Here is a 144,179-nt window from a genome sequence, read left to right on the forward strand (position 1 = left end):
TGGTGTTGGGGAAGACTCTTGAGAGTCCCTTGGACAGCAAGGAGATCAAACCAGTCAATCCTAAAGGAAATCAGTCCTGAATATTCATTGGAAGGACAGATGATGAAATTGAAGCTCCAATCCTTTGGCCACCTGATGCATAGAGCTGACTCATTAGAAAAGACCCTGATGCTGGGAAAGATTGAAGGCAAGAAGAGAAGGGAAAAACAGAGGATGAGATGGTTGGATAGCATTACCGACTGGATGGACATGAGTTTGAGTAAGCTCTGGGTTGGTGATGGACAGGGAAGCCTGACATGCTGCAGTTCATGGGGTCGCAAAGAGTCAGACACAACTGAGTGACTGAACAACAAGAGATCTTATTAAAGGCATTGCTATTACTGCTAAAAAATATGAGTTTGTGGGAGAGTGTGCAGCTAGCTTGGGAGTGGCTATAAATGACATTCTGGCCTTTAGACTATTCAGGCCAAAATAGAGCCATAGAATAGAATGTTATCATTCACAAAACAACAAAATTATGTAAAGCATTTATCCTTCAATTAAAAAATAAATAAGTTAAAAAAATAGTTTTGCTTTGTAGGCATCTATTTGCAAAAGCTGTTTTTCATCGATGAATGAAAGCTTTTTTCCTGGTTAATTTCTTTACATAATGAAAATGACCTTGCCTTCTGAGATCGAAGTATATGATGGCATTCATGCATTTTTTAAGCTTCCTTCTCCACAATTGTGCCTCAGTCAGAATACCTCATTTATGAGCTTAGTGACCCTGTGGCCACTCTGGTGGAAACATTGCCCCCGCTCCCGCAGCTGCTTAATTAGAGAATTAAATTTTTCTAAAGACTTTATTTCACGGAATTTAATTGACTGAGATTTTTTTTCTAATTTTTGCTATATCAGTATTAAGTTCTTTGGTGTGATTCAGTATTTGGAATTATTTAAAACGAGTGCTTATACTAAATGGAGTGAACTTATCATTTTTAATGCTAATGTTTTCAGTCTTAAAATGATTAAAACGACAGGAAGGTTTTGCAGAGGTCAAGTGTGAATATCATTTTTGCTTTCATTTTGAAAGATTTTAGCACAATTTCCTATCATCTGTTGACATATACATTAGGCCCAGTGAGTAGGCACCATATATAATTCTTCCATGACCCATTTAAATTGTGTTCAGTTTAGGGGGTACCTCTGGGAATATGTTATGAGGATCTTCCCTGGTGGCTCAGATGGTAAAACGTCTGCCTACAATGCCTACCATGTGGGAGACCTGGGTTCAATACCTGGGTTGGGAAGATCTCCTGGAGAAAGAAATGGCAACCCTCTCCAGTATTCTTGCCTGGAAAATCCCATGGATGGTGGAACTTGGTAGACTACAGTTCATGGGGTCACAGAGAGTCGGACATGACTGAGTGACTTCACTTTCACTTTCTTTCACTGGGAATATGTTATGATTGTGTACTTTCTGTCTTCCTTTTTCTCCAGCCGGTACCCTTGAGACAGTCAGACAGACAAACAGACACACACACACACAGTCTTTGTTTTGTTGCTTGGACCAACACAACCCTGGTACAAGGAATGTACTCTATTGAGTTTTGAGGGGCTGAGACAGTGGGGTCCACTATTTTATACACCCAAGAAGAAAAACCACGATCAAATTTTAGAATATTACTACTGCATAAACTATTCATTTTCTCAAGGGCAAATAGTTGGATGGTCTGAATACAGGGGATTGAAAGTTATATTGTAGGTGAGTAGCACCAATGAAGTGACCTGTTATTTAATTCCTGGATCACTTGGGGTTTCTCATGGAGACACTGTGTGATATGCAAGACCTATTTCATCCCGCGTGGCCCATGAGGATGTCTCCAGGTACGCTCGTGACCATGGGCTGATCATGTAGTATTCACAAATCCTCCTAACTTCTGGCCCCTGACAGACATTACCCCGACACCAGTGAATCTAGGCATGTTATCATATTTTGACACTCAAGCACACACATTTCCGACTGGGCTAGCTCCTAACCCCAGGTCAGAGTCTGCTTTCTCCCACTGCCCCCAGCACTTGTGTGTCAGGTTGTACCTGTAAGTAGACTCTGAGATGGAGGTTAGAATACTCGCAGGGTGATGGGGTATGACAGGTGTCCTGTTACAACAGCCATGTGGAAATTGTGAGTAAAAAATGTTTCCCCTGCCACATTGCTAAACAAAGGAGGCTGCCGTCATCAGCTTCTACAGCCATGCCATTGGTGAGCCTTGAGGGGACTCAGGATGAAGATGAATAGACTGCCCCTGGCAGTCACCCGGACTGTGCACCCTGAGGGGATTCAAGATGGAGAAAAGCAAGATGCTGGCTCTAGATATTTAAAGTGAAAAGTGAAAGTGTTAGTCGTGTCTGACTCTGTGACTCTGTGGACTGTAGCCTGCCAGGCTCCTCTGTCCATGGACTTCTCCCGGCAAGAATACTGGAGTGGGTTGCCATTCCTTTCTCCAGGGGATCTTCCCAACCCAGGGATCGAACCCGTGTCAACACCGGACACGTGGGCTGGCTCTGCAGAACCACTGATTTGAAATTTTGAGGACAGTGTCTGGAGAGTGAATTGGGGGAGCTCACCTGTGGAGGAAGGAAAGACAGGGTAACTAATTAAGGGCTGAACAAAGCACAATTCCGAATGTTGTCACTGTCGGTCTTAGAGAAAGGGCTCTTTGAACATAAATCCCTACTGACCTTTCCAACAAAGAGTGAGCTGTGGGGGGTGGCACACCGGCTCTGGGAGCCTTCCAGGAGGCTTCACCCTGGGGGCTGACTTGCACATTTAATTGGGTGAAAAGGGACTGCAGGTTGTAAGATGACCTTTTTATCTGTAAACAGGGAGTGACTTAGACTTTGAGAATACTGGTGGCTGCAGATGAGATTGCGGCAATTGAAACTGAAAGATGAAATGAAAGAAGTCCATGGAACCATGGCGGATGGACTCAATGCGTAAACCTGTCTCATTCCTCTGCTGCTGCTGCTAAGTCGCTTCAGTTGTGTCCGACTCTGGTGACCCCAGAGATGGCAGCCCACCAGGCTTCCTGTCCCTGGGATTCTCCAGGCAAGAACACTGGAGTGGGTTGCCATTTCCTTCTCCAATGCATGAAAGTGAAAAGTGAAAGTGAAGTCGCTCAGTTGTGTCCGACTCTTAGCGACCCCGTGGACTGCAGCCTACCAGGCTCCTCCGTCCATGGGATTTTCCAGGCAAGAGTACTAGAATCCCCCTTTTCTCCTTCTCAGGAAGCCTTTGTAAGGAAAGAGTGACCTCACTGAGGGTCAGGCAAGGTGGAAGTTTGGATAAGTAAACTCACATTATTTTAAGTGAGACAGAGAGACAAAGGGTGGGTGGGAGAGAAGAGAAAGCACAGAGACAGCAAACCTGCAATGCCAGGATGGCAGCCGTGCGACATTTGCTAAAACGCTGGAAGACCACCACCGAATATTTCCATTCATCTATTTTTTCTTTAAAAAGGCAATAAAACACAGGTCATGGAGGTTTACAACAGATTAGTCATGCCAGTAATTTATTTATTTATAGTAAGTCTTTGTTGGTTATCTATTTTATTTTTTTAAATCAACTTTTTATTTATATTGGAGCAGAACCAATTATGGGCTTCCCTGATGGTTCAGACAGTATCTGCCTGCAATGTGGGAGTCCCAGCTTTGATCCCTGGATTGGAAAGACGCCCTGGAGAAGGAAATGGAAACCCACTCCAGTATTCTTGCCTGGGAAATCTCATGTACAGAGGAGCCTGGTGGGCTATGGTCCGTGGGGCTGCAAAAGAACTGGACATGACTTAGGGACTAAATAACAACCACAAAAACTCAAGGAGAGACTAAATTTTTGCAAACAACACACACATGCATGAAGCATTATGATAAAGAAATGCTTCCAGGAGAGGTTTGTTGAATAAGGTTGCATTTCCACACTTGTAAATACAACCAGATTGAAGGCAGGAGGAGAAGGGGATGACAGAGGATGACACGGTTGGATAGCATCACCGACTCAATGGATATGAGTGAACAAGCTCTGGGAGTTGGTGATGGACAGGGAAGGCTGGCGTGCTACAGCCCATGGGGTCACAAAGAGTTGGACACGATTGAGTGACTGAAGTGATTGAGGTACAACCAGGGTAACCTCCTGGCTCTGGACCATGTGATGTCCAGAGGCTGGAGACAGGTGGACTCTGCAGGAGGGACTGTTAATAAAATTGAAGGCAGCAGGAAACAAGGTGGGGGATCAAAGACTGCAGCCCACTGGGGCCTCCCATGAAGGTGGAGATGCTCAGACTCTGGGTTGGGGACCTATAGTCACCAAGGGACCATAGTTGGCTTCTGGTTGGGGAGCAGTAAAGGCAGAAGGAAGGGGGCAAACCAGTCACTGTTGCTGGGCTGGTGAATCGCTCCATCAGAGTGACACATTTTCTGTCTGTCCTGAAACCTTCCATGGTTAGGGATTAGGACAGAGCTGTGACTGCACATGGTAGCCACCAAAAGACACGAAGGATGAAGAGGCAGAGAAGTGAAGGAGGAGAAATGAAAGAGGAGATGGATTTTCTTAAAGCCCCCATACCTCCTGCCATTGTATGCCAATGATGCATTGGGTATGAAAGTCTGATGAAAAGCCTTAGGTCATTAATATATAGTCTCCCAATAAATAAGCCCAAAGGAAGATTTGAAAGACTGCCTGGCCCAACTCTGCACCTTCAGGCAGGCCTCTGCTTCCAAGAAAATGAAAATAATCTGTCCATATTATATATTTTTTCATAAATTGAAGAACCACATGTCTGTATTTTAATTCAGCAAGGCTGGAGAATTCCCCCAGATCTAATATATGATGCTGTAGATCTAATTCTCCTGAAGTTCTTTCGAAATTTATTTCCCAGCTCAATATATTTAGTGTATATATTTTTGCTTAGGTTGGCAGATGTGAGGTTTTAATATTTCTATATTACTAGCGCAGGAAATGAGATGCTGAGGAATGCGGAGTCTTGGCCAAGGTCATAAGGCAAGTGATTGCTCACGTCAAGGATTAAAGTTCTAAGCTTCTGGTTCCTGGCTCCATCTACCATGTGAGATGGTGTTTGGTTGACCTAAGGATTTAGGTTTGATCTCCTTGCAGTCCGAGGGGCTCTCAAGAGTCTTCTCTAGCATCACAATTTGAAAGCATCAGTTCTTTTGTATTTAGTCTTTTTTATGGTTCAAGACCATCCATTTGTTATCTATTATCCTTGTCGTTGGGGAGTCCAAAACAAGGGTCATGGAGCCTTTGCTATCCTTGGTCTTATGGCCGGTTGTATTGGGGAGCCACTGCCCCAAGAGCATAGAGGTGGCTGGCTGGGGGTTGTGGTCCAAGAGCCCATATAGGGATGTGATGGAGGAGCATTCGGTGCCAGGGTTTGGAGCTGGCCAGTAAGCATGATGGAGATATGTGGGGCGCACCCTCAGATGTGTCCTGGGTCACTCATGGGCACTGACTTCTCACGGATGGCTTAATTTTCCCTCTGTGGCCACATTCAGTATCTGCCTTGTGTCTTCTAAAACAGATACAACCTCACAACTCATTAACAAGAGATAGCTGTTTTACTAAAGATGCTCTGGGGAAATGGTGCTGGTGGTAGTGGTTTAGTTGCCAAGTGGTGTCCAACTCTTGCCACCCCATGGACTGTAGCCTACCAGGCTCCTTTGTCCACTGGATTCTCCAGGCAAGAGTGCTGGAGTGGGTTGCCATTTCCTTCTCCAGCCTTGGGGAAATGAAGAGTGTTAAGCTGTGTGCCATGTCCACACAATGACATTCCCCTTAAGGTTCTTCTAGCCATTCCTGGAAGGTCTTCCCTAAATGCTTGTTAGGTCATCCATGTACTTGCTGAGTAACCATAACAACGGACAGCAGGGTGGGAGGCTTAACCAATAGAAAGTTGTTTCCTCTCAGTTATGGAGCCTGGCAGTCTGAGATCAAGGTGTGAGCGTGGCTTGTGTCTCCTGAGGCCTCTCTTCTTAGTTTGTAGATGGCTATCTTCTCCCTGTGTTCTCATGAAATGAGGACATCTTCTCCCTGTTTCCTCCTCTCTGAAATGGGGCTGGGTCCAAATTTCCTCTTCTTATAAGACACCAGTCCTGTTGGACTTGAGCCCACTCATATGATCTCAATTTGCCTTAGTTACCTCTTTCAAGATCCTATCTCCAAGTATAGTCACATTGAGAAGTCCAAGGGGTTAGGACCTTAATATATGAATTTTGTGTCTGTGCTCAGTCACTGAATCGTGTCCAACTCTTTGTGACCCCATGGACTGTAACCTGCCAGGCTCCTCTGTCCATGGGATTCTCCAGGCAAGAGTATTGGAGTGGGTTGCCATTTCTTCTGCCAGGGGATCTTCCTGACCCAGGGATCAAAACCACATTTCTTACATCTCCGGCATTGACAGGTGGATTCTTTACCACTGCACCACCTGGGGAGCCATGAATTTTTGGGGGATACAATTCAGCCCATAACATCATTCATTGTCTCTTTCATAACCTTCATAATTCCCTGGTTTGTCCCAAACAGTTATAGGCTTTACTCAGTAAAGCCACAGCCCACAGTCTGGGCGCCCCTCTTCTTGGAAGCTCCAGCAACAACGTACTCACTGCTTCTCCAACCCCAAGCTCTTGTGGTTCTGTATGTGTGTCTGCACTAGAGCCAGGGCAGCAGAACACAGGCTAGTGCTCCGTGTCCCTTCTCTTGTCCCCTCTGCCTGAGCACAGCCTGCAAACCACAGGACCTGCCAAGACTACCATGGGGAGTGCTCCCCCTCCCCGTCCAGGCATAGGGTGCTCAGAATTCCCACCTACTGAGGCGTCCCTGCAGAGGGTGTGGTTCTCTGCTCCTCCTCAAGGGGAGGACGGAGCCCTGCCTTCCCTCCTCCGTTCTGCAGTACATCAGTGGACGGCACTGCGGACCTGGTTCTTGGCCTTGACCTTCCTCTTCCCAACTCCCCTTCCTAAACCCCTGGGGAGTCCTAAAGGCAACCTGCCTGGGTTATCCTGTGTGTGAAACTGGGGACAGAGTTTTGAGGAACATGCTGTCAGGATGGGCTGGCAGGCAGATGCTTTGAGAACTTGCAAATGCTTCATGTGGTTAGGACATGTATGTATATGCTTCATTTATATATTAAAGCCATTTCTCTTGCTCTGTGAAATAGGAATTATTATAATGATTGTACCAATTTTCCCCCTGAAAGGGGACTTTCTATAGATACAGTTCCCAAGTAAAGTGGTTATAAATGAAGAAGGTGGGTTCACAAGCCATGGGAGACTCCTGATTCTTTCTTTTCATGGTCCTGCTCACTGGTGTTCACAAGGCTCAGACGAGGGCTCATTGGGCAGCCTGTGCTCGATGGTTCTGAAGTTTCCATCCAGTGCTCACACTGCTCATTGTATTTATCTGTTCTATTTTCATCTTGAAATGTGCATTCTGGCTCCATCAGTCAGTTCAGTCTCTTAGTCGTGTCCAACTCTTTGCGACCCCATGAACCGAAGCACTCTAGGCCTCCCTGTCCATCACCAACTCCAGGAGTCCACCCAAACCCATGTCCCTTGAGTTGGTGATGCCATCCAACCATCTCATCCTCTGTCATCCCCTTCTCCTCCTGCCCTCAATCTTTCCAAGCATCAGGGTCCTTTCCAATGAGTCAGCTCTTCTCATCAGGTGGCCAAAGTATTGGAGTTTCAGCTTCAACATCAGTCCTTCCAATGAACACCCAAGACTGATCTCCTTTAGGATGGACTGGTTGGATCTCCTTGCAGTACAAGGGACTCTCAAGAGTCTTCTCCAACATCACAGTTCAAAAGCATCAATTCTTCTGTGCTCACCTTTCTTTATAGTCCAACTCTCACATCCATACATGATCACTGGAAAAACCATAGCCTTGACTAGATGGACCTTTGTTGGCAAAGTAATGTCTCTGCTTTTTAATATGCTGTCTAGGATGGTCATAACTTTCCTTCCAAGGAGTAAGTGTCTTTTAATTTCATGGCTGCAATCACCATCTTCAGTGATTTGGGAGCCAAGAAAAATAAAGTCAGCCACTGTTTCCACTGTTTCTCCATCTATTTGCCATGAAGTGATGGGGCCGGATGCCATGATCTTAGTTTGCTGAATGTTGAGCTTTAAGCCAACTTTTTCAGTCTCCTCTTTCACTTTCATCAAGAGGCTCTTTAGTTCTTCTTTACTTTCTGCCATAAGGGTGGTGTCATCTGCATATCTGAGGTTATTGATATTTCTCCCGGCAATCTTGAGTCCAACTTGTGCTCCATCCAGCCCAGCATTTCTCATGATTTACTCTGCATACAAGTTAAATAAACACGGTGACAATATACAGCCTTGTCATACTCCTTTTCCTATTTGGAACTAGTCTATTGTTCCATGTCCAGTTCTAACTGCTGCTTCCTGACCTGCATACAGGTTTCTCAAGAGGCAGGTCAGGTGGTCTGGTATTTCCATCTCTTTCAGAATTTTCTACAGTTTATTGTGATCCACACAGTCAAAGGCTTTGGCATAGTCAATGAAGCAGAAATAGATGTTTTTCTGGAACTCTCTTGCTTTTTCAACGATCCAGCGGATGTTGGCAATTTGATCTCTGGCTCCAACACTCTGCAGAAACCATGTACAAGGCTCTTCTTAGATGGTGTCCAGAGGGGTTCTGTTCTCTCCTTTTACCTCACTTTTATTCTTTGATATGAAGCTCATCAACCCTCCCCTTGGGAACTGGGGAGCTTTCAGCAGGGCCAGGACCAAAGTGAGCAAAAAATTTAAGGAGGTACCAGCCTTCGTGTTTGAGCAAGTGCAGCTCTGGCATTTGCAGGAACCTGAGAGTGAGTGCCTCCTTAAATCTTGCACCTGCCCTGCAGCCAACACTTCTTACTTCCTTCTCCAAACTCAAAGTAGCTTCTGTGGATCCAGCTGGTGAGGATTCTAACAGTAGGTCACCCAACTATTTCCAGGTCCCCCTAGGGTATCTGCATTTCAGGGTGGCTGTGGGGCAGAGTTGGTGGGACCTCACCCCCAAGCAGTCACTGGGTCATCCCCAGGCAGTGAGTAAGGATGATCGGGAAAGAACTTGGAGAGGATTAGGGTTTACATGATTGTTGGGGTGGAGAGGAGGGGGTGCCTGCTGGGAACAGAGAGCCTGGAGAAGGAGGGCATAGAGGTGGCATGAAAGCCCTCTGGGGTGTCAAGTGAGAGAGGGAGGACCTGTGGAGGAGGATGTTGGAGGGAGAGGCTGCTGGATGGAAATGGAGGAGAGTCAGAGACTCTCTGATTAACATCAGTTCCACGAGTGACTGTGGTAGAGTGTCTGTGCTCCAGGTGACAGGTGAAGCCCATGGAGCATCTGAGGATCATACTGTGGTACCCAGGTCCTCATACTTTTGTCCACACCAGCTGTTTGGTAGCCGTCACTTGGACGTACTTGCATCTCTGGTGGGTCCTTTGCATGTGAGGTGTTACTCTTACTCTTTGAAGTATTTGCCATGAGAAGGCATTCTTGTTAGCATGCTAAGGCTCCTACTTGAATCTGGAATCAATTGAAGCCAGCAAGTTGCAGGCAGGTATCTTGACTAGTGCTGGACCAAGGAGACAGGCAGCCACATGTATCTCAGGTCTGAGGACTGGCTGCATTCCCTTCTGTAACATCTGCCTTGTCAAAGTCAAGGACCCACGCAGACGCTGCTCAGGGTCTTAGCAGTCCAGTTCAGTTCAGTGGCTCAGCTGTGTCTGATTCTTTGCGACCCCATGGCCTGCAGCACACCAGGCTTTCCTGTCCATCACCAACTCCCGGAGTTTCCTCAAACTCATGTCCATTGAGTCGGTGATGCCACCCAACCATCTCATCCTCTATCATCCCCTTCTCCTCCTGCCTTCAATCTTTCCCAGCATCAGTGTCTTTTCCAAGGAGCCAGTTCTTCGCATCAGTTGGCCAAAGTATTGGTGTTTCTGGTTAGCAGTCCAGACCTGAGCAAAAGGATCTTCGCTGCCAGGCTGAATGGGCAGATTCCAGGGTCAAAGCCAAGTCTTCTCCAGCACTGGTGAGGCTCTCACACCCACAGGAATAGCTGTGTAGAGGGGGGATGCCCTCCTCTGAGGAGTCACAGTGTGACTCTCCAAGTCCATGACCCCAACTGCTCACTTCTTCCCGCCGGAGATAAGTACCTGGGGCGCAGGCAGGCTGGCAGATTTGGGGTTGGAGAAGGAGAAGCAGAAAATGTTCAACTCTGAAAGCTGCGATTGTGCTACGAAGGGCAGGTGCCTCCTGAGTAAACCAGGGGGGTGCTGGGTGGCTAGCATCAGGATTTTCAGAACTGCTCTTCCTTCCAAAAACAAACCTTCTGCTTGCTCACATTGAAAGTGCACTTTCCACGTATCTAAACCCCGTACCCCTTGGAATTATGAAGAGTGACAAATCTGTGATGATCTCTGTGCTTCCTACTTAGACTATCTTGTCATCTGTCGTTTCTTTCCCTCCCTGGCGGGGCTTGGAGCCCTGACCCAGCCTGCCTTTCCCCTTTGCTCCACTAGGTGGCCCTGGGAGCTCTCAGATATCTGCCAGGCGTTCAGACAGGTGAATGAATCTCATTGGCTCAGAGGAAGCATGATGCCACCGGGCAGCCCTTTTTAAGAGAAAAGCCAGAACGGGGAGCAGCGACCCCTGAGCAGTGCTCTCCGTGTGGCCGGTGGGGATACGGAGCTGCCCGTTGTTACAGCATCATGAGTGAGGTGAGTGGGGCTTCCACTTTGGGAGGGAAACCTGGGGGTGAGACGGACGGGGCAAAGTCACACTCAGAAAATGTGAAGGGCTTCCGAGTTGTGAGAGCATGTCGACCCTGGAGCTATTTACCTGGAAGACTGACTCTGTTCCTATCTGGGTTTGCATGGCAAGTGCAAAAATTGGTTAAGTTGCAACTTTTACAAATTCAAAAGGAAAGGGATTCATTGTTTGCTCCTGATTGAACTGTGAGTTGGACAGTGCTTTGGGATTGAGACCTCAGGAGAGAAGGCTGGGTGAGTGTTTTTAGTCTCTTGCAAAGATTTGTCCTCTTGCGGTGTGTGGGTCTTCATGTGTCTTCCTTGGTGGGTACCTTTCAGAATGTGAGCAGGCTGGCCATCTGGTGAAAGTCAGCCTCGGAAGAGAAGCAAGGGAAGGATTGCATTGCATGGTCCTGTGGAAACCTTGCCTGTGCAAACTACATCTGCAGTTAATCAGAGTAAAAACCAGGAGAGAAATGCAAGCCCAATGAACCACGAAAAATCTGTGTGTTTGGGTGTGGGTCTAAGATGGGAGAGATCTGGGAGAAGAGGGGCTACAGTGTTCAGCTGAAAGTCACTCTGCTGCATCTGTTTACGGAGGAGAGAGTTTGTTGGGGGGCAAACAGAATGCTCACTGTATTTTTATAAAGATTGTATTCTCTGTCTTTACAAAAAGGCAGATTTGGGGTTGTGTAGCATCACCCTCTAATTTGCACTTGGTAACCAAGACAAATCCACTTTCATTTCTTTTTCGTTGGCACTTAAATCGTTGCTTTTTAGATCTTTTATTTTGTCTGTCTTCTTTTTTTTAACAGACGGGTGAACCTTTTTTTGGAAATCTACAGTAAAATTAACAACTTCAAAAATAAAATGCCTCTTTCCTGCTTTCATATGTCTAATGGGTGACTTTTGATATAAAGGATTGCCTGCAATGCAGGAGACCTGGGTTTGATCCCCGGGTTGGGAAGATCCCCCGGAGAAGGGAATGGCAACCCACTCCAGTATTTCTTGCCTGGAAAATTCCATGGACAGAGGAGTCTGGTGGGCTACAATCTATGGGGTCACAAAGAGTCGGACATGACTGAATGGCTTACATATATATGTATATATATATATACAGTAAAATTAACAACTTCAGCAATAAAATGCCTCTTTCCTGATTTCGTTTCTCTGATGGGTGACTTTTGATACAAGCATGACAGGAAGACAGAGTAGGCAAAGCGTTACGAGATTTAGGAACTGGGTTTGGGATGGAGCCAAGGGCAAGGAGGAGGGCAAGTATGGATGGCGGGGGAAGGCAGGGGAAGGCAGGGTTATTCCAGCAGCAACAAGGGTGACTGCCATGGCAGCTCCTGTTTGCCCAGCATCCTTAGAACCAAGCGGGGTATCGAGTGTCTTATATGAACTTCCTTACAACCCCGTGAATTAGAATAGGATTACCATGTGCGTGCTAAGTTGCTTCAGTCGTGTCTGACTCTGTGTGACACTATGGACTTCAGCCTTCCAGGCTCCTCTGTCCATGAGATTCTCCAGGCAAGAATATTGGAGTGGGTTGCCGTGCTCTCTTCCAGGGGATCTTCCCAACCGAAGGTCTTATGTCTCCCGCGTTGGCAGGGGAATCCTTCACCACTAGCACCATCTGGGAATAAGTGGGTGCTGTTATGATTCCCAACTGACGGATGAGGAAACTGAGGCACGGATCAAGGTCATTTGGCTCAAAGCCACCAGCTCCTGAAGGGTAGAGTCAGGACTCGGGTGGGTCTTGATGTCCAAACGGCACGTGGAATTTCCTGGTCCATGTGAATGATGGGTGCCAGAGAAGGAGAAAGAGGTGGAGGGTGGCGGTGAGGGTGGGGGGCGAGGCCAGGAAACTGGGCCTCCTGTTCCTGAATGCTCACTTGAGGGGCTTTCTGCAGACTCAACGGAGATTCCAGAAGCTTCTCTGTTTGCACCAGCTCACCTTGCTTGTGAGTAGCAGGAACAACTGTGTGGAGTGGGATTTTTATATACAACTTAATAGGTTCATGTAGAAGGGCTTGGAAATCTGTGCAGCCCAGGGGCCTCCCTGTGTTCGATCAGGTTGGCTAAAGGGGACTCTTCAGGAGTGGGGAACTTCCTGCTTATTCTCCCTCTCTGGCTGTCACCCCATCTTCAGCAGAGTCTCCTTGCCCAGCATCTGGAGCTTTCTAGAATGCCTCAGCTTGGCAGTGTTCACTTAACTGTGGGTCCTCGGGGAGACAGCAAGTATCCCAGAGCTCACCCATCATTAGGATCACAACCTCATTTCTGCTGAACCTGTAATTAGGGCAGTTCTGCAACCACGGCCCTGCCCCCCAGCATCCATCAGATGCTTTGCCGGGCTCTTCCAAGAACTCTGCCTCTTTCCTTTAATGTTGGTAAACTCCCGCAGTGGCTCACACCTTGAACTCCCTTTGCTGCCACCCGCCTCAAATCCAGCTTCACCCACCTTCCTCCTTCCCACACGGGTTCCCTGCTCAGGTCACGTGCAGCCTGGTCCTCTGGTGGCCAGCTCCCTGGCTCATCTCCCAGTTTCTTGGGAGTGTTCTCCTTGGAGAGTGGGAATTGGTCCTTTGACTCAAACTTAAATCTACTTAAAATGTTTAATAAAGTTGAACAGAAGCTCCTTTCTGGGTAGAGGACTGGATCTCCCCTCCCTTCTCCTGACGCTTTTCTTTAGTTAGATGAATCCCATGTGGCTTCCGGTTTTAATAACTCTCAGGCGGGTGTGGATTTCAGATGATCATTTACTTACCCATGTAACTAATTACCCCAGAGAGCCAAAGCAGTGGATTTTCTCCGACTTTCTTATGACTTTGGGTTTTATTTGAGTCTGATGGGCACCTCATTCCTGCTCCAGATGTTCGGGTTTATCTCCTGCTCTAGAAATTCTGAGGTTCACAGCTGGGCTGGGAGGAGAGGCTCCCCAATGGCTAAATGCTCCCCGGAGTGGGCTGTCTGAGTTCTTGCAGCCTTTCGTGAGGGGATTGAGCCTGCAGCTTGCTTCAAATTGAGTGACTTTAGGACAACACAACATCTTCTTTTTCCCTTTTGACAACGTTTTATGGGGGAAATGGCATGTGATTGAAAAGAGCAGCTCATGTGTAGCAAGGCAAATAAAGTCCAAATTTAGGGCAACGTGACAGAGTGGAGGTGGCTGGTGGGGGTGTCTAATTTGCATTTCGGTATTAAAGTGTGTCAGAGGTGCCTGGAGCAATTTACGAGATGAGCTGCAAGATCACTTAGCAGGGATCAAGATGCAGGCTTAGGTACATTTGCTGTATCAGAAATCCTAACCACCATGGCTCAAGTTTACAAAATGCATTCTCATCTTTTCTCACCAGATTTCCCACACAGGGAGAAGAAAAAAGCTCCCTTTGTTTAGTGACCTAATAATACCATTTGAAATAAGTTCCGCCAATAATGACAGTCAGTCCCATTTTCTCATTCAGGTGTCTTTTTAAGTTGCTTTTTCAAAAGAAGTGATTTAGTAGAGTTGGGAGCAAGAATATAACACATAACGGCACGTGTTTGGAGAGTGGCTTTGCAAAATGACACGTACTTTTTGTGAGTCGGTGGGGTGTTCCCCATTGCATAATCCTTGACAGCTGTGAATTAGACTTGAAACCCTTTTGGGAAAGTGTTCTCCTGACCCTTCCCTGTTGCTGTTCATGGTCTCTTTTCTAGCATCGGCTTCGATGGGATGTTGCAATTTGGTGCCAGGTTTCTGGGCCTTTCTCCCATCCAGACACTGGCGATGACAAAAGGACTGCACCTGTCCAGGGCAGGTTTGACACAATGAGGAATTAAAGGGCAAATCTTTAGGCCCTCATGTGTATCCCAGGTGGCACTGGTGGTAAAGAACCTTCGTGTCAATGCAGGAGACGTAAAAGAAGCAGGTTCGAGCCCTGAGTTGGGAAGATCCCCTGGAGAAGGAAATGGTAAACCGCTCCAGTATTCTTGCCTGGAAAATCCCATGGACAGAGGAGCCTGGAAGGCTACAGTCCTTGGGGTCACAAAGAGTTGGACATGACAGTACAGACACACACAGTGTATCCTTAGCGCTGAATCAGAAGCTCCTTGCTGATAACACTAAATCTCTGAAGCAAGAAGCAAGCAATGAACTGCATTGTTTTGGAAAGATACTGCAAGGGGGAAGCTATGCCACTTATATCGGAGGTAGAGAGGATGGACAATACATGACTTTGTTTTTCAAAGGTAGCCACTGGTTTAAAATTTGCATATGACACTGGTTTAGGGTTTACCTAACCAGCATTCAGGGTAATCCTTTGGAGAGAGAAATAGTAAGATGAAACAGGTTTAAAGTGAAAATTAGCGTAGTTGTGTGTTTCCTGTGATGTCATAGTAAGCTGAAACAGTTGCCAATGCATAATAGGTTTGCAAGGAACTATATAGTTTAGACCAGTTAGGCGCAGATACTGAGGATACCCGCATAAAATGTGGATTTTGCAACTGGCCTCAAAGGCTTAGCAAGAAAAGGTCAAATGAAAATTCAACTTCTTAGGCAATCTTAACCTCATTTGGGGATGGCCCTGCAGCTGAGATACAGGAAGACCCAGCAAGATGCATCTGGTTTTGCTGGATCATAGAATGATAGATGTTCTAACTGAGGACATTAGGTCTAGAAAGCCTCCAGTTACAACTTGGGTCTGAGGTTCAACATTTCCTAAGTAGGAAGAGGCCAGTGAAGCAAGAAAGTGTGTTTGTTCGGCTGATGATGGTAATGGATTGCTCTAAGATTGATTTTCCCAATCCTGCATTTCATTAACGGACGCTGTGGGATTAAGAAGTCTCATTGTTTCTCTCTCTTGAATTCTAAGAATGACAGGATGCAAGATGTATGATATTTTTTAGAAAGAAAAATTGAATAAATGACTCACAATTAGAGGTTTAGTGGAATAATGTGATCAAGATGAAGAGGAAACATGGGCTTTTGTAATGGAAAGTGCCTTGAATTTATGATGAACACGTTCTCTGCGTTATTTTTAAAAATTCTAGTTTCTGCTCTCAGAGCTCTGTGAGAAGTGTTTTCAGAGGTGGAAGGCATTCACAGTTTGTTTGGGGTCTTTCTGTTCTTGGTTCACTGGGCACACTGGACTATTTGAACATCTGAATAACATCATGAACCCAAGCTTGGGGCTTTCCATTAATTTAGAATGACTTTCTAGAAAAGGCTTCAGAGTGGGGAGTAGAAAGATTTTAGGGGATGCATATGCACAGGTTTGTATTGTATTTGATTGATATTTTATAAAACAGTGCATTAAAGATCATGCTGTTAAAGTGTTATCTTAATCTGTCTGGGCTGCTGCAATAAAATACCACAGACTGAGTGGTTTCTAAAAAGTAGAAACTTATTGCTCACAGTGCTGGAGGCTGGTAGTCTGAGATCAGGGTGTCGGCATCCTCAGGTGATGGGTCTCTGCTGGATTGCAGATTTCCCACTGTATCCTCACCTGTTGGAAGGGGCAAGGGAGTCCTCTGGGGTCTTTTTGATAAAGGCACTAATTCCATTTATGGGCTTCCCAGGTGGCTCAGCAGGAAAAGAATCCACTTGCAATGCAGGCAAGAATACTGGGGTGGGTTGCCATGGTCCTTAGAGCATCCCTATTATACTGGGCTGTTTAAATATGGCTGTTAAATCCTTGGGCTTCCCACGTGGCATGAGAGATAAAGAATCTGCCTGTCAATGCAGGAGACACAGGAGATGTGCGTTGGGATGATCCTCTGGAGAAGGAAATGGCAACGCATTCCAGTATTCCTGTCTGGAAAATCCCGTGGACAGAGGAACTTGGCAGGCTATAGTCCATGGGGTTGCAAAGAATCAGACACGGCTTAGCAACTAAACAACAAACAATGACAAAATCTCAAAATCTCATTCATGAGGGCTCCAACCTCACAATCTAATCACCTCCTAATGCCATCACCTTTGGGTGTTATGATTTCAACATTAGAATTTTGACGGAACACAAACATCCAGACCATAGCTAGTATGGGCTGCATTTTATGTATTGGGATTATCCTACCTGGACTGTGAACTTTCTGATGTCATCCACAGACCCAGCTCCTGGTTTGGCACTTGGGGCTGTTTAGTTACTGGATGAATCAGATCAAATGGCTTTTGGGGGTGTGGATTTGTCAGTTATTGTAACCAACAGACCAGCACCCTCTTTTCTAACTGTTGAGATTTGTGGTCTGGGTAGATTTGGAGAGAAAAATTTCTATCTTTTGTTCTTTACCCTCAGGTTTGAAACCTGTGTTTGCCATTTAAATCCTTTTAAATTGGAAATGGGTGCATTGTTACACATGTCAAATAAACACTTTCATGGCTGGCAAAGAAAATGAGAAAAAATCAGAAGAATCTCAATGGAAAGAACTCTTGACATTTGGGAAAATGTCAAAGAAAATAGGGAGCTGAGGGAAGAATGGAGAATTCTAATATCCTTCAGTTTGGGGCTTTTCTCCATTGAGACTATTTTGCTTCAGATAAGTTCTGTGAAATTCAGACAAAAGCGATGATAGTCCAAGGTGGCAGAGCTCACTTCTTGAAAAAGGCCCATTGTATTGAAATAGAAAATCAATTTGACAGTTGGGGGTTAAGGGTGAATAAGAAATAATCCAAAATGATCTTTAGTAAGTTAGCTCCATACGCCCAATCATAGTCAAACCGTAAATTCTGGAATATTATTGAAGGCACAATATAGAATACAGAAAGCAAGCTGTCTATTTAAATACTATGATTAACACTTAAAATGAAGCCCCAGTGTTAATACTAAATAAACAAATAGTTCAATTATAGTTGCATATTCATGCCATAATAGTTAACAGAGTGCCAATGTTAATATACATTAAAACAAATATTTTAATTATAATTGTGTATTTAAATTTTTCAGATTACATTGTATTTGAAATAGGAATATAGGACAATTCATATGCAAAAGACATCAATTCAGATTTGTTCTCTTGGAAGCTGAACATTGAATTGTGAATCCGGGACACTGTGCAGTCTATGGGGTCTGCATCCATTTTGGTATATTCCCTACTCATAAACTGCTTACCATTCTTCCAGTCTTTGGAATGAAGTGAGGTATAAATAATGAATGGCAAAATGCTGTTCATTTGATTTAATATAGGTGCCTTTTGTGTATGGATACATGAATGTATCAGGTGGCACTGTGGTAAAGAGTCCACCTGCCAGTGCAGGAGACGCAAAGGACATGGGTTCAGTCCTGGGTTGGGAAGATCCCCTGGAATGGGAAATGGCACTCCACTCCAGTACTCTAGTCTGGAAAATCCCATGGACAGAGAAGCCTTGCAGGCTACAGCCCATGGGGTCACAAGGAGTCGGACACGAATGAACACACACATGAGACTGTTGTATAGCTCATGGTTCTATGTCATAAGCCAAACAAGCTTGCCACACCCATCAAAGGTCCAGACCTATAAACCAGCATCTCTTTCAGGGCTCTTTTACATGAACAATGAGTTCCCCATTACAGGCATCAATCTGCTTGAATGTCATTTGTGCCCTGCAAATAGCCCTAAATCTATGCTTCAGAATCTCACTGAAATACTTCTCATTCATTTCTGAAAGGGAAATGCATGGCCATATTTATAACACTGTCCATGGAAAAATCAATCACCCACTAAATGCCATTATTTTATATTTTACTCTCAAGCTGCCGCTTTATAAATAAAAGGAAGACAAGTTAGAATCATAAAACAGGAAGGTAATCATCCACAGATTGAAAATGGCCTTGTAAGACATCTAAGGGGAAGAAGCCAAGAAGTATGAAATTTTCAAATGGGGCCATTTTCATACCATAATGGAACTATAACAGAGAACAGGGGGTCCTTTGCTTTGAGTGGTTTTCCCTCTCCAGTTTGAGGACAATGGTGGGTTTTCCAAGACTTAAATATGTCAAGTCATCCATACTGCAATCTTTCATCCAATGGCCTGGAATGTCTTCTGCATGTTAGCTTTTTTTTAATACTTGTTTATGATGATTTGACAGGTGAGTTTGTATCTGGGTTGACCAGAGACTATGCTTTTCCAGCTATTACAATCCAAAGCTGCTGTGGAATGACTCAGCAAAAGAAATGGTCATCTGCTCCCGTAATACTACACCTGTGCCATGGCCAAAGTTCTAATGAAGTGACTAGCTACTTTGTTGTTGTTTTTGGTTATCTATTTTAAATATAGAAGTATGTACATGTCAATCCAAAACTCCCAATTTATTCTTCCTCCAACCCTATCCTTTTGGTAACCATTCAGTTCAATTCAGTTGCTCAGTCGTGTCTGACTCTATGTGACCCCTGGAGCTTGCTCAAATTCATGTCCGTCGAGTCAGTGATGCCATCCAACCATCTCATCTTCTGTCATCCCCTTCTCCTGACTTCAATCTTTCTTAGCATCAGAGTCTTTTCCAATTATTCAGTTCTTTGCATCAGGTGGTCAAAGTATTGGAGCTTCAGCTTCAACATCAGTCCTTCCAATGAATATTCAGGACTGATTTCCTTTAGGATTGACTGGTTTGATCTCCTTGCAGTCCAAGAGACTCTCAAGAGTCTTTTCAGTAACCATAAGTTCATATTATATTTTAATTTTATGCAATGCTTGAGAAGAGGACACCAGAGATCGACAATAGACTACCCATTAACATTGATCTTAACCAAACAGGGAGTAAAGATAAAGAAATAATTTATTTCTTATTCTCAAGATCTTTTTTGAAAAATTTTTTAGCCAATCACTTTTCTGTACACCATGTGGCTAAGTTACAATGTTTAAAAACTACTTTATAAATAACACTTATTTTAAGATTCTTAGGTATCAGTTCATTTCAGTTGTTCATTCGTGTCCGACTCTTTGTGACCCCGTGAACCGCAGCACTCCAGGCCTCCCTGTCCATCATCAACTCCTGGAGTTGACTCAAACTCATATCCATTGAGTCAGTGATGCCACCCAACCATTTCATCCTCTTTTTCCCCTTCTCCTCCTGCTTTCAATCTTTCCCAGCATCAGGGTCTTTTCAAATGAGTCAGCTCTTTGCATCAGGTGGCCAAAGTATTGGAGTTTCAGCTTCAACGTCAGTCCCTCCAATGAACACCCAGGACTGATCTCTTTTAGGATGGACTGGTTGGATCTCCTTGTAGTACAAGGGACTCTCAAGCATCTTCTCCAACACCACAGTTCAAAAGCATCAATTCTTCTGTGCTCAGCTTTCTTTAAAGTCCAACTCTCACATCCATACATAACTACTGGAAAAACCATAGCTTTAACTAGACAAACCTTTTCTTCCAAGGAGCAAGTGTCTTTTAATTTCATGGCTGCAGTCACCATCTGCAGTGATTTGGGAGCCCCCAAAATTAAAGTCAGCCACTGTTTCCAACGTTTCTCTGTCTATTTGCCATGAAGTGATGGGACCGGATGCCATGATCTTAGTTTTCTGAGTGTTGAGCTTTAAGCCAACTTTTTCACTCTCCTCTTTCACTTTCATCAAAAGGCTCTTTAGTTCTTCTTCACTTTCTGCCATAAGGATGGTGTCATCTGCATATCTGAGGTTATTCATATTTCTCCCGGCAATCTTGATTCCAGTTTGTGCTTCCTTCAGCCCAGCATTCCTCATGATGTACTCTGCATATAAGTTAAATAAGCAGGGTCACAATATACAGCCTTGATGTACTCCTTTCCTGATTTGGAACCAGTCTGTTGTTCCGTGTCCAGTTCTAACTGTTGCTTCCTGACCCATCATTTCCTTATTAAGTAGTATTCACTGTTTCCTTGATGCTCCCTCATGGTCTAGTGGTCAGGATTTGGCTCTCCCACTGCTGCTGCCAGGGTTTGATTCCTGGTCAAGGAAAACTTTCTTCCTGGGCTTCCCAGGTGGCACTAGTGATAAAGAACCCACTGCCAGTGCAGGAGACATAAGAGACATGGGTTCAGTCCCTGGGTTGGGAAGATCCTCTGGAGAAGGAAGTGGGCACCCGACTTCAGTATTCTTGCCTGGAGAATCCCATGGACAGAGGAGCCTGGAGGGCTACAGGCGATAGGATTGCAAAGAGTTGGATATGACTGAAGAGACTTAGCAGGCACTGTTTAATTATGAGTTGTTAGGAAATTATCACTTTATTTTCTTGAGCATGGCAAGATGGCTAATTGTACATAGGCTTTTCTTTTTCACATTTCCCCACACATGTTTGAGGAGCAAAAGAATCCCTGAGGCCATAAATTGGTCAAATTGTGAGCCCGAGAACATCCAAAATGGTGGTCTCCTCATGGCTCAGAGGTTAACGCGTCTGCCTCCAATGCGGGAGACCCGGGTTTGATCCCTGGGTCGGGAAGATCCCCTGGAGAAGGAAATGGTAACCCACTCCAGTATTCTTGCCTGGAGAATTCCATGGATGGAGAAGCCTGGTAGGCTACAGTCCACGGGGTCGCAAAGAGTCAGACACGACTGAGCGACTGAACAGAACAGAACAGACTGCAAGTACACAGGTGTTGATACAAGCCTTCCTACATCCAAGATGGAGGAGCATGTTGAGCCCTCTTTGAGAATCTCTTATTTCATGTGTTTCAAAGAGCTGTAGATGGAAATGCCACAAGCAAAACTTCAAACCATTATGCTATAGGAACCCCTTCCTGAAACAATTCAGGGTGGTTTTGAAATGACTCTGTTCTCTCCCTAGTGAAACTATTGCTATCCTGCCCTTTCTTTTCTTTGACTTTTCCACCATTAGCTGTTGGTCTTCTAATAATAACCATCCAAAAGTGTTTAAAGTAACATTCAAAGCTTATCAACTTCTGGGAAACCATCTCTGCAGTCCTCCTGTGGATCCATGACAGACCAATGGAATGGTGTCCATGGCGACCGTGGGTATCCATCCTCAAGGAGAGTAGTCGTCAAAGATTTTGACAGTGTATCCTCTTAGGAAAAAAGTTGGAGCAGGAATTCGCAATAATTTTTTATTTACTTATTTTATAATAATTTTTCCAGTATTCTTGCCTGAGAAATTCCATGGACAGAGGAGCCTGGTGGGCTAAGGTCCTTGGGGTCGCAAGAGTCAGACATGACTGAGTGAATTTCACTTCACTTAACGCATGCTTATGTGCTCATATAGTATGTGTAGCTATAAAACATACAAAAATAAACCTTAAAATGAACAAGAATATGATGAGATAAACTAGATATTTTGTTAATTGTAATGGATGGCTTTATTAACCCTAATCAAGATTTCCAAGCACCATATATACTTGTGAGAGGTAATTGCTGGTGGAAAGTATAAAAATCTTTAACTCAAATAGTGTTGTTAACTGTACTTCTTTTGAGCTGAATTTGTTGATTGTGTTTTTAAGCTCGTGTTGGTGCTTGTGAAGATATTATGATAGAAGAATGGTTAGGTAGCAATTTCACTGTTGCCTTTTGCTGGCAGTATCAATATTATCTTCAATCTGTGAAGATTTTATGTGGGAACTTTTTTATTCCTGTAGAGAATACATATCATAAAATTTACCATCTTACTCATTTTCAAGTGTATAATTCAGCATTGTTGTCTATATACATTGTTGTGAAGCAGTTCTCCGACTTTCTCATCTTATAAAATTGAAATTCTATCCTTTAAACATCTCCCCCGTCCCCTCCCTCTCTCCCCTGTTAACCAGCTTTCTGCTTTCTGTCTCAATGAATTTGACTACTTTAAGCACCACACAGAAGTGTAATTATACAATGTTTGTCTTTTTGTGACAGGCTTGTTTTACTTATCATCATGTCCTCAAGTTCCGCTATGTTGTATCGTGACTATGCAGGAATTTTTAAAGACACTTACCCACTATGGGGAAATTCAGTTCAGTTCAGTTCAGTTCAGTCGCTCAGTCGTGTCCGACTCTTTACGACCCCATGAATTGTAGCACGCCAGGCCTCCCTGTCCATCACCAACTCCCAGAGTTTACTCAAACTCATGTCCATTGAGTCGGTGATGCCATCCAGCCACCTCATTCTCTGTTGTCCCCTTCTCCTCCTGCCCCGAATCCCTCCCAACATTGGGTCTTTTCCAGTGAGTCAACTCTTCGCATGAGGTGGCCAAAGTATTGGAGTTTCAGCTTTAGCATCAGTCCTTCCAATGAACACCCAGGACTGATCTCCTTTAGAATGGACTGGTTGGATCTCCTTGCAGTCCAAGGGACTCTCAAGAGTCTTCTCCAGCACCACAGTTCAAAAGCATCAATTCTTTGGCGCTCAGTTTTTTTCACAGTCCAACTCTCATATCCATACATGACCACTGGAAAAACCATAGCCTTGACTAGACGGACCTTTGTTGGCAAAGTAATGTCTCTGCTTTTTTTGGTTAAAGGTAAACTGCATAAACATAAATCCTCTTACCAGAGCACAAGGAACTGCAATGCAGCACATAGTGCTATTCAGAGAGCAATTCAAGAGTAAGGATGTTGTAGAAAGCGAACTCATGGTTACCAAAGGGCAAAGTGGGGTAAGAGTGATAAATTAGGAGGTTAAGATTAACAGATACACACTACTATATATAAAAGAGATAAACCAACAAGGTCCTATTGTATAGCACAGGGAACTACATTCAATATCTCATAATAATGGAAAGATTCTGAAACAATATAATACACACACACCACCCAACCCCCACCCCCCCATATATATAATTTATATAGTAGTGGTAAAGAACCTGCTCCACTCCAGTACTTTTGCCACTCCAGTACTCTTGCTCGGAGGATCCTATGAACAGAGGAGCCTGGCAGGCTACTGTCCATAGAGTTACAAAGAGTCAAACATGAGTGAAGCAACTTATGTCTGAATCACTTGCTCTACACATAAAACTAACATAATATTGTAAATCAACTATGCTTCAATTTGGGCTTCCCTGGTGGCTCAGCTGGTAAAGAATATACCTGCAATGAGGGAGACCTGGGTTTGATCCCTGGGTTGGGAAGATCCCCTGGAGAAGGGAAAGGCTACTCACTTCAGTATTCTGGCCTGGAGAATTCCATGGACTGTATAGTCCATGGAGTCGCAAAGAGTCCGACACAACTGAGCAACTTTCACTTTCACACTTCAGTTTAGGTACCCCGATGTTCATTGCAACACAATTTACAATATCCAGGATATAGAAGCAACCTAGATGTCCATGACAGATGAATGGATAAAGAATATTTGGTGTATATATACATATATGTATATATATATATATATATGTATGTATGTATATATAATGAAATATCACTCAGCCAATAAAAGGAACAAATTTGAGTCAGTTGAAGTGAGATGGTTGAATGCGTAAAACCAATGCAACATTGTAAAGCAATTATCCTCCAACTAAAATTAAAAAAAAACAACTACACTTCAATTAAAAAAATAGGGTGGGGGAGAGTGAGGTAGTTCTGAACAATTCTCAGTTGTGGGATTCCCACTCTTTCCCACACACAAATGATGATGTCGGTATCAATCCAGATATTAGTTATTGATAAAATCTGATTTCCTTCTTACTGATCTTGGATCCTAAAGTGATATAAACAGACATTCTAGAATTCTCTTCACCATGCATGGTTGTAAGGGCTGAGCACCTTACAACCCCAGAGCAGCATCCACACCACAGTTCACGTCAATGGCATCCCCTGGATTTGCACAGGACACAACCTGTGCTGCTGAACATAGTGTCTCTGCCCTTCCTGGGGTGCGACCAGCTTGCTTAAAGGCTCTTGACCTAGAGAAAGACGATCATTTCTATGGCTTGTTTAGAATTCAGAGAATTAAAGGAGGCCCTGTATTCATTTCATTCCAAGTGGTCATTTAAAATAGGGAACTGAGTGCCCCCAGGCTGATTTTATTCAAAATCACAGAGCTTCTTAAGGAAAAGTCAGGCTAGGTTTCACTTACACTTTTCCTATCCCATTAAATCACTCATTTTCTGACACATCCTAGAAACAGCCCAATTTCTTTTATACCTGTCCCAGTTCCACTTAGGACTTGGGCATGAAATACATTAAAAATAATATTGTCCTTTTTTTTCTTTTCCAGTTTGAATTAAAAAAGGACAACCACAGAAATCTTGAGAAAGTCATTCTTTCCTTCACTGGGGCTTCTACTTTGCTTGTAGAGATTCAACTTTCCACTCCACCCCCCTCAATCCTCCCACTGCAGTCACACATGAAGTTGGCAAATGCCAGTATCGCTACTCTTGAGCAATATCATGGAGGTCTCTGCCCACAAAGTTTTCTTCTGCATCACCTGGCAGAGTTTCCTTGACTTTGAGTTTACACCAGTGGCCTTCATTCCTTGCCTTACCTCCCTGGCTCTGTTTGAATGTGTAAGACCGTTCTGAACTCTCAACAAAAACTCTTAGAAAATGTTTGCTCAGGGAAGAGAGTCCCTTTCTATGGTCAAACTACTGCACATACAGGCAATCCTTGGAGGTATTTTGGGTTCAGTTCCAGACCATCATGATAAAGCAAAAATCTCAATAAAGCAACTCACAGAAACATTTTTGTTTGCCAGTGCACACAGAAGTGATGTTTACACTGTACTGTGGTCTGTTAAGTGTGCAATAGCATTATGACTAGGAAAAATTGCATACCTTAATTAAAAAGGTATTGGTAAAAAGGTGGTAACCATCAGCTGAGCCTTCTGAGAGTTGTAATCATTTGCCATACTCACATCAAAGATGACTGATCACAGATCACCATGACAATATAATAACAATGATAAAAAAATTTGAAACATTGTAAGAATTACCAAAATGTGACACAGAGACACAGAGTGAGCAAATGCTGTTGGGAAAAATGCCAGTAGATTTGCTTTATGCAAGATTGCCACCAACATTCCATTTGTGAAAAGTACGATATTAGCAAAGCATAATAAAACGAGGTGTGCTTGTAATCAGTAATCACTATCTTGTCAAATTTCTGTCTGCCTTCTAGATTATAAACCTTTAAAAGACAGATATCGTGTCTTCTACACTCTTTCATCTTCCCAGCACATAACACCATTCAACCACATTGATGAAGAATCCCTTATATGCTGGCCATTATGCTGGGTGAACGGACCCCACCCCTCAAAGAGTTTATAGGCCAGAGGGGGAGATAAGATCACATAAAGTTAACTGGATGAGAGGGGCCATACAGAGTAGAGGTCTGCTCACTGTATAAACCAAGTGCCAGGGAAGCATTGGTTAAGGTCATTGTACTGGCTTGGGAAAGGGAAGAAGGACGTGATCAGGAAAAATTCCCCAAAGAGTCGCTGCTGACAAAAGCAGGGGCTCAATACATATTGGTTGAATAACTACCTAACTAGTGGTTCATCTTAAAAGTCATATGTGTTAGAACCACATGTTTAGCAGTCATGAAGTTCCAAAGAATAGATACCCTTCTATTAGGATATTGTTCAGTTATCCCTAGGTATCCAAGGAGGATTATTTCCAGGACCACCCTGTCCACAGTTGGTTACCAATCCAAAGATGCTCCTTATATAAAGTTCCTTATATAAAATTGCATAATATTTGTATATAAGCTACACATATCCCTCCATGTACTTTAAATCATCTCTAGATTACTTATGACACCTAATACAATGTAAATGCCATGTCAATAGTTATAAATAAAATATAAATGCTAAGTAAATAGTTGCTGGCATATGGCAAATTCACGTTTTGCTTTTGGGAACTTTCTGGAATTTAAAAAAAATATTTAAAACCTGTGGTTGGATGAATCCCAGATTTGGAACTGTTGGATATGGAGGGCTGTTAGTAGTTGATTTCTAACTCCTGCTTAGTGATATAAATTGCTTTAAACATGTTGGAATTTTCCCCATCCTTATCAATAACGAGTTAGGTTCTATTGACTTGTCATATCTTCCTTTAAAAGTGTGAAGTGAAAATAAATCTGTTCAGTAGTTTAGAAGCAGATTACATGAGGACAGTCAGTAAGATTTTTGCAATTGTGCCTATTATTTTGTTTTTTTTTTTAAAGTTCTGTGTTCTAATTGTTAGAAATGCCCACATGAATTTAGATATTCCTGTAATCTACCTTCTGTGAGGGTATTAGAGTTTGTGCATGGCAGAATATCATACACACTTTGTATCTGAGCTCCTGGTGACCTTTTTTTTTGGCCATGTGATGTGGCTTGTGGGATCTTAGTTCCCTGACCAGGGATAGAACATGTGCCCACTGTGGAGGAAGCATGGAGTTTTAACCACTGGACCGCCAGGGAAGTCCCCCCTAGTAACTTTAACCATTATTATTTTCTTATCTTTGGACTTTGTTCAGGGCATGGCTCATGCCTGTATTTATAGCTCAGTTCTCACATATGCACAAATCTTGTCAAATATCGAGATAATACAGTGGCACATCACAAATATTATTTCTGGCAATGTTCTATATTTCAGAAAGCTATTTTACTTCTTCTTTGTAGATATCCTCTTAAAATAGATAGAGCAATTTGTCAATTTGTATTTCCACCAAATCCTTCCTGCAAGTTCACTGTTATTTTTTCCATCTAGATTTAATCTTTCCCAGCTTCAAAGCAGATCTGGTTCATTTTGGGGGCACTATTTTGTGAATTTCCATGTCATCCTTTTTCTGCTGTGTTCTTGCTGAGAACTAGATTTGGCTGATCTACATTTGAGAGCTCCCTCACAGTTGAATTTTGGATGAAGATTTGGGATTCTCACCTGAAAAAAAAAATTAATGCAGTGTAAAGTAGCTGTAGGATTGTGAGCAGCCCCCTGAGGGGACCCCACTCTGCTCCTGTATCCCTTCAGTGTTATGACAAGGAGACAGGACGAGAGCAGAGGGGTGGAAATGAAATGAAAAATTTTAATGGCAACCCACTCCAGTACTCTTGCCTGGAAAATCCCATGGATGGAGGACCTGGTGGGCTGCAGTCCATGGGGTCGCTAAGAGTCGGACATGACTGAGCAACTTCACTTTCACTTTTTACTTTCATGCATTGGAGAAGGAAATGGCAACCCATTCCAGTGTTCTTGCCTGGAGAATCCCAGGGATGGGGGAGCCTGGTGGGCTGCCGTCTATGGGGTCACACAGAGTCGGACACGACTGAAGCAACTTAGCAGCAGCAGCAGCACTCCAGCATTCTTGCCTGGAGAATTCCATGGACAGAAGAGCCTGGCCTGTGATAGTCCATGGGGTCGCAGAGAGCGGGACATGACTGAGTGACTAACACTTTCACTTTTAAAAACAAGCCACAGCCCTGTCATCGTTTGCTCCTGCCCACCTTTTCTATGAACCTCTTTCAACATGACCGAAACTCAGAGCTGGGAGGTCCAGGTGAGCCTGAAATGGCGCGGTGGGGACAGGATCATTGACACAATTTGGGGGACAGTGAAAAGTAGAAATGTGGTATTCCATGTTGAACGTGGTGAAGAATTTTGAGAGCATGACACCAAGTGTGGGCCCTGCTAAGGGAGGGACCCTGGGTGGGTTGTTTGACCACAAGGCTAGCCCCGTAATGTGGGGGCAGGGAGGTACAGACATAGGGGCCGCCTGATTGCTTTTTGGCAAAAAAAATCAGACCAAACCAAACTGAGAGAGTGATGAAACATAATTTCATTAGTCCATTGTCATGCCTGGAGCCTTTTACATATAATTTCTCTCCATCCAAGCAGAGCTTTAGGAATGGCTCATGCCTGGCCGTGGAAGCAGGTGGCTTGAGGGTCTTAGCCAGGAATCAGATGGAGTTTTCAGGTCAGCTCAGAAGAAGCCCACTCAAGGACACGCTTGAATAAGAAATCAATGATGCTGGCTGACCCCACAGGACCGTTCTGAGGATGGAGTCATAAAACTGGTTCAAAACACTTGGAAAACATACATTTTAAAAAGACCATGTACATGCTAAGCTATAACCTCAATGTGGAAAATTCCCCGAATTAGGATTCCAAATATCTTTACTAAGTGTGGTTGTTGACTCTGATCAATACTCTGAGCTGCCTGTTTTGTCCAGAGACTTCTCCTACACTTAAGCCCTCTGTCCTCACCCTTCTCTCCTTGCCTGTGTGATGTCAGGGGATACAGAGGGCAGATGTGTCAAGGGCCAATTAAAGGATGATGTTTGCACTTGGGAAGTAAAAGTTCTCACCATAGTAGGATCCAGGGCTGGTATGAGCAGGCATGAAACAGTTTGGAGGCATCAGTTCAGTTCAGTTGCTCAGTTGTGTCTGACTCTTCTTGGCCCCGTGAACCACAGCACGCCAGGCCTCCCTGTCCATCACCAACTCCCAGAGTCCACCCAAACCATGTCCATCAAGTCAGTGATACCATCCAACCATCTCGTCCTCTGTTGTCCCCTTCTCCTCCTGCCCTCAATCTTTCCCAGCATTAGGGTCTTTTGAAATGAGTCAGCTCTTCATATCAGGTGGCCAAAGTATTAGAGTTTCAGCTTCAACATCAGTCCTGCCAATGAACATCCAACACTGATCTCTTTTAGGATGGGCTGGTTGGATTTCCTTGCAGTCCAAGGGACTCTCAAGAGTCTTCTCCAGCACCACAGTTCAAAAGTGTCAATTGGCAGCATCAGTCTCCTTCATTTGTAACAGCCCCCTCCCTGGAAGGCAACCTTCAACTCAGTTACACCTGGGCTGGTTTTCCAGCAAATTAAGTTGTTCTGGATTTCTGAGGGATTTGAAAATAAAATTTGCAACAATATCAGATGTGAAGGAAGTGGAGGCGTTAGACTGAGTTGGTTGGTGCTGCTGGATGGTGGGGGCGGTGTTTTGTTTTAAGTGGAGAGTGAGCTAGAATTTTCAGCTTTCCAAAGGGCAGTTGATCCAATGGTTTATATTGCTTTTTTTCTTTTAGTCATTTTATGTATTTGTTTTGTATTGAAGCATAATTGATTTACAATGTTATATTAGTTTCAGGTATACAACAAAGTAATTCAGTTCTATATGTCTTTTTCAGATTCTTTTCCCTTATAGGTTATTACAAAATATAGAGTTCGTTGTACTATACAGTCAGTTCTTACTGGTTATCTCTTTTATATATAGTATAGCTTTTCTACCATTTTCTGATCTCTCTCGATTCACTTTTCTTGGTTCACTCTCTATCTGTATTTTATATCTATGTATATATACTCACCGGAGAAGGCAATGGCAAGCCACTCCAGTACTCTTGCCTAGAAAATCCCATGGATGGAGGAGCCTGGTAGGCTGCAGTCCCTGGGGTCGCTAAGGGTCGGACTCGACTGAGCGACTTCACTTTCACTTTTCACTTTCACACATTGGAGAAGGAAATGGCAACCCACTCCAGTGTTCTTGCCTGGAGAATCCCAGGGATGGGGGAGCCTGGTGGGCTTCCGTTTATGGGGTCACACAGAGTCGGACACGACTGAAGTGACTTAGCAGCAGCATATATACTCACAGAATTCCCTGGTGACTTAGTGGTAAAGAATTTGCCTGCTATTGCAAGCGAAGAAGGGTCAGAAAGATCCCCTGGAGGAGGAAATGGCAACCCACTCCAGTGTTCTTGCCCAGAGAATCCCATGGGCAGAGGAGCCTGGTGGGTTATAGTCCAGGGGGTCACAGAGAGTCAGACATGACTGAAGCTACTGAACAGTACCAGCAGTATATACTCACATACACATATGTAAAAAGTTTATTATTTGTAATTACATTGTATACTCTAGTTTTGCCTGCTTCATAGATTTTCTTACTGTCCTGTGCTAAGTCTCTTCACTCGTGTCTGACTGTTTGAGACCCTGTGGACTGTAGTCTGCCAGGCTCCTCTGTCCATGGGATTCTCCGGGCAAGAGTACTGGAGTGGGTTGCCATGCCCTCCTCCAGGGAATCTTCCTGAACCAGGGATCAAACCTTCATCTCTAGCATCTCTTGCATTGGCAGGCAGGTTCTTTACCACAAGCACCACCTAAGAAGGCCCAGATTTCCTTACTATAGGTTTACAAATATTCATCCAAACTCACTGAAGTGGGCTAGGATTCAGTTCACTTCTTGAGCCATGACAGCTGATTTAGGACAGAGCCTTGCCGTCTTCCCACAGTACACAACCTCAGACTTGTACCATGTTCTGAAGCTATTTTTGTTTTAGTTGAGTTGGGGGAAAAAAAACAACCTGGCTGCTTCTTTATTACCAGAAAAGAAAGACTCTGGCTCTTAAAGCCTGGAACAGCCCCTCCTGGAGAGGCACGCTGAGTAGCGGATAGGGCTGAGTCAGCCTCTGTGCTTCCTCCCAAGAAGTCAATGCGTGGAGACTAGGCTTTCCCTTTCTTACCGAGTGTCCAGGCAAGAGTCTGTGAAGTTAGTTAAACACATAAAATAAGTCAGGCCGCCCGGACAGATTGAATTATGGAGAGAGAGCTGTCTGAAGGGTCCCGGAGCCCCGTTCTAGCATCCTACACATCTGTGGGGTTTCCAAAGGTGGGTTGAGTCAACCCAGATGTCCTTTTATTCAACTTCAGGCTCAGGGAGAGTCTGCTGATCAGGTAAGAGGCACACACGTAAAGGGGTCACTAGGTCCTTCCAGCTTCCGTCCACCTTCCTTCTTTGATCTTATCTACTCTCTTCTTGCATTTTCTCTTTCTTCTAGAAAATAAAAGCAAAATAAAAAAAAATAATAAAAGCAGTGATTTATACCAAACATACAAACACATGAGCAGTGGAAGCAGAAGAAAATTCAGCTGAAATTCACAGCCTAACGACTAGCAGATGAAGGCTGCATACTTTTTGAAAAAAGCAAAAAAGATCACAAATACCAATATTCTGTCTTTGTATTCTCACATAGACATGTGAAATACATGTTTAATTTAATCTAATTCATTTGAATTCTGCACGAAGAAGAAACTGAGCAGGTGCAGAAGAAGCCGAGGGAATCCCTTTTTCAGGGTTCATCTGGCTGCACACGAGGGCTGGGCTTCCTCCTTCCTCAAGTTTTGCTGAGCTCTTTGGGCCACTGTTAACGTACTGCAAGAAAAATACAATGGGGACAAAGAGTCAGTTGTCTTTCCAAGCCTCTCTTGTGTTACTTTGCAGGCTGACTTTTTTAGGGATCTCCTCCAGGCAGTGTGAATGTTTTAATCTCATTGAATTCTCACAACTTGATGATGTGGGTGTATTGTTATCTTTGGTTTATAGAAGCAGAAACCGGGGCTCAGAGATGTCATGTGTCATGCACAGGGTCACACAGCAGCTAAGCGAAAGAGCTGGAGAGCCTGGCCAGCCTGATAACAGGACACTCTTTTCTTTCTTTTTTAAAAATCAATTTTATTAAGGTATATTTTATATACAGTAAAAATTATCCTTTTCAGTTGTATAGTTGATGAGCCTTGACATGTTTATAATTTTATAATTGAGGTTTAGACTATTCTAAAAAAGAACTTCTGAGGGCGATAGGATAGTTAACATAGATTAACTCTGAACGGTTGGGTTATAAGTGTTTTGCTTTCCTCCTCCTGTATTTATTTTCTAAAATTTTCATTTTGGTCCTATCTCACTTTTATAAATAGAAAATAGTATTACTGAAAAAGAAAATGGGCATGGAGAAAGTTTTTAAGGGTAGAAAATACTCATTTAAAATATATAATTATAGGATAAAGTATAAAGTGATTTTCAATAAGACAAACCGCCAATCCAGAAAAATGAGGGATAAATGGCCTGCCTCACCACAGCCATGCTAATTGCTTCTATTAACATAAAGGTCAGAATAAAAATGCTCTGAGCGGAATGTAGTATCAGAAGGCAGACGAATTAGGAAGAATTATAAAGGTTAATGCCTTTGTCATGAAGATCCCATCATTTTCTTTTTAACCAACTTTTTGACTTTCTTTGAAATCTTTCCAGCTGAAGTTCTCTTCTGACCTTTAGGGATTAAATTGGTGGCTTTTTAAAATGTTCAGTGTTTGGAGTATTACCAGGAGAATCACAGATGATTTTAAAATGATCAGTGGTAAGAAATTATATCAATTCTGTTCTGATCACACAATGTTTGCCGAAAAGTCTCTTCTGCTCTTCAGACAAATTCGAGGCCTTTGCTTTAGAAGGGGCCTTTCATGGTGTGCCTTTCATGTCACTGAGAAATCACTGATTTCATGATGGTGGTGGCACCCAGCACACATCAGCTACCTGTGCTGGCCAACCCAGCTGTTAATCTTACTTCACTAAGTGATCGCCATGGTTCCCCATCACTGTCCATTTAAAATCTGATATTTCATCTAAAAGACTCACAATCTTTCATCAATAAAAATTAAACATAACACCATAGAAAAACGCCTTAATATAATACCATAGAAACACTTCTGTTTCATTCTTTATAAACTGGTCATCAAAAGACAGCTTTGAAGGATGGGTTGAGAACCCTGGGGCCCTTTCTCCCTTTTGCCCTCTCTCCTGTGTGCAGGATATTGATTCTGCAAAGAATATTGCAATTATCTGAGCCTTCATGTTCCCTGAGAGTCTTCTAGCCCCAAAACACATATAAGTATTTTCCCCTTTAGTTATGACCCATTTGAGGATCTGCTTGTCATGATGCTAGCATTTAAGGGGCGCCAGAATCCCTGGGCCATCAGCAATCTGAATATCAGGATGCAGCCACACAAAAGGAAGACAGAGTCATGGAGAAAAAACAACTTCAGAGCAAAGTCATCACCGGGGATAGACTGTGGAGGAGCACTTGCTGACAAGAGCTTCTAAGCAGCTCTGGGGGTGGGGGGATGTTTCTTTCGTTTTTTTTTGTTCTTTTGCCAAATTTCTGTAACTTCTTGGTTGTTGTTCTTGTTCAGCCACTCAGTCGTGTCCAGCTCTTCGTGACCCCATGGACTGCAGTACATCAGATTTCCCTGTCCTTCACCATCTCCCAGAGTTTGCTCAAACTCATGTCCATTGAGTCGGTGATGCCATCCAACCATCTCATTCTCTGTTGCTCGCTTCTGCTACTACCGCCAATCTTTCCCAGCATCAGGGTCTTATCCAATGAGTCGCCTCTCTTCATCAGATGGTCAAATACTGGAGCTTCAGACAAAATCCAACAGAGCTCAGACATTGGGGACAGAGGGGAAAATGTTAAAAAGTGCCTTGAAACACATACTTTCCTTTCCCTTGAGACAGCAATGCCATCCACTTGATAATGCCAAGTAGTGTCTCCTTTGGAAAACGCTGTCACTGATGGGTGGATGGGAGAGTGGACTTGCTGCTTGGCAGGTCTGTACATGTGACAGCAGGAGCCAGATGTCACTGTCTTTCCTTCTCAGGAGGGAACTTGGAAAGGAGTTTCCCCAGCTCTGCCCAGCTTGTGGGGTCCCTGTGACTCCTTCCCCTCGCTCAAAATGTGGAACTATCCTTGACCCCCTACTCATGCCAGTGTGAGCTGGGGAACCCGGACCCATGGCCCTGGACTTGATCATCTTGGGTCTTATCTTACTCACCATCTGAGACGATTGGTTTAGTCTCTCTCCCTCCAGGCTGTGATCAACCAAAGTCAGAGCATATCCCCTTTCTCCTGGGGACCCTCAGGGCCTGGCCCAGTGCCTGGCCCATGGAAAGAGGAGTAAATTGTGAGTCCTGGAGCCAGTCACCCCCTGGGTTGCTCGCAGCCTCTGTCTGACACTGAATCCATGACTTCACTACTAATGGTTTTGCGCAGTGGTGAATATACCTTTTTTTTTTTTTTTAATAAATAGTGTTTTATTGGAACACAGCTTGTGTTTGCGTATTGTCTATGGCTCCTTCCACATTACAACTGCAGACTTGAGTAGTTGCAACAGAGACCACTTGTCCTGTGACCCTAAAATATTTACTATCCAGCCCTTTAACAAAATTTCGGCTGGCTCTTTCTTTAGGAAGTGATTTTCAGAGCAATTCAGTTCAGTTCAGTTCAGTCACTCAGTCGTGTCCGATTCTTTGCGACCCCATGAATCACAGCACGCCAGGCCTCCCTGTCCATCACCAACTCTCGGAGTTCACTCAAACTCATGTCTATCGAGTCGGTGATGCCATCCAGCCATCTCATTCTTTGTCGTCCCCTTCTCCTCCTGCCCCCAATCCCTCCCAGCATCAGAGTCTTTTCCAGTGAGTCAACTCTTCGCATGAGGTGGTCAAAGTACTGGAGCTTCAGCTTCGCATCAGTCCTTCCAGTGAACACCCAGGACTGATCTCCTTTAGAATGGACTGGTTGGATCTCCTTGCAGTCCAAGGGACTCTCAAGAGTCTTCTCCAACACCACACTTCAAAAGCATCAGTTCTTCGGAGATCAGCTTTCTTCACAGTCCAACTCTCACATCCATACATGACCACTGGAAAAACCATAGCCTTGACTAGATGGACCTTTGTTGGCAAAGTAATGTCTCTGCTTTTTAATATGCTATCTAGGTTGGTCATAACTTTCCTTCCAAGGAGTAAGCAATTAGGAAGTGTTAATTTAGCTTCCTTTGGAACCTGTCTGGAGCTTCTTATTTTCTTATTGTGGATCTGAGTTTCTGTGTGGTACCATCTTCCTTCTGCATGAAATCTTTTATTTCTTAACTTGGGTGAGACCAAAGTCCTCTAATGGGAATTTTCCTAATGCAGCAGCACTGACAGGCTGACCCCAGGGCTGTGAGCAGCTCATTCACATCCTCTCCTACCCTGATGACTTGATAAAGAGGATGAGAAGAAATGCCTTCGGGAGCCAAAGACTTCTATGGGCCCTTCTGTCCTTTTCCTCCCGGTGGATCTGGTGCTATGTGGGTGGTCTTTTCTCCAGTGTTGCCAAAGCAAATTCATGCATGGAGCTCTTTCCAGAATTTTGTGGCACAATGGGTGAGTTGTTTGGGGAGATGGAAGAAGAAGGGATGGGGAGTTGGGGGACTCTGGGAACCCTGGGGACTAGGGATGCCCTGGGAACCTTCCTGCTGCAGAAGGCAATTTGTTCCCCAATCCTAAGGGGCCTTTGAAATTAGTCACCCTCTAGTTGAGTCTTTTGTTGTTGTTCAGTCACTCAGTCGTGTCCGACTCTGTGACCCCATGGACTGCAGCACGCCAGGCTTCCCTGTCCTTCACCATCTCCCAGAGCTTGCTCCAACTCAAGTCTATTGAGTGGGTGATGCCATCCAACCATCTCATTCTCTGTCATCCCCTTCTCCTCCTGCCTTCAATCTTTACCATCATCAGGGTCTTTTCTAGTGAGTTGGCTCTTCACATCAGGTGGCCAAAAGATTTGCAGTCTTAACTCATCAAATTAAGGAACAAGCCAAGTTCTTGAAGACAGGTTTATCCACTTAGTGGGTGCAGACTCAGAAAATATTCTTGAACTGTCATTTGTGCCCCTCTGGAATCCATTTCACATTTCATTCTCTCCAACCTTCTGAAATGAAAAGCAAATGTCTTTTCACGGGAACTGGTGTTTTATCCTAAAGATGAAAACAATACAGACTGGCTGAATGGATTTTCCAAGCAGACATAATCTGTCCAGGGTTCTGCTTTAATGAGGAAGAAGGTTTTAGTGATTCTGTGTCCTATATGGCATATGATTGGCACGACCGATTTTGTGGGTATCAACAACAAAATATGAAAGGTGAGACCCTCCACTGCAGTATTCTAGAAATCATAGAGTAAAAACTTGAAAAATGACAGCATGAATCATAACAGTATTGTCCCTTGAGAGAGCTGCAAAAGAAAAGTTTCAAAGACCGTATTAGAATAATTGTATAAATCCATGAAATTATTCAACTTCCTGAGTCTTTTATTTGCTTTAGGGAAACATGGCCAGCACCTGGGAGAGCCACACAAGAGTGTGGCAAAAGGAAATGTCAGTGCTTCCCATCTGTCTGGTCTTTGTGCAAAACGTGGGTATTTTGTTTATCATGACTTTTTGCAGTAGTTGTGATTTTCTAAAATATTGCATTAATATTTGCCTTTTTTCCAGTTTTGTTGAAGTATGTCGTTTAGTCGCTAAGTCTTGTCCGACCTTTTGTGACCCCATGGACTATAGCCTGCCAGGCTTCTCTGTCTACAGGATTCTCCAGGCAAGGCTACTGGAGTGAGTTGCCATTTCCTTCTCTAGGTGATCTTCCAGACCCAGCAATCAAACCCATGTCTCCTGCACCGGCAGGCAGATTCTTTACCACTGAGTACCTGGGAAGCTCTTTTTGATGTATACTTGACAAATAAAATTGTGACATGATTAAAGTGTAAAACTGGAAAATTTGACATATCTGTACACTGTGAAAGGAGTCCCATTATTGGTTTAATATCAACATCCATCACCTAAAATTTTACCTTTTCTTTTTTTTGGTGAGAACTCTTAAGTTTCATTCTCTCAGCAAATTTCAGTTTTACAGCAGAGTGTTATTAACCATAGTCACCATGTTATGATCCTCTGCTAAGTCACTTCAGTCGTGTCCGACTCTGTGCGACCCAATAGACGGCAGCCCACAAGGTTCCCCTGTCCCTGGGATTCTCCAGGCAAGAACATTGGAGTGGGTTGCCATTTCCTTCTCCAATGCATGAAAGTGAAAAGTGAAAGTGAAGTCGCTCAGTCATGTCTGACTCTTAGCGACCCCATGGGCTGCAGCCTACCAGGCTCCTCTGTCCATGGGATTTTCCAGGCAAGAGTACTGGAGTGGGGTGCCATTGCCTATGATCCTCTAAACTTGCTGATAACTAAGTTTGTATCCTTTTACCAGCTTCTCCCCTTTCCCCACCCCAGCTCCTGGCAACCACGGTTTCACTCTCTGCTCCTAAGACCTTGACTTTTTTTCTCCTTCAGTTCAGTTCAGTCGCTCAGTCGTGTCCAACTCTCCGTGACCCCATGAATCACAGCACACCAGGCCTCCCTGTCCATCACCAACACCCGGAGTTCACTCAAACTCATGTCCACAGAGTAGGTGATGCCATCCAGCCATCTCATTCTCTTTCGGCCCCTTCTCTTCCCGCCCCCAACCTTTCCCAGCATCAGAGTCTTTTCCAGTGAATCAACTCATCGCATGAGGTGGCCAAAGTATTGGAGTTTCAGCTTTAGCATCAGTCCTTCCAATGAACACCCAAGATTAATCTCCTTTAGAATGGACTGGTTGGATCTCCTTGCAGTATAAGGGACTCTCAAGAGTCTTCTCCAACACCACAGTTCAAAAGCATCAATTCTTTGGCGATCAGCTTTCTTCACAGTCCAAGTCTCACATCCATACATGCAAACATGATCCCAGGCAGCATTTGTTCTGATTAACAAGTTTCTTGATGCCGTCTTAAATTCTGTGCCCAAGGCAGGTGAACACTTCACTCTCTTTGCCAGTGACTTGCTAATTACTCCAAGAGCACAAAAGGTTTTGTGATAGATCTCACAAGGAAGAACAGAGGACGTGGTGGCTTATGATGGTCACGCAGTAGGACTGGGCTTCAGTCTGTTGGTGATGGGTAGCATGACAGCATGCTTTCTCTTCCAACCAACACTGTTGAGACGGGTCTTACTGATGTGTGCATGGCTCCTGTTGTTTAGTCACTAAATCGTGTCTGACTCTTTGCCACCCCATGGGCTGCAGCACGCCAGGCTTCCCTGTCCTTCACTATCTCCCAGAGCTTGCCCAGATTCATGTCCATTGAATTCGTGATGCTTTCTAACCATTTCATCCTCAGCTGCCCCCCGTTTCCCCCTGCCCTCAATTTTTCCCAGCATCAGAGTCTTTTCCAATGAGTCCTGGCCCCTAGATGTAGCAAAAAGTGACTGCACACACTCTGAGCTCAAAATATAGGAAGAAGTGGCTCCAAAGCTGATTATTTACCAGAAAATTGGTGTGGCTTGTTCCACTAGTGAGGTTTCTAATATGAAAGGACTGTCCGTGAGCTTGCAACTTGGTTGAAAAGACCCACCAGCCAAATTGATGTGCTGAGTCAGACACCTCTCCTGTGTCACTTCAGGTCCCATCAGGTGGGCAGCCAGCGTGGGCTCTGCAGGCTTCAGGCAGGTTTAAGTGACTATATGTCACCTCCTGTCCATGCCGTGTGTCTCCATCTCGTTCCCAGGGATATCCTCCTTGTCCTTGGGCAGACACCATGTTGGAGTCATGGCCCAGACTAGAAGCACTGGGAATTAAGCTCCATGGTGCATGTCTTGGGCCAGTGAGAGATGGGAGCTGATGCATCTTGGGAGTCTGTCCTCAAACACAGTTCGAGCATCGCTGGAGGGCACAGTCTTGGGGTCTGGGTGCCCCTGGCAGTGTCTACCAGATGCCGTTTCCTTGCATGGCTGTCTGGGCCCCACTGCCTGTCCTCCCCACTCATTCCTGGAACCTCCCTCCCCAGTTAAATTGTAGCACAAACAGCTCTTGCCTTGCACTTTGCTTTCTGGGAAGCCAAGCTAAGACATGTTCCTTGTCATTTCCCCATAGCCCTTGGTGTCAAGGGACTGACAGGGAAAATCACTTTAAGAATCATACTTTTGAAAACCAGTCCTGCCTTTTTATGAATACTTAGTATTACGTTGGATTATAAGAAGGAACTATATACACTTATTCTTCATTTAGGCTCCTTTTAAAAAATTCATTTATTTTTAATTGGAGGATAATTGCACTATAATGTTGTGTTGGCTTCTGCCGTACATCAACATGAATCAGCCAGAGGCATGCATATGTCCCCTCCTCTTGAACCTCCCACCCCATCCCACCCCTCGATGTTGTCAAAGAGCATGGTGTTGAGCTCCCTGTGTCACATAGCAAATTCCCACTGGCTGTCTATTTTGCATATGGCGATGTGTATGTTTCAATGCTACTCTCTCAATTCGGCACACCCTCTCCTTCCCCCACTGTGTCCACAAGTCTGTTCTCTACTTAATTGGGGTTTATCAAACTCTGAAATGCTATCCTTGTATTAGTTAACATCACTGAGGAAGGAAACCTCCCTCCTAAGACTTGTGGGAGCTGCTGGGTGATTGTTTAAGGACTGAGGACCCAGAGAACACCTCTCCTGGCCATGGTTCTGCCTTGTTGGCTTGCATCCCCTTTCCTCATGGTTGCTCCACAGACTCCCCAGCATCCTCAAGCCTCCAGCTTGTGCTGCAGAAGAAGGAGGCTCCAATGCTGTCATATTAACATGTTGGGCTGCGTCCTTAGACAGGGCTCTTATACTTCCTGAGAAATTCTGCAGAGGCCATCGGTCTGTGTGTGTGCTCAGTTGTGTCTGACTCTCTGCGACCCCTGGACTGTAGCCCAGTAGACTCCTCTGTCAATGGGATTTTCCAGGTGAGAATCCTGGAGTGGGTTGCCATGCCCTCCTCCAGGCGATCTTCCCAATCCAGGAATCGAACCTGGGTCTCTTGCGTATCCCACATTGGCAGGAGAATTCTTTTCTACTAGGGCCATCAGGGAAGCCCACACTTCCTATTGGTGATAGAAGCAGGGTGTTGGATGGTGATGCATTTTCTCTTAAGCAATTTTTCTCTGTGGTGCTGTCTGCCCTCCGCATAGCAATCTCCCCACCTGCTGGTGTGTTGGGTGGAAGTGGGGTGGGCTCAGAAGAGTACTAGGGGATATGCAGGCTCAATGGTTCAAAGGTCAACTAAGGAGCCAGAGCCTCTGGGTTGGAGCTCAGGCTCTGCCACTTCCCAGCTGTGTGACCTTGAGCAAGTCCTCTGTGCCTGGGGATACAGTGTGTAGAGGGATGCTGATGAGGACCATGGTGCTATCTACCTGGTTAAGGATGTTGTCGTAATTCACTGAGCCCGTAATGCCCAGGACCACTTGGAGCTTGTCTGGCCTCGGCACCCCGAGCCCCAGCTTGACTCAGGCCCCCTCCAGAAACTTGGTTCAGGGGAATTTCAGCTCCTCCTCTAGTGATAAAACAATCACAAGTGATGACCCTGGAGACCCCGGAATAGGAACGAGAGTCCTCTTGCCTGCTCCCCTCACTGTTCTCAGCCTTGCCTTAAAAATGTTGCCAGGTCTGAAAGGATTCTGAAACAAGATGTTTTGGATGACTAGTTATTTTTTGTAGGGATCATTTTCTGATGCGAGGCACAAGCTCCTTATGACATCTATCAGCTTCATTTTGCCTCCATCAAATAAGACCTGACACAAAGCTCCCATCTTAGAAATTCTTAGAAAATGAATCCCGTTTCTTCCCCAGTGCACGTTTCCTTTTGGTTTTCTTCAGGTTTCTTAGACGTGATCTTTTGTGGAATGAAGTATTCAGGACATTTGAAACGTGTCAGTGTTTAAGGTATTTAAAGATAGTGGAACTGGATGTGCACCTATTTTGCACTTGTATGCCATTGAATTTGCTTTATTCAGCTAAGATAGTGGAACTGGATGTGCACCTATTTTGCACTTATATGCCATTGAATTTGCTTTATTCAGCTCTAAAACCCTGTCCTTTTATTCTGGAATTTGCCATGTCTTCTGAGTCTCCTATGAACTATGTGGGGAAGGATGGAGAGTTTAAACCTTGGAGCGGTTCAACCCTTAACTTGCTGCTGTGTCACTTTTGATCCTTCACAATGGTGATCAGATTTCCATCCTGTGCAGCAAATTTACCAGCTTTCTGTTTAAAAAAAAAAAAAAAGAAACTGAGTAAACACAGGCAGGAATAAAGTGGCCTTTTCACTTACAAATCGACTGTAGTTAAGAAATGTGTAATTTGGTTTAAATCAAGATGATGATGTGTTACAAGTTGGGTGCTTTAGGTAAAGATGCTATGATACAGGGAACCAAATGGAAGACATTTATTGAAGATCAATGGATGTTTGGCCAGTACTGCAACCTTCTTCTTCCATGGGAACACGGGCAGGTCTGAATTCTGAGAAAAGGTTTAAAATTAAATAAGAAGAAGGAACCCACATTTATTTAGGCTTTCCTTCCACTTCCTGCCAGAGAGAGGTGGTTTTTCTTTTTGGAATGAAGCAGAGGACTCTCCTGAGAAGGGCATTTGCACTTCTCATTGACTGAGATGGAGTCTGTGTGTACATGGGGTGTGTGTATGTGTGTGTGTGTGTGTATGTTTGTGTGTGGCCTGTGTGTGTGTGATTTGTAATAAATGGAAGGCTTGACTTTTCCTCTCTCTTGAGTTATCATCTACACCAGGTAGTATGTGTACACAGGATGGTTAAATTTGTTCACATAAGTCTCTATCTTTTATTCGCCATATTTATTTACACTAATCAGAACATGCAAGCATGATTTTCCCAGATGATCCAGCTTCTATTAATCAAGGGTTGGCCAAGGAGCTGGGAATTTCTCGTGACAACTTTGGACAATAATAGGAACTAATAATTTTTTTTTTTATATTGCTTTAGGCTGAAGTCTTGGACTCAAATATAAATTTTAAGTTCATTCTGATCCTTGATGGGAGTCACCTATATTGATTTTCTCCTTGGTCAGTGCCTTGCTTCTCTTTCCAGGATCCCATCAGAGAGTTACACAATGATGACAATTCCTGCAAGGTATTAACCTTGGCAGAAGTCCAGTCTCCAGCCTTGACTGCACCACCAATTAGCTTCGTGAACTTGGACAAATCAGCTCCCTACCTGGCCTCTTTTTCTGCACCTGAAAGCTAGAGACTTTACAATCATTTTATTTTTCTCTGCTTGAAGCATGTTTTCCGATGATGACCAGAAAACTGGACTGACAAAATACTTTTCTCCATGGACTAGAACAATTCTGAACAGCATGTTATTTAAAGGTAGTTGCTGGATAAGCTTTGAGGAAACATGCTTATATGCCTGCATATGCAATACATTGCACGTAGCTCCCCAGGCCACATGTCCAGAGAATCTTGCCCAAAGATTCAAGACTAACCATAAAACATTCCTTTTGGTCAACCTGGTAAATTGAAAACACACAAGATAGGCATAAACATGGACAGAAAAGTAACCTAACGATAGAAGAGATTCTGGTCATTGACATGAGACTTTTTAAAACTGATTACCATATATTTGAAGATGAGACATTGAACATAGCGATTGGAATAAAAATGTGGCAGTGTAATCATTGGTGAAAGTGATAGCTCTGATCTTGTCGCAGTTGGCACAAACTCTTTGCTGCTTCCCTCGTGTTTCTGTTGATGCTATGTTCCATCAACAGTCTCCTGTCTGCAACCCCTAGTGAACTGAATTCATAGAGCAGTGGATCTGGTCCAGGGAGGCAGTCTGTGACATTTCAAAACATCCTGTCTGGGACTGATCTTTTCTTGGTCTCACACACATCATGCCTTAACCATCTTGAGCTAAAGTGACATAGAACTTGATATCATGCAAGAAGTATTGGAAACAATGAAAGAGACAAAAATAATCCTGAAAGTGACTGATAACAATTTCTTTCTTTTTTAATGCCTTTAGCGACAAGGAGCTGGGACAACCAATGGAAAAGACAAGCCATCTGGTGAAAATGGTAAGACCCCATGAATAGTCTAACTACTTACTTATTTCCTGTCTGTAGCTTTGGGCACATGGCAGGTGTGGATCATAACTTTCAGCCAAATTGGCCATTATCTATGCCTGCACTTTGGTGTAGAGTGGATTTTAGCAATTCAAAGTGGGCACCATGGTCTGGTTTAAAAAAAAACAAAACTGAGCTAAATGCAGTGGATAAGATCAGTTTCTTTCCCAAAGAAGGACGCCCATTCTGGGCAACATAATTACGATGCAAATATAGTTCTCTGCTTTCTTCATTAGGGGTGGTGAGAATCACCCGAGTTGTTGTGAGGATAAAATGAGATCAAATGAGAGAAGTGCTTTGAAAACTGTGAAGTGCTCAACTTCACAGGAAAGGAGGTTTAAAACTCTCTTCGCTTTCCTTCGTACATAGAGCAGGGTGCTGGTTTGGGGAGGTCCTGGATCAGTGTCACTGCACTGATTCACAGAAGATAAAAGTAATAGCAGAGACCAGCGCATTTACCTTCTCCAGTCCAGTCTCCACCTCAGCCTTAAATTGTAGGAAGGATCATTAAATTTTATTGTTGAAACAGACTGGCAGTGGAGGAGCTGGGATGTGACTGGGAAACGGAAGAGCATGGGCTCTGAAGGCGACAGAGCTGGGAAGAAGCCCAGCTCCCCACCTTTAGTGGTTGTAATGGAGGATGACTGGTCACCAGAATAAGAACCCAGAAAGCGCCCAGGGGTTGGGGTTGTGGTCCTGGTGAGGCTGAGTTCTGGATGTTCCTGTATGTGTGCTCAGACACTCAGTTGTGCCTGACTCTTTGTGACCCCATGGACTATATAGCCCACCAGGCTCCTCTGTCCATGGGATTCTCCAGGTAAGAATACTGGAGTGAGTTGCCATTCCCTTCTCCAGGGGATCTTCTCCGACTCTAGATGTTCCAACTTCTTGTTTATTACAAAATGAACTCACCTTTCATGGAAAACTACTCCTTGCTTCCTGCTGGATGGAATTTAAGCTGATGCTGCTCATCCAATTGTAGATAATATCAATCTCAGATCCTGGCTGTAAAAATTCCTTCAGTTCAGTTCAGTTCAGTCGCTAAGTCGTGTCTGACTCTTTGCGACCCCATGAATCACAGCATGCCAGGCCTCCCTGTCCATCACCAACTCCCGGAGCTCACTCAAGTTCATGTCCATAGAGTCAGTGATGCCATCCAGCCATCTCATTCTCTGTCGTCCCGTTCTCCTCCCACCCCCAATTTTCCACACATCAGAGTCTTTTCCAGTGAGTCAACTCGTTGCATGAAGTGGCCAAAGTATTGGAGCTTCAGCTTTAGCATCAGTCCCTCCAATGAACACCCAGGATTGATCTCCTTTAGGATGGACTGGTTGGATCGCCTTGCAGTCCAAGGCACTCTCAAGAGTCTTCTCCAGCACCACAGTTCAAAAGCATAAATTCTTCGGCAATCAGCTTTCTTAACAGTCCAACTCTCACACTCATACATGACCACTGGAAAAACCATAGCCTTGACTAGATGGACCTTTGTTGGCAAAGTAATGTCTCTGCTTTTTAATATACTATCTAGGTTGTCATAACTTTCCTTCCAAGGAGAAAGAGTCTTTTAATTTCATGGCTGCAATCAGCATCTGCAGTGATTTTGGAGCCCAAAAAGATAAAGTCTGACACTGTTTCCACTGTTTTTCCATCTATTTCCCATGAAGTGATGGGACCAGATGCCATGATCTTTGTTTTCTGAATGTTGAGCTTCAAGCCAACCTTTTCACTCTCCTCTTTCACTTTCATCAAGAGGCTTTTTAGTTCCTCTTCACTCTCTGCCATAAGGGTGGTGTCATCTGCATATTTTAGATTATTGATATTTCTCCCAGCAATCTTGATTCCAGCTTGTGCTTCTTCCAGCCCAGTGTTCCTCATGATGTACTCTGCATATAAGTTAAATAAGCAAGGTGACAATATACAACCTTGACGTACACCTTTTCCTATTTGGAACCAGTCTGTTGTTCCATGTCCAGTTCTAACTGTTGCTTCCTGACCTGCATACAGGTTTCTCAAGAGGCAGGTCAAGTGGTCTGGTATTCCCATCTCTTTCAGAATTTTCCACAGTTTATTGTGAAAACCACTTATTTCGAATCTGATTGGGGCCTGAGCAAGTCTAAAGTTCTAGAATGCTTCTTGGTGGGTCACTCATCTGTGGCTGCTGACTCACTCACCTGTTTTGGGCCTTTGTCCTGGAGAGGGACTGTGTGGTGGTAACCCCTGGGGTGAAAAGTTCATTGTATTAATAAAAAGAGGGACTGGTACCCAAGAATGTCTTGATCAGACCAGGGGGCTTGGAAAGGGTGGGGGAGAAAATGGGCTCTTTTGCAAGCCTTTCCTGATGACCATGGCTTTCCCCAGTTTCTCTGTGTGGGTGGGGGTTCGTAGGTTTATTAGCAAGGAGTTCAGAAAGCAGAGAGGAGCGAAATGAGAGCTGCTCAAGCAGAGAAGGATGGACTGTCACACAGGAGTTTCCTGATTCTCTGGGTTCATAGATTCATGTCCATCTTGTCAACGGAGTTAACATCCACGGAACCTGCCAACCTTGGTATCATGGGATTTAGGGTCAAAAGTCTTCTCAGAAATGCCCTCATGAAGCAGTTTTCAACCTTTTGGCTCTCATAACTTCTTTCCATTCTTAAAAATTTTCAAAGACCCTAAAGAACTTTTGATTTGTTGGCTATATATACTGATGTTTCTCATATTAGAAATTAAAATGGAGAAATTGTTAAAGGGTTTACTTGCTTGTTCATTAAAAATAGAGTGACAAACCTAAAATATGTTAACATAGATAACATTTTAAAAATAAAAAGTAATAATATTTTCAAAGACAGAAAAAAAATACTTTTGCAAGACAGTGGAAGAGTTCTGTATTTTTGCAAATAGCTGTAATGTCTGGCTGCCTAGAAGATAGCTGCTTCTACACTCAGTCTGTTGTAATACCGTGTGTTGTGTAGCCTCTAGAAAATTCCACTGTGTACCTATGAGAGGACAGGATTTTAAAAAGCAAATAATACCTTGTTGTTGTTGTTTGGTGGTACTAGTGGTAAAGAATCTGCCTACCAGTGCTGGAGACATAAGAGACATGGGTTCGATCCCTGGGTTGGGAAGATTCCCTGGAGAAGGAAATAGCAACCCTCTCCAGCATTCCTGCCTGGAGAATCCTATGGACAGACAAGCCTGGTGGGCTACAGTCCACAGGGTGGCAAAGAGTCGGACCCAACCGAAGCAACTTTGCATGCACATACGTTGCTGTTGTTCAGTCCCTCAGTCGTGTCTGAATCTTTGTGACCCCACGGATGCAGCATGCCAACCTTCCCTGTCCTGTACTATCGCTTGGAGTTTGTTCAAATTCATGTTCATTGAGGCAGTGATGCTATTTTACCATCTCATCCTCTGCTGCCCTCCTCTTTTACCTTCAATCTTTCCCAGCATCACGGTCTTTTCCAACGAGTCAGCTGTTCATATCAGGTGGCCAAAGGATTGGAGCTTCAGCATCAGTCTTTCCGATGAATAAAGGGTTGATTTCCTTTACGATTGACTGGTCTGATCTCCTTTCTGTCCAAGGGGCTCTCAAGAGTTTTCTCTTGAGAAATTTGAAAGCATCAGATAATATAGTACCTTAGTACCGTAAAAATGATTTTGATTTTGTGGGCTCCCTGAAAGGAAGGAAGTCCTCTCAGGGTAACCAGTCCGCTCTTTGAGAACTGCTGCTTTAGGTAACTCACGGCTCTTGTGGGAGGAGCCTGGAGTCTGGGATCTGGCAGAGCGGAGGTCAAGGCAGGTCTAGGTCCCTTGTGCTCAACAGCTCTGCAGCCTGGCTTTCCCTTGCCATCCACAGGTCCTTCAGAGCAAGTCTGTGTGCTCAGTGCTTTGCACCAGAGGGGATTATCAGCTGTTACAGAAGACACTGCTTTCTGGTATTATAAAGCATGAAATTCATTTCCAATAAAAATTGACTCACTCTAGTGAAAAATGCATATGTCTTTTCTGGAAGTGTAAAAGTAAACAGAAAGGAAAAATTCAAGATGCTACAAATAAAGCATTTCTTTGTATAATTCTAGATATTAGAAGCTATTCATTTGATAAAGACTATTTGATAGTTAAAGATTATTTGATAGTTAAAGACTCATGGCTCTGTATGCATTCAAATTGTTATTAACATGTTCTATCTTTTTTTTTTTTTTCTTGTTTTAATTTTATTTATTTATTTATTTTTTTGCATTACAATAGTTTAATATGAACAATCAGAACTAATTAACAGTATAACAATATTTTACAACTGAAATAATTAAACTATAAAATTACTACATAAAACAGGTCTGATCTAGCTTATTTACTTTCTATAATCTCTTCAGTGCTGCAAAACCATTTATTTCTTTCATGTTCTATCTTAATTTCAGATATAACTACTCATGTGTGATATATATACGTGGTATTCATTAAAATATTAAATTTAGGGTAAAGTTTTCTAGAAGTGGTCTAAATGTTTTCCTAAAAATCTAAGCTGCCTAATTCCTTATTCTTAAATATGCAGTATGGGAAGATCATCTTGGAATTTCTGTTTTAACCTAATATAGCATCCCAATGAAATTTAATTCATTTTATTCTGTCATCATGGGTATCTCAAGAGATCTTTTATCTTAATATATATTTCCTATCAATACAAATGAAGTTGTCTACATGTTTTGAAGAAACAGGGACCCACAAGAGTAGAAATACAAAGCACAGACTGTCCAAATGTTATGAGATTGGAACAGGAGTCAATTAATTGTAAAATGAGCATCCTAAAATGTCATTAGTTGACTACAATTTGAATCTTATAAATTTACTTGAGTTCTCCATTTAGCACAAAGCAATGAAGACTATAGGGGGTTTCCTGGTATCTCAGTCGATAAAGAATCTGCCTGCAATACAGGAGACTGCCTGCAATGCAGGAGACATGGGTTCGATCCTCAGGTTGGGAAGATCCCTTGGAGAAGGAAATGGCAACTCACTTCAGGATTCTGGCCTGGAAAATCCCTTGGACAGAGGAGCCTGGCAGGCCACAGTCTATGGTGTCATAAGACTTGGACATGACTTAGCAACTAAACCACCACCACCAATGAAGACTATAGCACTATGGGCTTCCCAGGTGGTGCTAATGGTAAAGAATCTGCCTGCCAATGTGGAAGACATAAGGGACGTGAGTTTTATCCCTGGATTGAGGAGGTCTCTGGGAGCAGGAAATGGCACCCCACTCCAGTATTCTTGCCTGGAAAATTCCATGGGCAGAGGATCCTGGAGGGCTGCAGTCCATGGGATGGAAAGAACTGGACCCGATTGAACAGCTGAGCCCAAGCATACACATAATGAAGGCTACGGGAGTGAATTCTGGGTGCCTTGAAATTCTAATCTGGATTACAGAAGACACAAGTCAGATGCATTAAACTCCAGTGGGATCTAAATTCTTGAGCTCTTCTGAAATACTGTTAAATATTATCTCAAAGGGTCATTGGCTAGGAATCTGGATTCTTCTAAGATTTATTTTTGTGTCGTTGTTGCCGTGGTCTTTATTGATGTGAAATTTAACATATATCCACCCTATATTATACAGAACAACCTTGAACTTGTCCTTATTCTCCAGTACACCAACCTCTGGATACACAACCCAGATGGTCCTCATCTTACCTGCAGTGTGAAGACAATTTTTTCCCCCCAGAAATACTAGAGTTGTATTATTTTTTAATTAAAAAATTAATTCATTAGTATCTTGATAATTCAGAGATTTTCATTCCTATCTGAACAAAGTGCCTTTGTGCTTGAGTAGTTTTGGCCAAGAACTTCATTTGTTTTGCACATAGGACTTCCCTTTGTGCGTGTATTAGTTGCTCAGTCATGTCCGACACTTTGTGACCCCATGGATTATAGCCTGCTGGTCTCCATTGTCCGTGGGATTTTCCAGGCAAAAATACTGGAGTGGGTAGCCATTTCTTTCTCCAGGGGATCTTCCTGATCCAGGGGTCGAACGTGGGTCTCCTGCATTGCAGGCAAATCCTTTACTGTCTGAGCCACCAGGGAAGCCCAACTCTCCACTTCAGTGAAACGCCACTTCAGAGCTCCAGTTACAATTCATCTGCTACATTCAACTCAAACATGACACAGTCATCTGAATCAAATTATTCACCACTAGTCACCAGGTTGTTGTTGTCCAGTCACTTAGTTGTGTCTGATTCTTTGTGACCCCGTGAACTGCGGTACCCCAGGCTTCCCTGTCCTCTGCTATCTCCCAGAGTTTGCTCAAAATCATGTTCATTGAGTTGGTGATGCCATTCAATCATCTCATCCTCTGCCACCCCCTTCTCCTTTTACATTCAGTCTTTCCCAGCATCAGGGTCTTTTCCAGTGAGTTGAGTGTTTGCATCAGGTGGCCAAAGTATTCGAGCTTCAGCTTCAGGATCAGCATCAGTCCTTCCAATGAATATTCAGGGTTGGACACAACCAAAACGTTTCATTTTGTTAAAATAATAATTTGGCTGTGTCTCTTGATTTATATCTTGATGTTCATTGTTCAGAGAGACTGTAAGAGTTAACTTTCTTTATTGACGAACAAAAGTGGGAAAATACTGGAAGGAGAGTGGCTGCTGGGTGACTTCCAATCTGAAGGAAAGATTTATGAGTAATAAACTTCTGATGGAGCTTACTTTTAGTGCTTGGAGGCTTACCCAAGCTAGATTGAATTTCTAAAACTGGAATGGATTTCTTTTGACTTAGTGAGCTGTGATATATTTGTTTCCAAAAGTCTGCATTTAGGTGAAAGGCATATGGACATACATGAATTTGATAAGAGAATCCCCCCACCCAGTCTTGGCTGTAGGTAAATACCCAGAAGGAAGGTATTTTTCTGAAATACCTGTGGGGCTTACCCCAGTTGTCGTCTCTTTGAGATGTGAGTTGTTGTGTTGTGTGCATGCTCAGTCATGTCTGACTCTTTGTGAGACCACAGACTGTAGCCCACCAGGCTCCTCTGTCCATGGGATTCTCCAGGCAAGAATACTGGAGTGGGTTGCCATTTCCTTCTCCGGGGGATCTTCCTGAACCTGGGATCGAACTCATGTTTCCTGCATCAGCAGGCAGATTCTTCAGCATCTCAGCAAAAATACAGCACCGTACTTGGGTAGGTGCTTCTTCTTTGGAAAAGAGGTCATGGCTTGAGAAGTTTCTAGTAGGTGTGGGATGGTACTGGGAGCATACAAGATTTAGTTTGCTTTGATGTGATTATAGTTACTAACAATGAATAAGGTCAAAGATGGGTACTCTCCTCTCCTTGTTTTGAATGAAGTTAAAAATCACATTTAAGTTTATCTCACCTTTGATTTTGAGGGAACAGAGACACACACGCTGAAATTTTATTTTTCTGCTATCAAGTATGTGGAGAGAGAAACTGATTGAGAAGGACCTGCATTCATAGACATAGAGACAGATACAGTAGCATTAATTTGAGCCTGATTTTTCAAGTAAGAACTAAAACTCAAATATTTATTCCAAAAACACCTTCCTTGCTGCCCACATCCACCCCCTTGGCTCCAGGGCACTCAACAGATACCCCATTTTTTCTTTTGGTATCCTCTTGACCTTTCCATGACCACAAATCAACATGGGCAAATTTTGCCTGGGCTACATTTCCTCTGTCTCCTTTCCTTGGTTTGTGGAAGTATGTGGGGCAAGGTCTTGTACACTGGATGGATGATCAGTCCGGAGTAGGGAGAGACAGCTTTGGGACTGGGAACAAAAAGGAGCTGACTGAACGCTCACTACCATGCTTAAGAGAGGTCAGTTCCGGCAGGAGATGCAACAGGGCTGGTCTGATTCCTTGGTCTGGGGAGGCTGGGCTGGAAGGCAAAGGAAGAAATGCAATTTCCAGAAAGGCGACGGAGGGATCATGCCTTGTTACTGCCTGTGGCGGAGATGTGACTCGGTTCTGCTTCAAATACGGGACGTGATAGTGCCCGAGGCTGGGTGGAGGGTTTTGGACGTTTCAGTAGGCTGCTGTGTGCGGGGATCTGGAAGCCAGGGCACTATGCAGTTCTCCTCTACTCGGAGGATGTAATACGTCAATTCTGCATGAATCTCAATATGAGTTTAGGTGGAAGCTCAGCGTGCAGAGCCTCTAAGCCCTTTGAAACAGGGAAAATGGTAACTTGGAATGCTGAGATGCCATGGGTCTCAGAGATGTGCTGGTTAAACTGCATCTGGCTATGGGAAAAACATGTCTCTAAATAATCAGTCACTGAAGTGTGCAATGATTCCCAGAACAGAAAGTTCTAAATCTGTTTCCTGTTAGAGCAGTAAAACCTGCAGGAAGCCCTGAATTCACCTGGACTGATGCATCGTGCATGCTGCCCTGAACGCCACAGAGCTCTCAGGGTGAAACATCAAATCACTCTGGTCTCCATCAGGGGTCACTTGGCCCTTTCCTCCTTCTTTTTCTATATTTGAAGTAACCAGAAAAAAATTCAAAACAAGAATGGATGAAATACTGTACTAACATGGCTCTCAAATACTATTAACAGGACATGCCCTTTGTGTTGTGACTTCGGAATGCTCTGAAGCTTCTGTATTCCAGAGGAAAGCTATGGATGGATACACAAGGTTGCTTTTGATATTGATCCAGATGGGGAAAGAATGAAATTGGAATTGCTTAGAAGGCCAGGCCTTTAAACCATCAGGGTATCCACACAGACCTGGTCAATTGGTAATATTGTTCAACAAGTGAATCGATTCTTTGCAAAGCTTATTTTAGGGATTAGGGCTGACAGGGAATTTATTACTGCCAATTTCAACTGAGTGACTGATTGATTGATATCCACCCCCCCACCCCCGCTTCAGGTTGAGCCTTATAATAACTTCAGTGTGCTAGTAAATACTGTGGATAAACACGATGCTTCTAATCGTCTTTGGAGTAAATGTGCTTGAAGCATTGTTAACAGATGTGGAGCTTTTTACCTGCTATTGATTCTAGGTCTCTACGTCTGTGGGTGTTTGCATAGCCTAAAATGCTCTCGCGTACAACCGATTCCATGGCAGACTTGGGAGGGGAGTTGGGGAGGCTATGTCAGCCCAAGTTCCTTGGGGAGTCAGGAGACAGGCCCCAAGGTTGCATAAATCACAGGAAAGATGGCGGGTCATCTGGCCTGAAGTCCAAACATACCAGCTTGTCCCCATGTTCACGATGTCCTGAGTTCTGTCTTGACCAGGGGTCTGGGGTGTAAATGGGCAACTAGGTTGGGCTGTGGTCTGAGTCTGTAGCACTGAAAGAGGTTAATAGACTTACATCTTGGCCAAGCTGGGAACCATGGTGTCAACAGTAGTATCATCTCATTAATTTAGTTAACTAGCTTCTGGCACGTATGTGGTCACAGACTATTATAGGGACAGCCCGTTAATTTTCAAAAGTAAAACATTGAAGCAATATTCTAATTTGTGGCCTTATCTGTATTTCCTTCCTCCTTCCCTCCTTGCTTTTTTTCTTTTTTTTTTTTTTGAGATTAAATTTTAGATAGCATTAGACCAACCGAAGATAGAGTTTTTGTATCGTACGGAGAAATCCCATGTGTTTTAGTGAAAAAAAAAATGAATTTATAAATTATGCTGAAAGAATTCCCACTGAAGATCTTTTGAAGCCTATGAATTATGAGCTTGTACCAGGAGAGTGATGATCTGTCTATCCTTTGCCCTCCTCAGGAGACAGGAATGTTTCTTATTCTGCTTGTCAATTATTTGTGTGGACATAATACTTCTCAGGTACTTGAATATGTTTTGCTTTTTTAAGCAGCAGGTGATACATTCATAATTTTATGTATAAAATTAATTTGCACAACAAGCAGCTTTTCAGAAGAGAGAATCCACTACAACTGCAGCCTGAGCTCTATGATAAGATGTTGAACTTTGTAGGGTTCCTGTCAGGGGGGTCATCTGTGATTACCAAGGCATTAGAGAAGCTCACAGCTCATGTTCCTTCTTGGGAGTCAGTGTGTTCAGGCAAGAGAGTGGACTGAGTTGCCTTCAGGCACTGGGCTTCCTCTTGGGCGGGACCTGCTCTCCTGTCCGAGCTGTGCAGAACAAGGAAGTCTCCTGTCCCTGTGATGGGCTGCAGGCATCCTCAGAGCAACCACAGACTCACCCAGACCCACAGGCAGACATCTCCCTGGTCTCACCTGAAAGCTCTCATTAGCGATCCTAGAACGTGGCTTTGGGGAGAGCCCCAGAGGGTTGTTGTGAGTTTCTGTAAAATCCACACAACGCAATTGATTTCTTCCAACGTTCTTAATCAGTAATGGGTTGGCATTTCAAATCAATAATAATTAACTGCCAAGATTTGGCTCAATTTACACAATTCAGCCAGGAAACAGTGCTATTTCACTCCAAGTACAATTTTTATTCTTTCCTAAGTGGGTCCCTCATACTCAGGAAGTGACCACTTTTTATTCACTCTGACAAGCAGAGAACAAATTATCTCTGAATCCTCTTTAAATTTTTTTTAATTGAAGTAAAACTAGTGTACAATGTTACATAAGTTACAGGTGTACAAAATAGCAATTCACATTTTAAAGGTTATACTCCATTTCTAGTTATTATAAAATATTGCCTGTATTCCCTGTGCTGTAAAGTATATTCTGTAACTTATTTATACCTAATAGTTTGTACCTGCCCATCCCCTACCCCATGTTGCCCCTCCCCCTTCCCTCACCCCCCACCAGTAGCCACTAGTTTGTTCTCTGTATTTGTGAGTCTGCTTCTTTTTTGTCACATGTACTAGCTTGTTGTATTTTTTAGATTCTGCATATAAGAGATATTATACAGTATTTGTGTTTCTCTTTCTGACTTAATTTCACTTATCATAATGCCTTCCATGTCCATCTATGTGTGCATGTCCATCTATGTGTGCTCAGTTGTGTCTGACTCTTTGCAACCCCATGGACTGTAGCCCACCAGGTTCCTCTGCCCATGGAATTTTCCAGTCAAGAATACTGGAGTGAGTTGCCATTTCCTTCTCCAGGGGATCTTCCCTACCCAGGGTTTGAACCTGAATCTCCTGCATCTCCTGCATTGGTGGGTAGACTCTTTACCACTGCACCGCCTGGGAAGCCCTCCCAGTCCACCCACGTTTCTGCAAATGGCAAAATTTCATTCCTTTATATGACTGAGTAGTATCTGTGTGTGTGTGTATCTCACATCTTCTTTATCCTGAATCCTTTTTTTAAGAGTGACTTCAGAATGTGATAGTGGATTTTGTTGGCCCTCTGCTAAAACCTCGTCTAGCAAACAGGCTGCAACAGTGTGGTTTTGCCTCATTGAGGGCAGGTGCCTTCCACTTTAGAGGCAGACAGGGGAGCAGAGGCGGTGGGTCACCACACAGCTGAGTTTGTCTCAAGCTTGGCACAGCGTCACCCAGCCCAGGCTCTGGAAGACAAGCCCTGACAAGCTCAGCCTTGGCTGTTCTTCAGTTGCTGCCTCCAGACCTCACTTGCTCTCTACCAAGGACCAAGGACAGGGCCAGCTGTATCAATTGTAGGGTCCAGGGAAAAATTGAGGACCCGGGCTCCTTGGATTTGCCTGGTGGTGCAGCGGATAGGAATTCGACTGCCAATGCAGGGGCACGGGTTTGGTCCCTGGTTCGGGAAGGTTCCATGTGCCTCAGAGCAACTAAGCCTGTGAGCCTCCCCTACTGAGCTTGTGCTCTAGAGCCCTGGAGCCACAGTTACTGAAGTCTGTGTGCCTAGAGCCCGTGCTCTGCAATAAGAGAGGCCATCACAATGAGAAGGCCTCTCTGGTTGCACCACAACTAGAGAAAGCCCACGTGTAGGTCACAGAGTCGGACACGACTGAAGTGACTTAGCAGCAGCAGCAGCAACGAAAACCCAGCACAGCCAAAAAAGAAAGAAAGAAAGAAAACCTGGGTTCCTTTTTCAAATTTACTAAGCAGATCATTCAGTCAAGCCTGGTCAGTTCCTAGGGGCCCTGCACATTTTGCCTGCCATGTAACTGGCCTGAGTGGTACCACATACAAACTCCTATTTAAAAACAGTGCAATATTAACTTCCCCGACAGTCCAGTGGTTAAGATTCTGCACTTTCACTTCAGGGCTCATGGGTCAGGGAACTAAGATCCCACGTGCCATGCAGTGCATCCCCCGCTCCAAGAAAGCCAATTTATTATGTATTATTCATTTCATAATATCAATACATTTTACCCCCGGCACTTTCTAAGCTGCTACCTTGGTTTAAGCAAGCAGATAGATCATTGGGAACTTTTTAGGTATGAAAATTTACATCTAAGAACTTTTCCAAGTCAAGGGGTAAAATCTCCCTGTCTAAAGTTTTCTTTAGTTTTTAATGGCCTTGGCACATATTCCTGGATCACTTTGTGTGTTGGTTGTGATTTTGTGTGATTCCTGGTTTGGGGTCAGACTTGAAGAGGATGAAAGATTGCTGCAGACTCTCTGGCCTGTGGAGGAAGAGTTCTAAGTCCCTTCTCTTGCTTCAGGGCAGCTGAGGCTCCTCAGGCCAACAGCATGCAGCAGCATGTGTTTCCTGGCTTGGACCTTAGGAAACCGGAAGCTTCTGCTTTTTCCCTCTGGGAATGTTTGCTGTGGAAGAAGCCAGTTACCACTTAAGAAGTTCCAACAGATGGGAAGGAAATCTAAAAAAGAAGGGATGAACGTACATGTATAGCTGATGCTCTTGTCTGAAAGGAAGAAACGTCACTTTGCCGACAAAGGTCTATATAGTCGAAGCTATGGTTTTTCCAGTAGTCATGTACTGATGTGAGAGTTGAACAGGTTGAGAGCCAAAGAATGGATGCTTTTGAACTGTGGTGGTGTTGGAGAAGACTGTTGAGAGTCCCTTGGACTGCAAGGAGATCAAACCAGTCCATCCTAAAGGAAATCAAACCCGAATATTCATTGGAGGACTGATACTGAAGCTGAAGCTCCAACTCTTTGGCCACCTGATATGAAGAACTGACTCATTGGAAAAGACCCTGATGCTGGGAAAGATTGAGGGCAGGCAGAGAAGGGGGCGGCAGAGAATGAGATGGTTGGATGGCATCAACGACTCAATGGATATGAGTTTGAGCAAGCTCCAGGAGTTGGTGATGGACAGGGAAGCCTGGAGTGCTGCAGTCCATGGGGTTGCAAAGTGTTGGGCATGACTGAGCCACTGAACAATAGCAACAAAAAACTAATACAATATTGTAAAAGAACTATGCTCCAATAAAAATTTAAAAAATAAATTAAAAAAGAAGAGCCACTACCCTAAACTGCCATGCTGTAAGGAAGTCCAGTTAGTCCATGGGCAGCGGCCTGGAGAAGTGCCTGCCCAGTCAGACTCTGCTGGCTCTCCCCTCCCAGATGGCAAGAATGTGGGTGAAGGTTCTTGGGTGATTCCAGCCCGGGGACCATCCGGCTGCAGTCATGTGGGAGGCTCCATCCAAGAGAAGAGAAGCTCAGCCAAGCCTGATAACCTACAGCACTGGGGGAAGAGAACACTCAGTCTTGTGCTGAAGCTGCTAATTCGGGGTGATCGGTTCTGCAGGAATAGTTTTCTGGGACACAGGTAAATTGCTCCTCTTTGCTAACCCCTCAGTTCCTTCTTCTTCTGTCACTCAACCATTCTTCAAGAACATCCTGGATCGCTTTCTATTCTTTGCTGGCTAGAGTAGGACCGCTTCAGGATGCAGGCTTTTGGGTCCTAAACTACCAGAAATGGGATGCTGCAAAGCCCTCTGAACTCTAGCCTGGTTGTGCTCATTCACTCATCCATTCATTCAGGAAATATTTGCTGAGCACCTAGTATGTGCTACCCCTGGGATGGGAAGATCCCCTGGAGGAGGGCATGGCAACCCACTCCAGTATTCTTGTCTGGGAAAATCCCATGGACAGAGGAGCCTGGCAGGCTGTAGTCCTTGGGGTTGCAAAGAGTCGGACATGACTGAAGCAACTTAGCGTGCACACACACAGTATATGCGACAGGTGGTACTCAGAGCTGGGGATGGGGAACTTCAAAAAAGTGATGCTGGGAGAGTGAAGCGGGATGTCCTTAGTGATGAGTGTATCAGTCATTCTGAGGGGAACCAGAGGACAACTTCCACAGGAGTCATTTGAAGAAGGTCAACTCCAAAGGACCGTTTGCAAAGGTGCCTGCAATGCCAGAGACCCCAGTTTGATTACTGGGTCAGGAAGATCTGCTGGAGAAGGGATAGGCTATGCTCTCCAGTATTCTTGGGCTTCCCTTGTGACTCAGCTGGCAAATAATCCACCTGCAATGCGGGAGACCTGGGTTTGACCCCTGGGGTGGGATGATCCCCTGGAGAAGGGAAGAGCTACCCACTCCAGTATTCTGGCCTGGAGAATTCCATGGACTGTGTAGTCCATGGGGTTGCAAAGAGTAGGACCTGACTGAGAGACTTTCACTTTCATGCGGTTTAGGGAAACCCACAAAGAACAATGTAGCATCTCACACTAGGAACAGCAGAACCTGCAGGGAGGCACCAGAAACTGGAGAGGGTGCTTTGTGGGGAGCAGCCTGACGAGGCCTGTGGTCTTCTCCTGAAGGGCACAGCTATGCTTCAGGCTATTTATTTATTTGGCTGCACCAGGTCTTAGTTTTGATATGCAGGATCTTTAGTTGCAGCATGTGGGATCAAGTTCCCCAACCAGGGGTCAAACCTGGGGCCCCTGCACTGGGAGCACAAAGTCTTAGCCACTGGACCACCAGAGAAGTCCCAGCCTCAGACTGTTTTACAGACTTTTATGGTTGCCACATTTTAGCAAATAGAAATTCAGAGTGCCCTGTTAAATTTCAATGTCAGTTCAGTTCAGTTCAGTCGCTCAGTCGTGTCCGACTCTCCGCGACCCCATGAATCACAGCACGCCAGGCCTCCCTATCCATCACCAACTCCCGGAGTTCACTCAAACTCATGTCCACAGAGTCGGTGATGCCATCTAGCCATCTCATTCTCGGTCGTCCCCATCTCCTCCCGCCCCCAACCTTTCCCAGCATCAGAGTATTTTCCAGTGAGTCAACTCATCGCATGAGGTGGCCAAAGTATTGCAGTTTCAGCTTTAGCATCAGTCCTTCCAATGAACACCCAGGATCGATCTCCCTTAGAATGTCAGACAAGCCAAAAAGAAAAAAAAAGTGTAAGTCTATCCCATGGAATATCTGGGGGCATATTATACTAAACTTTTTCTTGTTGTTTATCTGAAATTAAAATTGAACTGAACAGTTTGTGTTTTACCTGACAATCTGAGCAGAGAGTTCAGTTCAGTTGCTCAGTCGTGTCCAACTCTTTGCGACCCCATGAATCACAGCACGCCAGGCCTCCCTGTCCATCACCAACTCCCAGAGTTCACTCACACTCATGTCCATCGAGTCAGTGATGCCATCCAGCAATCTCATTCTCTGTCGTCCCCTTCTCCTTCCGCCCCCAATCCCTCCCAGCATCAGAGTCTTTTCCAGTGAGTCGATTCGTTGCATGAGGTGGCCAAAGTATTGGAGTTTCAGCTTTAGCATCAGTCCTTCCAATGAACACCCAGGATTCATCTCCTCTAGAATTGACTGGTTGGATCTCCTTGCAGTCCAAGGCACTCTCAAGAGTCTTCTCCAGCACCACAGTTCAAAAGCATCAATTATTTGGCGCTCAGCTTTCTTCACAGTCCAACTCTTACATCCATACATGACCACGGGAAAAACCATAGCCTTGACTAGATGGACCTTTTTTGGCAAAGTAATGTCTCTGCTTTTTAATACACTATCCAGGTTGGTTATAACCTTCCTTCCAAGGAGTAAGCGTCTTTTAATTTCATGGCTGCAATCAGCATCCGCAGTGATTTTGGAGCTCAAAAAAATAAAGTCTGACACTGTTTCCACTGTTTCCCCATCTATTTCCCATGAAGTGATGGGGCCAGATGCCATGATCTTCGTTTTCTGAATGTTGAGCTTCAAGCCAACCTTTTCACTCTCCTCTTTCACTTTCATCAAGAGGCTCTTTAGTTCCTCTTCACTTTCTGCCATAAGGGTAGTGTCATCTGCATATCTGAGGTTATTGATATTTCTCCCGGCAATCTTGATTCCAGCTTGTGCTTCTTCCAGCCCAGCGTTCCTCATGATGTACTCTGCATATAAGTTAAATAAGCAAGGTGACAATATACAGCCTTGACGTACTCCTTTTCCTATTTGGAACCAGTCTGTTGTTCCATGTCCAGTTCTAACTGTTGCTTCCTGACCTGCATACAGGTTTCTCAAGAGGCAGGTCAGGTGGTCTGGGATTCCCAGAGAAGGAGGCAAATAAATACCCAGATCTTGTTTCTTCTGTCTTCTGATCACCTCTAGTACCTCCTACGGGATGAATCCACTAAAGCCGCAGCACGATGTTGAGGGAAAAGGTGGGTGGTGGGTCAGGAGGGACGAGAGGGGAGGACTGTCTTGCTTTTTACCCCTGCATGTCTTCCCCTGGGCTCTTGGCCAGGCCCTGAGTGTTCCTCTCAGCCTCCCTAATTAAAAATGTCAACTGTTAGACTGTAAGTGATGGTAACTTTACAAAGATGGTGAAGGTGTGAGTTTTCAACCCTGATACTGGATTGGTTTCAGGAAAAAAAAGAAAGAAAAGCAGTCCATCAGTATCATCCTTTTATTTTCACTGCCGTGTCATTGGTTGGTTTCATATTTTTTAAAAAAGGCAAACTGTCAGACCCTTTGGGAAAAGTGAAACTGAAAGTCTCTCAGTCCGACTCTTTGTGACCCTAAGGACTATACAGTTCATGGAATTCTCCCGGCCAGAATAATGGAGTGGGTAGCCTTTCCCTTCTCCATGGGATCTTCCCAACCCAGGGACTGAACCCAGGTCTCCCACATTGCAGGCAGATTGATTACCAGCCGAGTCACAAGGGAAGCCCCTTTTGGGAAGGATGATATATTTGACATTCTTGGAGCAATTAGGCTCTCCCTGTAAAGGTTAATGCATGTTCGTGAAGTCAGTTTTAGCCCCCCAACCCAACTTGGGTGTCATTCAGGAGGTGGCCAGAGATGCGGGGTACTGGGGCCAGGACGGCGGTGAGGGTGGACGCAGGCTGTGAGCATCTCAACCCCATCTAGGGGGATGCAGGCCAGCCAGAAATGATGGTGGAGGCAAAGCAGGTTGGTTGCCCCCAGAAGTCCGGGTTATTGGAGCAGGAAGGAGAGGGTGGCAGCTTCTGCCTCCTGGGATTTGGGGCAACCAGGGTCCAAACATGGATGGGGTGGGGCAGGCTCCCTTCAATGAGCTGGTGCTGGAAGCCACATGGGTTTCTAGAAATGCTGCTTTCTATGTGTGGAGTCCACTGTGTCTCTGGATAACTCACCCAGCCACACTGGCCCAGAAAGGTGGGAGAAGGGGGGCCACCAGGATTCCAGGTGTCCCCCTGGGAGGCCTGGACAAGCTGCCATCTGGCCTGGGACCAGGGCTCTTGATCTGGGATATACTGTCCTGTGCTCTCCCAGCCAGTGATACAGGGTAGAGATGCTAACATTTGCCAACACTGTCTGGGGGAGATGTCAAGGAGCAGATCTGCTCTTGGATTCCTGGGCCCCAGAGCTTTGAATTAGACTTTGGACTCGTGACTGTGAGATCAGCTGCTTAAAAACTATGAGAAATAATCATTTCTTTCCTTTGATGCTGTACAAACCAGGAATCGAAATCTTCATCTCTCTGCTTCTTCACACAACCAGGGGAACTGTTCTTTGGGGACCATGTGAAGATAGTCCCCCAAAAGAAGAGAATTTGAGCCCCTTAATATAAGCTAGGCTTTGAAAGTTCAAGAGGGAAGAAGATTAACCCTTGCTATGGGATCATTGAATTTAAAGGGCAATTATTTATAGACTGGGTTTCCCTGGTGGCTCAGATGGTAAAGAATCTGCATGCAGGGCAGGAGATTTGGGTTCGATCCCTGGGTCAGGAAGATCACCTGGAGGAGGAAATGACAACCCACTGCAGTATTCTTGCCTGGAGAATCCTATGGACAGAAGAGTCTGGTGCGATATAGTCCACGGGGTAGCAAAGAGTTGGACACAACTGAGCACTATCACTTTCACTTTCATTTACAGACTTGGCTTTTTCCAGCATTAATGTGACAGAGTATTTACTATTATCCTTCACAGGATTTGCTACCTGTGAGTGAGAAGCCTAATTACTTGCAGATTACTAGATTTAATTCAATAAGACATGAAAAAATTATGTTTTTCTTGAAGACTACCCCTTTCTCTCAAAAAGTGAACTGAGGAGCAGATGCTTCTTATCAATCCTCTGGTGTTCTTTAGAGTTCTTGCCACAGCTGTGCTGTCCCAGCTGCCACGTTCCTTTTGCCTGTTGGGATCTGAAATTGAGTCAGCCAACAATCAGCTGAAATATGTATTGATTCCATAGAGTCAGACAGTTGTGGGGTGGGCAGGGGAAGGATGGGAAATGGACAGACGATGGACGAGATGGGCTCAGTCACAGTGTTTATGGGAACACTCCTTCCAGTAATTTGTGATTATGTGAAATGAAAGCTTGCTGCTATTTTTGCCTGGCTTCTTCAATATTTCCAAAGCACCTCTTCCTCTCTCTCCTCTCCCCCAATCCCAGACCCTGAAGATAATTGAAAATTGAACTGCACTCTGGCATTCATTCAGAGAGCAGAGTCTCCTCAGATGTCAGAGAGATGCTTTCGTGGCTTTGATGCTGATGCAAGGGAAGTCATTCTCCCTTTGGACTCATCCAATCACAATCAGCTCAGACCCAAGCATCCTACACGCAGGACCCACTTCTCACAGCACAGTGATTGCTAATTGTTTTCATTGCAGTGAGACGAGGCTTCTTGCATCCAACCTTTCTTACGCTTCAGGGTTTCAGAGTTTCAAGGCAAACATTAACATTTTGACAGCTTGAATTGATGTGCGCTCACCAAAATTCTATTTTCCACCAGTCCATAAAGACCTTGTTTTTATAGTGAGCTTAAAAAATGGGCTGGGTCATCAGAAACAGCTCATGAAGATGCCTACTGTAGATAATACATTTCCTGGCCACAAAAAGTGCTCTAAATGTTCCTCCCAGGTACATTTATCAATTAACACTTGATAATTGTTTCCTAGGAATTCTGAAAGGAATAGAGAAATGTTTAGCATCCAATTTTCACTGGGTTTACCCTCACTGCTGACACCTCACTCCCTCCTCTGGAGAGCTTTGTGGTGTCTGACTCTTTGCAACCCCATGGACTGTAGCCTGCCAGGCTTCTCTGTCTATAGCATTCTTCAGGCAAGAATACTGGAGTGGGTACGCCATTCTCTTCTCTAGGGGATCTTCCCCACGCAGGGATCGAAGGTGCTGCTGCTGCTGCTGCTAAGTCACTTCAGTCGTGTCCGACTCTGTGTGACCCCATAGATGGCAGCCCACCAGGCTCCCCCGTCCCTGGGATTCTCCAGGCAAGAACACTGGAGTGGGTTGCCATTTCCTTCTCCAATGTGTGAAAGTGAAAAGTGAAAGTGAAGTCACTTGGTCATGTCTGACTCGTAGCGACCCCATGGACTGCAGCCTACCAGGCTCCTCCATCCATGGGATTTTCTAGGCAGCAGTACTGGAGTGGCCTGCCATTGCCTTCACTGCAGGCAGATTCTTTATCATCTGAGCCACAAAGGAAGCCCTTTTCCATCTTAGCTGATTGCTTTGAAGGTTCTTTACATTTTAGCCATTCCTCTTACTGCAGGGCCTCTGGGCCTCCTCGCCTGTCTGGTCTGCCCAGAAAACCCCTTCTGAGTCTCAGCTTTTTCGTCAAGGGATGGGGGAAGAATGAACCCCCAAAGTTTCAGGTCCCTGTCCTGTGGTTTGGCCATTTGCTGGCGGTTCACTTGTGGTGAATCATTTCACTCTTGGGATCCCAGTGTCCTCTTTGTGGGACAATGGTGTCTTCAGCCTCTTTCTCTCATGTGGACACTCTCTGATCCTCTCTCTCCCGGAACACTACAGAACGCTTGATTTCTCTTGATTTTACTTTCTGTTCCCATCAAGGGAATGCTGCCTGTGAGTTCAAAGGAGAAAAGGATGCTATTTCTTGGTGGAGGCAGTAGAGGGGAAAGTAGGTGAAACGGACAGAATCAGAATCGGATTCTCACCGGCTGTGAACATGTGATAACAAATAATGTAACTATTTCCAAAAAAAACAGATGAAAACGGAAACATTCGGCCTTTTATCTGGACAAACTGCATTTCCAACTAGCTGACTGCCAAACTTGAAGAGAGGGCTTATTTCCCTGGATGTTTCTGTGATGTGCATTCAGGCTGATGGTGAGACTGCCTGGCCGGGGACTGGCCTCCAGGTGAGGACAGGTGTAGACCAGTCCTTGCGTGACAGGTGGGTGGCCTCTTGAGGCTGAAACGGGCACACCTGTGTACAGAAAGAGGCTGCTGTCAGCACCGCCCTTACCCCCTAAAATTAAATTGTTACTGTGCTGTTGCAGCCAGAAAGCATTCTGATTTTCTTTTGAAGCTTTGTAACACTTTCCCTTCTGGTGCCCTGCATATTTGGGATGATGGAACCTGAGGTTGTCAGCCGGTATCCTCTCTGGCGCCATGGCAAATGAATATTGAGTTGCAGCTACTTCTGAAAAAATGTCTCATTCGCATTTTCGTTCTTCTTTTAAATGTCTTTTTCTTTTTGCCATGTTACATGGCATGTGGGATCTTACTTCCCTAACCAGGGATCGAACCTGTGCCTCCTGCGGTGGACGTCTTAACCACTAGACCAACAGGGAAGTCCCTCACTTGCATTTTCTATGCATCCAGGCCTTGACATCAGGTATCATTTAATAAAAATTCCAATTCTTGCTAGGAAAGATTGAAGGTAAAAGGAGAAGGAAGTGTCAGAGGATGAGATGGTTAGATAGCATCACTGACTCAACAGACATAAATCTGAGCAAACTTTAGGAGATAATAAAGGACAGGGGAGCCTGGCGTGCTGTAGTCCATGGGGGTAGCAAAGAGTCAGGCATGACTTAGTGACTGAACAGCAACAAAATTTGAAATTATGAGCCAGATTAGTGTCAGAAAGGCTAGCATAGATTCTTTGAAGACATTATGAGCAAGTTGCAGATAAAATGTTCAATCTTTTCCTGTTCACACATCTCAGAGGTGAACAAAACAAAACAAATCTTTCCAATTAGGTATCTGAGCTGTAAGCAGCCTGCTGGGTCTCCCTGGCCATTTGCAGCTGGGAAAATAAAAGTCCCTGCTGTGCCAGTCCTCAGTTCAGCTTGAAATGGCTTTAGCGAAAGGTCAGATGCTATGGCTCTGGGGAGGACTTCCGTTCTCTAACAGACTGACATTAGACCTTTTTTCCCTGCTAACATTCTATCTAAATTGGTTTCCTTCATCAGTTTCTTGTCATCAGCCTCTATTTAATGCTCCCTTGAGCTGCTGCCACCAAAAATGGATATTTTATCACTGCTTCCATGTGTGATCTAGACAGTAACTCTTCTACCACCTCTGCTGATGATTAGAATGCTTCAAGGGATGATCAGTCAGTGCTGATCCCTTGAAATATGTTTTGTTAAAACTTTATTTCAAAATTGAACACTTTTTGATCACGTTGCCTAACACTGGAAATTATTTCCTTTTTGGAATTCTTTTTTTTTTAATTTAAATTAATTAATTAATTAATGTTTAGCTGTGCTGGATCTGTGCTGTGCAGGCTTTTCTCTAGTTGCAGAGAGGGGGGCTACTCTCTAACTGTGGTGCAAAGGCTTCTCAGTATGTGGAGCATCGTCTCTAGATCTCATGGGCTTCAGTAGCTGTGGCACGTGGGCTCAGTAGTTGCAGCTCCTGGGCCCTAGAGCATAGGCCTGATAGCTCTGGTGCACGGGCTCCGTTACTCTGGGGCATGTGGGATCTTCCCAGATCAGTGATGGAACCTATGTCTCCTGCACTGGCAGGTAGATTCTTTCTCACTGAGCCACCAGGGAAGCCCTAGTTTGGAATTCTTGAAATGAAAATATTCTGCTTCTGGATGGGGGTGGAGGGGGGCTAGGTGGTCTGTCTGTGGAAAGTGCAAGGCTTTGCTTTTCTGTCACGGTGCTGCATAAAAGTCCTGGTTGAACACTCAGGATGGTCCGTGGGACCAAGCACAGACCACGTCTGGATTTATCCCAGATGCTTTTCACCTCAACCAGGAGGAGAGGAGCCTGGAGCTTTAGCATTTTTCCACCTACTTGGGAAGCACTTCTTATTCTATTTCTTCTTGGGATTACTTGTCAGGACATCTCTACTGAATAATGCTTAACAGTAAAACCCAGGCTCTTCTGTGAACTAGTCCTTGAGAATCTAAGACACTGTGTGGCTGAGTTACTTCACGCAGAAACCGCATCACTTTATCCTTCCTTGGGTGTTCAGTTTTGTTCTCTTTTTACAAACATGTGAACCCATCTTTCTGGTAGGGAGGAAAACAAAGCCCAAGGCTTAAAATGGCATGCCTCTAAAACCACTCTTTCCAACAAATCAGCAAGTCCTTGGCCGTGGGCTCTCAAGATAGTGTCAGTTTAAAAAAGCAAATAGAAGGGATATCGTTTTGCCTAAACCTACAGCAGGAAGAAAGGAAGGGAGACTGAGGCTGTGGGGTCAGGAGACAGAGCGCATGGAGTTTAAACCCTTGGGCCAGCAGTTCCTGGAGCTGAATGCATGCCTTTGATGACACATAAATAGACATTTATGAACAGAAGCACACACCTCTGTGAAGAGCTGGTCCCTGTCATTAGGACACTCAGGAAACACAAGACGCATGACCAGATGGGGAAATCAGGGCTGATCACACCTCAGGTTTGAGATGGTAAGCAGAAACAGGAGTGTGTCAGTCCGGCTGCAGCTGGACCCATCAGGATACAGGCTCTGGTTTGGCTTCACAGACCACCCCCCTTTCAAAACTTTGCACCCAAATTCTGAATACACAGTGGACGCCTCTGTCCAATACTCTTGTGCATCTAAGAAAGCTTGTAATCCCTGAAAATCTGCCTGGGAAAACACCTCTCCACCTGGATTAGAGGTGTAGGGCTGAAGAGCCCAAATGGGATGTTTCCGGGGAGACAATAGAGCCCCTTGCTCAGCTGCCGGCGGAGCTCTAGGAAGGATGCAGACAGGTCTGTCACGCTGCTGGAGAAAGGCATCTCTAATCAGCCAGTGCCTGGCACAGAGGGCAAAGGGGAAGAGAGGAGAATCACGGTCCTAAAGCCTGGAAACAGCTTCGGTCCTTTCTGGCATCTGCGTGATGATTTTTCAACCGACGTTGCTGTTTGCTCTCCACATTTTTCATAAAGCTTGCCTAATTCCATGAGAACCCTAGGCTTGTCCTGGCCTTTCTCCTATTCAGTCTTCTTCCTCCTGCACAGAGTGGAATGCATTCCATCTGCCTTAACGCCTTCCCTTCCCTTTTATAGTCAAAATGTCTAGAATGATGGGGCAATGGAAGTCAGATACTCAATGGGCTCAAGAGAGGTTTTTAATGTTGTTGTTTTTCAGTCGCTAAGACATGTCCGGATCTTGGTGACCCCATGGACTGTAGCACACCAGGCGACCCTGTCCTACATCATCTCCCAGAATTTGCTCCAACTCAGGTCCTTTGAATCGGTGATGCTGCCCAAACATCTCACGCTCTGTTGCCCCCTTCTACTCTTGCCCTCAATCTTTCCCAGCATCAGGGTTGTTTTCAGTGAGTTGGCTGTTCACATCAGGTGGCCAAAGTATTGGAGCTTCAGCGTCAGCATCAATCCTTCCAATGAGTATTCAGGGTTGATTTCCTTTAGGATTGACTGGTTTGATTTCCTTCTGTCCAATGGACTCTCAAGAGTCTTCTCCAGCAACACAATTCCAAAGCATTAATTCTTTGGCGCTTAGCCTTCTTTATGGTCCAGCTCTCACATCTATACATGAATACTGGGAAAACCATAGCTCTGACTATATGGACCTTTGTCAGCAAAGTAATGTCTCTGCTTTTAAATATTAGATGAACTAATACTTTGAGGCTACTTGAACATGTACTCTGATTATGATTGTATTTGATTTTTCTCTCTATTTCAAACTGGGGAACTTTAGAGAATTCTCCATAGTGGTGAAATTTTCAGAATTTAATCCTTTAAAACTAATATTTTGAAGTTTAAAAGTTGGGGGAAAAGAGCCCGGGGAAATTCCTCCCTTCTGAAATGGTAAACCAGGTAACATAAAAGACAGGAAAGCACTCAAATTTTTCTAAAACTCTGAAAAGAAGAAAAAAAAATGGGCCTGGAGTAGGATGGAAGGAGTGAGCTAAACCCTGTGGGGAAATGCATGCCTAGGAGCTGCACCTCACTCAGGTTCATTTCTAAAATTTTAGGGAGTGGAGGGAAGAAGCTGATGCCCTAGGAGAAGAAAAATAATAAGTGAGTCAGGGACACCTGAGAGTGATGGTTGTCAAAGGTTACCACATATGCAGGCAATATTTCTGTAGAAATAAAACCTGAGGTTTTAAAAGTGTTAAGTGCTATAAAAAATGACCATCCATATCAGAAATTGAACAGATGTGTATATTAAAAAAACCCAAGCATATAGTGAAGCCAAACTATGCATGGGGATGTATATTTGAATTATTATTATCAGCTTGAAACAAAATATTTTCAAGTGAACTATATACATTAATATGTATGTGTAAGTAGATAAGGTTTATCTGTAAGAAATTGAAACCCTTAAAATAACAACTTAAATTATAATGTATATTCCTCACTCATATAAAAGGAGTCTGAAGATAGGTAGTTGATAACAATTAAGATGATTTCAAGGTGCATTCAGCATCTGTATTACTGCTTTGTCATCCTTAGCATAAGACTTATGCTCCAAAATGGCCGCCTGAGCACCAGCCATTGCATCTGCATTCCAGCTAGTAGAAAGCAGATAGCAGTAAGTAAAAAGGGCCAAGGGTTAGCTTCTTTCCTTTCTTCCTTTCTTTCTCTTTTTTTGGCCCTGTTACTTAGGATTTTAGTTCCCCCAGCAAGGGTCAAACCTGGGCCTAGCAGTGAAAGTGCTGAGTCCTAAGAACTGGACTGCTATGGAATTCCCAGTTATCTTTCTTTTAATGAGATTTCTTTCTCCCACATTGTATTGACCAGAACTTAGGTCACCCAATTTCAAGGAGCATGGAAACCTTGTTCTGGGTAGCCATGTGCTCAGCCCCAAGTCAGGGGTTTTATAACTAAGAAAAAAGGGGTAAATAGAGGCAAGAAATAGACTTGGCCACAACACATTTCTGCTGATGGAGTTTCTTGAGCCCTTAACTATGTGGCTGGCTTGCATGGAGAGCAGGTCAAAGGTGTCCGATGACTCTTTTGTTCTCCATCTTCCCAGTCAATTCAAAGTCTTCAGAGTGTGAAGGAAGGCAAACAGTGGCTTTTCTGAGTGGTTCACTGTTAAGGAAGTTAGGTGTTAATCCCTGGGAAGGAATTTTCATTCTTTCCGTGTACTCTGAAGAGGAACATTTGATGTGTTATCCACATCTCCCAGAGGTTTCTTCCTTACCTAGTTTCATTCAAGTTGTTCTCCATTGCATACTAAAGAATCTTCTATGCAAATGAAATGGAAATCTGCTATCTGATCCCTAGACGCACAGAATCATCTCTTTCATTAGTAACATTCCTCTCCTCCCGTAGCCCCATGTAAGCTAGGCATGCCTGCAGGAGATAGCAGCATGGACCACAGACACCATTCTTGCAAGATTTAGCCGAAACGGGTTTATTATAGGTTATCCATGTATTACAGAATTTCTGGGAGGCAGGGAAACCAGTCCTGGCCATTAATAGCCAAGGATAATGCACATGGAAACATGCAGCCACGTGTCAAGTTCTTCCAGCAGAAGCTCTTCCAAGAACTGTTGCTGTTGCCTGGTCTGTGGCTCCAGGCAAAGGACAGGGGTTGTCTGCTTGCTGGCCCTGGAAGCCCTATTAGGTGTTTCTACTTCTGTGCCTGTGGAGGGGGATCTTGCCGTATTTGGTTGCTTCACCTAGTACTCACCTCTGTTTTCTCAGATCCTGCCACACTGCATCTGTTTGACTGGCATTACACCTGGACTTAGGGCTTCCCACTTGGCACAGTGGTAAGAATCTGCCTGTCAATGCAGGAGATGCGGGTTCGATCCTTGGGTTGGGAAGATTCCCTGGAGTAGGAAATGGCAACCTACTCCAGTATTTTTGCCTGGAAAATTCCATGGACAGAGAAACCTGGTGGGCTATAGTCTATGGGGTCGCAAAGAGTCAGACACAATTGAGCACACACGCATGCATGCCTGCACACGCATGCATGCACACCTGGACTTAGTGACTAAACAAAAACAACAGTACCTGGGCAGCAGAATTCTACTCCCAGGAAACCTGCGGTGGAGGGAGGAGGTGGGAGGAGGGGTGTTGGGTGAGCCAGTCTGCAGGCCCCCATCTATTACCACCAGGGAATAACCCTGCATTTGTCTTTGCTTTTTAAACATTATCAAGCAGCCAGGTACACTCTCTGGTAAATATCTTGCGAGAGAAACAAGCCTTCATTTATTATTATCCCCATTTCAAACACAGGGGAGGATGCAAATCCCAGAAAGGCAAATCTGACCACACAGAATCAGTTGGGATTTGAATCCGAGGCTTCTTTAGTGAAGCTGTTTCTCATTGTAGCTCATAGGCCTTTCTTTATTTTTATGCTAGGAAATGTAGGCATTCTGGCCAGTGTCACAGGCTGAATTATGTGTCCTCCTCAAATGCCTCTGTTGAAGCCGTAAGCCCTGGTGCTTCAGTATGTGACTATATTTAGAAATATGGCCTTTAAAGAGGTAATTAAGGTAAAATGAGGTCATTAGGGTAGGCCTTCATCCAAGGTGTCTGCTGTCCTTATAAGAAGAAATCAGGACACAGATACACAGAGGGATGAGCGTGTGAAGACCCGGGGAGAACACGGCCATCTGCGTCCAGGCAGAGAGCTTGTAGGACCCAAGCCTGTGGACACCTTGACCTTGGACTTCCAGCCTCCAGGACTGGGAACAAATAAATGTCTGCCATTTAAATTGCACTGACTGTGGTAGTTTGTTATGGCAGCCCTAAGCAGACTAATGCAAAGAGGAACTGAGTTTGCCTTTCCAATAGAAAAACTGTTTTCAACAATATTTATATCTTTTTTTGTTTGTTTTGTTTTTCTCCTCCTAGACTTGAGTTAGGGAAAATTTTTGATCTCACCAGTGCTTATTCTTTTCCATTGAGTCCCACAGATGTGCACTTATTTGATTACCTAAATGCCACAGCTTGGGAGTAATCTTATCTGAGCAAGGTGTGTCCAGGTAGGGGTCAGAGAAATAAGATAATGAGGTCGAGAGAAAGGAGTCGGGGGAGCTTTGCATCCACCAAAGCCTGAGGTGGGCATTGGAGACTATGGGATTCAAAATCCCTCTATTTGAGGACAAAAGAGAATTTCTCTGTCTTGCAAAAAGCTGTAAAGACCAGAAGGGTGCTGACTTGGTAACAGGAAAGTTAGGAGAAATGAGAACCGCATTTTCATTTGATGAGAGAGGGAACATGGTGAATGCAGAAAGCCCCCCTTGCCAGCTGCCACTAATGCCTGACCCTGCTCATTAATCTCTGCCGCTTAGCAGAGACCTGGAAAATTGCAATTCTCCGCACCAGCAGCCTCTGTTCAATAAATCCCGAGCCAGCAGGCAGAAGCAAGAAATGGCCCGAAGCTTGAAGCTGGCTTGCCGCATTCCACACTGTTGCCCAGCAAGGGAGACTCTGTTTTAACTCGGGAACAACTGGCTGAGGAAGCTGGGGCCTCTTGATGTTCACTTCCAGCTTTTAAAAGAACGTGTTGTCTTTGTTTTGATTAGCGTTTCATGGGATGCTCTGTGCCAGCATTGTGATGAACTATGTATACTAATTTATTTTTATTACTATTTTTTTTCCTTGGGAGGAGCTGACCTTTTCCCTAACACTAGCTGCCTTGTTCTCTGGGTATATTTTGATCCAATTTGAGGCTTAAGGGATAAATATCCCAATTCTTGCTTTTCTTACTTGTGGCTCTGTTTTCCCTGCCTGGAGGGCTGGGTTTGGGTCCTGATGAAGGAAGGCACCCTAGTGTCCTGGGTCACTGTAGCCCTGGTGCTGGAGAGGGTCAGTGGCCAGTTCAGAGGCCTCCGGTGCCCAAGTACAGTCTCTTTGTATCAAGGGCAGCCCAACTGACAGATGTTAATTCTTTCCCTGTTAATATTATGCTTTGAAAGAAGGTAGGACATTCTAAGAAATTTGGCATTAAAATACCCCATTTGCAAGGCATACTTAAGTTAAATGACTATTATTTCTTGATGGCGTACTAAAATTTAGGTTCTTTTATAGTACGCTCTGTGCTTTGCCTCCTAATCAAGGCAAACTCCCACTCAGGACAATTATATCCCAATTTACTGCTTATGTGCAAATTTTTGATCTAGGGGATTAGGCCATAGGAGGTAATTTGTTTCTATAAAATAAATCCTAAAATATGGAGGGTTATAAATGTGTAAACAAAAGACTTTACATCTGTGTGTGTGTGTATGTGTGTGTGTATACACAAGCCCCTGTGCTCATGAATTACTGCCAGTATCTCTAGGCAATGACTTTGCATCATCATAAACTCAGAAACAAATATAAGAGCTCCTCTGATCAAGCGTGAGGGTTCATATATTTTGGAATGAGGCTGAATTTCAAACTTTTAAAATCACACCCGGAGCTGTTGCAGGATCCCCGAATAGCTCTGTTTTGCCCTGGATGACTGCGTGTCTTTTAATTTTGAAAGAGCTCATGCTGATTGAGTGAAGTCTGCCACTTGGATGGGGACTGGGTGGATGAAGAATACTTTTTCAACCAGTGAAGAATAATTTTTCAAAAGGTGTGGTATTTGTCACCCCTTTTTTCTGGGCAAGTGAGAGTGAGGCCAGCGTTGGGGATGACCTCCCCTGTCCCCTTCCTAGAGGCCTTTGTTGTTGTTGAGTTGTTTCAGTTCTGCCTGACTCTTTGTTACCCCATGTACTGTAGTGCACCAGACTCCTCTGTACGTGGGATTTCCCAGGCAAGAACACTGGAGTGGGTTGCTCTTACTCCAGGGGACCTTCCCGACCCAGGGATTGAACCTGAGTCTCTTGTGTCTCCTGCATTGGCAGGCGGGTTCTTTACCACTGAGCCACCTGGGAGGCCCTACCCAGAGGCCCACTGGGCACATTAAAGCACTCACATTCCCTCTCCCACTCAGCACCCTGTTTTGTTTGAGGAATTTCTGAAATTCTATTGCTTATCTATACATTTACCTTTTTATTCTCTGTTTCCCTAGAAGGGCAGGGTTTTGTCCTCTGTTCTCTCCCAGCCCCTGGAACAGTGACAGGCCCGCAGGAGGCCTTCTGGGCCATTTATCAAACGACTGAATTTGGTATATGAATTCTCCAGGACTGCCTGGTAAACAGACAGATTTTCCGAACTGGTAGACTGAACCATGTGTTTAGACTTGGACTATCTGAGACTTCTTTTTCCTCCCTGGGCAGCAAGGTAACAAGACACAGGGGAATAAAAAGAAGATTTGGAGCAAGACCTGGATTCTGAATCAGCCCATGGCCAGAACTCACTGGGTTCTCTCCAGTGAGGCAGGTTATGGTCTCTGAGCCTTTGTAAAGTGAAGACCATGGACGTTTCCTGCAGCTCTCATAACAGGCCAAAAAAGTCAGACAAGGCATACAGCAAGAAGCTACTTTAAAACCTAGCACTGGATGGGAGAGGAGTTTGGGGGAGAAAGAACAAGTGTATGTACAGCTGAATCCTTTTGCTGTTCACCTGAACTGTCTCAACATTTGTTTGTTAACTGGTTATACCCCACTGCAAAATAAATACTTTCATTAAAAAATTAAGTAGTTATTGACAGGTACGAGCTAAGTTGCTTCAGTCATGTCCAACTCTGTTTGATCCATGCACTGTAGACCACCAGGCTCCTTTTCCATGGGATTCTCCAGGCAAGAATACTGGAGTGGGTTGCCAGGCCCTCCTCCAGGGGATCTTCCTGACCCAGAGATCAAACCCACATCTCTTATGTCAGTTGCATTGGCAGGCAGATTCTTTAGCCCTAGCACCACCTGGGAAACCCATTGATAGGTAACAGGAGAAATAATAAAACCTAGAGAGCCCCAAAGTTAGATCAGGTGCTGTTATGTGTTGAATTGTGTCTGACCCCAAATTCAGATGCTGAAGCCCTGCACCACCAGCCCTCCACCACACCATCCCTCAGAATGTGGCTGTATTTGGAATCAGGCCCTTTATAAAGATGAATCAGCTAAAATGGCTCAGCAGGTAAAGAATCCACTTGCAATACAGGAGACACAGGAACCTCGGTTTCCATCCCTGGGTTGGGAAGATCCCCTGGAAGAGGAAATGGCAACCCATTCCAGTATTCTTGCCTGGAGAATCCCATGGAGAGAGGAGCCTGGTCAGCTACAGTCCATGGAGTCGCAGAGTCAGACACGACTGAGCGACTGACACACTGCTACAGGTTAATACGATTGCTCACCAGGAAACTTCGATGGGCTGTAGGGCTGATCTGTGTTTTATCAGGGTGAATTCACACAAAGGAAATTTTTGTCTCTCAAACCATTTTCCTATTTGCTGGATTTTCGTGACATATCAGAAGCTTGTAGTATCTTTTTGGGATTGTCTTCCCCTGGTAACAGTTCCTTCCTTTTATATTTATGATTCTCGATTTTCCATTTGCCATCAAATGATCTATAAAAGAAAATCCACTTATGTCTATGAGGGAGAACCCATGTAATGCTTGGTGAAGATTGGTTCTTATTACAATGTCGTCTTCAAGAAGGGCTCCCTCAACAATTCTCTGATGGTGTAATAAAATGCAAAACAGCAGGGCCGTTCCCTGTCTCCTTTTGTGCAGGGAGAAGGCTGTATTTCAGGAAAAGAGTGTAAGAAATACCTTGTTATTTGTTTCGGTCGCTAAGTCATGTCCTACTCTTTGCAACCCCCTGGTCTGTAGCTTGCCAGGCTTTTCTGTCCATGGCAATTTCCAGGCAAAAATACTAGAGTGGGTTGCCATTTTCTCCTCTAGGAGATCTTCCTGACCCAGGGATCAAACCCATGTCTCCTGCATTGGCAGGCGGATTCTTTATTACTGAGCCATCAAAGAAGGTCTAGAGCCATGCAAAGTGTAAGTCTGAACAGAATAAGGTTCCTTCCTGGTGGGGAGGTCACAAAAGAAGTCTGAGCCGCAGGGAGCATTGGTTCTTCATCAGGCTGGGGCCATCAACAGTGCTCTGTTGTGCCTTGGTTGTTTGGTGATGCTTCTGCCTGGGGAAAAGAGTATAATTGTTTGGGATGGTTTTACAGCTGTGCCTTTCGTTCTGAGAGAGAAGATGGATAGGAACACAGACAGACGGGTGACAGTGATAGTTAGATACTGTAGTTGAGACTGCCGCTGCCTTGCCTGATGGACTGTGAGCCTCACCTCCTCAGACTTGCTCGTGTCTCTGAGACCCAGTGCTCCAGGTAATGGACCCGATAGCATTTGGGTGAAGTCTGAAGGGCTCGTGGGGAGTCCTGCTCACACTTCTGGAGGTCAGGAAGGTGGTTTTTCTCTCATGCTCCAGGGGAGTTGGCAATCAATATCTTTTTTTTTAAATCAAACCAGTGGATTGGAATGAATCATCTTTGATCATTCTCCTAGTCAGGTTCAGAATTCCTTCCTGGAGGACACACAGAAATGCTAAAATTCTAGGACCCTGGAGAGAAACAAATGATAAGAACTGCACAGCCCTGGGCAGTTTACGTGGTGCTCTGGTGAAATACTGCCGGCTTAGGCTCAAAAGCTACTATCAGGAGGCGGGTGGGATGTGTGTTGTCCACTCCAGGCAGTGGGACTCTAAATAAAAATGCCAGGTGCAGCCCACCCAGTGCAGATGTGAGCAGCAGATGGTCTTCATGGAGCGGCAGCGGGTGGAGGACGCGGCAGGAAGGGTGGCTGCAGGGAGGTCTGGAAATGAGGGTGGCATCGGTCCCCTGCAAGGCTTGCCAGAATCTACGGTCCCTTCTGGTGGAGAAGTGTGCAGAGCCTGATGCCCTCAGGCCTCCCAGCTGTGGGGACTGGTGGCACCCTTCTCTTGTACTGTTCCAGGTGTGTATTCGCAGGACCCAGAAGTCATCTTTAGGTGGAGAACTCTCTGTGCCTTGCCCTGCTGAGTGAGGACCATCCCAACCCAAGCCCAGCAAAGACCACCTTCCACCCCAAAGACTGTGTGGAGTCTGATGCCCTGGGGCTCTGGCCTGGCTGTTTGGTGGTCACATGGCTAGCCCTGCTGGAAAGCAGTCCCTTCCTCTTTGCGTTGGGGCCCAAACATCCGTGAGTCTCACCACTGAGCAGATGGTCAGGCGGAGAACCACGTGACTGCCTGCATCCTCTGCTGACTTAGCAAGTCCTGCCCCACACCAATGGGTCTTGGTTTAATTTACACCACAGCCTTGAATTTGCTCGTGACATTCGTGACTAGATGGAGCAGGGTAGAGTTTTTATTTATTTATATTTTTTTTGGCCACGCCACACAGCTTGCAGGATATCAGTCCCCAGACCAGGGATGGAATCCAGGCCATGGCAGTGAAGGCTGGGAATCCTAACCACTAGGCTACACTGAATTCCCAGGGCAGACTCTTTAAAAAACAGTTTTACCTCTCCATTTTTGAGATAAGCAAACTGAGACTCAGAGAAGCTAGGAACCTTCCTGAGGGTCCCAGAGCAGGCAGAGACACCCCCAATCCACCCTTATCTGGACCTATACCCCTACTTTTGCTGGCAGCCTCATCAGAGGTGGGAGGGTCTGAGGACTGGGAGAGGGTCAGCCCAACCCCACAGCAGGCTGGAGGTGCTGTCTGCCTGCCTGAGACCTCCTTTCGTTTTCCTCTGGACTGGTGCTAGGAACAGACACTGTTCTGGCACATTTTCCGTTCAGGAGAGAAACCTTGCCTTTTTTTTGCCATGCTGCTGGGGTCAGTGCCCCACAGAGGCTTTGTTGTACCCCACTGCCCAGACCCCTCTTTAAGGGCACTGGGGTGGAAGGGGGTGCTGAGGACTCCCTGCCGCACGGAAATGAAAGGCCTGCACTGGACAGCTGCCTGGCTTATCAATCAACGGACTCACTTGCAATCAACCGTTGGTTACTTGTGGAACGCCTGCTATGTGCTGGGCCCTGTGTGTTGCTGGAGCAAGATGGATGAAATCCTCGCCTTTATGGAGCTCAGATGGGGTGATGGACCACCAAATGGGAAGTCGAGCAGGGAGTAGAATAAGACAAAGGCAGCCCCATGAAGAGTAGGAATGTGGGGGGAATGGATAGGATGTGCCCTGGAGGGAACCCGCTACCCCTAGGGCCCTTCCTGTCCTCCGCAGGCAAGGCCAAGGTCCTACCTTTGGGTTTCAGCTGATGCTGCTGGTCGGCATCTCTCGTCTGCCCTGGAGTGATGGCAAAGGGAGGTTTCATATAGCTTTCCTGCACCCCTCCACTGTCACCATCACTCAGGTCATGGGAGGCAGCCTTGGGATTAGTGAAGGGATGTCCAGAGGGCCGGGGGCACTGGGCCCTGGCTGTGGTCCCTCAGTTGTCCTCCTCCATCATTCCCTCACTCCTGCTGAATGTGGGGTGCTTAGAGCTCCTTTTTTTTCTAGCTCCCAGGACGACATGGACCCATTGCTAGGCCCTCACATCATTTGCATTGAACCCTGTGTCACCAATTCTAATTGCTTATTTTCCACCACAATCTGAGTCCTCCTCCTGCTTTGCACATCCCTGGGCAGCTCAGCGGAAGCACTAACCACGGCAGACCTCCAAGAAATGCTGGACTCTGCAAAGTAAAGACTCCTGAAACATCAGTGGTTTTCTTTTTTAAACACTGGAATATTTTTCAAAGGAGGGAGGAATCTATAAATCACTTTGGCTGAAGATATTAGTTGAAGATATAATTGCAAAATCCATTTTTATGACCTGTCCTTACTGTCTCATTATATATTCCCTAAATATACATAATTTTCCACATCTTCATTCATCATGTGTCAAAAAATAATATTGCTGTTTTCTTCCGTTATTGTAAGAGGGAAAAGACGAACCAGGCTGCTCAAAAGCTCCAGGCTGCGGCAGAATTTTAACTCTGAAAGAGAAAGTCTCCCAGCTTCTTTTAAGTCAGATCTCATTCTCCCCCTCTGCAATCAGGGAACAGTAGATACAAGGGTTTCTCTGGGAGGAGAAGCATCTGGGACTTCAGACCATCCGGTGATGATTCTTGATGCACAAGATACGGCTTCAGCTCTCTGCCGAGGACAGACAAGCTGGAGCCATTGTGTGCTGGTTTGATAGAGGCTAGCTGGAGCTAATCATTTTTGGCTTTGTTTAGTTTCTAAGTTGTGTCCAACTCTTTTGCGGACCCCGTGGACTGTAGCCCACCAAGCTCCTCTGTCCATGGGATTTCCCATGCAAGAATACTGGAGTGGATAGCCGTTCCCTGCTGCAGAGGATCTTCCCGGCCCAAGGATGGAATCCACATCTCCTACATTGGCAGGCAGCTTCTTCCCACTGAGCCACGTGGGAAGCCTGTGATAACCCTAGTGAAATGTTTTTAAAGGATGAGTTTGAGCCTCAGGAATCTCCTATCCTTCCTGTTGTCTCTGCTCCTTAGAGAATCTCTGAAGAAAGGAACTTGGAATGGGATTTAAAATGTGGTGGCTACCCAATGCAGTAAGAGACCATCCCATGATTCTCTGTATCATCTGGGGTCTCATGGGTTAAAAAACATCACTCCAAATAATCCGTGGACATCAGGCTGCTCAAAATCTTGGTGGTCAATCTGAGATAGAAAGAAACAGTTTTGCTGATTTAGGTCATGGACCAATCAGTCCAGTAAGGCTTACAAAGCCAGCATCTTCTCCTCCCAGATGGATGTGGGATTGGAGGGCTCTGGGTGCAACCTGCTTGGTCTCAGAAAACTGAGGGGAGCCTGCTTAAGGATCTGCAAAGGAAAAGTTATGCAACCAGACACGTCTCTCTCTCTCTCTCTCTCTCTCTCATCTATCTACCTATTCTTTCTATCTACTGCTATCTATCTATCTAATCTATGGGCTTTAGATGACTCAGTTGGAAAGAATCTTTCTGCCATTGCAGGACACAAAGGTTTGATCCCTGGTTTGGGAAGATCCCCTGGAGGAGGAAATGGCAACCCACACCAGTATTCTTGTCTGGAGAATTCCATGGGTAGAGGAGCCTGGCAGGCTACAGTCCATGGGGTCACAAAGAGTTGGACATGACTGAGTGATTGAACACACACACGTCTATTTAACCTATCATATCTATTTATCCATCCATCTAAACTATCATCTAACATTATCTGTCTATCTATGAGAGAGAGAAAACAGTACGGAGTAAGCAGGAGAGAAGGAACCTGTGTAACTTGCACATAACCCCAGTGTCCTTGACCCTCTGTGCTGGGGATGCTGACTGAATACTGTCATCCAAGGGAACAAAGTAAGAGAGATGGAGAAGGGCTGGACCACACTCAGGTTAAGTGATGAACTCAGGATGCTGGTGATAAGGTCAAGGAGTAAAGCCCTGGCTCTGCTCCCCGGGTGGGCTTCCTGTCCGGCCTCCAGTGCTCCCCGCTCTCCATCCCCAAGCTGGATGTGCTCCACACACTGTCCTGACCTCTGCTCCAGGTGCGAGCCCAGGATGGAGGGGATGTTCTCAGCCCAGCTGCCAAGTTGGGGGTTCTGCCTCCAGTTCTTTCAGGAGTTAAACCCAGGGCCTTATTTGTTATTTCATCTTAAGCCAAGTAGCTGGATCTCAACCCTGGCTGCATCTGGAAATCACCTGAGAGCGTTTTTTAGAAAGTAGGGCTGTCTGACCCTCTCCCCAGGGATGCTGATTACTCTAACTTGGTCTTATTTGAAGGAGTGCTTCCGCTGTGGCCATGAAGAGGCAGCCTGAGTCTGGGGTGGGTCCTCATGACTTTATTAAAAAATAGTGCCTTTGATGATTCTGATGATCAGCTGTCACTAAACTGAAGGAGTATGAATGATTCTTCCCTTCTGTGACTAGAGGGTTGTTTATTTAGTTTTCTTATATTTGGCTAGAAATGTGCACAGCACAAAGGGGGCCTCATCACAGGTGATCCCTTCACCATGGCTCTTATCCTATTTTCAAGGATCTTGACTGTGAATGAGTTCAGCCCCCTGCCACAGCAAAAAAATGTGAAGCCTACATCGCTGAAACAAATTGTGAGATGTGAGAGTCTAGCTTGATTGTGAAGGTCAGATGGTATCATCCATCTGTGACAATGGGAGAAACAGAAGCCCTCATTCAGTCAGTAAGTCTCATGTGTGTGTGCATGGAAGCTCAGTGCCTCTGTTAGTTGGAGCTGTTCTGAGCAGGAGCTACCCCTCAGTCCATTATCTGTAGCACTATTTAAATTGTATCTCGGGAAGTTCAAGAAGGAGGGGAACATATGTGCATCTATGGCTAATTCATGCTGATATATGATAGAAATAAAACCAATATTGTAAAGCAATCAGCAATCAATTAAAAATAAACATAACCAAAGATAAAAAAATAAATACAAATCAGTAAATATAAAAAAAAATTGTATCTACATGAGAAAGCAGAGGAAAATAATAGCACTGTTAGTGTTTTAATTCTTTTTAATTGAAGTACAGTTAATTTACAATACTGTGCTTGTTTCAGTATACAGCAAAGTACAAACACATACACGTGTATGTATATTCTTTTTCACATTCTTTTCCATTAGAGGTTATTGCAAGATGTTGAGTAGAGTTCCCTGTGCTATATAGTAGGTCCTTGTCGTTTATTTTACATATGGTGGTTTAGTTACTAATTTGTGTTTGACTCTTAAGACCCCATGGACTGTAGTCTGCCAGGCTTCTCTCTGTTCATGGGATTTTCCAGGCAAGAATACTGGAGTGGGTTGCCATGTCCTTCTCCAGGGAGTCTTCCAGGCCCAGGGGTCGAACTTGGGTCTCCTGTATTGCTGGTGAAGTCTTTACCAACTGAGCTACCAGGGAAACCCTATTTTATGTATAGCAGTCTGTATATGTTAATCCCGATGTTAAGTGGGACCCCAAGGAACAGAGATTGGTACAGAAAGTATCCACAATGCTGAGACTGTGTTTCTGACTTTCCTCATCCCTCTCTGGTAGGGGTAGTGACTAGACAGTCAGAAGACAGCTGCTTCTGAGCTCTGAGGAAGCCCAGGACACGCTCCACTGGCTTGTACTTTGCAAATTAGGTCTTGTGTTGGGGGAGGTGCCACGTGGCGCCTGGAGCCTGGCTTGATCCAGAGCCGCTGTCTTCCTGCTCACTGCTCGGTGCTCACCTTCTGTTTGTGTTTTTCTTGCTTCAGATGGGCAGAAGAAGGTTCAAGAGGAATTCGACATTGACATGGACGCGCCAGAGACAGAACGCGCGGCGGTGGCCATCCAGTCTCAGTTCAGAAAATTCCAGAAGAAAAAGGCCGGGTCCCAGTCCTAGCGGAAGAGTCCCTTCCTAGTCTGCCAGGAGACACCACCTTCAGCCATCATCCATCAAGAAATTAAAAAGGGACAGCGCCCTCAAGAGAAGTCCTCATCACATGACATCCACCTGCACCGCAGTCCCGCAATGCATGCACAGAGACCCGTGATATCTATACCCTTGTAGGAAGGTGTAGACAATGCAGTTGTGAGCAGCTTAGTCTCTGTTTATCTCCGGGATCATTCCTCCTGCAACTAATTATTTTCCTTGATGTTGTAATAAAATGGAGTTAAGATGCGTGATTAAAGTGTCTGCCTCTGTCTCCCCTTTTACATTAACTTGGAAAGTTACTGTTAGAAGTGACTGCAGGCTAGATGCCTATTCTCCTCTCCCTCCAAGAATCAGAGCTGAAACACGGTGCCTTCTGTGAGCAGTTTTCCTGCTGAGAATGGGAGATGTGTGCTCAGCTGTGCCTGTCTATTTCGGAGAGTTCTAACCGCGCTGACTGGTGATGGGAAAAGTATTTTCTTCTTACCATGGGGTTAGATCCCTGGATCCTGGCAAGTCAAAGAATCAGAGGGCTCCCTGGGGAATTGTGACTCATGCAGAAGAACTTGAAGGGGGAGGGCAATGTGTCTATTTGGGCGTGTCACCCAGGTTTAGTCAGTAGGCACATTTCAGTGCCCTAGGGGGGAAGTCCCCGCTACTGAGAGCCATTCCACCACTCACCTGCCTCTCCCCACTCATGTGGGGCTCCATGGCCAGGTGGTTCCCTGCCCCCCACCTCCTTATGCTCCTCAGGTAGTAATTTGCCACCTGTTAAGACTGTTTAGCACATTCTGCAAATGGGAGAAGCTGTGGGTTCTCTCACGCCCCATCTCTTCCCCTGCAAACCTCGCAGATAAATTGCTTCCCACACCCAAAGGGTAGGCAGGAAGGAGAGGGCAGTTACATGTAGAGGACACTCCTCCAAGTTGAGAGCCAGGTGTGTATTTGCCTTGGGGCCCCAGGAAGCAGGTGCCTCCAACCCCCAAGTCTGGTGTGGTTTGGGCTTTTCCATGTGAGACCCTGATGTGGAAGCTGCATCTCGTCTTCATCCCAAGATGCTTGGGGACAGTACAGGGTATTGCTGTGGGCCAGTCGACTTCTTTCCTTTGCCAGCAAGTAACCAAGGATGGAGGCAGAGAGTGGGGATAGTGGAGAGAGGAGGGACCGTGGTGTGTGTGTGTGTGTGTGTGTACGTGCCCTCTCACATATGTGCACCTGGGAGTGTGTGTGTGTGTATAAAGCACGGTGGGAGCAAGCAGTGGGCAGGGCCATGACTCATAGCTCCACTGTCAAGGCCCCATTCGCTGTCTCCAAGGTACAGACTGAGAAAGACTGTCTGAAAAACTCAGCTGCAAATGTGTTCACTCTCTTGTGTGTGCAAATCTCTTTTACTGGACACCCTCTGGGGCTGGGAGACTTGGGATCCTCTGATGGGTTTCCAACCAGAGAAGCACAAGCTGGGATCATCGTGGGTCGTCCAGCAAGCAGCAGGGCTCCTTGGGGCTCCTGGCATCCTGTGGTCCCCGCTGAGAGGAGGACAGTGGGTGGAGGGCCCTCCATAGAAAGCGTCATGAGACAGTGGGTTGCGAATGTGGCCCTGTCTTCTCTGGAGTCACCTGGAACACCAACATGAAGAAAGCTGGGGGCAAAAGGACGTGTTTAAGTCATTCACCTGAATCCCTCTACACCCAGTCCTCCCAGCAATCCCATCGCCCCTCATTCTCTGAATGTTTCACATAAAGGAAGTGGGGGTCCCCCTTACTAGAAGAGTCTGCACTCGATGGCCAACACTCTCTGGCTCTGAGAAATCTAGAAACAGGACTTCCCTGGTGGTGCACTGGATAGGAATCTGCTACCAACGCAGGAGACATGGGTTCCATCCCTGGTCTGGGAAGACCCCACATGCCACAGAGTTACTAAGCTCGTTGCGCCTGTAACTACTGAGTCCTGCAGGCTCTAGAGCCCAGGAGCCACAACTACGGAGCCCACACTGCAACTACTGAAGCCTGCCCATCTAGAGCCCATGCGTTGCAATAAGAGAAGCCACTGTAATGAGAAGCCAGGGCACCACAGTTAGTAGCTTCCACTCCCAGCAACTGGAGAAAAGCCAGTGTAGCAGTGAAGACCCAGCATGGCCAAAGATAAATAAACAAAATGCAATAAAAAAGAAATTTAGAAACAACTGGTTTTATAGTGAGGATGTTCCCCCTAGAGGGGATTCTCCATGTACAGTGGGGAGTCCTAGGGAGGGACTCCTGCACCGGAAACATTTCTTCTGCACGGATAAAGCCCCTGGAGGCAAAAGGAGGAGGCTGGGGTGAGGGCTGTGATGGCTGGAGAGGCCACTCAAGCATTCTGGTTCACCTTCTTGGTTCAATCACAGGACAAGGGTGTATCCGACTTCTTATGAGTCACAGGAATAAATTTAATTTACTTCCCAGGTGGATTCAGGAGAGTCTGAAATGCCAGTTAACAGCAATGGGGAGACTCCAAAGTGCCCCGCTCTGCATGGAAATTGGATGTGTTAGGTCTATGGCTTCGTAGAGCCAGAGGAAGGAGCAGAGGCTCGTGGCTCCAGCCTCTGGGGACCTTTCTGCTCCCGAGGCTGCAGTGTTCACCACAGAGAGGAGGGGGACTTTCCCTTCCCAGGGTGTGTCCGAGTGGGGCAACATGTGGTGTCAATTTCATTTCACACATGTCTATTGAACTCCTAGTTCATGTATGTACTTGGCACTGTCACGGTGGGGGCAGACTGGTGGGGAAGAGGCACCAATAAGTAGACAGTAAGCTAGAGAGATTTGTACACATGGACATCACCAGATGGTCAACACCGAAATCAGATTGATTATATTCTTTGCAACCAAAGATGGAGAAGCTGTATATAGTTAGCGAAAACAAGACCAGGAGCTGACTGTGGCTCAGATCATGAACTCCTTATTGCGAAATTCAGACTTAAACTGAAGAAAGTAGGGAAAACCACTAGACCATTCAGATATGACCTCAATCAAATCCCTTATGATTATACAGTGGAAGTGAGAAATAGATTTAAGGGACTAGATCTGATTGATAGAGTGCCTGATGAACTCTGGACGGAGGTTCGTGACATTGTACAGGAGACAGGGACCAAGACCATCCCTATGGAAAAGAAATGCAGAAGAGCGAAATGGCTGTCTGAGGAGGCCTTACAAATAGCTGTGAAAAGAAGAGAGGCAAAAAGCAAAGGAGAAAAGGAAAGATATAAGCATCTGAATGCAGAGTTCCAAAGAATAGCAAGGAGAGATAAGAAAGCCTTCCTCAGTGATCAATGCAAAGAAATAGAGGAAAACCACAGAATAGGAAAAACAAGAGACCTCTTCAAGAAAATTAGAGATTCCAAGGGAATATTTCATGCAAAGATGGGCTCGATAAAGGACAGAAATGGTATGGACCTAACAGAAGCAGAAGATATTAAGAAGAGGTGGCAGGAATACACAGAAGAACTGTACAAAAAAGATCTTCACGACCAAGATAGTCACGATAACATGATCACTGACCTAGAGCCAGACATCTTGGAATGTGAAGTCAAGTGGGCCTTAGAAAGCATCACTAGGAACAAAGCTAATGGAGGTGATGGAATTCCAGTTGAGCTATTTCAAGTCTTGAAAGATGATGCTGTGAAAGTGCTGCACTCAATATGCCAGCAGATTTGGAAAACTCAGCAGTGGCCACAGGACTGGAAGAGGTCAGTCTTCATTCCAATCCCAAAGAAAGGGAATGACAAAGAATGCTCAAACTACCGCACAATTGCACTCATCCCACACGCTAGTAAAGTCATGCTCAAAATTCTCCAAGCCAGGCTTCAGCAGTATGTAAACCATGAACTCCCAGATGTTCAAGCAGGTTTTAGAAAAGGCAGAGGCACCAGAGATCAAATTGCCAACATCCGCTGGATCATGGAGAAAGCAAGAGAGTTTCAGAAAAACAACTATTTCTGCTTCATTGACTATGCCAAAGCCTTTGACTGTGTGGATCACAATAAACTGTGGAACATTCTGAAAGAGATGGGAATCCCAGACCAGCTGACCTGCCTCTTGAGAAACCTGTATGCAGGTCAGGAAGCAACAGTTAGAACTGGACATGGAACAACAGACTGGTTCCAAATAGGAAAAGGTGTACGTCAATGTTGTATATTGTCACCTTGCTTATTTAACTTATATGCAGAGTACATCATGAGGAACGCTGGGCTGGAAGAAGCACAAGCTGGAATCAAGATTTCTGGGACAAATATCAATAAGCTCAGATATGCAGATGACACTACCCTTATGGCAGAAAGTGAAGAGGAACTCAAAAGCCTCTTGATGAAAGTGAAAGAGGAGAGTGAAAAGGTTGGCTTGAAGCTCAACATTCAGAAAACAAAGATCATGGGATCTGGTCCCATCACTTCATGGGAAATAGATGGAAAAACAGTGGAAACAGTGTCAGACTTTATTTTTTTGGGCTCCAAAATCACTGCAGATACTGATTGCAGCCATGAAATTAAAAGATGCTTGCTCCTTGGAAGGAAAGTTATGACCAACCTTGATAGTATATTAAAAAGCAGAGACATTACTTTGCCAACCAAAGTCCGTCTAGTCAAGGCTATGGTTTTTCCCGTGGTCATGTATGGATGTGAGAGTTGGACTGTAAAGAAAGCTAATCGCCGAAGAATCGATGCTTTTGAACTGTGGTGTTGGAGAAGACTCTTGAGAGTCCCTTGGACTGCAAGGAGATCCAACCAGTCCATTCTAAAGGAGATCAATCCTGGGTGTTCATTGGAAGGACTGATGCTAAAGCTGAAACTCCAATACTTTGGCCACCTCATGTGACGAGTTGACTCACTGGAAAAGACTCTGATGCTGGGAAAGGTTGGGGGTGGGAGGAGAAGGGGACGACGGAGAATGAGATGGCTGGATGGCATCACCGACTCTGTGGACATGAGTTTGAGTGAACTCCGGGAGTTGGTGATGGACAGGGAGGCCTGGTGTGCTGTGATTCATGGGGTCACGGAGAGTCGGACACGACTGAGCGACTGAACTGAACTGAACTGGACCAGAGGGGAGACAGTTCATTTGAGCTTGGAGAATTATTGAAGTCTTCCTAAGGAATTGCTACCCACAGCGGTCATCCGAAAGATAGTGGGAGCTACTGTATTTACCATGTAATAGTGTGTATGATTCGGAGAAGGCAATGGCAAGCCACTCCAGTACTCTTGCCTAGAAAATCCCATGGATGGAGGAGCCTGGTAGGCTGTAGTCCGTGGGGTCGCTAGGGGTCGGACACGACTGAGCGACTTCACTTTCACTTTTCACTTTCACTTTTCACTTTCACACATAGAAGGATATGGCAACCCACTCCAGTGTTCTTGCCTGGAGAATCCCAGGGATGGGGGAGCCTGGTGGGCTTCCATCTATGGGGTCACACAGAGTCGAATACGACTGAAGTGACTTAGCAGCAGCAGCAGTGTGTATGATTATACAGTGGAAGTGAGGAATAGATTTAAGGGACTATATCTGATAGACAGAGTGCCTGATGAACTATGGACAGAGGTTAGTGACATTGTACAGGAGACAGGGATCAAGACCATCCCCATGGAAAAGAAATGCAAAAAAGCAAAATGGCTGTTTGAGGAGGCCTTACAGATAGCTGTGAAAAGAAGAGACGCGAAAGGCAAAGGAGAAAAGGAAAGATATAAGCATCTGAATGCAGAGTTCCAAAGAATAGCAAGGAGAGATAAGAAAGCCTTCCTCAGTGATCAATGCAAAGAAATAGAGGAAAACAACAGAATAGGAAAAACAAGAGATCTTTTCAAGAAAATTAGAGATATCAAGGGAACATTTCATGCAAGGATGGGCTCGATAAAGGACAGGAATGGTATGGACCTAACAGAAGCAGAAGATATTAAGAAGAGGTGGCAAGAATACACAGAAGAACTGTACAAAAAAGATCTTCACGACCAAGATAATCACGATAGTGTGATCACTCACCTGGAACCAGACATCTTGGAATGTGAAGTCAAGTGGGCCTTAGAGAGCATCACTATGAACAAAGCTAGTGAAGGTGATAGAATTCCAATTGAGCTATTTCAAATCCTGAAAGATGATGCTGTGAAAGTGCTGCACTCAATATGCCAGCAAATTTGGAAAACTCAGCAGTGGCCACAGGACTGGAAAAGGTCAATCTTCATTCCAATCCCAAAGAAAGGGAATGACAAAGAATGCTCAAACTACCACACAATTGCACTCATCTCACACGCTAGGAAAGTAATGCTCAAAATTCTCCAAGCCAGGCTTCAGCAATATGTGAACCGTGAACTTCCAGATGTTCAAGCAGGTTTTAGAAAAGGCAGAGGAATCAGAAATCAAATTGCCAACATCTGCTGGATCATGGAGAAAGCAAGAGAGTTCCATAAAAACATCTACTTCTGCTTCATTGACTATGCCAAAGCTTTTGACTGTGTGGATCACAATAAACTGTGGAACATTCTGAAAGAGATGGGAATCACAGACCAGCTGACCTGCCTCTTGAAAAACCTGTATGCAGGTCAGGAAGCAACAGTTAGAACTGGACATGGAACAACAGACTGGTTCCAAATAGGAAAAGCAGTACGTCAAGGCTGTATATTGTCACCTTGCTTATTTAACTTATATGCAGAGTACATCATGAGGAATGCTGGGCTGGAAGAAGCACAAGCTGGAATCAAGATTGCTGGGAGAAATATCAATAACCTCAGATATGCAGATGACACCACTCTTACGGCAGAAGGTGAAGAGGAACTCAAAAATCTCTTGATGAAAGTGAAAGAGGAGAGTGAAAAGATTGGCTTGAAGCTCAACATTCAGAAAACAAAGATCATGGCATCTGGTCCCATCACTTCACGGTAAATAGATGGAAAAACAGTGGAAACTGTGTCAGACTTTATTTTTTTGGGCTCCAAAATCACTGCAGATGCTGATTGCAGCCAGGAAATTAAGAGACGCTTACTCCTTGGAAGGAAAGTTATGACCAACCTAGATAACATATTAAAAAGCAGAGACATTACTTTGCCAACCAAGGTCTGTCTAGTCAAGGCTATGGTTTTTCCCGTGGTCATGTATGGATGTGAGAGTTGGACTGTGAAGAAAGCTGAGCACCGAAGAATTGATGCTTTTGAACTGTGGTGCTGGTGAAGACTCTTGAGAGTCCCTTGGACTGCAAGGAGATCCAACCAGTCCATTCTAAAGGAGATCAATCCTGGGTGTTCATTGGAAGGACTGATGCTAAAGCTGAAACTCCAATACTTTGGCCACCTCATGCGACGAGTTGACTCACTGGAAGAGAGTCTGATGCTGGGAGGGATTGGGGGCGGGAGGAGACGGGGACGACAGAGAATGAGATGGCTGGATGGCATCACCGACTCAATGGACATGAGTTTGAGTGAACTCTGGGAGTTGGTGATGGACAGGGAGTCCTGGCGTGCTGTGATTCATGGGGTCACGAAGAGTTGGACACGACTGAGAGACTGAACTGAACTGAACTGAACTGAGTGTGGTGGTAGGCAGGTTCAGGAGAGTCAGGGCAAGGCCTAGGAGGAGAAGATGCTGAGCTCTGCAGACCCAAAGGTTCACTGGATTAGCACACCCAAGCCTAGGGGCATGCTCTGCACTCAAACTTGTGCAAGCCAGGAGGCAGGACTTGGAACTAGATTCATTTCTGACCTACAGGTCAGCCAAGCAACCACAAAGAAGCTATCTACCTTGAGCAGTTTGTTTCCATACCATTCAGGTGATGATAAAGTCTACTTGGCAAGGTGGATGGGAAAATATTAGGAATGTAAAATGTCTGCATGTGGGTGTCTGATAACTGGAAGATTATTAATGGTAGTGCAAGTGTGCATGCTAAGTCATTTCAGTTGTGTCCAACTCTGTACGACCCTATGGACTGTGCCCACTGGGCTCCTCTTTCCATGGGATTCTCCAGGCAAGAATCCTGGAGTGGGTTGCCATGCCCTCCTCCAGGAGATCTTCCTGATCCAGGGATTGAACCCATATCTCTTTTTCCTCCTGCATTGGCAGATGGGTTCTTTATCACTAGCACCACCTGGGAAGCCAATGGCAGGCCATGAGGTAAAGAGTTAGTCATTGCCTCCATCACCAACACCCTTTTTCCTGACTCAACCTAATTTGTGGGACTCTGCTTCTCTGGGTCACAGCCATTTGGATAGGTGGTGTGTGCTTGACCCAAGAGGTTCAGTTCAGTTCAGTTGCTCAGTCGTGTCCAACTCTTTGTGACCCCACGGACTGCAGTTTGCCAGGCCTCCCTGTCCATCATCAACTCCCAGAGATTGCTGAAACTCATGTCCATTGAGTTGGTAATGCCATCCAACCATCTCATCCTGTGTCATCCCCTTTTCCTCCTGCCTTCAATTTTTCCCAGCATCAGGGTCTTTCCCAATAAGTCAGTTCTTTGCATCTGGTGGCCAAAGTATTGGAGTTTCAGCTTCAGCATCAGTCCTTCCAATGACTATTCAGGACTGGCTTCTTTTAGGATGGACTGGTTTGATCTCCTTGCTGTCCAAGGGACTCTCAAGAATCTTCCCCAACACCGTAGCTCAAAATCATCAATCCTTGTGAGTCTGAACCAATAGTCATGGACCTGAGCCAGTTAATGGGAAGGAGAGTAAATGCTGAAGTTGGTTAAAGCTGCCCCCAAATCTTAAATCCTTTTTTTTTTTTTTTTGCAAGAAGCTGCAAAAGTTCATTTGGAGAGAAGTGCAGTGGGATGCATGTGAGGACGCAAAACCCAAAACGTATGGGCCCACAAGAGATGGAAGGGCAGCTTAGGCTGACTCATTGGTTGGAATGAGCAGAAACCCACTCTTTGTTCTTATTCAGTCAACAAGTCATGTCCGACTCTTTGTGACCCCGTGGACTGCAGCACGCCAGGCTTCCCTGTCCTTCACCATCTCCCAGAGTTTGCTCAAACTCATGTGCATTGAGTTGGTGATGCCATCCAACCATCCTCTGTCCAAGGGGCTCTAAGAGTCTTCTCCAGCATCATGCTACCGCTACTGCTAAGTCGCTTCAGTAGTGTCCGACTCTGTGCGACCCCGTAGACGGCAGACCACCAGGCTCCTCCAGGCAAGAATGCTGAAGTGGGTTGCCATTTCCTCTCCAGCATCATAGTTCTCTCTAAAAGAGAGTTATTCAGGTCTCATAGACATCCAAGAATAGAATATCTAAGACATCTCAGATGCCACGGAGAGGCAGAATTACATTGAATTTATGACCAGACTGGGGCATAGTGAGGGAAGAATGGATTTCTTTATATTATTGTCTTTGTAGCATTTTATGACTTTCAGTAAAGTTTTACAGTTTTCTTCACATAGGTCTTGCACATTTCTTTTCAATTTCTAGGTATCTCATAGTACTTGTTGTCCATCCAAATACAATCTTTCCCCACAGTGATCTCTAGTTGGGTTTGCTCTTTTCCTAGGATAACTACAGATTTCCACATGTTCCACTTGTTCAGTTCAGTTCAGTCACTCAGCTGTGTCCGACTCTTTGTGACCCCATGGACTGCAGCACTCCAGGCTTTCCTATCCATCACCAACTCCCAAAGTTTACTCAAACTCATGTCCATAGAGTCAGTGATGTCATCCAACCATCTTAGCCTCTGTCATCCCCTTCACCCGCCTTCAATGTTTCCCAGCATCAAGGTCTTTTCCACTGAGTCAATTCATCACATCAGGTGGCCAAAGTATTGGAGTTTCAGCTTCAGCATCAGTCCTTCCAGTGAATATTCAGGACTGATTTCCTTTAGGATGGACTGGTTGAATCTTCTTTCAGTCCAAGGGACTCTCAAGAGTCTTCTCCAACACTACAGTTCAAAAGCATCAATTCTTTGGCACTCAGCTTTCTTTATAGTCCAACTCTCACATCCATACATGACTACTGGAAAAACCATAGCTTTGACTAGATGGACCTTTGTTGGCAAAGAAATGTCTCTGCTTTTTTAATATGCTGTCTAGGTTGGTCATAGTTTTTCTTCCAAAGAGCAAGCGTCTTTTAATTTTATGGCTGCAGTCACCATCTGGACTGATGCTGAAGCCCCAATACTTTGGCCACCTGGTGCAAAGAGCTGACTGATTAGAAAAGACCCTGATGCTGGGAAAGATTGAAGGCAGGAGGAGAAGGGGACAACAGAGGATGAGATAGTTGGATAGCATCATCAGCTCAATGGACATGAATTTGAGCAAACTCTGGGAGATAGTGAAGGACAGGGAAGCCTGGTGTGCTGCAGGCCATGGGGTCACAAAAAGTCAGACAGGACTGAGCAACTGAACAACACAACAACATTTATCCTTTTCCATTGTGGTTTATCACAAGATATTGAGTATGGTTCTGGGGATATATGGTTGTCATTCATCCTCTATATAATCGTTTGCATTTGCTAACCCCAAACTCACTCCATCCCCCAACCCCTGCCTTGGCAACCACAAGTCTGTTCTCTAAGCAGGCCTCCTCCTCCTTGTTGTGTCCTCACATGGTAGAAAGAAAGTTCTGGTGCCTCTTCTTCTTTTTGTAAGAGCATGGATCCCAGACTTCCCTGGTGGCTCAGTGGTAAAGAAACTGCCCACCAGTGCAGGAGGCACGGGTTCGATCTCTGATCTGGGAAGATCCCACATGCTGCGGAGCAACTAAGCCCATGTGCCAGGACTCTTGAGCCTGTGCTCTAGAGCCTGGGAACCAAAACGACTGAGCCCACGTACCACAACTACTGAGGCCTGTGTGCTCTAAGCCAGCGCTCCCCAACTGGAGAAACCACTGCAGTGAGAAGACTGCACAGCACAACAGAGGGCAGCTCCCGCTTGCCACAACTAGAGAAAAGCCCACGTGCAGCAACAAAGACCCAGCATGACCAAAAATTGGATAAATAAAAAAAATTATTGTTTTAAAAAAGCATGGATCCCATCATGGGGTCCACTCTCATGACCTGCTCTAAACGCAGTTATTTCCCAAAGGCCCCATTACATTGGAGTTAAGGTTTCACCCTATGAATTTTTGGTGGGACACAAACATTCAGTCTATAGCATTCACCTTCTCGGAGCAGAGCTCACCAGTTCTGAAAGCCCTGTACTGCAATGTAAACAGACTGAAGAACTCGCTGGCCTGGCTCCACAACCCCGCTGATCGACTGCAGGCTCTGAGGTGTCCTTACCACCTCTGTTTCTTCTCAGCTACTGCTCTGATGTTTTCCTCATGGCTGTGGCACTGCACTCTACAGGCTGTCACGTTGCCTTTTTTCCAAATAGTCTGTCCTTGTGCTAACAGATGCTTAACTGAATATGAATGAAGGCTGCTCGGCTTGATGTGACCTCCTGGGAAGCAGGGGTCCATAGGGCAGGGATAATGATGGGACTTTATCAGGATTTACGGATAAAACAACCAGAGGCTAGTCAAGAGCACGCCACTGAACTTGTCCACTTTCTGCTCCTTGCCCTGTGAAATCAGACCTGACTGTGGAGCTTTCTCTCCTTATTTCCATGTGCCAGCGCTGCAAGGGCTCGCTGACTAAGAGTTTAGAAAGATGTCATCGCACGCGTTGTGATTGCTCACGAAGGGTGAGTGGATGGAGAAAGTTTCTCTGTTAGTGCTTTCGGGGCTTCAGGTGAGGTTTTCTTCTTCTAGCCCCTCAACTAAAGAGAGCTTCCCAGGTGGCACGATTACCACCTGCCAATGCAGGAGATGTAAAAGACGAGGGTTTGATCCCTGGGTCAGGAAGATTCCCGGGAGAAGGAAATGGCAGCCCACTCCAGTATTCTTGCCTGGGGAGTCCCATGGACAGAGGAACCTGGCGGGCTACAGTCCATGGGGTTGCAAAGAGTTGGACACGACTGAGTGACTGAACGACAATTAAGGAATCTTTTCCTAGCCCACCTCTGGGATGAACTGCAGGGCTCCAACAAGATGACTGTCTTGTCCCAAGCCAGGGTGTCATTGACGTGTGTGATGGACTGCTGCATGGAGATGCCTGAATGGAGATGAAAACACTTTGCTGAGTTAGACTGAGAGGAGTCTCCACCGCTGTGTTCCCATGTGAACTTCACTGATGCCAAAAACATCACCCTGACCACAGGTTTCCCTCTTCTGCTGCCACGGCCACCCGTGTCCCCGCCCTCTGTCTGTCCACTGTGCCCTGGAAGCCACACATGGAGCATGGCCAGCTTGAGACAGGAGACTTGCGCCGCACTCTCTAGTGATCTACTGGTCCAAAGGGCTAGATCGAGCTGCTAACTGGGAGGGAGCCACGCCCCTCTGCGCTGGAGTCAGCTCATTGTTCCTCCGATTCCTCCACTTTGGGTCCACAGTTCTCTCTTGAGAATATTCCCCTGTAGCAGTCAGAGTATCCTTTTACAAATGAGGATCTGACCATGTCACCCTGTCTTCCTGTCCCTACACTTGAAACCTTACACTGGCTTCATTGTGTTCTTAGGAGAAAGGCAATCTCCTTGATGTGTCTTGGGGAGACCTGCCCTCGCTCCCCTTGTTTTCTGGATGCTTCAGTTCTTCAAACATACTTTCCCACCTTCCATGTCAGTGCCCCTTAGTCTTTGCACCTCCTATCATGGGCTTCCCTGGTTGCTCAGATGGTAAAGAATCTGCCTGCAATGCAGGAGACCTGGGTTTCATCCCTAGGTCAGGAAGATCTCCTGGAGAAGTGAATGGCAACTCACTCCAGTATTCTTGCCTGGGAAATCCCATGGACAGTGGAGCCTGGTGGGCTACAGTCAATGGGGTCACAAAAAGTCAGACATGACTTAGTGACTAACACACACACACCTCCCATCATGCCTTAGTTCTGAGCTAGCACATTCCCTTCTGGAACAATTGAGATAAAACTAACTGTTGGAAGAGCTCAGCCTCCATTTGTGGAGGCTGCACCTGAGAGAAGTTCATTTTTCACTCACTGCAGAGCCTGATGCAGGTGTTCTGAGCCAGTATTCTTCATGTGGAAGATGGCATCAAAGGTGTGTAATGGGCCAGGTCAAGAAGTGACTCATAGAAGTTCCTCCGGTCTGAACACAGGCAAGGGGCCACAACTATTTTCAAGAGAAGCTGGAAATGCGTTCATCCATGTGCTCAGGAGGTGGAGGAAACACACCTCCATTACTGCTGCAAGCCCCGCCCCGGCACCCCACCCCTCTGTAAGGTCCTGCTCTTGAAGGTTCTTATTACAGCTTCAATTTCACTTGCATTTATGTGCTTCTGTGACTGGAGTCTTCACTCAGCTCCATGAGGTCAGGGACGTCCATTTGATGGCAGGTCAGTTGCTCAGTAAATATTTGTCTGGAGAGTGGATGAATAAATATGTATTCAAGTTGTGAGCACTCTGAAGAAATCATCTCCCATTGTATCCGAGGACATGGACACCCACATTTGAGAGACATAAATATTGTGTTCCCATTCAGTCAACAGCCAAGAAAGACTGATCCTGATTTGGTCAGAGTTCAAAATCTGACCAAATTTTTCTTCTTAAAGAGGGTTTTAGAAAGATGTTTGGTGGATTTTTTAAACCATTTCAGCTGACAATGGATAGATACAATTGAATCAGGACAGATGGGCATCAAGAGATGTACATTTCTAGGCCACTTCTTTCCTAAAAAAAAAGTAAACAAATCCCCAAGCCCATGGTGGCCACAAGGACAGCAGGTGTCTGAACACTGCAAATCCAGGATCCTGCTTAGCATATATTTTTGCCCTTTCTTCCATGTGAAACAAAGTTCCTTCTTTCAACCTAACCTCCCAGGAGCACCTGTCATCAGGAGAGCCAGGCTTGGGCTCTAACTAAGTCACTACCACTGATGCCATCCTGGGCAAGAACCATAACTTCCATTGACCTCAATCTCCTCCTCTGTAAAATGGGTCTAATAAGCTCCCCAGAGTGGTAGAGAGGGAACAGAGACCTTTCTGTGTGTCAGGCTGAAGCAAGCCACTGAGCACTTTGTATATAGGTATATTATCTATTTTATAAGATTATCATTAAATGAGATTATACACCTATAGTATATAAGTCTATATATTATAGATTATATTACTCTATATACTATTTATAAGATAATAATAATTATGCATTTAATAATAATCTTACATATAACATAATAATCTTATAATAATATATTTATAAAATCATTAAGATTAAATTAGATTATATATTTATGTAATACATATTTATATTTATTTATATATTAATATAAATATATATATAATTACCTGATGACTCAGCAGGTAAAGAATCTGCCTGCAACGCAGGAGACATAGGAGATGTGGTTTCAATCTATGGGTCAGAAAGATCCCCTGGAGAAATAAATGGCAACCTACTCCAGTATTCTTGCTTGGAAAATCACATGAACAGAGGAGCCTTGTGGGCTACAGTCCATGGTGTTGCAAAGAGTCAGACATGACTGAGTGACTAATACTTTCAGTTTCATATATTTTATACATCAATCTATATAATCTATATTATATATTAATCTATTAATTAAATGAGATTATATTATTATATATTATATAAAAATTTATATTAAATAGATTTATATCATTGCAGATGATGAGTGCAGACATGAAATTAAAAGATGCTTGCTTCTTGGAAGAAAAGCTATGACAAACCTAGACAATATATTAAAAAGCAGAGATATTACTTTGTTGACGAAGGTCTGTCAAGTCAAAACCATGGTTTTTCCAGTAGTCATATATGAATGTGAGAGTTGGACCATAAAGAAAGCTGAGTGCTGAGGGATTGATGCTTTTGAGCTGTGGTGCTGGAGAAGACTCTTGAGAGTCCCTTGGACTGCAAGGAGATCAAACCAGTCAATCCCAAAGTAAATCTGTCCTGGGTATTCACTGGAAGGACTGATGCTGAAGCTGAAGATCCAATATTTTGGCCACCTGATGTGAAGAACTGATTCAATGGAAAACACCCTGATGCTGGGCAAGATTGAAGGCAGGAGAAGAAGGGGATGACAGAGGATGAGATGGCTGGATAGTATCGCCGACTTGATGGACTTGAGTTTGAGCAAGCTGCAGGAGTTGGTGGTGGACAGGGAAGCCTGGCATGCTGTCGTCCATGGGGTAGCAAAGAGTCAGACACAACTGAGTGATTGAATTGAACTGACTAATCTATATAGCATATGTTATACAGATTAACATATATAATATAATTTCATTTAATCTATAATATAGATTATATTTCGCTGGTAGCTCAGCTGGTAAAGAATCTGCCTTCAATGCAGGAGACCCTGGTTCCATCCCTGGGTTAGAAAGATTCCCTGGAGAAGGTATAGGCTACCCACTCCAGTATTCTTGGGCTTCCCTGGTGGGTCAGCCGGTTACGAATCCACCTGCAATATGGGAGACCCTGGGTTTGACCTCTGGGTTGGAAATATCCCCTGGAGAAGGGAATGGCTACCCACACCAATATTCTGCCCTGGAGAATTCCATGAACAGAAGAGTTTGGCAGACTACAGTCCCTAGGGACTGTATACATAATTCATAGATTATATATATTAATATAACATAAATTATAATATAATATACATTCCATTCTGTTCCATTCTGTCGCTCAGTTGTGTCCGACTCTTTGCGACCCTGTGGGCTGTAGCCTACCAGGCTTCTCCGTCCATGGGATTCTCCAGGCAAGAATACTGGAGTGGGTTACCGTTTCCTTCTCCAGGGGATCTTCCCGACCCAGGGACTGAACCCGGGTCTCCCGCATTGGAGGCAGATGCTTTAACCTCTGAGCCACCAGGGAAGCCCATAATATACATTATATATCATATATTATATTGTATCATATATTATATATTAATATAATATATATAATCTCATTTAATCTTAATAATATAAAATAAGTGCTCTATCTCCATTTTACAGATGTGAAAACTAAGGCTCAAAGAGGTAAGGAAATGTTTAGGATCATGCAGCTAGTGAGGAGTGAAGTGGAGCTTCTCATCTGGGTCTGACTTGAGAGCCTGCAGTCTTTGACACCTGCACCCCCCAGGCATTGAACACCAATTTCTTATCCAGATAGTGTGCTTTAGGGTTCTACAATCTTCAAGGGTCCCCATGATGCCTCCCTTATCCATTCAGTCCCTTAGGAGGCTCTTTTGCCTCTGAATTCCAACAGGGATGGTCAGTAAAATAATTGTTCCCAAAGATGTCCATGTTCTTGTCTCAGAAAATATAAATATATTACCTGACATGGCAAAAAAGCCTTTGCAGACGAGATTAAGTTAAGGGTTTTGAGGTAGGGAGATCATAATGTTTGTCTGGGTGAACCCAGCATAATCACAGGGTCCATATTAGAGGGAGGGAGGAGGGTCACATCAGAAAAAGACATAATTTAGATGGTAGAGAGGTTGGAGTGATGTCTTTTGAAGATGGAGGAAGCGGCTGTGAGCCAAGGAATGGAGGTGGTGTCTAAAAGCTGGAAAAGTCAAGAAAACAGCTCTTCCCCCAGGGCCTTGAGAAGGAACTTGCTGCTGCTGCTGCTGCTAAGTCACTTCAGTCGTGTCCGACTCTGTGTGACCCCATAGATGGAAGCCCACCAGGCTCCCCCATCCCTGGGATTCTCTAGGCAAGAACACTGGAGTGGGTTGCCATTTCCTTCTCCAATGTGTGAAAGTGAAAAGAGAAACAGAAGTCGCTCAGTCGTGTCCAACCCTTAGTGACCCCACGGACTGCAGCCCACCAGGCTCCTCCATCCATGGGATTTTCTAGGCAATAGTACTGGAGTGGCTTGCCATTGCCTTCTCCGGAGAAGGAACTTAGCCCTGCCCAAATCTTGATTTTTCAGTCCATAAAATGCATTATGGATTCTTCACCTCCACAACTGCAGTAGTAAATTTGTGTTGCTTCAAGGTACTGATTTGTGGTATCTTGTTACAGTAGCTTAGGGAACTTATAGAGTGAGGTTTTCTGTGCTGTTTCTTCCAACCCTTAGCACTTGGTGTGGTCTTGTAATTTACCTACTATGCATACGTTAATTATTATCACCCTAGCTAATGGAGATGACTGAGCACTGAAGAATTGATGCTTTTGAACTGTGGCGTTGGAGAAGATTCTTGAGAGTCCCTTGGACTGCAAGAAGATCAAAGTAGTCAATCCTAAAGGAAATAACCCTGAATATTCATTGGAAGGACTGTTGCTGAAGCTCAAACGACAATACTTTGGCCACCTGATGCGAAGAACCAGCCCGTTGGGAAAGACCCTGATGCTGGGAAAAATTGAGGGCAAGAGGAGAAGGGGGTGACAGAGGATGAGATGGTTAGATAGCATCACTGACTCAGTGGACATGAATTTGAGCAAACTCTGGGAGTTAGTGGAGGACAGAGGAGTGTGGTGTGCTGCAGTCCACGGGGTCGCAGAGAGTTGGACAGAACTTAGGGGTTGAACAACAGCAGCAACAGCTAATGGAGAATGTCTTGGTAGAGGGAGAGGGAGACCAGAGCTTACACGCACCAGAAGGACAGGGGAGACTCATAAAACCATCGAATAGAAACCTGCTGAGGTCCAAGACTGTGACCCAGTGGTGAGGCCATTGAGCCAACTGGCAGATCATTATGTCACCAGGGCAGTCTCTGGGATGGAAGCTGCATGGCAGCGTCACATCTACATCTACCTGGGCTCCCCTCCAGGTGGCAGATGTTGGCTGAAGTGAGCTGGGAGTGTCATGGCATTGGCATGCCCACACAGCTATGCACACACTCCACACCCAGCCATGTCCTACTGCAGAGGCTGGCCCGGGGCCAACTCTGGTGTTATCTGGATCTTCTGGTGGTTCAGGGGTCACTCAGGCTCTTTTGTGTGTAATCTGTTTGCCAGCCAGCCAGCATCCTCTGCTGCACCAGGGCACCGAGCCAAGTCAGTGAACACAGCGGTCAAGGGAATGGCTTTGCGGCTGCAGAGCTGCAGGTGGGGAGGGGTCAATGCAGACTCTGCAGCGTTTGTTATTTCCTCAGCATCGCTGACCTCCACTGCAGTCAGTTCTGAGTGCATCCTCCTTGTGGAGATGAATGGTGGATGGGACAGCAGGAATCAGGATCCTTTGTGAATTTGCTAACCTCCGAGGTGGGTATGTGATGGTGACTCCAAAGAGCTGTTTGTGGAGTGGTTTTTGTGACTGTCTGGGTCTAAATAAACTTTTTGGTTCTTAATCCAGCACTCGCTTACTTGGTCCTCCCACCCCCAGCTACGGCTTCCTGCTTGTAAATCAGAGATCATTCAATGTTTCAAGCCTCCACAGGGATCTCAACCATCCCTGCATTTCCTAAACAAATAAAGCAAAGACTCTAAGACATGGAGTTTTTGATCTGTGACTCCATGGCCAGGTCCAGAGTCCTTCAGGGCCAGTGTGTCCCGAAGCTTTACCCCAGACACGGATGATGTAGCCCATGCTCAACTCCCATCAGAGACACAAGGCTGTGCTTTTCACCAGCCAGGCCCCAGGAGGCCCCTCGCTGGCCAGGTTGCACAACCTTTTGCTAAAATTCCCTGGGGATGGAAGCAGAAGAAAGTTCAGAAACAAACAACTATGGGGCTACTCCACTGTTATTTTAGTCCGGGTCTCAGAAGAGTGGAGGGGAGGGTGGGTGGCAATCAGGATTTCAGCTCAGCTGCTTTAACAAGACCCCCAATAAAAGTGGCTCCAACCAGAGGCTTGTCTCACCCTGACAGTCTGGGTGAAGCCTCCTGAGGGGCTGGGAAAACAGCTCCTGCCATTGGAAACACGTTCCTTCTGTCTCATTTGCCTCCACCCTGAGGTTCTGCATTTTTCCTTCTTCTTTAAGGTGGATCACCATGGTGTTCCAGTTCCAGGAAGGATACCTGGGAGGATAGATGTAGGATGCACAGTCCTTGCCACAAGGATCACCTAACTACAGAGAGGGGCAAGTCTGTGGCTCAGGTTCCCCATACAGTTGGCATTTGTCCACTTCCCTTAGCATGTGTGGCCTGGGGAGGTGGGACTGATGTGACCAGACCGATGCTCTCTGTGCCTGCCTGTATCTCCCTGCACAGGTCACTCCGGTTAATGCCAATGGCCTTCTGCAAGCCTCTGCGACTCCCCAGGGGCTTCTCCCAGCCTACATGTAGCCCCTGGGGAGTCACTGCTGCCCAAGGCAGGCCCCAGCCAATGCCCAGTGGAACTTGGGGGACAGCCATGCCCATCTCCTTGCTCCTCATGGGATCACCAGGAGCATGCACCATCCTGCTTTCCGGAGATCCTGGTGGGGATGAATCCCAAATAGCAGGTAGTGACCTGCTCAACTACACCCTCTTATTGGCTTTGCTTCCTTCCTGCCTCACGTCCTCACTTCCCTGCCCACGCTCCCTTGGATAACCTTCCCAACAAACCATTTTCATCCAAATCTTTGTCTCAGAGTTTGCTTCTGGGTGAATCCAACCCAAGACATATGACAAGGGAGACGTGGGCATTTTTAGCCAAAACTCCAGGTTTCAAGAATTCTGGACCATATGGACGATATGTTTTGTTTATATTGTATTTGTCAAAACCTCCTTGCTTGAAGAAATCAGCTTCTTAAGATTTAAAAAAGGGGGGAGAATTGACTTTTGTTTCTGGAGCAACCTCACCTGCTTCATCTCCAGAACTTGAGCCCAATAGCCTCCTTCTGGTCCTTGGGAATTGCCTGCGAACACGCCTCTGCTTTTTCAGGTCAGAGAGCAGGAATTTCAGGTTGTTTGAGGGACACTGCTTTCTTTATTGATTTGTTGTGACTTGATGCTCACGTCCCTGGGATGCACTGATGTCTGGATCTCAGGATGAGCAGGGACGGTGCTCTCTGCACAGGAGCATCCATCCTTCCCCCCAGGGACACTCCCCAGGGCTCCCTTTCCCTGTTCCTTCCAGATGTTCACTTCTTTGCTTTCTGTGGAGGTTCTCTCAGCTTTCTTACCCTCAGGGCAGACTGTTTTCCAAATGGTCCTTGCTCCCTCGTGTTTGGTCCAGTATTGCCCCCTCAAGGGTCTCTGCCAGAGGGTAGCTGCTTCCTAGGAGGGTCTTTGATACCTATCATGATACTTCTCTGATGGACAAAAACTCTAGGCATCTGGGATGCCCAGAGCACAGCCAAGGACCTTGAAAAACTATTCCAGTTCAAATCTGTTCTGTTTGGGATGATATGGATTGCACCGTGACTTCTCAGAATTTCCTGAGCTCCATCTCTCTTTTTTCCCCCTATAGTTTCTAAGTCTCAGGCTATGATTCCTTAGTTTTCTTAATAAGAGATCTGACAAGTTGAGTTGTTTTCCAGACAGATTATACTGTGCCATCTTTCTCTCACTTTAACCTGGACTCCTAAGCCAGGTGAGCTCAGTCCTGGGTGTGCCCCTGGATTGACTCTGGCCTGAGACCACACTCCTTCTCCATGTGAGGTCTGCCCAGGGTATAATGACCATGCTTCTCCTGAATTGTACAGCCCTGATGTGTAACAAGGGGTCTAACTGTGTCTCTGAGCCAACAGTAGCTCCAGCAGATTTTGAGGATAAGGTGGGACCAGCAGGGTTTTGTTTGTGTCTGGATGAGAAAGACCAAGAACCTTTTTTTTGGTCAGTGAAAACCCAGAGTCCTGACTACTGGACCACCACGGAATTCCTAAGACCCTGGACTTGATACTCCATTGAAAGTGAAGAGGAGGAACTGACTGCCTTTTTTATTTCTTTTTTTTTTGCTGTCAGGATTTCTTTCTCTGTCACTTGGATTCCCACTTTTGGTCTTGTCATCATAATGGTTGTATTAGTCAGTGTTGTTAATGCTAGCTGCTGTAACAAGCAGCCCCACATCATAGCAGTTCAGTACACAAGAAGCATGTTTCTCACCCCTGTACAGTCTAACAAGCATTTTCAGCTCTCTTGGTCAGCTCTCCACCAGGTGACTCAAGGATTCTGGCTCCATGTCACGGCTAACTCTGCTCTCCTTGGGTCATTTGCTTGTGAGAGAAAAAACTTGAATGATTCCCTGATGTCTTAGTTTCCTAGTGAAAGTTGTTCAGTCGTGTTCGACTCTTTGCGACCCCATGGACTATACAGTCCATGGTATTCTTCAGGCCAGATTACTGGAGTGGGTAGCTGTTCCCTTCTCCAGGGAACCTTCCTAACTCTGGGATTGAACCCAAGTCTTCCACATTTCGGGCAGATTCTTTACCATCTGAACCACCAGGGAAGCCCAAGAATACTGGAGTGGGAAGCCTTTCCCTTCTCCAGTGGATCTTCCCAACCCAGGAATCAAACTGGGGTGTCCTGCATGGCAGGAAGATTCTAAGGCTTCCATAAAAAATTTCAACACAAACTGGGGGCTTAAAACAACAGAATTTTATTGTCTCATGGTTCTGAAGGCCAGGCTCCGAGATCAAGGTGTTGGCAGGGTTGGTTCCTTATGGAACTGAGGGAGAATCCATTCCATGCTTCTCTCCTAGCATTCTGTGCTTCTGACAATTCTTGAGTTTCCTTGGCTTGTAGACACGAAACTCTAATCCCTGCCAGCATCTTCACTTGGACCGCTTCTCTGTGTGTCTGTGTGCCTTTCTCTCTCTCTCTACTTCTAGAAATACCTGTCATCTGACTCAGATCATACCCTGAAATCCAGATCATCTTTTCTTAAGATCTTTGACTTCATTACATCTGCAAAGACCAACTTTTCCCAGATAAGGTCACCATCACGGGTTCTGGGGGTTGGGACTTGGGTCTTTTTGGGAGTCACTCTTCAACACGCTACACATGGTTTGTTTTATTATCAGGCCTAGAATTGCCTCATGAATCCAGTCACATTCCCTGCCCAGAACTAATCATACGCACAGCCCTGATTGCAAGGGAACCTGGGAAATATAGTTATTCTGTTTATCCAGAGGGAGAAGACAGAGGTGGTGGGCATCTGGCCAGTTTCTGACATCGGCTAATACTCAAGGAGTGCATCCTCTATGCCAGATGTCTTGCTAAGGACTTTGCAAGGACAACCTCATTTTGATCATTTTAATACTCACAAGGGATTTATGAGGTCAATGCTCTTTGTTATCCAAGTTCCAGGTAAGTAAATAGAAGCACAGAGTCCTCTGAATAATGACCCACATCATTTGTAAATGGGGGAGCCACTGTTTGCATCTGAGCAGACTGTTTTCAGGACCTGTGCCTTTAGCTCCTGTGTGATGCACTCTCTAATTGCCCTGATGCCTGGCTACTGGTCTTTGTGGGGCACAATTGTTACCCTCCCCCAGATGTCCCCAAGTCTATTCTCAGAAATTTACTCATCACTGGGCACTGACCTGGCTGGAGCAAAATGCTTACAGGGTGACTTTCCTTCACTCTGGAAAGGGTTTCATCTTTCTTCTCCCTGAAATGACTTGTTCAAGGACAACTCAGTGGACAATGATGAAGCAGCCAACATTTTTACCTCCCAGGTCTATAATCACAGGACACCAATCAACAGGGATGACAGTGCGGATACCCCAGGTTGACTGAAGTAAATGTTATATTCATCTGCCAAAGAAGACAAGCTGGCTCATGGAGTGTGATGCGTTCCCCAAGCACAATGATTGACTTTGGGTGAGAGGACACTGTGAGTTTATTTATATTTTGACCACTCACAGGACTGCATTTTAGCAGCTCTAGCATCATCTACATCAAGCTACAAAACATCAATTGGCAGCTTGTTTGAAGTGTGTCCAAGCTACCTTGTCCGAATAGAGTGACGCAGAGTGTTTGTAAGCAGGAAAGCCTTGGATTCACAGCCTGTGGGGAGAAGGGAACTGGGATTGCTTTCTCTCTCCCTGCTGCCCCTTCTGTCCTGGGAAATTTTCTGCTGGCTTGCAGAAGTCCAAGGAAGGAAAAACATGCTTGTGTAGTTTTGTACTTCATTATGATTATTGATCCAGATCTGTCTTGTACACACTGAGACAAATAAATAATTTATTTTTTTAAGGAAATAAAGTCCAGAAGAGAGTGAGATTGGAGGAAGGGTAAGATGGGGTGAAAAAAAAAGAATCTGAAAAAACATGGAGAAAGGCAGGAAGTTGAGAGAGGAAAAAAAAAAAAAACAAGTAGGAAAGAAAACAACTTCCCTCTAGCTTGGTTTTGATGTAAGAGATAATATTTCTCACCACGCCCTTGACAAGGGCATGTATGTGTGTATGTGTGTACGCTCAGTCATGTCCGACTCTTTGTGACTTCCTGGACTGTAACCCATCAGGGTCCTCTGTCCATGGAACTTTTCAGGCAAGAATACTGGAGTGGGTTGCCATTTCCACTTCCAGAGGATCTTCCTGACCCAGGGATCTAACTCATGTCTCATGCATTGATCAGGAGGATTCTTTACACTGAGCCATCTGGGAAGCACTGACAAGGGTATTGTTAGGGGATATTCCTGCTAAAAGTCCTGGCAAATCTGTCCTCAGTTACTGCAGATGCAGTAGATCTCATTCTTGGTGCTGGAGTGCATGGTCCATCCGTGGATGGAGAAAGGGGACACCCGAGGGCCTGAGTTGGCACCAGTTTACTTTGTACCTGCTACACAGGAGGCATTGCATCAATTCTCCAGGCACAGAGAGAATGATGTAATTAGGTATGAATCTTTCAGGTCTGCTTTGATAAAACACAATATGAAGACATAACCACCTGTCTGCAAGGTGCTTGATTTTTTAATGGATATATGGACACACCCACAAAGAAGGTAAAAGTGGCATGTTCTGTGGAAGACAGATAGATGAAGACTAGGGAGGGACTGAGATACCTTTCAACCTAAAGAAGGCTTCATGGAGAAGTATAAGTCTTGAGGAGAGCACGGAAACTGTACATGTGAAGAGAGGGAGTAGGATAGTCCAAGGGGGCAGTCGCAGAGGCAGGAAGGCACTTTGGGGAATAATAACAGTTCTTTCGTTCAGGATATGCAAAGGGAGCTCCGAGTGGCATGGAGTTGCAGATCCCAGGCTCTAGAATGCTCTGTAGTTGTGGCACCTGGGCTTAGTTGCTCCTCAGCAGGTGGGGTTTCCCAGGATCAGGGATCAGACCTGGGTTTCCTGCCTTGGCAGGCAGAGTCCTCACCACTGAGTCACCAGGGAAGTCCCCAAACTTCTTTCTGCAGTGGCTGTGATATTTCGAGTTCCCACCAGCAACGTATGGGAGTTTTCGTAATTCCAGATCTTTGTTAACATTTGGTAGTCTCTTAAAATTTTCAAAAGTGTTATTAGTTTATTGGCTCCATTGTTGCTGAAAATAAATCAAACACCATTAGGATATCCAAACTTTTGTCTGTTCTTCAATTTTTGTTCTTGAGCCTCTCTTTATTGCAGTTTTCTGACAATTGACAGCATTTTGGCTGAATGTTTATGGCTAAGTTCCCAACTACAGTCTTATGTCCTTCAATTCCACAAGTTCATTCTCTATATTGAGCTTCCCATGTGGCTCAGCTGGTAAAGAATCCACCTGCAGTGCAGGAGACCTGGATTTGATCCCTGGGTTGGGAAGATCCCCTGGAGTAGGGAAAAGCTACCTACTCCAGTATTCTGGCCTGGAGAATTCCATGGACCGTACAGTCCATGGGGTCACAAAGAGTAGGACATGACTGAGCAACTTTCACTTTCTTCACTTTTATTCTGTATATCTGTGTCTCCATCCTTCCCATCAAATAGGTTCAGTACCATTTTTTAGATTCCATGTATATGCATTAATATACAACATTTGTTTTTCCCTTTTTGATTTACTTCATCTGTGTAACAGGTTCTAGTTTCATCCGCCTCATTAAGAACTGACTCAAATTCGTTCCTTTTTATACTGATTTTTTTCACTTTGTCTTGCAATAGTTTTATTGCCTTTTTCATTTTGATCTTATATCTTTAATTTTTGAGACCTAACTTTTTTGTTGCCTTGCTGTACTTGCTTTTAATCCCACTTTATTCTTGTTTTAATGAAACAGTGCCTATCTGTATTTATCAAGATGTTAATTGCAGTTTTTTCCTTTCCGATATATTTTCCTCCTTGCCTCACCCTAGTCTGCCTTTTCCTGTTTGTTTTAGGATTTGCCTTTCCTATTGTATTATGCCAATGACTCTCCACTGAGCCGACGGGCTGGAAGGAAGAAGACCTCACCCTCAGGGGATGTTTGGCAACATCTGGAGATATTCTTGCTGCTCCCACTGGAGTAGGGGTGCTACTCTCTCTAGTGGGTAGAGGTCAGGGATGCCGTTAAGCATTTTACAGTGCATAGGCTACCCCACCCTTCCCCACAACAAAAAATTATCTGGCCTCAAATGTTGGTAGTGTGGAGGGTGAGAAACCCTGGATGCTAGATGCTTCTGTCAAACGTGTCCTGATCTTTAGCTGTCAGTTCGTACTTGAAGTGCAGTTCATTGAAAAGTATCTGTATATGGTCCATATATACAATGGCATACTGCTCAACCATAACAAAGAACGAAGTAATGCCATTTGCAGCAACATGGAGAGTCCTCAAGATGATCACACTGAGTGAAGTCAGTCAGACAGAGAAAGATAAATACCATATGATATCACTTACATGACACAAATGAACCTACCTATAAAACAGAAACAGTCTCAGAGACAGAGAGAACGGGTATGTGGTTGAGAAGGCGGTGGGGGGGGGCAGATAGATGGGGAGTTTGGGGTTCTCAGATGCAAACTAGTGTATATACAATGGATAAACAGCAAAGTCCTACTGCAGAGCACAGAGAACTATATTCAATATCCTGTGGTAAACCATAATGGAAAAGAATATGAAAACAAATGTATACACACACACACATATCTATATGTGTGTGAATAATGAGTCATTTTGCTGTATAGCAGAAACTAACACAGCATTGTAATTCAACTATGTGAGTGAGTGATAGTCACTCAGTTGTGTCTGACTCTTTGTGACTCCATGGACTATGTAGCCTGCCAGGCTCCTCTGTCCATGGAATTCTCCACGCAGAAATACTGGAGTGGGTTGCCATTTCCTTCTCCAGGGGAATCTTCCTGACCCAGAGACTGAACACAGGTCTCCTGCACTGCAGGCAGATTCTTTACCACCTCAGCCAGGGAATTGAACTATACTTCAATAAAAATGAATAAATAGAGTATCCATGGGCAGAGCTCATTGACTGGGGGATTCCACTAACAGAAACTTGGTGGGTTCTTGTCATTGCTATGTGTGGGTCTTTGTCAGAGCTGATGAGAAATCCTCAAAATCCCCTTAATGTGCGGATGAGTCTAAGCATGACAGCCCATGTTCTCAAAACTAAGGCGGGAAAGAGGGCCAGCGTCACAGCAGCCCGTGTGTCAACTTTGATTTAATTTCTGTAATTCAGCCTGTACTATGACCTCAGCTCTACATACTCTCTGTTTCAGTCTCTCCATAGGATAAGCTTCAGGCAAACAGAAGGGGAAAAAGTGGAAGCAGTGCGAGCTTTTATTTTCTTGGGCTCCTAAATCACTGCAGGTGGTGACCACAACCATGAAATTCAAAGACACTTGCTCCTTGGAAGGAAAGCTCTGACAAACCTAGACAGCATATTAAAAAAGCAGAGATATCACTTTGCTAACAAAGGTCCATAAAGTCAAAGCTATGGTCTTTCCAATAGTCATGTACAGATGTGAGAGCTGGACCATGATTGTCTCTAGGTCCATCCGTGTTGCTGCAAATGACATGATTTCATTCTTTTTATGGCTGAGTAGTATTCCACTGTGTATATGTACCATATCTTCTTTATTCATCCGTCAATGGACATTTTTATTGCTTTCATGTCTTGATCTTTTTTTGAATCCTCAGTCTCTCCCTCGTCATAGCCCCCTTTTCCTATATAAAATATGATTAGGCCTGCCCTGTCTTTAAAAATATCATGACCTTGGTATTTCCTAAGACCTGTCCCTTCACAGTCATATTTCTTTGTAAAAGTTGTCTAAACTTTCTGAAAGCACTTACTCACCTGACCTCTCTGGACCAGCCCTCACTCCCGTCCCTCCTCCTGTCACTGATGAGGATCTTGCCTTGGGTCCTCTCAGAGATATCCCCAGAGGAGATATATGGTCTTCTGCCCCCTTGTCGCTGCTCCTCTTCTCTGCTGATTTCTTCTCTTCCTCCCCCGGGTCTTCCTCTTCCTCCCACACACTAACAGATGGAGGAATTGCTTCAGGATAATATTTTTTATACCCAGGGCATCTCTCAGTTGGCTCCCAAATCTTCACCATCAGCTTCCTGGTTTCAAATTCTCAGGCTCCATCCATATAAGGTACACCTGAGGGAAATGATCCTTTGATTTTAGATTATGGGGGGAAAAGATGGCTGTCACACTGCTACATTGTCTGGAGACATATGGGCAGAGGACAGCATCTGTCCACTGGCTGTAATTCTCTAGTGAGCTCACATCACCAAGTATGGGAAATAGCCTCCACCCTTGGTATAGATTCATTCTTGGGCTTCCCAGGTGGAGCTAGTCATAAAGAACCTTCCTGTCAGTGCAGGAGACATAAGAGACTCAAGTTCAGTCCCTGGGTTGGGAAGATCCCCTGGTGAAGGGCATGGCAACCCACTCCAGTATTCTTGCCTGGAGAATCCCATGGACAGAGGAGCCTGGCAGGCTATAAGTCCATAGGGTGACACAGAGCTGGACATGACACACATGCACTGGCCAAAGATTCAGTATTTCTACTCTTCTTGCACATTAAATCCTTACCTTACTCTGTCTTAACTTGGGACCCTTTTCATGCCTAAACTATTCACATACTTCTGATTATGTCGAATTACCCTGAAATTACATTTTTCATCCATCTGTAGCTAGACCAATGAAATATGGTCTTTCAGTGTTTTTACATTCAAAAGGAAAGCAGGGTTTTGTTTATTCTGTGACTTGGAGCACAAAGGGGCTACAGGCAAACCTGCTCTGAAGCCCACACTCACACACTCGTTATTGCTGCCTCTGGCTTAAGTCTTGTGGCTGAGGTTCTTGGCCCCTGCTCACACTGAAAAACACCATCGTTCAGGTTTCGCCCTGGACCAATTATGGGGCTTGGGCATCAGTGCTTTTACATCAATACTTTACATGTGATTCAAAGGTGCTGCCAGAGCCGTCAGCCACAGTTCCAGTTAGATTTTTCCTTTCCTCAACTTTTGGCCAAGACTCAAATCTAACTCTAGTGATTCTCCCACACTCAGTTCAGTTCAGTTCAGTCACTCAGTCGTGTCCGACTCTTTGCGACCCCATGAATCACAGCATGCCAGGCCTCCCTGTCCATCACCAACTCCCGGAGTTCACTCAGACTCATGTCCATCGAGTCGGTGATGCCATCCAGCCATCTCATTCTCTGTCGTCCCCTTCTCCTCCTGCCCCCAGTCCCTCCCAGCATCAGAGTCTTTTCCAGTGAGTCAACTCTTCGCATGAGGTGGCCAAAGTATTGGAGCTTCAGCTCTAGCATCAGTCCTTCCAATGAACAGCCAGGACTGATCTCCTTTAGGATGGACTGGTTGGATCTCCTAGTCTCCTGTAATAAACCAAAGTGGAAAAGGAGTATCTATTTATCTCTATCTCTGGGCTTCCCAGGTGAATCAACAGTAAAGAATCCACTTGCCAAATAGGAGATTTGAGTTTAATCCCTGGGTCAGGAAGATACCCTGGAGCAGAAGATGGAAACCCACTCCAGTATTCTTGCCTAGAGAATCCCATGGACAGAGGAACCTAGAGGGCTACAGTCCATGGGGTTGCAAAAGAGTTGGACATGACTTAGTGACTAAGAAACAACAATAATATCTCTATCTCTCTAGATAACTGAATCACTTTGCTGTATACCAGAAACCTAGCACAACATTGGAATCAACTATACTCCGATTTAAAAAAAGGAGAGAGATTCTGATAATACATTTCCTCCACAAAGGCTGTGTGGTTGACTAATGAGTCTGTAAAAATGCTTCTCAGAAATAACAGGCTAGAAATCAATGGAGTACAGCTAATCTGATATATTAAAAGTTCTGAAGATTATCTGCAATAGGTCATTAAGCAGCAAATGAGGTAACTAGAAAATCTATTCATATTAAATGTGCCACTTTGTTATGCAGGATATGACAGTCCAACGAGGGTGGGTGTCTGGTCAGAAATGTCCCAGAGCAATGGTGCTCTGGGTACCAAACAGAGACCATGTAGAGACTTTTGGGGCTTATTAGTGCTCTTGACCCCTGGCTGCTGCTGTGAGCTGTGTGCTGTGTGTGTGCTTGGTCCTGTCTGACTCTTTGTCACCCCCTGGACTACAGACTGTCAGGCTCCTCTGTCCATGGAATTTCCCAGGCTAGAATACTGGAGTGGCTTGCCATTTCCTTCTCCATTTGATCACTGGGAATGCACTTAAATACCAGGGTTGGGGGTTGAAGAATTTTCTGTGTTCTAGGAAACTGCTGTCACCTTCACATTATTGGGCCACAAAGAAACAGAGCTGGGCCATCCCAAGGGAGGTACACCCTGTCAAGTCTAGGTCACTTCTGGGGCCAAAACCGGTGGAAAAGGAAGGATAAGATACATATGAAAAGCTCTGGAAACGGCAGTTTGCCCTGCAAAAATCTTTGAATTTTATGCCTTGGGCTGGTTCTTCCCTAAAAAATCAGATGTGCGTCTACTTGGGCGTCCTGACCGGTGTCCTCTGTTTTCTCCATCTATTCTGGGCTTTCTACTGGCTGTTTCTCATGGACCTTGGGATCCTATGTCCTTGCTGAGGTCTGAGTCATGGTTTTCTCCTGATAGTCAACGTCTGGACTATTCTATGAATGCACTGCTCTGTAAGAGTTGGATCATAAAGCAGGCTGAGCACCGAAGAATTGATGCTTTTGAATGTGGTGCTGGAGGAGACTCTTGAGAGTCCCTTGGCCTGCAAGGTGATCCAACCAGTCAATCCTAAAGGAAATCAACCCTGAATATTCACTGGAGGGACTGATGCTGAAACTAAAGCTCCAATACTTTGGCCACCTGGTGCTGACTCATTGGAAAAGACCCTGATGCTGGGAAAGATTGAAGGCAGGAGGAGAAGGGGGTGACAGAGGATAAGATGGTTGGATGGCATCACTGACTCAATGAATTTGAGCAAACTCTGGGAGATGGTTTAGAACAGGGAAGCCTGGCGTGCTGCAGTCCCTGGGGATGCAAAGAGTTGGACACAACTTAGCAACAGAACAACAGCAATAACCACTGTGTGAGTTACCTTGTCTAATTTGCCCACACTTAGTACATGTCCAGCATAGACTGTGCCATATTCAACCTTTTTTCTGTTTATTTTTTTCATATTGTTCATCTATTGTCTCAGGTACACACTTCTGGATGCTGAGACAACTAATTATTTAAACACCAAAACTAGGCTACCTGCCTTTCCTCCAAGACACCCAGGTCTGGCACTGGCCCACAGTAGGGTCTTATCTGGTACAGATGTATTTACAGTTCCTCTCTATTGTTTCTATTATTACTAGGTCTAAATATTGATTAAAAAAAATCCCTTTGGTTCAGATGTGAACTGAATGGGGCATCCCCGAATGGGCCTCAAAAGGGGGCTAAATGTTCCAGAATTTGAAGACAGAGGGCCAACACTGAAGTCCTGGGAGAGGGTGGTGGAGCTGTGGGCACAGCTTAAAACCTGTCTCTTTGCAAACCTTTACTGAGTTTTTGTTGAATGAACGCTACCTGAGAGGATTAGCTCTGTCCAACATCTTGTAATAGGACAGAAGCAGCCCCAAGTATGGAATTCAAAGACCATTGCAGGGCAACCTGTCTTTTCTGGGACTTTAGGTATCTTAACTTGGGGTGTTTTGCATCATAGAGAAAATCTGTTTTGAAACTCAAGTCCTGTGGTGGCTGTTCTGATCAGACTTAGCTTCTGAGATCATAGAAAACTCTAAGTTAAATTTAATGTCATGTCCACCCCAAGGCACAACCGGCCTAAAGGTTCAGATGTGTTTGAAAGCTGTTGTTCTGGCCGCCAAATCCACATGAATGTTTATTCTACTCCAGTGTTACATTATAAATTACCCCTCAGGGAATACAATCAATCTTTAGAGAAGACGAATGTGGTGCTTTATTCCTTTATTTGCCACTCCCTCTGAAGCTTGAGTTCAGGGTTCTCATCCATAACTCTTAAACATGCCTGGTTCAGACTACAACTCTAAGGAACCGTGTTAAAACTGTGATTTTTCAGGGGCTTCCCTGATGGCTCAGTGGTAAAGAATTTGCCTGCCAGTGCAGGAGACACGGGTTTGATCCCTGATCCAGGAAGATCTCACACATGCCATGGAGCAACTAAGCCCATGCACCACAGCTACTGAGTCTGTTCTCTGGAGCCTGGGAGCTGCAACTGCAGAAGCCTGCACACCCTAGAGCTTGAGCTCCACAATAAGAGAAGTTACCACAAACAGAAGGCCACACACTGCAACTAGAAAAACCAAGGAAAACTAAAGAAAAGTCTGCTTGCAGCAAGGGAGACCCAGCACAGCCAAAAAGAAAATCCAGAGGAAGTGATGAACATGACTTTTAAACAACGTAAAGATATAAGAGTCAATACTTAGTTCTCCTAGCTTTAGCTATGGAGGATGATCTTAGAGAAAATTTAAAGTTCTTATTGCTAAAAATAGAAGCAAGCTGTCAAGATGCAATGGGCTAGTGTAACAGACCCTGCAACATTTTCTCAAAAAAGCAGAATTGTTAGTAAGCTAACATGCTGTGAGATTTTAACTCACAGGCTTACTGTTGAAACCTTTAATGTGGAAAGGGCACGTAAGAAAAGCTTTGCTTGCAAAGCCATCAATAATGTAGGTAGTGGTTTCTTAGGGATGTACTCACTGATTTTATTGCGACTTTGCAGTGGGCAGAAGAGAGACTGTTTTAGAATATTGTTGAAGTTATGCCACACAAAGGCTCTAAGTTAGAGGAAGAAAAGCTTAAAGGGACCCTAGAACAATCTATCTCCTATCAACGGGGAGATAATGATTTAAGAACACTAAAGATTGTGTATTAGTCACTTTGGTGCAAAGTTAGGAAAATGTTTACCTAGGCCCTTATAAATTTCCATTGGATTTGCTTTAGCACTGTTCCAAAGTCCTAAATCCAAGGTGAATTTTGTAAAATGAATTTATTATGTTACAAAAGAAAAAGTGTATGCAAGGATAGTCAGGTTTCCTGCTGATAAAAGGTGGTCATGTTCTCTCAGCTATTGTTCAAGGAACTATTTCTAGCAGCTTACTAATGTCTTTAAAACTTAGAGGTGTAGGCCAATGTCATGGAAATGAAATGAAGCCTATGAAAAATTAGTTTCTTTCTAGTTTTAGCACTCTCAATAAATACTGCTTTGATTTTTAAAGTAAGTTCTGACCTTGGGGAGTTATGGTACCTGAAAGAATAAAACAAGTTAGAAGTAATATTTTAAAAAATATTATGTGCATACATGGACTCTGTCCATGGCTCTAAAGGTGGATTTTCATGGACATAAAGAATAGTCTGGTGGTTGCCAAGGGGGATGTGGGTGGAGCAGAATGGAGTGGGAGGTTAGGGTTAGGAGATATAAATAAGCTTTTATTTATAGAATAGATAAAAAACAAGGTCTTACTGTGTAGGGCAGAGAACTATATTCAATATACTATAATAAACCATAATGGAAAAGAATATAAGAAAAAATAATGCATACATATAACTGAATCACTTTGCAGTATAGCAGAAATCAACACATTTTAAATCAATAAAAAGAGGGGGAGAAAGGTCAGTTTTGCCTACAAACACTCAATTTAAAGAAACAAGGGTAAGGAACTAAGTTTCATGAAAAGAAGTGACACTTCTGAGGTTCTCAGAGTTGAGTTCATCTGAGGAACTCAGTCGTAAAGAATCCCCTGCCAAAGCAGGAGATGCAGGAGACACGGCTTTGATCCCTGGGTCAGGAAGATCCCTTGGCTGGAGGGCTACAGTCCATGGGGTTGTGTAGAGTCAGACACCACTGAACGACTGAACATAGGAGGATTAAGACATCTCTATGGATGTGTGACTAAATCCTTTTTGAGAGGCATTTAACATGCCTTGGAGAGTTAACTGATCCAAGTGCCTTACAATCACCACACGTCCACAGAATATCTCCACAGCAATGCTTCACAAAGTATCACTGGAAACTCCACAAGGCATAGGAGACAGGGAGTATTAACTGTCAAGTCAGAGTAACGGGGAGTCTGTGGGGCGGTGGACACAGATATCATTGTTGCATTTTCCAAGTCACCTTTTCTCTAAGTTTTCCAACTACTTGCTTCTGTGCATGTTTGCTAAGTTGCTTTAGTCATGTCTGAATCTTTGTGACCCCATGGACTGTAGCCCGCCAAGCTCTCTGTACATGGAATTCTCCAGACAAGAATATTGGAGTGGGTTGCCATGCCCTCCTCCAGGGGATCTTGCTGACCCAGGGATCGAATCCTGGCCTCCTGCATTGGCAGGCAGGTTCTTTACCGCTAGCACCACCCGAGAAGCCCATTTGCTTCTGTCAGTGCTGATGTTTAACGGATAAGCTGAGCTGTTAGGCTGAGCAGGATGGTCTTACCTGCTTCTTCTTTGAAATGTGCTGACCTGATGTTTGCCACCTCGAATTTCAAGAGCCAGGTGGATTTTTTTGGAAGTTCAAATTCTGTAAGTTTGCATGTTATCTTTAGCTGGGGCTCAGAAGGAAAATAGGCAAGCATTTATAAAAGGGTGACTTTTAAAAAAATGCTATCTCTCTATTTTTATTTTTAACAGTTTGAGTAGACATTTTAAAAGACTACTTCATGTCAGTAAGGAAGCCTGCAGAATGAAACTTTCCTTTACAATTGAAAGTTAACTGAGAATTCCAGTAAAAACACTACGTTTTAGCTCAAGGTAGGAAACTGCCGGGTGCGATAAAATGTAGGGAAGAGTGCAGGAGTCTCATTTGGGTTCTTTCCTCAGGTCTAGGGAAATGAAGCAACTTTTAGCTTCATAATTTCTCAATTGTTTTGACATTAACAATCTTCACGTCCACTTCATTTCAAAAAATGTTATTTATGACTGTTTTCTGGGTCTTCTAACCACCAAGATTTACTCTGCCTTCAAAGAAGGAAAATTCCTCACCATGGCTACAACTTTGTTCTCTTCCACTGTCTCACTCTGAATGTCCCTGTTTTTCTCCATCAAACCAGCAGTCCTGCAACCTGCCCTGGTTCTCCCAGTTTATCAATCTTTCTTTTTATCTTAGTTTCCCCACTTGGCATGGGTTAGATGATCAGCAACTTCCATTGTCACTCTTCTCTCACTAGGGTTCAGTTTCAATTCCTGTTTGATTTCTTCACCTCCAATTTTGTTTCTGCCTATTATTGATTAAACATGTGTGTGTGTGTGTGTGTGTGTGTGTGTGTGTGTGTGTGTCTGTGTGTATGCCTGTGAGCATGCACATGTTTTTATGGTCTTGATGTGGAGCTTTTAGATGCTATTAGAAAAAGACAGTCATATTCATTGCTCTCATCACAAAATTATTTTATATAATCTTCTTGCAAAAGGACATTTCTTGTAGTTTATTCTAGTTAATTCCTTACTGAATTGTTTCCAGTGGCTGATGTACCCTTTTCTGTTCTTTTCAGGTTTTACACTTACTCCCTTAAACTGCCTCACTCTCTGAAGATGAACTTGTATCCTGCTTCACTGAGAAGACATGGCTTCTTACACAGCAACATCAGAATTCCTCTTCCTCCTCTCTTCTCTTTTGCTGACCAATATTTCAGAAGATAAAATATCTCTCTTCCTTTTTCATTGCTCAAAAATTCTCAGCCATTATTTCTCTGACTGTTATTTCTGCCCAGTTTCCCCTCTTTCTTTCTCCTTTTTACAACATACATATGTTGAACCTTCTGAGAGTATCCTGTATGTAATTTATACTCTTATTTGTTTTTTCCACTGTTTCTTTTTCTGTAATGCATATGGTTTCTATTGGCTTATCTTCCAACTTACAAATACTGTGTTCTGTATGTATTCAGTTCAGTTCAGTTCAGTCGCTCAGTCGTGACCGACTCTTTGTGACCCCATGAATTGCAGCATGCCAGGCCTCCCTGTCTGTCCATCACCAACTCCCGGAGTTCACTCAAACTCATGTCCACAGAGTCGGTGATGCCATCCAGCCATCTCATTCTCTGTCATCCCCTTCTCCTCCTGCCCCCAATCCCTCCCAGCATCAGAGTCTTTTCCAGTGAGTCAACTCTTCTCATGAGGTGGCCAAAGTATTGGAGTTTCAGCTTTAGCATCTGTATGTATAATCCACTGTTAAATCTATTATCAACTTGAGATATTATACTTTTTTTTCAATTTTAGAAGTTCAATTAAATTTTTATGAATTTAAATTCCTTGGAAAAATTCTTCACCTTTTAACTTGTATTATGATTCTTTTCCTTCATTTAAAGAAACACATCTCATTCAGTTGCACAGTACTGTCTGATTCTTTGTAAGCCCATGGATGACAGCATGCCAGGTTTCCCTGTTTAAACCATCTCCTGGAGTTTGCTCAAACCCATGTCCATTGAGACAGTGATGCCATCCAGCCATCTCATTCTCTGTCATCCCCTTCTCCTCCTGCCTTCAATCTTTCCCAGAATCAGGGTCTTTTCCAATGAGTCAGCTCTTTGTATCAGGTGGCCAAAGTATTGGAGTTTCAGCTTTAGTATCAGTCCTTCCAATGAATATTGAGGATTGATTTCCTTTAGGATTAACTGGTTTGATCTCCTTGCAATCCAAGGGACTCTCAAGAGTCTTCTCCAAAGCCACAGTTCAAAAGCTGAAAAGCACAGTTCAGTCACAGAAAACTAACCAAACCGATCACATGGATCACAGCCTTGTCTAATGCAATGAAACTATGAGCTGTGTTGTGGTAGGGCCACCCAAGATGGATGGGTCATGGTGGAGAGTTCTGACAAAATGTGGCCCACTGGAGAAGGGGATGGCAAACCACTTCAGCACTGTTGCCTTGAGAACCCCATGAAAAGTATGAAAAGGCAAAAAGATAGGACACTGAAAGATGAACTCCCCAGGTCGGTAGGTGCCCAACATGTTGCTGGAGAAGAGTGAAGAAATAGCTCCAGAAGAAATGAAGATACTGAGCCAAAGTGGAAACAGCACCCAGTTGTGGATGTGACTGGTGATGAAAGAAAAGTCCGATGCTAGAAAGAGCAATACTGCATAGGAACCTGGAATGTTAGGTCCATGGGTCAAGGTAAGTTGGAAGTGGCCAAGCAGGAGATGGCAAGAGTGAACATCAACATTCTAGGAATCAGTGAACTAAAATGGACTGGAATGAGTGAATTTAACTCAGATGACCATTATATCTACTACTGTGGGCAAGAGTCCCATAGAAGAAATGGAGTAGCCCTCATAGTCAACAAAAGAGTCCAAAATGCAGTACTTGGATGCAATCTCAAAAAGACAGAATGATCTCTGTTTGTTTCCAAGGCAAACTATTCAATATCACACTAATCCAAATCTATGCCCCAGCCACTAATGCCAAAGAAGCTGAAGTTGAACAGTTCTATGAAGACCCATAAGACCTTCTAGAATGAACATCAAAAAAAGATGTCCTTTTCATTATAGGGGATTGGAAAGCAAAAGAAACATATGAATAACTTTAAAATCCTTGTTTGCTGTTTCCAATATCCAGCTTATCTGTGTTTCCACTTCTACTGAATGATTTCTTCTATTGATTGTTAGTCCTATTGTTGCAGGAAAATGGGGCACAGAACATGGTCATGTCCCAGGTCTTGGGTGAGTCCCTGGGATGGGCTGCCAAGTGAGGGATTCTTTCTTCACACAGGAAAGAATTCAAAATCAAGCCTCAGGAAAGTGAAAGAAGGATTATTCACAGTGATGCATACCCCATGGACAAAATGCAGTCTGTCTCAGAAGGGAGAGTGGCCTTGAAATATGGGGTGGTTGGTTTTTGTGGGCTGGGTAATTTTTTTCTTTTTGGCCACATCGTGTAGCTTGTGAGAATCCTAGTTTCCTGACTAGGGATTAAAGCCAGGGCCATGGCAATGAAACCCTGACTCCTACCTCTGGAGTGCCGAGGAACTCCCATGTGATTTCATAGGCTAATGAGAGGGAGGAATATTCCACTATTTTGAGGAAGGTTGGGGGAGATTTTCAGGAATGAGGCCTTTTATGATTGGCCTTGGTACTGGCATGGTATTGGTGGGTCTGTCATTTAGCTAATGTATTACCTGCTCAGCCACTAAGTCACATCTGACTCTTTGCGACCCCATGGACTGTAGCCTGCCAGGCTCCTCTGTCCATGGAATTCTCCAGGCCAGAATACTGGAATGGGTAGCTGTTCCCTTCTCCAGGGGATCCTCCCGACCCAGGGGTTGAGCCCAGGTCTCCTGCATTGGCAGGCAGGTTCTTTATCACTTGAACCACCTAGGAAGCCCTATGTTTTACAATGAGCACATAATGAGGCTCAAAGTTTACTGGAAGTCAATTTTTCCACCATCTTTGATCTGGCTGGTTCTAGCCTGTTTATGTTTTATTCTCATTGGCATGTCATCTTTTTTGAAAAAGGTTGTGCCCTTCCCCTTCCCTCCTGTCTTAATATAACCTTCCCTCTTTGCACATCTAATTTTTTAAATGAATATTACATGTTAAAGAACAGTAGAGATTTAGGTGATGTTGTCTTTCACCAAAATGACTTGCTTTCTTTTTTGTTAGGCAGAGAAGAGACTGATTACCTTAGCTTAACTGAGAGTGAGTTGAGTCAGCTGCTGAGCTGCAATTTTAGTGAGACTCAGCTTAGATCTGCTTCACCACTATTTCAGGCTTCTGATCACGGGCCCAGGAAATCTTCATCTCAGCCCCAAAAGACCAGAAAGATCAGTTCTTCCCTTCAGAGGCTTTCAATTTAGATCTTTCCTTTCCCAGATTCAGGGTCTTTTCCAATGAGTTGGAATCAGGAGCTTCAGTTTCAGCATCAGTCTTTCCAATGAATATTCAGAGTTGATTTCCTTTAACGTTGATTGGTTTGATCTCCTTGCAATCCCTGATTCTGGAAAAGATTGAAGGCAAAAGGAAAAGGGGGTGACAGGATGAGATAGTTAGATAGCGTCACTGACTCAATGGACATGAATTTGAGCAAATTCAGGGAGATAGTGGAGGACAGAGGAGCCTGGTGTGCTGCAGTCCATGGAGCTGCAAGAAGTCAGACACGACTCAGTGACTGAACAACAAGTTTACTTATGCATTAGTTATCTATTTCTGCATAACTAATTATTCCAAACTTAAAGGCTTAAAACAATCAGCGTTATTATCTCAGTTTATATGTCATGAATTTGAGAGCATCTTAGCTTAGTAATTTGGCTGAGGGTCTCACAAATTTGTAGTAAAAGCATTGGCTTCTGCTTCCTTCAAGATGAAGACTGGATTGGAGCTGGAAGAGTTCCTCATAAATTTAGTTACTTGGCTGTTGACCTGGGCTCTCCTTTTTTTCTCTGACTGCTGCTCATTTCCTCACCATATAGCTTCTCTATAGGGCATTTGTGCATCCTTCTAACATGGCAGGCGGTTTTCCCCAGAAGGAGTGACTCAAGAGAGAAAGCAAGACAGAAATCACTGTGTCTTTATGACCTGGTCTCAAAAGTCACTCTCCATCATGTTTGCCACATTCTCTTCCCTGGAGGTAAGTCACTAAGGGGAATTTGCTCCACTGAAGGGAAAAATATCAGGGCATCTCTGAATATGTTTCTAGCTGCCGCACCTCCATGCACATTTTTCAAAATCTGGCAACATCTTCCAGAAAGATCTGCTTTGTGTTTGAGACAGACTCTCTGAAACACCTTGTCTTTTAAGCCCCAAGAGAATACAAGTGAAGCCACTTCATTTTTTATATATCTTGACCTGTCTCCACCGTCTCCAGAACCCAGAGACCATCCTGAGGCCCCTCTCATTTCCAGTTTGTCACAGCAGCTTCTTTTGCCCTTAGACGCCTTGCGGCTTCTCTTTGTTTCAGCGGAAGCCCTCTGCTTGTCTTATCCTCAGCACCCACCAGGAACAGAACGTGCCCAAGGGAAAATAGATGGGCACCGTCATCTCACCTCACAATGGTTGTTTTCCCATATGTGGAATCTCCGTTCCTCTCGTCCTGATCGTTCTGCGATGCCTGGCGAAGATAACTCTGTAATTTATCCACCTTTTTGTGGCTCTTGCCGCAGGAGCGTTGGCCTGACTACATCCTACCCTGAGGCACAAGCAGACACTCTTCCTTTTAAAGGAAACATGCTGTTTGATTTCTTGTTTCTGAGTCCTTGGACGCCCTGCTCGTGAAGTGCGTGCCCTTCCCTTGGAATCTCCCTTAGCTCCTGTTCTGTTTCTTTGGTTTCCAAACAGCTCTATGTATTTGCTCTTCTAAACAAATCCGTTTTTTTCTTTCAGGTCTGACAACCTTTTAAAATCACCCTCTCCATCCCCTTTCACACCAGCCTCTTTCCCATGTTTATCCTTTACATTCTGGTTTCTGAAAGCTCCCTGTAAGGTCCTCGAGTGACCTCTTAACAAACCCAGAGGCTTCTTCTTAGTTTTCCCCACAGCCAAACACCTAGCCACGTTCACTGCTACAGACTCTCCCCGTCTTCTCTTCTTTGCTGTTTCTCTTGAGGGATCGTGTTTCTGGCACATCTTTCCCCCCTTGCTGTGCTCTTTTCTCCTGTTTCTGGATGCGCTCTCCTAATTTCACTAAAACCCTGGGCTTCAACATTCACTTCTATTCATGTGACCCCTGAATTTTAAGGTGCTTACCAGACATCTCCGTACGACTGGGCCATTACTACTCTAAAAACAATATTCTTCCCTGAAATTTTATTTTCATGGTATACATTTACTTTTTAACACTCAGGTCCTGCTACCCTTCTACGGGGTATCCACCTCTGGTCCCTCAGGCTGCAGGGGGCAATGTGGGGGCAGGGATTGTCTGAGCATCTCCGTCAGGCATCACCCCCACCATTGCATCCTCTGCTGTTTCTTTTTTTTCACCTAGAGCAACAGTTCTCAACTAGGGTGGCGGGTTGGGGTGGGGGCGGGGTTGCACCAGTCCTTGAAGCCAAGGGAATTTGACAATGTCTGGAAACATTTGAGGGCCCTGCTTATGGCATCTAGTGAGTACAGACCATGGATGCTGCTAAATATTTTATAATACACAGGATGGCCCCCCTCAGCAAAAAATTTTCCAGCGCCAAAGCCAGTTTCTAGTGCTGAGAAACTACTAAACTGTGAACCTTTCAGGAAGTAGTGATGTGTTTTCCTGATCTGTGAGCCTGTAGCGTTTGACTCACAGGCTCAGTGCTTATATGCACTCAGTAAATATCTATTAACAACTAACAAGTGCCTACTGTATAATACAGGGAGCTTATTTAATATCTTGTAATAAGCTATTCCCTGGTGGCTCAGATGGTAAAGAATCCACCTGCAATGCTGGAGACCTGGGTTCGATCCCTGGGTTGGGAAGATCCCCTGGAGGAGGGCATGGCAATCCCCTCGGTATTCTTGCCTGGAGAATCCCCATGGACAGAGGAGCCTGGCAGGCTACAATCCATGGGGTCGAAAAGAGTTGGACATGACTGAGTAACTAAGCACATGCACATCATGGAAAAGAATCTGAAAAAGAATAGATTTATATGTGTGTGTATAACTGAATCATTTTGCTGTACATCTGAAACTGATACCACATTGTAAATCAACTCTGCTCTGATTAAAAAGTACAGAAGAAAAAAGAGGAAAAAAATTCAACTCAGGCTTCATAAAAAGACTGTTAAATGTCTGAAAGAAAAGAAATTCATGAAATACACTCACTTGCCTTGCTTCTTTTCTAGATTCTGTAACACTTTATTTCCTCTTTGTTTACCAAAAGCTTATGCATTCCTATGGTTCAGCTCAAATACTAGTGGCATTTCAAGAAGTCTCATGTGATTCTTCCTGAGTCCCTCTCTCCTATGGGCTCCCACAGCAATTTACTCTGAGCGTTTATCCCTTTTTCTGGAGAAGTATTTTTATTTGATTCCATGGTGACCTCTCTAAGTGACTCAGAAGTCCCATGAGAGCCGTGTTGGCTAACGGCTCTTTTTGGGACATTTCTCAGGGAGCAGAAAAGTGCCTCAGGATAGCAGGTATGTTTCTCATGGCTAATGAATTGGGTCCTCAATGGCTCCCAATCCAGAAAAATGTGTGTGTGTGTGTGTGTGTGTGTGTGTGTATGTACCATGTGTTTCCCATCATTCTAGAAGGATGCAGAAACCAATGGATTATTTGAACTTCCTATTTGGTGTCATTTGTTATCTGATGATAGATACCTAATTGAGAACCTCTGGTGGACTGGTGATGCCCTCTAGTATTTGCTAAATAAATTCCAACAAAAATACTTCTAAAATCTTCCTGCTCAACTATAGCATCAGTGGAATTTGTATATCAGTTCAGTTCAGTACAGTCCCTCAGTCGTGTCCGACTCTTTGCGACCCCATGAACCGCAGCATGCCAGGCCTCCCTGTCCATCACCAACTCCCGGAGTCCACCCAAACCCATGTCCATCAAGTCGGTGATGCCATCCAACCATCTCATCCTGTCGTCCCCTTCTCCTCCTGCCCTCAATCTTTCCCAGCATCAGGGTCTTTTGAAATGAGTCAGCTCTTTGCATCAGGTGGCCAAAATATTGGAGTTTCAGCCACAACATCAGTCCTTCTAATAACATAGTTTTTATATCTATATATTTTTGTTTATATACATGTTATTTTTATATGTGTCTGACTCTTTGTGACCCCATGGACTGCAGCATGTCAGGCTCCTTTGTCCTCCACTATCTCCCAGAGTTGCTCAAATTCATGTCCATTGCATCAGTGATGTTATCTAATGATCTCATCCTCTGCTGCCTCTGTTTTTACATATTGAAATAAAAAAGAAATCAAGCATATCACTGCATAATCACACTTGGCTTATTGCACTTATGCAAAATGTGCCATCCACTACTTTGGCACAAGCTATGTTTTGAGCTGAAGACAGAATAGATACAAGAAAAGTTCTCTGCTCTCCCTCATTTGCCTAAAAGCAGGACATAAGTTTGTAAAGGTGCCCCTCCCTCACCTTCCCTCACTACTAGGAAGGATGAAGTTAATCCTTAAAGACAATTCTGGATGCTTCAGTTCAGTCACTCAGTCATGTCCAACTCTTTGCGACCCCATGAATCACAGCACGCCAGGCCTCCCTGTCCATCACCAACTCCCGGAGTTCACGCAAACTCATGTCCATTGAGTCGGTGAGGCCATCCAGCCACCTCATTCTGTGTCGTCCCCTTCTCCTCCCACCCCCAACTTTTCCCAGCATCAGAGTCTTTTCCAGTGAGTCAACTCATCGCATGAGGTGGCCAAAGTATTGGAGTTTCAGCTTTAGCATCAGTCCTTCCAATGAATACCCAGGATTGGTCTCCGTTAGAATGGACTGGTTGGATCTCCTTGCAGTCCAAGGGACTCTCAAGAGTCTTCTCCAACACCACAGTTCAAAAGCATCAATTCTTTGGCGCTCAGCTTTCTTCACAGTCCAACTCTCACATCCATACATGACCACTGGAAAAACCATAGCCTTGACTAGAATGTCTCTGCATTTTAATATGCTATCTAGGTTGGTCATAACTTTCCTTCCAAGGAGTAAGCGTCTTTTAATTTCATGGCTGCAATCAGCATCCGCAGTGATTTTGGAGCCCCAAAACATAAAGTCTGACACTGTTTCCACTTTTCCCCATCAGACCAGATTTACCCTAGAGGAATCTATGTAACTCACTTTACCAGGTAGCCCTTTCGTTCTGTTATTGCCCCCATATATTCACCTGCTCAGAATTTGCCTTCCCTACAAGCTCAAAGTCCTTTTACTATGTCTCATCACTTCTATAAAAATGTGTGGTCTTTCATTTAGATGCTGTACGCACCCAAGTTCCAACCAACCCCCTGCAAGTTACTCATTGCTGGGTACTCTCTTGTATTTGGTGAGGAGGGCATGGCAAACCATTCCAGTGTTCTTGCCTGGAGAATCTCCATGGACAAATGAGCCTGATGGGCTGCAGTCCATGGGGTCACAAAGAGTTGGACGTGAGTGAGCAAGTAAGTACACACTCTTGTATATGGAGGCTGTGTGCATCAATAAACTTCTGTTTTTCTCTTGTTAATCTTTTGTGAGTCTAACTTACAGGGTTCCAGTCAAAAAGCCCAAGATGGTAGAGGGAAAAAATGTCTTCCATTTGTTGGGGGTTTTAGTTTTGCAGAAGAACTTAAAGATGATGTCATGTGTGTCCCTGGAGGTGGGACCAGGACCTGTCCCAAGGCTGCACTATTGTTTCTTGGCTGTCCCTTCCCTGCTTCTGCATCCTCTCCCTTCCCTGATGAGCAGCTGTTCAGATCTGCCCTTTGGGACTCAGGGAAGGTCATGGAGGCTTGAGTCTGTTCCCTACAAACAAGAAACCAGGGACAGAAAAACTTTCATGTCCAGAAGCCCCACAGATTCCTGCTCAGTTTCAATAGTCACATTATCTCTTATTCATACCCTGTTTTGAAAGTGTGTTTAAATACTTTTTGAAGAGGCAATGATTTCTACTTTATTAGGAAAGATTAGAATATTCAGAAGATTGAAGAAAAAGAAGAACATTCAACATCCTTCTTGTGAATGACCCCTTAAAGTTTTTCTATTGCTTTAAATCATGGTGTCTCTTTTCTGCCTCTGGGTAGGAAACATCCAGGCATTTTAGATTAGGTTTTCTGTGCTTCCAGCACAAGCATATCATTGGCAAGCCAAATTACATTTAGAAGCTACATCTATATTTTGATGATGGATTGTTGATTGACTTGTACTCAACTAATAGAGTAATCATCTTGCTCCCAAGTGGCTCTGACATACTCAGTGCCCTCGGCCATGATCCAGAATCAAGATCCGGTGTAAGAAATTCATCATGCTCTTTAAATAAGAGAAAGATAATAGATGCCCTGATCCACACCCTCCAGCCCCGCCAGCTGTTTTTAACTCATTTTCATTTGGATTCCAAAATTAATAAATGGTCTTTTCCAAAATAGTGATGCCAAAAACTTGGCCTTTGTGTACCAGTGCTGAATCAAATCTCAGAGATGGAGTTTTGGGTAAAGTAGAAACGAGTAAACTTATAGCTTTGCCAGGTAAAGGGGGACATAGTGGACTCATGCCCTGAAAAACTGTCCCTTCTATTCCGGAGGACTTGGTGAGGAGTTTTACAGCAATGGTTTAAGAATGGGGTTGCTGATAAGCATCAAGGTATGCAGGGCACTCCTTTAATCTGGCCTCAGGTGCCTCTTGATGAGCTCTGAAATGAAGAGTGCTGACGACTTCCATTTCTTGAGGGTTTTAGTTCTGGAAAGAGCTCAGAGATATTGGTATGTGTCCCCCTTGAGGCAGAGCCAGGGCCCTGTTCCCATGTTGCACTATTGTTTCTTGGTCGTTCCTCCCTTGTCTCTGTATGCCCTCCTTCCTCAGATTGATGTTGTTCAGTCAGCCAGTCCTGTCCAACTCTTGTGACCCCATGGACTACAACAGGCCAGTCTTCCCTGTCCTTCACAATCTCCTGGTGTTTGCTCAAACTCATGTTCATTGAATTGGTAATACCACCCAACTATCTCATCCTCGGCATATCCTTCTCCTCCTGCCGTCAATCTTTCCCAGCATCAGGGGCTTTTCCAATGAGTTGGCTCTTTGCATCAGGTGGCCAAAGTCCTGGAGCTTCAGCTTCAGGATCAATCCTTCCAATGAGTATTCAGGGTTGATTTTTTGATTAGCAACTGTTTGAAAGGTTTCTGTGCCCAGGAGCCCCACAGGGTCCTGCTCAGTTTCAATACCAGTACCAATTTATACAAACTACCATGTCCTCAATAGACAAAATAGGCATTTGTTTGTTTTGCAATAAGAAATGAAAGGGCATCCATGGTTATAGTTTTAATGTTAGACATTTAGTTCTATTTTTCCTTTTCAAACTGCACACACATACACGCTCACATACACAGCTAATTGAAATGAAAACTTCTGTAACATTTAATTCTACTGTGCTGGGATTGAATTATTAATTCAGTGGACATTGCAATTCTATAGGGCCTTATAATTTACAGTTTGCCACTTGATGCATAGAGCCAACTCATTGGAAAATTCCCTGATGATGGGAAAGATTAAGGGCAGGAGGAGAAGGGGGCAACAGAGGATAAGATGGTTGTATGGCATCACTGACTCAATGGACATGAGTTTCAGAAAACTCCACGGTGAAAGACAGGGAAACTTGGTGTGCTGCAGTCTATGGGGTCACAAAGACCTGGACATGACTGATCAACTGAGCAACAATAACGTTTTGTGTTTTAGTTGATTTAATATTCAAAACCATCACGAGAGATGAGGAAACTGGTCAGGGAAGGGAATGAAGGACCTAGGACTTGAGAACAAGACTTCTTACCCAATTCCTCCACCCTCTCCTTTACAAGACTGTTTCAAACTCAAGTATTGTGCAGACCCCTTTGAAAGGGAGAAAGCCTTTGCATGGATCCCTGAGAGAAACACAAAAGTGAAATGCTGTCAATTTGACTTTCCTATGGTTACCTATCGGAGAAGGCAATGGCAAGCCACTCCAGTACTCTTGCCTAGAAAATCCCATGGATGGAGCAGCCTGGTAGGCTGCAGTCCGTGGGGTCGCTAAGGGTTGGACACGACTGAGCGACTTCACTTTTCACTTTCACACATTGGAGAAGGAAATGACAACCCACTCCAGTGTTCTTGCTTGGAGAATCCCAGGGACGGGGGAGCCTGGTGGGCTTCCATCTATGGGGTCACACAGAGTCGGACATGACTGAAGTGACTTAGCAGCAGCAGCATGGTTACCTGTATTGACTAAAAAAGATGCACAATTTGAGAGTTGTGAGTTAAGTTTTATTTGGAGCAAAATGAGGACTGCATCCTGGGAGGAAGCACCTAAGATAGCTCTGAGAGACTGCTCCAAAGAGGCAGTGGGAAGAAGGTCAAAATATAAGGTTTTGGTGAAGGTGGACTATAATACCCAGCACTCACTTTACAAAAGATTTTCTGCTAAATGAGGATCTGATGTCACCCTGAAGGGATTTAGTGCTTTTCTAGATATGAGAAGATGCAAGGATTGGGATCATATAATCTGTTCCTAAAAACACCCAACTATCTAAAGACTTGTTCTACCAGTTTCCCTGGAGCACAGAGTGCCTCACTTCAGTTCAGTTGCTCAGTCATGTCCAACTCTTTGCAATCTCATGGACTGAAGCACTCCAGGCTTCCCTGTCCTTGACCTTCTCCCAGAGCTTGCTCAAACTCATGTTCATGGAGTTGATGATGCCATTCAACTGTCTCATTCTCTGTTGTTCCCTTCTCTTCCTGTCTTCAGTCTTTCCCAGCATCAGGGTCTTTTATAATGAGTCAGTTCTTCACATCAGGTGGCCAAAGTATTGGAGTTTCAACTTCAGCATCAGTCCTTCCTATGAATATTCACGACTGATTTCCTTTAGGATGGACTGGTTGGATCTCCTTGCAGTCCAAGGGACTCTCAAGAGTCTTCTCAAACACCACAGTTCAAAAGCATCAATTATTTAGTGCTCAAATTTCTTTATAGTCCAACTCTCACATCTATACATGACCACTGGAAAAACCATAGCTTTGACTATGCTGACCTGCGTCAGTGAAGTAATGTCTCTGCTTTTCATTATGCTATCTAGGTTGGTCATAACTTTTCTTCCAAGGAGTAAGCATCTTTTAATTTCATGGCTGCAGTCACCATCTGCAGTGATTTTGGAGACCTCCAAAACAAAGTCTTTCACTGTTTCCATTGTTTCCCCATCTATTTGTCATGATGTGATGGGCCCGGATGCCATGTCCTTAGTTTTTTGAATGTTGAGTTTTAAGGCAGCTTTCACTCTCCTCTTTCATTTTCATCAAGAGGCTCTTTAGTTCCTCTTCATTCTCTGTCATATATGTGGTATAATCTGCATATCTTAGGTTATTGATATTTCTCCCAGCAACCTTGATTCCAGCTTGTGCTTCATCCAGCCCAGCATTTCTCATGATCTATTCTGCATATAAGTTAAATAAGCAGAGTGACAATATACAGATGTACCCCTTTCCCTATTTGGAACAGTCTGTTGTTCCATGTCCAATTCTAACTGTTGCTTCTTGGCCCACATACAGATTTCTCAGGAGACAGGTAAGGTGGCCTGGTATTCCCATCTCCTGAAGAATTTTCCACATTTTGTTGTGATCTACTTAGTCAGAGGTCTTGGTGTGAGGAAGGCCTTACAGCAGAAGTAGATGTTTTTCTGGAACTCTCTTGCTTTTCCAATGATCCAACGGATGCTGGCAATTTGATCTCTCTGGTTCTTCTGGCCTTTCTAAATCCAGTTTGAACATCTGGAAATTCACAGTTCACATACTGTTGAAGGCTGGCTTGGCGAATTTTGAGCATTACTTTGCTAGCATGTGAGATGAGTGAAATTGTGCTGTAGTTTGAGCATTCTTTGGCATTGCCTTTTATTGGGATTGGAATGAAAACTGATCTTTTCCAGTCCTGTGGCCACTGCTGAGTTTTCCAAATTTGCTGGTATATTGAATGCAGCACTTTCACAGCATCATCTTTTAGGATTTGAAATAGCTCAGCTGGAATTCCATCACCTCCACTAGCTTTGTTTGTCGTGATGTTTCCTAAGGCCTGCTTGACTTTGCACTCCAAGATATCTGACTCTAGGTGAGTGATCACACCATTGTGGTTATCTGGGTCATAAAGATCTTTTTTGTGTAATTCTTCTGTGTATTCTTGAAACCTCTTCTGAATATCTTCTGCTTCTGTTAGGTCCATACCATTTCTGTCCTTTATTGTGCCCATCTTTGCAAGAAATGTTCCCTTGGTATCTCTAATTTTCTTGAAAAGATCTCCAGTCTTTCTAATTCTATTGTTTTCCTCTACTTCTTTGTATTGATCATTTTGGAAGTCTTTCTTATCGCTCCTTGGTACTCTTTGGAACTCTGCATTCAGATGGATATCTCTTTCCTTTTCTCCTTTACCTTTTGCTTCTCTCCTTTTCTTAGCTATTTGTAAGGCCTCCTCAGACAACCATTTTGCCTTTTTGCATTTGTACTTTGACTAAGATGGTTGAGTAGAAGGACGTGCAATCATCTCTTTTCCTGTGAGAACTCTAAAATTGCAACCTGTTGCCGTACAGCTCAACAGGAGAATGTTGGATCCCACCCAAAAAAGATACCCCACATCCAATGGCAAAGGAGAAGCCCCAACAAGATGATTGGAGGGGTAAAATCATGTTTAGAATCAAACGCCATACCCTCTAGAGATGCTCAGAGGCCTCAAGGAAAGCCTGTGTAGACCAGGACCCAAAAACCCCAAGAGACTGAGCCAGACCTGCCTTTGAGTGTTTGAGTGTCTCCTGCCAAGACACAGGTCAGCAGTGACCTGCTGCAGAGGCAGGGGCTCTGGCTGCAGCAGACCTGGGAAGCATGACATGTGGTGTAAGTCCTCTTGGAGGAGGTCACCGTTAGCCCCACCATCAAGCTCCTGAGCAGATAACCCACAAACTGGAGAACAATTATACCAAAGAAACTCTCACACTGTTATGAGAATTCTAGGACCCACAACAGATGTCCCAACCTGGAGATCTGGCAAAGGGACTGAGTACCAGCAGAAAATTTGACTTTAGAGTTCAGTGGGGTTTGATTACAGAACTTCCACAGGACTGGGGAAACAGACTCTTGGAGGGCACAAACAAAACCTTTTGAGCACCAGGACCCAGGAGAAAGGAGCAGTGATCCCACAAGAGATTGACCCAGACTTGCCTGTGAGTGTCCAGGAGTCTCTGGTGGAGGTGTGATTCTACAGTGGCCTGCCACAGGTCAGGGGCACTGAATACAACAGTGCTGGCATAAGTTCTTTTGTACTGCCATTACCCCTACCATAGTTTGGCTTCAGGCCAAACGACGGGGAGGGAATATGCCCCCCCACCCATCAACATAAAATTGGATTAAAGATTTACTGAGCATGGCCCCACCCATCAGAACAAGACCCAGATTCCCCCACAGCCCGTCCCTTCCCTCAAGAAGCTTCCACAAGCCTCTTAACCTTATCCATCAGAGGGCAGACTGAATGAAAACCACAATCACAGAAACCAACCAAACTGATCACGTGGATCACAGCCTTGTCTAACTCAATGAAACTATGAGACATACCATGTAGGGCCACCCAAGACGGATGGGTCATCGTGGAGAGTTCTGACAAAATGTGGTCCACTGGAGAAGGGAATGGCAAACGACTTCAGTATTCTTGCCTTGAGAACCCCATGAACAGTATGAAAATGCAAAAAGATAGGACACTGAAAGATGAACTCCCTAGGTCAGTAGGTGCCCAATATGTTATTGGAGAAGAGTGGAGAAATAACTCTAGAAAGAATGAAGAGATGGAGCCAAAGCGAAAACAATGCCCAGTTGTGGATGGAAGTAAAGATTGATGCTGTAAAGAACAATCGGTGTTCATTGGAAGGACTTATGCTAAAGCTGAAACTCCAATACTTTGGCCACCTCATGTGATGAGTTGACTCACTGGAAAAGACTCTGATGCTGGGAAGGATTGGGGGCGGGAGGAGAAGAGGACGACAGAGAAAGAGATGGCTGGATGGCCTCACCGACTCAATGGACATGAGTTTGAGTGAACTCTGGGAGTTGGTGATGGACAGGGAGGCCTGGCGTGCTGTGATTCATGGGGTCGCAAAGAGTCGGACACGACTGAGCGACTGAACTGAACTGAACTGAAAGAACAATATTGCATAGGAACCTGGAATATTAGGTCCATGAAGCCAGTTAAATTGGAAGTGGTCAACGGGAGATGGCAAGAGTTAACACTGACATTCTAGGAATCAGTGAAGTAAAGTGGACTGGAATGGGTGAATTTAGTTCAGATGACCATTATATCTACTACTGTGGGCAAGAATCCCTTAGAACAGTTGGAGTAGCCCTCATAGTCAACAAAAGAGTACAAAATGCAGTACTTGGATGCAATCTATAAAAAACAACAGAATGATCTCTGTTCGTTTCCAAGGCAAACCGTTCAATATTACAGTAATCCAAGTCTATGCCCCAACCACTAATGCTGAAGAAGCTGAAGTTGAATGGTTCTATGAAGAGCTACAAGACCTTCTAGAACTAACACCCAAAAAAGATGTCCCTTTTATCATAGGGGACTGGAATGCAAAAATAAGAGGTCAAGGGATACCTAAAGTAACAGGCAAATTTGGTCCCGGAGTACAAAATGAAGCAGGGCAAAGGCTAACAGAGTTTTGCCAAGAGAATGCACTGGTCATAGCAAACACCCTCTTCCAACAACACAGGAGACATCTCTACACATGGACATCACCAGATGGTCATTACTGAAATCATATTGATTATATTCTCTGCAGCCGAAGATAGAAAAGTTTATACAGTCAGCAAAACCAAGACTGGGAGCTGACTGTGGCTCAGATCATGAACTCCTTATTGCTAAATTCAGACTTAAATTGAAGAAAGTAGGGAAAATCACTAGATCTTTCAGGTATGACCTAAATTAAACCCCTAACAATTATACAGTGGAAGTGGCAAAGAGATTCAAGGGATTAGATCTGATGGCCAGAGTGCCTGAAGAACTATGAATGGAGGTTTGTGACATTGTACAGGAGGTGCTGATCAAAACCATCCCCAAGAAAGAGAAATGCAAAAAGGCTAATTGTCTGAGGAGGTGTTACAGATTACCTCTTTCCACCCTGCAGTACCTGAGGAGGTACAGAAGGTCAACAGCTGCAGCACCCCAGGGTTCAGTCTCCACAGAGGCAGATGGCAAATGCTTTTGTTGTTCGGTCATTAGCAATGCTCTTGGCAAGTGTCAATTTATAGTTGACACCTGAAAACTGGTTCCTTTCTCAGTAGGGTCAAGCCAAAGACACAATCAAGTCAAGGTGGGAAAAGGAAGGATTTATTACTTGCAACAAATAAAGAGAATAAGGGGACTCTTCCCCAAAGCTGTGTCTCCCAGAACAACAAAATTGGGGAAGTTTTAAGCTAAGGGTATATGCATACTAATGAGGGGGTTTTAACAGTCAACAGAGTCCAAGCCTTAGTTGACTGAAGTTAGGAGTGTCAGATGAGGTCAACACCATCATTGTTTTGTTTCCACTTGATCTTGTGGTTGAGCTGCAGGCTAATCTTTACCATTGAAACAGAACTGGGAGTCTTTACAACTGATATATTATCTTTGCTATTGTTACTTTGCTTGCCTTATAATAATAGTTTGTTCCTGCATTTTGTTGTTCATGAATTACTGAGACTTGTTCAAGGGCAAGCACTGTGGACAGGCTTAGATTAAAAAATAGCTTAGACCAGAAATGACTTCTCTAATGTCAAGAAAGCCACACTCGGTTCTCTTCCTTCAGAAACCTCCTGACTTATCTGATTGCAGCCTGGTCTAATAATATTGCAGATCAAGAGCCAAACCTGAATATCTAAAATCTCAGCTTATGTTTAACGCTTTAAAGAATTAGCATCAAAGTGAAAACACACGATAGAATATATCCCTATCATTATTGGACTTGAGTGCTCTCCATGAGTATATTGACTCTAGGCTAAAAAACACCATGACTTATTACAAAGAATATTTTCTAACTTTCCTGAGTGAACATGTAGAATCTGCTGTGTTAGTATTCAAGCTTCTGCAGAAAGCATGTCTCAGTCCTCAAATTCAGGCATCCAAGATGCAACCTTATTTCATACGTGTTTACCCTAAGCTCCCACTAAATGGTGGAAATGAATGAGTCCTGGTTCATTAAATAGAAACACAGCCAGTTTAGGGGTTCCTCTGGCAATTCAGGTGTTCCTCCTCTTCCCCACAGAAAGGTGAGTTCACTCAAGGGCTACGAGTTTAGAAAGTACCACAGTCTTGGCAGGAGGAAGAGTCTTGTCCTTGGATGCCATTATCTGTTCTTGTGAGCTCCTGAGATATCCACACTCCCATTTCATGAAGAGTCACTGGTCTACCCAGATCTTTCTACCTGGCAGGTATCACTGACCTCCCCTTCAGCATCTACTGAGCGATTCTAGTAAGAAGGATGCAATAGTTAATTTTATGTGTTGATTGACGGGGTTCAGGGATGCCCAGATAGCTGAAACATTATTTCTGGGTGTGTTTGTGAGGGTGTTTCTGGAAAGGATTAGCATTTGAATCAGAAGACTCATCCATCTCCCCAGTGTGGGTGGGCCTCTTCCACTCCACTGAGGGCTCAGATAGAACAAAAGATGGAGGAAGGGCAAGTTCTCTCCTTGAGCAGAGACAACTGCCTTCTGCCCATGACATCAGCTCCCTACTTTCTCTGGCCTTTGGATACCAGGACTTACACCAGTGGCCTCCTTCCTGAATCGTTTAGCCTGACACTGAATTACACCATCAGATTTCCTGGTCTCCCAGCTTATAGATATTAGATGATGGAAATTTTACCTCCATAACCACATGAACCAAAACTTACAATTTCAACCTTCTCTCTCTCACCCTTCCCCTTCCTATTGGTCTACTGATTCTGTTTCTCAAGAGAACTCTATTACAGAAGAGATACTCTTTCTTGTGAAGAACTCTGTGGGGCTGCCCCAGCTGTCAATTCTTTGCATCACACCCCCTGGGGTGGGTGGAAAGCTGCAGATGTTGGCCCCCAGCTAAGAAGTAAGGCACAAATTGCCTCTGCTATTGAGTCTCCAAACTTCCAGGTGGAAAGGGGTCATCTGTCACCCCTGTCCTTATATTAGTCATGGTTTTTCAAAGAAATAGAATGCATAAGGTCTCTCTTTTTTTTCCTCTCATCTGTCTTTCTATTGAGAGAGGGGAGAGTGAGAGACATTTATTCTAAGGAATTGTTTCATTGTGAGGATTGGTAAGTGTGAAATCTATAGGTCAGGCTAAGAGGCTAGAAATTCTGTTGACTAGTGATGTCTCAGTCCTAAGTTCAAGCTGCACAAGGCAGCAGGCCGGAATCTTAGGCAGGAATTCTATGTTTCAGTCTCCAGCTGAATTCCTTCCTCTCTGGCAAAGCTCAGTCTTTGTTCTTAAGATTGGACAAGACCCACCCACATTATGGAGGATAATCTGCTTTACTCAAAGTCTACTAGCTTAAATCTTATTTATAGCTACAAAATGCCTTCAGAGCATCATCTAGGCTGGTGTTTGATCAGCTGACTAGACACCTTGACCTAGCCAAATTGACATGCAATGTTAACTGTCACACCCCTCCCCACTTGACTTGAATCCAGAGGACAGATGAGCCTGGATCCTTTTTTCAGGATACCCACTGACCCCTGTCAGGCATCCTTTTCTGCTCTCTTTCATCCCAGCCTGTGGGTGATTAAACATTCTCCTATGGGGGAGCAAAAATTTGCTCTCACTTTATTCTATATTTTTTCCAAATCTGTTGTTTATGGTATAGAATGTGTATCCCTGGATCCTTCAGGATTGTAGCTTCTGTGACTCAAAAGGCTTTTATTGTCAGCCATGCTTTCTCTACTGAGTTGCAAAGAGTATCTCTGAACTCAAAAGCTGAGGGTTGATGGCCTGGTTCTGCTGCATCATCCCAGCAGAAAGGGATCCTATAGGGAATGATCCTGTGATGTCTAAGCTGCCTCCTGACCCAAGGGAGCAGCAGAGGGCACAAGAAAGGTCCGCGGGACAGAGAATGCCAAAGTCAGCCCATCACCATGTTAACAGCTGCGTTTCTAGGACAGCAGACTGACTGCTGGTGTGTTAAGTTCTTCTGGGCCAGAATCTCCTCTGTGGTCATTTCTGCTTCTCATTCATCTTCATCAAGCACAGTTATACTGAACTGAAAAGAAGCTGAAAGGAATGGAAGGAAGCTTCCAGGTTTCCCTTCACCTGATGACTGAATCAGGCTAAAAGATACAGTATGCTGTTTTTAGTCGCTAAGTCTTGCTCGACTGTTTGTGACCCCATCGACTGTAACCCACCAGTCTCCTCTGTCCATGGGATTTCTCAGGCAAGAATATTGGAATGGTTGCCATTTCCTTCTCCAGGGGATCCTCCCAACCCGGGGATCAAACCTGTGGCTCCTGCATTTGCAGGTGGATCCTTTACCACTGAGCCAGCAGGGAAGCCCATAGCAAGTATATATTTCCTTAAATGAGAACTTGAATTTCTTGCTCATCTCTGGCTGGCACTGTTCTCTACAGTAGCTGAATGTTTTCTTGATCACAGATACCAAGGAATGAATGAATTTGCACCTCTTTCTTCATAAAGCCCTTGCTGATGGTTCAATATACAGCCAAAACCCATCTATTTTGTCACTCGAATCAATTATTATAATGAAGTTTCAAAAAATAGGACTTTTGAATCACAGACATGGAATGGAGATTTAACTGCCTCACTTAGAGTTAGTCCTCTGTGTCCTTGAATGAGTTTCTAATTTGTCTCACCAAAAGCTGGCTCTGTGAAATACAGCGAATCCTTTAATTGCTGATGGAGACTTACATAAATCTCAGGCTTCATTTCTTTGTTCAAAGACATGCCATCTTCTAGAACTAGCACAGAGGAGGCTCTCCGTGTTATTTTTGTTGAATGAAGGAATATATGTTAATAATACAGATGCTCACATAAAATGTAAATAGTCAGGGAGCCACTGGGTGGGGGAAACAAACATCTGTGTAACTTACATCACTAGGCATTGGTGGCCCACATTGTACCATATCCGTTTCCCAATCTTGAGGGCCATTTACTCAGTGAATGAATTTTCAAAATCTCTAGGAAGCTCCCAGAACTGAAAGAAAGGCTGGAGGATTTGACTCAGAGAAAGAACAGTGACCCAGGAAGACTGAGGAGCAAGGCTGGAGCCAAGGGTCCTCCAAGATGGTCGTTGCTGCTGGCACTGTGGCCCCTCCTGGACACCAAATGCCAGTACTGACATGCCTTGGGGGCAGAGACCATCCTGATACCTGACTTTGTGTGGCAGCCACTGTGAGCAATTTTCCCCACCATCGTGGCGTTTTTGGTTTACTATCCTGGTTGCAGAGACTCGGCCAGGAGCTTCTTGATGGCCGGGTGGAGTTTACATGCCCACTCAGCAGCAGTCAGGGTGGCACCCCTAGTCTGGCCGTCCACCAAGAGTCACACAATTTGGGGATTTCCCCTCCAGAGGAGTTGTGTTGGGAATCCTGGTAAGCAAAACCCCCAGTGCTGTTCACTGCTGTGCTGCAAATGAGTCATGAACAAATATAATTTGAAAAGAATGGAATCAGCATTAATACCAATGAAAGTGAGAGTGAAGTTGCTCAGACATGTAGCCTACCAGGCTACTCCGTCCATGGGATTTTCCAGGCAAGAGTACTGGAGTGGGTTGCCATTTCCTTCTCCAGGAGATCTTCCTGACCCAGGGATTGAACCCAGGTCTCCCACATTGTAGGCAGACACTTTACCATCTGAGCCACCAGAGAAACCCAATGAAAGGAATATTATATTTATTATGGAGCCACTTAGCACTGGGGGATTCCCAGGGGCCACACTGGAAAATAACCCCCTTACCAATGGAGGAGATTCGGGTTTGATCCCTGGGTCGGGAAGATCCGTTGGAATAGGAAATGGGAACCCACTGCAGTATTCTTGTCTAGAAAATTCGATGGACTGAGGAACTTGGCAGGCTTCAGGCCATGTAATTGCAGAGTCAGGCACAACTGAGCATACACACACACACACACACACTCTTAGCACTGAAGTGGTCTTGTAATAACCACTTGAAAAACATTGTCTTTTATTGTTATTTTATCATCTTCATTATCAACAGCATGGAATTGTCCAGATTTAAAAAATAGTAGGTAGTTCCTAGGCTGGCCAGGAACTGGTAAAATTTCCTGGTAAAATTGTGACATGGGAAATCAGCCTTAGGCATTCACCTCCCTGCCTTTCCAACACTCCCATCTGCCTCCTCCCCTCCCCTGCTTTCTTTCCCACTTGCCTGTTCCTCTCTCCCAGAGCCATTTAGTCTTATTCTTGTTGGTGGTCACTAAGGTTTGTCAGGGTAGTTAAGGCTGAGAATGGCTTGAATGCAAGCTCTGCAGAGCTATTTGTATTTATTACCGTGAGCTTTGCAAAGATGTTAAAGTTTGCAGGACCAAATGAATGAATCTTTACTTGTGACATTTACTGCTGCAGGAATAGCTAGCATTCATTAAGTAAGCTCTTACTTGTCGGCACTGAGTTGAATGCTTTGCATGCATTACCCTTCTAGGCACAGATGCATCGGATCCTCCCAACTCTTTGAGGCAGTTACTGTTATTATTACCACCCTGATTTTCAGATGGAAAAAAATGAGGCTTAGAGTTAAGGCTTGAACCTGGTTTTGGTCAATCTGCAGCTTGTACAGGGGAACTGTAGATCAATAGTTCCTAGTGGCCAAGTTCTAATTATTCCTCTTTTTTGAAAATTTTTTGTTATTCGTTAATGTTCAGTACCTAGCTAGTTGGGTGGAATAAATCTTCACCAGACTTAGTTCATGCAGTGGATCAACTCTAGTGGCTCTAGTGGGGAACTCTGAGCCTGGGGTGTAGAAACCAGAAGAGTCGGGTGTCATCTTTTGTATCTGCAACCCAGAAAGTGATTCAATATCCGCAAGCCTCATTGTTTCCTCTGTCGAACGGAGGATCTATTTCCCGGGGTTGCTATGAAGGTTAGGAATTGAGCAAGGCAAAGTGCCAGGCACACAGTAGGTCCACCATAAGTTGGTGCTATCACACTTAAGAGAAAACCCAAATCGACTTTCCAGGCAATGGTGAAAGATGGCAGCTTTTTACTTGTGCCAAAGCGGTTTAGAGAAAGGGGCTTCCCCAAGTCGTCATCCATCTACTGGCCTTTTAAAGGTTTTTCTCAATCTATTCTGGATGGTTTCATTTAAAAGACACCCAGTATGCCTCCTTTTAAAAGATAAATTGCTGAAAATATGACCTTTCTGTTCTAAAACAGCTTTTATCTGTGCAAACAAAATATTGGAAATGCTGAGAAAGCCTTTCATGTTGAGACATTTGCTACAGACTGGCATAGGCAGGGTTGCTGTTTAGTCTCTCAGACGTGTCCGACTCTTTGAGACCCCATAGACTGTAGCCCTCCAGGCTCTTCTGTCCATGGGATTCTCCAGGCAAGGATACTGGAGTGGGCTGGCATTTCCTTCTCCAATATCCAGGGTAGATGATCTTTTAATTGACGGTATACCAGGCTGTCAAAAATCAAGTTGAAAGTTAATTTGTCAAACAATATTCCTTTAAAAAGTTGAAATGGAGAAGGAGATGGCAACCCGCCCCAGTATTCTTGCCTGGAAAATTCCATGGACAGAGGAGCCTGGAGGGCTACAGTCCATAGGGTCGAAAGGAGTGGACGTGACTTAGTGACTGAGCACTCAAAGAGTTGAAAGTCACTATCACTTTATTTCTAATAACAATATTATTGTTGTTCAGTGCCTCAGTTCTTCCAGTCCAGCTCTTCACAGTCCCATGGACCGCAGCACACCAGGCTTCCCTGTCCTTCACTGTCTCGCAGCTGTGCTGTACTTAGTTGTTCAGTCATGTCCAAGTCTTTGTGATCCCACAGTCTATAGCCCTCCAGGCGCCTCTGTCCATGGGATTCTCCAGGCAAAAATACTGGAGTGGGCTGCCATTTCCTTCTCCAGGGGATCTTCCCAACCCAGGGATCGAACTCAGGTCTCCCATATTGCAGGTGGATTCTTTACCATCTGAACCACGAGGGAAGCACTGTCACCCAGAGTTTGCTCAGACTCATGTCCATTGAGTCCATGATGCGATTCAACCATCTCATCCTCTGTTGCCCCCTTTTCCTCCTGCTCTCAATCTTTCCCAGCATCAGGGTCTTTTCCAATGAGCTGGCTCTTCTCATCAGGTGGCCAAAGTATTGGAGCTTCAGTTTCAGCATCAGTCCTTCCAATTAATATTTAGGGCTTATTTTCTTTAGGATTGATTGATTTGGGGTATACATTTTTTGCAAAGTATTTGCTCCCTCTTTTAAGACTGCCTCTCATTCTTGGTGGCTCAGATGGTAAAGTGTCTTCCGGCAATGCTGGAGACTTGGGTTCGATCCCTGTGCCAGGGAAATCCCCTGGAGAAGCAAATGGTAACCCACTCCAGTGCTCTTGCCTGGAAAATTCCATGGACAGAGGAGCCTAGTAGGCTACAGTCCATGGGGTCACAAAGAATCGAACACGACTGAGCAACTTTCACTTTCACACTCCCATTCTTCCAAGCATCCCTGGGACTTTGCTATAGAAGCTAATTCTCTGTGGGTCAGGGCCTCTGCTGAGATAACTGAGAAAGAGATTAGCCTCCAAGACTCACAAAGATATACTAAGAGTTCCTGAAGAAGTGAAAGGGTAAATGTTGGGTCTGATATCAAAGGCCACTGAAAATCCATTTGTGGGTTAACTGTACCACTGAGACTTCCTGCTGAATTCCCTGGCTGAATCTGCACAGAAAACAATGGTCAATTCTGGTCATCAGTGGGAACGCTTGCCCCTCAGTCTTTTGGGTCACTTGAAGTAGACTTTAACTTCCTTATATTTTTTTGGTCAAGCCACACATTTCTTCTTTTTTTTAAGTTTTTTTTTGATGGACCATTTAAAAAATCTTTATTGAATTCATTACAATATCACTTCCGTTTCATGTTTTGGCTGAGAGGCCTGTGAAATCTTAGCTCCCCGATCAGGAATCAAACCCACACCCCCTGCACTGGAAGGTGAAGTCTTAACCACTGGACCACCAGGGAAGTCCCCAACTGCACACATCAACTTGACATCCTTTTATTTTACAACTAGCCGTTAGCTTCTGGACCTCACTGGGGGACCTAGGCTTTTCTGCAGCTTTGCCTGTGACCTTATTTCTAAGTATGTCTTTCGATATGAAATTTTCTATTTTTTTTGGTGACTATTATCTATATAATTATTCAGGTTTGTTATTTAGTGTGTGTGCTTAAAAGAAATCCAATGGAATGCTTGACTGAGTGTGTTTCTAGAATGTTCCATTAACTGATGACTTTGCTACCTATTCCCAATATTCAGGAATCCTGTTTCTTTTCCTCAAATACACTAAGGCGGTGAGTACAGATGGCCCAGGGTTTGGCCAGCATCCTATGTCTATCTGAAGGCATGAACCCAGAATGTCTGCCATTCAGGCCACCTCTAGCCTGGAGCATCTCCTTTAATACACCCTGAAGAATGTACTTCCTCTCCCAGGAGAGGGTTCCCTTCTTTTCAGCCCTGCATATCCAGCCCTTGGGATGTCTGTGGAGTCGAACCACACAACTGCTCCTGGTGTCCCTACCCCGCCACCCAAAGTGCTCCTGACTCTGGAGACCCTTCCCCAGGATCTTGCTGCCTTGAGAAAACATGTACAGTCAACTTCAAACTGAAGGAAATTGCTGCATCCCCATGTATTTTTAGCTTAGTCTAGCTGAAAGCCATGAAATGCTGATTTTTTTTTTATTTTTCATTTTTTTGCCAGGAGCACATAGCTGCCTTTTTAAATTATTTCAGCTAACTTCTGCTGATGGTCTGTGGATAAACAGAAGTGCCAGTTGAACTGAATTTGTGGGGTGATTTCACATAAAAGAGGCACGGCATAAGCGGGAGGTCTGTACTCCAGAGCGCCTAATTAGGAAAACCTAACAACAGCCTGGGTAAATATCTCCCAGGGAGCTTGCATCTGGGCTCCATGCATCAATTGCTTATTAAAGATTCATAGGTTTTTGTGAGTCATTAAAAACTATGGAACCATCATAAAGGCACGTTCAGCTCTTGGAGAAAATGGAAGGCATGGTTTTGGGTTTAAAAGCCTTTTGCTCTGTGTGTGTGTGTGTGCATGAGTGTGTGACAAAAAATATTCATAGGAGACCTTTGTTTCACATGCCTCCTGCCTTGGCCCCCACCCTATATTCTGCATCTTGCTTTCAGGTACCTACGTGGAATTTCATGCCTGTACGTTCTTGATATTTTGCTGGATGTTATGTTTGGAATACAACAAAGTGATACCATCATTATTCTCATTTTTTTCAGGACAGTTCAGTTCAGTTGCTCAGCTATGTCTGACTCTCTGTGACCCCATGGACTGCAGCATGCTGGGCTTCTTTTATTCAGGACAATATCACATATTTTTGAAAAGAAGAGACTCTTGTCTTTGGAGTGAGACTGAGGGAAGACCAAATACAAGCGAAGCCATTTTCTGGTTGTACCTGACTTGGAAGAAGTCTCTTGACTTACCTTAGCCTCAGTTCTTCATCTAAGTATGGACAGTAGCATCATTTACGCAGATAAAATGTAAAGCAATACCATGCATAAACTCCCAGCACAGTGTCTGGGGTGTACAAGGCACTCCGTGATCATGATCATCGTTGTTGTGTTTGTGTGGCTGGTTCCTTTCAGGTAGCTGTCTTAGCATAAAATATCTATGACTCTTCTTGAGAAAAATCCCACTTTATTGGCAGGTGTTTTAGAAGATGAGATGAGAAAGGCCATTGCGGGTGGGAGTACAGATGTCACATCCATATTCCAAATTGTAATGGGCTGCTCTTTTGACAAACTTCTAAGCACTATTCCTTGCTTCATAAACAGGCACACCTTCATGCTTGCCTGAGGGTAAAGACTGAAGATCATACATATTATTAATTCACGTACTGACCAGAAAGGGTGGGGGATATCCTTCTTCCTGAGTCCCAGGGGAGGAGTGCACTGTGATTAACCCATGCTTTTCCTCTAACTGTCAGAGAGACCCGTTTTTCCTTCTTCTTCCCCACCTCTCCTAGACAAACTCCTCCTAGAAAATAGTAACCTGATCACAATAGAGGAAACACAAAAGGAAATCCATTGTAATGGCTTTATAGCCCACTTGGGAAATCTGTGCCCTTTCTCCAGGGGTTCAATCTTTTTACATTCTGAACTCTATGGCTGGCAGTGAATTTCCTTCAAGTCTATTGCAACACAAAGCTTCTGTTGGCAGAAGCAATTTTTTGAAGCTATAAAATTTTTGGCAGAGTTTTGCGAAACACACTGACCATTTCCAAATGGCCACTCCACTAAGTCCCAGGAAACAACCAATTTGGTCCAGGCTCCACTGACTGTTAACAGAAAATTGGAATTTATGATACAGTGCAGAATCTAATGATCCTGGGGAATAAGGAAGAAATGGAGATGAAATTCTCAGCTTTACAGGCTAAGTCTTCCAGCAAATGGATACAATCCTGTCTCTTATTGTGAACTAAAAGACTGACTTTGAAGATCTAGAAGTTTCTGTTGTTGATGCTGCTTAAAAGAGGCTGGTTCCAAAATCATCAAGTGCCCTGTTTGTAGAACAAATGGAGTTTTAATGGCCTGCAGTGCCACTTGAATATTCATGCTAATAGATATTTTCCATTTAGGAAATAAGTACATGGTAACCAAGAATTAATTCCGATGGCTGGCCATTGTTATAGGCAACTAATTTATGCTGATTCTTGACTAGAAGAAAGAAATTGCCACACCCATGAAGGGAATTAAAGAAAGCCATCTTTTCTCCTTTACCTGCACCGCCCCCCACACCACATCTGCTCAGCTTTCAAACGTCTTCTAGATGCATTTACGTTTTATTCCGACCATTAATTGCTCTGCTTTCTGTTTACTGTTATTCAGTTAGCAATATAGGAACCCAATATGAAAAGTTTCAGTATAAAGAGCTGAATACTTACAACATATTAACTAGGTCCTTCACATAAGAGGGACACTTCACAGAAAATCTTGGAGGTCCCTATTGTGTAGTCAGAACTATTGTCACTGAGCCTAATTAAGTATGTAGATATCAAAATGTATAGAACAGAAGCAGAAGATATTAAGAAGAGGTGGCAAGAATACACAGAAGAACTGTACAAAAAAGATCTTCACGACCAAGATAGAACTGATAGTTGTCTTTTTTTCATAATCAGACAATGCAGAAGTAAAGAACTCTGAAGAAAAAAGGGATGTCCTGTTAATTTTCCAGTTTTCAATCAGGATTTTAAGAGACATGTCTTGCTTGACCTACCAGCCTGCCCTTGAAATCGACATGTTAAATATCATCATTTCTGCTTACTGAGCTTATCTGAAAAAAGTGATTTTCTTTCTATTATTTTTTTTCAATCACAGCCGTTCCTAAGGGTTACATTGTGTTCTATTTTTCTTTTTAATTGAGAGTTAAAAAAGAAAATTTTAACTAGTTATTTACAGTCTTAAATAGGCTTACCTGATGGCTTAGATGGTAAAGAATCTGCCTGCAGTGCAGCAGACCCATATTCAATCACTGGGTCAGGAAGATCCCCTGGAAAAGGAAATGGCAACCCACTTCCGTATTCTTGCCTGGAGAATTCCACGGATAGAGGAGCCTGGCAGGCTACAGCCCATGCCGTCACAAAGACTCAGACACAACTGAGAAACTATCACTCACTCATTCACAGTCTTAAATAAGATTACCTGGACTGAGAGATGGGCTGCCCGAGTCTTAAGTCTGGTTCTGCCACAAACTAGTTTTGAAAAGGGGGGGAAGGGGGCATGGCACAACCTTTAAAAGAATGACATGGCTGTTGAGGTTGGGATATAAACTGGTTAGAACCAACTAGGTCCAAGGTGGTGGAGGATTCAACTTCCAGTGGACCTTGAACCTCGTTATATGCTCATTGTGATACCTTATCATATGATAAATGACACCTTATCATATGATAAGTGACACACTCACAGGAGCCAGGACAGTTTGGAGGACAACCGTAAAAGGCCAAGAAGAGGGAGTGACCCAATTCCTGGAAATCCCCTCCCCTTCCCCCAAATAGTTGGAACAATCCTCCCACTCATTAGCCTATGAAGTAACTGAGCTTTATAAAAACTAACAATCCTTATGCTGGGGCTTCTGGCCTTCTGAGATGGCCCACAGTCTGTTTGGGGAGTGTGTATCTCTCTCAACAAATCCACTTTTAATTCATCATTTTGCCTCTTGCTGAATTCCTTCTGCACTAAGACATAAGGAACTTGAACTTCAGCAGGTCCTGAGACCAGGTGTGCAATCTCAATGAAAAATGGGGGGCTCAAGCCCTAGTCCAAGGTGTGTGGTTTCAGTTTGCTGAATTGTTGAAAGTCCTCCAATTACGAGCCTCAAAGTCTT

The 144,179-nt window shown here is 44.6% G+C and overlaps 1 protein-coding gene across 2 annotated transcripts; it reads left to right on the plus strand.

Annotated features, from left to right (window-relative positions):
* The first annotated feature begins 10,674 nt into the window (after positions 1-10,674).
* Positions 10,675-81,123, plus strand: PCP4 (Purkinje cell protein 4). Of its 2 annotated transcripts, XM_088840784.1 has the most exons (4): positions 10,675-10,780; positions 43,122-43,173; positions 47,060-47,138; positions 80,718-81,123. In XM_088840784.1, the coding sequence occupies exons 2-4, from the start codon at positions 43,144-43,146 to the stop codon at positions 80,843-80,845; spliced, it is 237 nt and encodes a 78-aa protein (XP_088696910.1). In that variant the 5' UTR covers positions 10,675-10,780; positions 43,122-43,143; the 3' UTR covers positions 80,846-81,123. The 2 variants fall into 2 exon arrangements, with proteins under 2 accessions (XP_088696910.1, XP_088696913.1); XM_088840787.1 differs by lacking the exon at positions 47,060-47,138 and having other exon boundaries at positions 10,677-10,780.
* The last annotated feature ends 63,056 nt before the right edge of the window (positions 81,124-144,179 follow it).

Source organism: Moschus berezovskii, chromosome 1 (genome assembly GCF_049115385.1).
Source record: "Moschus berezovskii isolate FMDL1 chromosome 1, NW_MosBer_1.0, whole genome shotgun sequence".
Lineage (NCBI taxonomy): Eukaryota > Metazoa > Chordata > Mammalia > Artiodactyla > Moschidae > Moschus > Moschus berezovskii.

Bases quoted from the DNA above. Each gene is read 5' to 3' on its own strand.
- PCP4 (XM_088840784.1), top strand. From the start codon at position 43,144: ATGGAAAAGACAAGCCATCTGGTGAAAATG. The intron at 43,174-47,059 runs GTAAGACCCCAT...TGCCATCCACAG, and splicing joins CAAGCCATCTGGTGAAAATG to GTCCTTCAGAGCAAGTCTGT. The intron at 47,139-80,717 runs GTATTATAAAGC...TTCTTGCTTCAG, and splicing joins ACAGAAGACACTGCTTTCTG to ATGGGCAGAAGAAGGTTCAA.